Raw genomic sequence first — 119,068 nt, forward strand, 5'->3', positions numbered from 1 at the left:
ACTTCTTTTCCCACACCATGTTTTATTCATAACAAACTCAAAACTAACAAAGGAAGTTCATGTGCCCAGATCTCATTGCAAGAATATGAATATGAAAGGTCAAGCCAGCATCTTCTCTCCAAAAATCTACCAGTCCCATAGAAATGCTTGCCAATGAGAACTACCTAGATGAACCCTAGGACATAGAATGTAAAAGAATCATAATCCTCATCAAAGAATTCAAGGACTTTAAAGAAATCGATCAATGAAATCAAGGAGAAACAACTTAAGGAAAGTAAACACCTGAATGATACCAAAACAAACAAACAAAAAACACAAATGTAAGGCTGCTGGGAACGAAAAACAATCCAAGATGAGAATGGAATTCAATCAGGAGACAGAAACATGGATGAGGATTTAAGCTGAAATGAAGGTGGGATTGAAAAGCCAATATCCCAACTAGAAAACTCGAAGAAAGCCTTACAAGTAGAGTGAACCAGACAGAAGACAGTATATCAAGTCTCAAGGAGAGGAGACAGGTCTGCACCAGTGGTTCTCAACCTGTGGGTTGAATGATCTTTCACAGGGGTTGCCTAAGACCATCAGAAAACATATATTTCTGATGATCTTAGGAACTGAGACACTGCTCCTCTATCCATCTACAGGTGGGTCTGCTGTCTACATACAGATAAACCCACATATGAGTACCCAGCATAATGACATCACATCAAACCCATCACATACACCCCAAACAAATACAGGTGTATGTGATAGGGTTGGCACCATAATGTACTTATGCAGACCACTCACAGGTGTGTAGAAAGCACCACTATTGGAGATAAAATGGCACTTCATGAATTATATTTGCTGGGTAAATGTAAAATCATGTAATGTAAATATGTGTGTGTGTGTGTATGTGTGTGTGTGTGTGTGTGAGAGAGAGAGAGAGACAGACAGACAGACAGACAGAGAGAGACAGACAGAGAGAGACAGAGAGAGAGACAGAGACAGACAGAGACAGAGACAGAGACAGAGAGAGACAGAGACAGAGAGAGAGAGCGCATGGAAACAATCTGGATGCTGATCACTCTTTTTATATTTAATTGATGTGAATACTGCCCCCTTGTGATAGTAATGGGTATGTAAAAAACAACAGAACGGTAAATCACAGGAAACATTAATGAACTGTGTTGACTGAACTATGCCATGTATCATCTTCTGTATTATTAAAGTTATTGTTATATATCATTTTCATTAGAAAACCATCCTATGACAATGGATCAGGTAGAGAAGAATACAATGTTAAGTAAAGAAAATACAGTGAGGATTTTTTTTTTTTTTTGAGACAGGGTTTCTTTGTGTAGCCTTGGCTGTCCTGAAACTATCTCTGTAAACCAGGCTGGCCTCAAACTCACAGAGATCTGCCTGCCTCTGCCTCCCAAATGCTGAGATTAAAGGCATGCACCACCACACCTGGCTATAGTGAGGATTTTTTATTGTATGGTTTTACCTTAATAATAACAGGAGCAATTATTACAACAAATTGTTATTTGTTGTGAAGTTCTATCAGTGGAACCTATGAAGCCAAACTAAAACACCATTTAATAGCAAGCATCGAGCTTTGCTGGCAAGAATATCAACTATTTTAGAAGCAAAGCTGATAGACTCAATGAAGTGACTCTAGCCTGCCCGAGCATGGCAAACACGGCCCTAGCAGGCCCTGCCCTTCTCCCCCATTCCCTCTGCCTTGATAAGAACCATTAGATTACATTCCTAAAGCTAGCCACCTACCTAGGTCTATTCCCTTACTTGGTCACTTCCTGCCTGGGGGCTGACTAACAACGTCTACCTATCATTCAGAACTCAAAAGTCCCATTGGCTGCCCTAATTAATTTGCCCAATCAAAACAAAACAATTCACCCTAACATGGGGTTTCCCCCTCTACCTTTATAAACCACCATTTGCCTATGGGCCACCTCTGTCTCCTTTCTATCTAAAGGCGATCCTTTGTCCCTGGGGACAACTATCCCTTCCACTTCTCTTTTGTCCCCTTCTCCCTGTCCTCTATCTCCTGTCTCTGTCTCTTATTCCCTGCCCTTTGTCCCCCTGGGGCAAATAAATCTCCTTTGCACTGATAACTTGGTCTTGGGGTGTCTTGTACTGGATACTGGTCCCTTCACTCAAGAAAGCCAGACTTGACCTTGGTGGTAAGTACCACAAATGAAACAGAGCAGCCATTGAAACTTCATAGTTGGTGGCACTCAGAATCACCAGAGCTATGAAACTTCACACCATTGCTGAGGATTACACTGTTCAAGTAATAATCGGAGACAAATTTGTTACCCAACTGAGTGCGATTTCCTTATCTAAGGACACTGTCCAGAGCAGAATAGACGACATGTCCACTGGATACTGAGTTTGAGCTCCTGACCTGCTGTCTTGTTATCTGTCCACTACTTCTTTGTTACTTGTTAGTTATTCCTTTGCTTGCTACATTGTTTTTTGTTGTTGTTCTTGTTGCTTTTTTTGTTTTTTTTTTGGTTTTGTTTTTTGAGACAGTTTCTCTGAGTGACCTTGGTTATCCTAGAACTAGCTCTATAGACCAGGTTAGCCTCGAACTCAAGAAATCTGCCTGCCTCTGCCTCCTGAGTGTTGGGATTAAAGGCGTGTGCCACCAGTGCCCAGCATCTGCTGATATTCTTGATCAGGTAATCCAGGAAATTAAATCTGTTCCATTTCCAATATTTTGTATCCAGCTTGGTGACTCCAGATGTTGCAAACTGCTCATACTTACTGGTTTGCAGAGGTATATTAATGATGTTGACTTTAAAGATGAATTTCTTTTTTGCAGACCTCTTGAAACAACAACTACTGCATGTGAAGTATTTAAAATAGTTGGTTCATTTCTGAAAGAGCACAGGATCTCTTGGGGAAAGGTTTGTGATGTCTGCACAGACATGCTCCAGCTATGCTAGGATGTGGATCTGGATTTCAATGTTTGGTGCTGAATGAGTCACCCAAAGCCATCAGAACTCACTATATGATTCATCGGCAAATATTAGCAACGAAGATGCATCCACAAGAGTTACGGAAGTCGTGAAAAGCATCACAAGTTCTGCCAATTTCATAAAGTCGAGAACTTTAAACAGGTGACTGTTTTTGGCAAAAGTCCAGGAATAGATGGATTTACAGCAAAATTCTACCAGACTTTCAAAGAAGATCTTTCTTAAACTACTTAACAAAAGACAAAACAAAAAAAAAAAAACAGAAACAGAAGGGATACTCTTAAACTTCTTCTATGAAGCCAGTATCACTCTAACACCAAAACCAGGTAAAAATACAACAAAAAAGAAAGAAAGGAAGGAAGGAAGGAAGGAAGGAAGGAAGGAAGGAAGGAAGGAAGGAAAGCTACAAACCAATATCCCTAGTAAACATAAACTCAAAAATGCTCAATAAAAATTTCAAACAGAATACAGACATACATCAAAGATTATGCACCTTGACCAAGTAGGCTTTATCCCAAAAATGCAGAAATGGTTCAACATATAGAAGTCAATAAATACAATAAGCCACATAAATAGAGTTAAATACAAAGCTAACAGGATCCTTTCGATAGATGTAGAAAAAAGCCTTTGACAAAATCTAACATGCCTTCATGATAAAAAGTCCCAGAGAATATAGGGCTAGAGGGAACATACCTCAACACAATAAAAGCTATATACAGGATATGCACAGCCAACATTACCCAAATGGCAAATATCTTAAAGTGATCCCACTGATGTCAGGAACATGACATGAATATCCACTATCCCCATTCTTTTTCAATATGTGCTCAAAGAACTAGCTGGAGCAATAAGGCAAGAAACAGAAATTAAAGGGATACAAATAGGGAACAAAAGACAAATTATTCCTATTTGTAGGAATAATACTACAATAGGCATGATACTATACATTAGCTATCTCAAAAATTCTACCTGAAAACTTCTAGAAATGATAAATCTAGCAATGTGGCAAGACGCAGAATCAACTTGCACAAATCAGTAGCATTTCTATACACCAACAACAATCATACAGAGAAGGGGATTGTGGACACACTCCCATTCACAATAGCCTCAAAGAAAATAAAATATCTAGAATAAACCTAACCAAGGAAGTGAAGGGCCTCTACAATGAAGACTTTAAACCTTTAAAAAAAAGAGATAAAGATACTAGAAAATGAAAAGACATTCCATGCTCAAGGACAAATAGAATTAATATCTTGAAAGTGACTGTTCTACCAAAAGCTATTTCCAGATTCAATGCAATCCCAATCAAATCCCCATCTCACTTTTTGCGGAAATATATATATAAAAAAAAAAAACTATCCTAAAATTCACATGGAACCACAAAAGACCCTGAATAACCAAAACAATCCTGAGCAAAAAGAACAGAGTTGGAGGGATTACCATTCCAGATCTTAAGATATATTACAGAGGCACAGTAATAAAAACAATGTGGCATTGGCATAAAAACAGACAAGTAGACCAATGGAACAAAACTATAGACCAAACATAAGCACACATAATTTCAGCCACTTAATATTTGACAAGGACGTAAAAAACATACACTAGAGAAAAGATAATCAACAAATGGTTCTGGGAAAACTGGATGTCCACATGCAGAAGGATGAAATTAGACCCATATCTGTCATCTTGCACAAAAACTAGCTCCAAATAGATCAAAGGCCTAAGACTGAAACTGCTAGGAGAAAACTTGGCCAGTACCCTACATGACATTGTTGGAGGAAAGGATTTCTTGAACAGGATTTATTTACCCAATAATTAAGGCCAACAATTGACAAGTCAGCTTCATGAAATCAAAAAGCTTCTGAACAGCTAAAGAAATAATCAACTGAGTGAAGAGGAAGCCAACAAAATAGGAAAGAATCATTGCCAGTAGACATCTAACAGAGGATCAATACCCAGAATATACAAAGAACTCAAAAAACAGAGTCAAAAAGAGGGGTGGGAAGACCCATTTTTTAAAAATGGGCCTTGGACCTGTAATTGGCTAAGAAATATCTCAAAAAATATTCATCATCCCTAACAATTAGTGAAATGCAAATCAAAACAACTTTGAGATTTCATCTTACCTCAGTCAGAATGGCAAAGACCAATGGAAAAACTGACAACAAATGCAGGAGGGGATGGAGGGAATGTGGGCAAAAAGGGAATCCTCATTTACTGTTGGTAGGATTACAAACTATGCCGCCTCTACAGAAATCAGAGTGGTGAATTCTCAAAAAAAATTACTAAAAATAAATCTAGCATATGACCCACCTATCCCACTCCTTAGCCTGTGCCCCAAAGGACTCAACATCCTACTCCACAGATACTTGTTCAGCCATGTTCATTGTTGCTCTATTCACAAGAGCTAGGAAATAGGAACCACCTAAATGTCCTACCACCAACAAATAGAAGTGAAAGTGTTGCAGAGACACACTGTGGAATACAATTCAGCTATAAAGAGAAAAACTGTAAACTTTCCAGGTACATGGATAGAACTAGAAAAGATCATATTGAGTGAGGTGATCCAAACCCACAAAGAAATGTTACCTGTCTTTTTTAATTGGAGGCTCCTAGCTCCAAATCTTCAAATGTGAGTACATAGCCTGAAGTAAATACAAAAACCAGGAAAGTAAAATGGGAGCCCTGCCAGGATATGGGGTTTAGGGAGCAATAGAGAGGAAAACAGCAGGGAAATGGGAAAAGAAGGGACTCTTTAGGGAGGAGATAAATACAGAAGAAGGTGTAAAGAGGGTGAAGGGAAATGGCCAGATATAAGTGATCTGGTAGGGGAATGGGAAAGCGAGGCTTCTTGTAGAATGGGGACAGAGGTTAAGTAGAGAAGGAGGGAGGGGGTAAAATAACAATATGGACATCTGAAAAAGCCCTAAGGACTCATACTATTAACTATTTACCTTCAAAAAAATCCACAATGCACATAATTCAGTCTTATACAGATATAGTATTAATAAACTCTCATCTGGACTGATGACGCTTCCTCCAAGAGCCGAAGACCACCTAACAAAAACCCAGGCAGGAGAACCCCTCATTTGAGTTGTTATCCAGGGATGTCCAAGAGACTCCCAAAACATACAGCCTATTACTGTTCCCCTTGGTTACCCCCAGAGGTGGAAAGTATGTCCCTGTCATTGATGAAACTATCCATTTCAGAAACAGAACCCAGAGATCCCTCAGCTAGAACTGACCTGAATGCCCCTTACCTGGGGACTAGCTTTCATGGTACCAGAAGGAGGGGGGCAACCAACATTCCTACCCAACCATGATGCCTATAAACCACATCAACAAGCAGCGAAGAGCAAAGCAGTGGCATGAATAGCTTGATAGTAACTAATAGCTCTCTAATTGTACTTAAGACACATTCAACAAGAGAGATATCATTCCTGGTATTGGAAACCTAGCTAACTCCTCAATGATAGTGAAGTCATGGTTACTGGAAGGTAATCTACAAACTCTAATTTACTAAACCAGCATAATACTTAACTATAAACATTTGCTCTTGCCCCCACAGAGTATAGTCATCACCTCTCATCAAGAAAACTTCTCGGGCTGGAGAGATGGCTCAGAGGTTGAGAGCACCAACTGCTCTTCCAGAGGTCCTGAGTTCAATTCCCAGCACCCACATGGTGGCTCACAACCACCTGTAATGAGATCTGGCACCCACTTCTGTATACAAAATAAATAAATATATATATATATACAAATATATATATATATATATATATATATAAATAAGAAAACTTCTCTTTGCATCAGATGGAGACTACTACAGAAAGCCACAACCAAAATGCAGAATGGTGGAGCCCAGTCCCAGTGGATACAGCTACAAAATACTCCCACACCTAAGGCTCAGGGAATGTTGAGGAAGAGGAGGTAGAAAGATCGTAAGAGCCAGAGGGTCAAGGAATTTGCTGTGAGATTGTGTTTCTTAGTAACATCAGAAGGTATACTGATTAAAGTCTCACCAACATGACCACCCAAACATGAACTAAACAAGGAAGAGACCAATGAGCATGCCAACCTGAATGGGGAAAAGCCCAAGATGCCTCAACCTTACACAAAGAACTACAGGCAACTGTAAAGCTGGAAGTGGGAGAGATGGCCCTCCCTAGGAACCAATTAATTGTCCAGTGCCAAACATCAGCCCTAAAAACATACATTATATGGATTCAATAGGTTATATTTAGGAATATATATGTATATATAAATGTACATATGTATGAAATAATAATTAGTGGGAAAAAAAACAGGCCATGAATTTGAAGAGGAGTGGGGAGAGGTATATGGGAAGATTTGGAGGGAGGAGAGAGAAGGGTTATATGCTGTAATTAAATTTTAATCTCAAAAATAAAATGAAAATTTAAGAATAAGAAATGGACCGGTGAAAATGAATCCAAAACAGTCAATAGAAACAAAACTACAGATGCAAACAGCTACTGTCACCAACTAATGAGGGGAGCAGAAATCTGTTAAAGCAGCACAGTGTGCTTACTTGGTAGAACATGGGATAGTGGGAGGCAGTGTGCCCAGCAGTTAAAAGCATGGGTGACAGAGCCAGATACCCTGGGTTTGCATCCTGGCTCTGCAGCATTCCAGTTCTCAACTGTCTAATATCTCTGGGCCTCAGTGTCCCACATCTGTAGATTTAAATCATGAGTACCTACTTACTAGTCTTATTTTGGATAGTGAAATCAATTCCTGCAAGGTACTTAATACAACATCCAGCTCATAGAACATGTTAGCTATTCTATGTGAAAGAGTGCTACTTCTCTTGCTACTCACAATGTCCTTGCAAGTGTCAGCATTAACTCATGTAACAGATGAGGAAACATAAAATCATGGAACTAATTTCTTCAAGGCTACAAATGTTAAGAAGACATAGATATGCTGTGATATAGCTCAAGTCCTTTTTGCAAGCTCCTGCTTTTTTTTTTAACCACCAAATATTAGAGTAAGATAGTAGAGGAACTGGAAGTAGGGGTTAATTTTCCTGATTGAGTTAGTTTAGCCCTGGTCTTAGTTTAGCTTCTAATGCTGTGATAAATACCATGGCTAAAAGCAACTTGGGATAGAAAGGGTTATTTCATCTTCTAGCTTACAGTCTATCACTGAAGGAATTCAGAGCAGGAACTCAAGACAGGAACCTAGAGGCAGGGAAGGATGCAGAAGCCATGGAGGAGTGCTGCTTACTGGCTTGCTTCCTGTGACTTGCTCAGCCTGCTTTCTTATACAACTGAAGACAGCCTGCTTGGGATGGCACCATCCACAATGAGCTGGGTCCTCCCATATAAATCATCAATCAAGAAAATGCCCTAAAGTCTTACCTATAGGTAATCTGATGGAGGGTTTTTTTTTTTCAGATGAGGTTCTCTCTTTTCAGATGACCCTAACTTGTATCAAGTTGACAGAAACAAAAACAAAACAAACCACCCAACCCAAGGCAGCCCCAAAACAAAAACACCACAATAAATTGGATGAATACGGAAGAAAAGTATATAGCTTAGGAGATGTGGTACAATTGTGACATTCATGGTATATGTGAAAAGTATATTAAAACTTACATTTGGGAGCTGGGGAGATCATTCAATGGTTAAAAGCACTTGCTGCTCTTCCAGAGGACCAGGGTTCAATTCCCAGCACCCACATTGCAGCTCACATGTAACTTAAGCTCCAATGGATCCAATGCCCTCTTCTGGCTGTGGGCACTGCACAAATACAGTGCACATCTGCAGGCATATACACCCACTCACATAAATTAATAATAATAAGACCTAACATTTTGTTAATAAAAGGATAGCAATGCCATGCAGACAAGACTATTTTCAGATTGGACTCTGCTTGTAAGTTTCCAACTGCAAGTGACTCAGTGAATAGCCAATGCTAATTATTGTAGCAAACTTAGGCAGTGGCTGTGTTGTGTTTTTTTACTCTTTTGGGGGATCCACCACCCAGCTCCCAAATAAATCACACACAGAGGCTTATTTTTCATTATGAACGCTCAGCCTTAGCTTGGCTTGTTTCTTGCCAACTTCCTTAACTTTAAATTATCCCATCTATCTTTTGTCTCCATGCTTTTCTTTTTCTCTATTTCTGTACACCTTTCTTTCATACTCTGTTGTTGGTTGTGTGGCTGGGTGGTTGGCCCCTGGAGTCCTCCTTCTATGGCTGCTGCTTCTTTTTCTCTCAGTTTTCTCCTTCCACATATTCTCTCTACCTAGAAGCCCTGACTATCCTTTCTCCTGCCTCGCTATTGGCTGTTCAGTTCTTTATTAGACCATTCAGTGCTTTAGCCAGGGAAAGTAACACAACTTCACAGAGTTAAACAAATGCAACATAAACAAAAGTAACACACCTTAACATAATATTCTGCAATGGGCCGCATCTATATCAGATTCTGAACATTCAGGCATGCACACATACACATATGCACATACAAACAGTTTCTATCGCTTGCTCTCCTCACCAAAGCCCCAGTGCCCTCTCAGATCAGAAGCTCCCAGAAACCGGCAACTGAGTTAATGATAAAGCTGCAAGGTTCTAGTGGCCAGTTCATAGACCATTGATCAGATTTAGTAGCACCTCCAACTACACGAGTGCTGAAACCACACAGGCAGGAAGATCTGTCTTCCCCATTCTCAAAACGGTTCTAGATCTTCCAACCTGTTGGTCTCTGCAACTCCACCAGGGTGGGCACCTTCTCGTTTCCTTTTCTTTTGTTTTGGTTGCCCTGAGGCTTCTGCTCATAACCTGATCTTCTCCTCCTCTGCTCTGTCAGCTCTGATTCTCAACAGAGGGTCTTCCTGCTCCATGGCTACCCTCCTTGTTATCCTCTTCTAGACATTAACCCCCCATATGCTGAGGGCAGATTAAGTTCTCCAGCTATCATCTGCACATCTTTTCCAAGCCCTTGCTTTGCTTGTGTCTAGGACTTCACTGTTCTCTCTCTGTACCCCCAATCTCTCATCCTGCTCCGTTCAATTCCTTCAGCCATCTCTTGGTGCCTTTTCTCAGTCACTTGCTTCAGAGCTGAGAATGCAGTGAGGAATAAACATGTCACCATTTATATTCTAGTACTGAAGAAAACCAGTGATGGCAACATGGTAATAACATGCAAAGATGAACCCAGGTTAAATTAGACACAATTCATCCTGGTGGCTCAAAAAGGCTTTAAAGAGGAATATGGACGCTTCCAATATGTAAGCACTGATTATCAGAAAATAAGAATGAAATCCAGGTAGAGAGGATGGTTGGTACACACGGGAAAAGCGCATGCAGTTCAGGACCCAGGGCACCTCAAGTGTGAGTCAGGGTGAGAGGAAACAGAATAGGAGAAGTCAGTCAACGTTTAAAAGGCTGAAGATGGCCGGGCGGTGGTGGCGCATGCCTTTAATCCCAGCACTCGGGAGGCAGAGGCAGGCGGATCCCTTGAGTTGGAGGCCATCCTGGGCTACCAAGTGAGTCCCAGGAAAGGCGCAAAGCTATACAGAGAAACCCTGCCTCGAAAAACCAAAAAAAAAAAACAAAACAAAAAACAAAAACAAAACAAAAAACAAAAAAAAAAAACAAAAAAAAAAAAAACAAAAACAAAAAGGCTGAAGATGGAGGCCAAACAATCTGGGGAGATAGCAAGGTCCCATTAAAGTTCTTTAAGCAAGAATCACGTGCTCACATATTATTTTAAATCTACAGTCGGCGGTCCTATGAGAGGATGCTCTGTGTCAAGGCGAGTGATTGACAAGACTGTTAACTTGAGTGAAGTTCGGTGAATGAGTCCAAGCCGTGAAGAGCGTTGGCTTTGCTTTCAGCTCTCCAGGCTGGAAAATATGTGAATAAATTGGAATAGAAGCATAGCTGGGAAGCAGGAATGGTTTTGGTTTTAGAAGCTGGAGTTTGGAACAGTTTTGTAAAGGGCAGTTGGGTGCTGAGCTTTGGGTACCAGCCATGTATTATTACCTGCCAGTCAAAGAGAAAGGCTCATAGTGGACAGGCACTCGTGAGAAGCTTCTGCAATTTGCAGTTCAAGTCCTGGGACAAGGAAAGGTCCCCAATACTAGCGGTACCTAGGGGAACTGAGGGGCGGGGATTGTCGTCTTGAATGCTGACTTCATTGGCCTTCCCCACTGAGACCGTTCATCGACTGGCTAAGAGGACCTACAGTTCCAACGCAGAAGCAGATGTAACCTCAGTGTGGCGCCTCCTCCAGAGGCCTGTTGCTTAGCAACTAGTTTGCTTTGTCTGGCTGAGCAGACACACAGCTTTCACCTGTAAGGTAGAAAGAGACCTTGTCGGCGCTGCTTTGGGATTGCTCTTTCCATTCCCTCTTCACGTGCCAACAACACAGGCTTCTCTCAAGTTTGTCTCGGGGGGAGGTGGCTGGCAGTGAGACATCTCAGATAAGAAGGACCCCCGTCTTCCTTCTGGAAGTCTCGGCTTGGAGGGCTCAGATGTGGGAAAGTCACTGTTAAATCGTAAACTTACTTAGCAGTCATTTCACTGAGGAGCCGTTGACCAGGGGTCCGAGGGTGACCCGAGACCTCTGCCAAGAGTTCCGTAAACTTAAGTCGTTCAGGGACAGGTGACCATCCGTCCCTCCGTGGCCTCACCATGCACTCCAGGGCTTACATCTTACTGCAAAAAGAATTCGAGGAGCTCCAACAGAACAGAAATGAGGTAAGTTCGGGGCGTGGAGGGTTGTTTCATCCAGTGACACTGTTTAAGAAGCAGGTTGGTCCGTGTTTATTCCATAAACCACGATTTAACTACACCGACTTTCCCACTACAGTACTCCAGAATAATGACTACTGTTTCAAAGCAATGATGGGTAACAATTTTAAGTACATTGTGAGGGACAATTTCTCTAAGCCGAAGCCCTGGGCATCAGAGCATGTCGAGGAGTGACGGGCAGATTCAGTTCATGCTCATTAATATCATAAACTAAGTAGTGTTTCCTTTTCCTACTAGCAAACCAGCACTCAGAAAGAGTCGGTATAGATTTGTCCCCAGGATCCACTCCATCATTTTCTGATCCTTTGTTTTTTCATTTTTACAATCTACTGCAATTCTCTAGTGCTTTTTTCTTTTACCAACACAAGGCATAAGTGTCTTTGCCTCATAGTTTTAATGCAGAAGAAAAAAATTACCCTTTGCCTCAATGCCCCCAGTGAAGTTATTGGCGTTCATTTGTGCCGTGGACTAATTTATGGAAAATGAATTAGAGAGAGAAAGGAAAGGTGCTTTTTAAAAACATAGAAAAACACAGCCATCCATAGAAGAGTGTGGTAGCAACAACAGCTCTGCCGGTGTTAGTTCAGAATACATGATCCATTTCACCCCTACTACAAACACATTAAAAAAGAAAGAGAAAAAAAAAAACCCTTCTGGAGATGCTTAGGTTTAACTATATAAATGTTACAGATGTGTGGACCTCGTGTCAAATAACATTTCTGTTCCATCTAAATGTTGTTGTTCTCTGGCATAATAGAATTTAGTGATGGGTTATATCAGTGCAGATAATATAGAAAGACAAATACAGTGCTTCCTTTGATAGGCACCTCACATACTTATTCACTATGCTCAGAAATAATTTGCTGAACTTATTCAAGTACATTCAGCATAGCTGTTATGGCTTTCTGTGAAGCACATTCTTATCTCTTCATAGAAACAATACTTGAATGTAGGAAAAGTTTGTTTTTATATACAAGAGTAACCTGGAAATTTTTATTTTCTTTTCTTAAATAAGTTTTATAAAGTTTAATATAAAAATGAAAATTTAAAAAAAGATCACACATCAAAATTAACCAGATCTAAAGTCTATACTAGTGAACTTCCACACAGTGAGAATGGCCATTTGGAAAAGAAGCACAGTGGATTTTATACTTTCACATTGAACATGTTTTTGTGCATTTATCCCTTACCAAAAACAAACCAAAAATCCACAGAATTAGAACTAGAAAAACAATTAGCTTTATATTCTCTTTCATAACACAAGAAAAACTCTAACTCATAAATACAATGGACTTGAGCTCAGAATTTTTCAGTGAAAATGTCCCTACATCACGCCTTCCACATAACAGCCACCATCTTCAGAACTTTCTGGAAATGCACACTTTCCAATTCCCAACTACGTTCCCCTTTTCCCATTGGGATCCTAAATGGCCACACCCTCCACATACACTCTATAAACACACAGCCCAGTCTTAAGCTCCTGGTACCACTAGTGATTTCTACTCTTAGCAAATTATTTTTAATTTACTATTATTATATGTGTTTCCTGGCATCTACCTTAAGACAAGCAATGCTTCCCCATACCAAAAAATAAACTATTAAAAAAAAAGTCAAGATTTTGAAATTCAATGTAACCCAGAATCTGATTTTCAAAACTGCAAAGAATATTTTAGCCTGCTTTTATTTTATTTATTTATTTTTTAATGACAGGGTGTTACCGCTTTTCCTGTAAGCGAAGATCTGCTGAAATGGGAAGCTGAGATCCAAGGACTTCAGAATTCAATCTGTGATGGTTCGTGTTTCCGAAATCAATCTGTCTTGAGAGGGGGTGGAGGTCTAGGGATCAACTCCGATGCCTCACTCTCAGCCCTTAATGTTACTGTATTTTTTCTTTTTAAATTTTATTTATTTATTATTTTTATTTCATGTACATTCATGTTTTGCCTGAATGTATGTCTGTGTGAAGGTGTCAGATCCCCTGAAACTGGAATTACAGGAGTTTATGAGCTGCCATGGGGGGTGCTGGGAGTTGAACCTCTGTCCTCTGGAACAGTGCTCTTAACAGAGCCATCTCTCCAGCCCCATGTTACTGTATTTTTAAGAAACAAACACAATACAGTATATTTATCAAGAATATCTGCCAACAGTCTTCATGAGATCAGGAATACCTATCAAAATCCCTGATGATGTCAGCCTTCCACAGCTATTTCTTGGTTTTCCCTTTATGATTTCCCCCTAAATTTCCAGAAGTCAAATCCTCAAGGAAATTGGCCCACTATAAACTTTAATAACCATGAGTTATTTCAGTTACTTATTTAAAAGAGATCCTTTTGAGTGAAATGGGCAAGACCAATATATAAAACAACAATAGTAAAATATAATAGATGCTGCTATGGATTTTGGAGAGAATGCCAAAGAAGAGAGGGATTAGCAATCACATCTGCAAGAGTCAGGAAGACTTTCTAAGGAACCAATATTTGAGTTGACATGTGAACATTAGCCAAGTTCTAAAGAAGGACATTCATGTTACAGGCAAGAAAGGTTGCTGGGATTATTGGGAAGGGGGAGTCCAGCCAACATGAGAGGAGGCAGTGTACAGGGGACAGAGGTCGTGAGTGGACAGAACTGTGGGAGACAGAAACTAAAACCCAGTGCAGTTTGGTGGTAAAGGGTCTGGTTCACAACACAGAATGGCCTTGTGCACCGTGAAGGGATTTAAGAAAATCCTGGGGAGCTGGGTGGTAGTGGTGCATGCCTTTAATCCCAGCACTCGGGAGGCAGAGGCAGGCAGATCTCTGTGAGTTTGAGGCCAGCCTGGTCTACAGAGTGAGTTGCAGGACAGCCAGGGCTACACAAAGAAAAAAAAAATCATGGGGAAGCAGCTGGTGAGATGGCTCAGTGTGTAAGAACACTTGCTGGCAAGCCTAAAGATATGAGTTCAATCCCTGACCTCCATGTGGTAGAAGGCAAGAACTAACTCCGGCAAGCTGTCCTTTAACTTACACACACACACACACACACACACACACACACACACACACACACACACAAACACACACACAACAAATGTAAAAAATAAATTTAAAGAAGAAAAACGATTGTAATACGAATTGCTAAACGGTCTTATTAAAAAAAAAAAAAACAAACCCCAGAGCCAGATATTGGAGTAAAAGCTGAAAGATCAGAGAGGCAGAGCAGCCAGCCTCTAGTTCTTACCCCTACGAAATCCTCCGCAGAAAGAGAGAGCTCCTCTCTCTACCTCGCCTTATCACTCTCTCTCTCCTCCCAGCTCTATCACTTCCTGTCTGTCTGTACAGACCTGTATGGTTAACTAGTGACTAGCTCCTCCTTCTGATTTTTAGGCAAGCTTTATCTGTTAGAGCACAAATAAAATATCATCACAAATGATATTGAAGAAAAAAAAGAAAACTATGGATAGGTTTAATCATAGGAAGACCTCCAGTGTTCAATCGGGCTAGAGCTAACTACAACACTTGAATGGCATCGTTTATTTCTCTATTACAGGACTTGTTTTCCAGCTGACAATAGATTTTACACCAGAATACAACCTTGTTCCTCCAGTTGTGAAATTTGTAACAATTCCTTTTCATCCAAATGGTAAGGACTAAGTGAGACTTAGTAAGGTAAGGACTTGTGTGAGCGTGGCTTTGCCTGTGCAGTCGGTGTTTGAGGGGGTGGTTAATAACCATGTTTCCCTTTAGCAGCTTATAATTAAAGTAAGAATACTCTTTGGAGAAACTTTAAGAGGCAGAAAAATTGGCATCTCTTTGAATCCCAATAGTTAGTGAAACCATTTTCAATATTTTTACCATGCCCATCCTCATTTTCCTGTGTGCACGTTTTTCTATAGTTGAAATGTGACGTATAATTTTGAATCTAGCCTTAGATTTTTAAATGGTGTGTCTTTAAATGGTGTGTCTCTTTGCCTGCATTTTAAAACTTCTTATTTTTAATTATGTGTGTCTGTGAAGGGGTGGGGGCTGTGCACATGAGTGTGGTGCCAGTGGAGGCCAGATGAGGGTTCTGGATCCCCTAAAATTGGCGTTACAGGTAATTATGAGCCACCCAGTGTAAGTGCTGCCCACCAAACTCAGCAATGCTCTTGACTGAGGAACCATCTCCTCAGCCCCTCTCCTGCATTTTTATATATTCTGTAAAAGATCATTTTAAATGGCTGAATAATACATATATCCAGGAATCATGTATTATTTTAGGTGAATCTAATTTTTCATTTTATAAAAATAATATACCAGATGACTTAATTTTTGAGAAAAAAGATTGCTCTACTGAGTTCTATATAAAGTGATTGCCTGAAGCATTGCATTTTCTTTAATTGAATTCTAAAATGTAGACAATGTAATGTAACTGTTTGTGGGCTTGTATAGGAGCCTTTTCCCGAAACTACTGAAAACCATGACATCTAAACTAGATGAACTTTTAAAAACCTCTATAGTTATGCACATTATAAACAAACTAAAAAATAACAAAACTGCATTCTGCAGACTTGGGGACCATTCATGGTACAGGACAGAATATCTATACATAAAGAACCCATTAGCAGAAAACAATGTGAAAGCCACAAACAAACACTGGATTGACGGAACACAACACAACAATCTCATTATGAAGAAAAGAGATGCAAATTAAAACACAAAATATTGTAATTCATCACTTGTTTAAAAAAAATGTTAAAAGACATTAGAATTCAATTCCAGTGGGCTTGGGCAGACATTATTCCTTGACATAATAGTGATCTTTTAGGGAAGTGATTTGACAATTTCTAATCAAATATAAACTACATATATCCCTACAGGTTAAAATTCCAGGTTTATAGATTATTCTGTAGACATAGTAGCACAAGCATATGTATATTGAAGGATGCTCGTTCCCAGTACACTTAACCCATGGCCTTGCTGCAGCCGCTCCCATATACTTCAAATCATCTCTGAATTACCTAACAGTGCAAACACTATGTGCATGGTTGATCTGCTATATTGTTTCAAAAATGATGACAAGAAAAATATCTGTACAAGTTCAGTATGAATGCTATTTTTTTCCTGAATATTTCTGGTCTTCAGTTGAATCCATGGATTCCAAACCTATGCATACAAAGAACCCACTATAATGACAATATCTGTTGGCATTTTTTTTACATAGGAAGTTTTAAAGTAGAACTTTAAAACTACATCTTTCCCCTATATAGAAAAAGGAAGACCTACAAAAGCTGGATTTTCTTGGTCCCTTCAGTGTCCCTAGAGCCATCATTGCTTGGCACATAGTAGGTGCTTCCATATCTTTTTAAAAAGGGCCAGCAAAGTGATCTAGCAGGGAAGGGCACTTGCTAAGCAGTCTGACAACCCTAGAACCTACACTGTGGAAGGAGAGAACCAACATCCAAGTTGTCCTCTGACCTCTAGACATATATTGGAGTACATGAGTATGTGCACATGTACACACAAACAAATAAATGAATGTAAGTAATTTTTAATAAATAAATACAACTAGAAATACGTTGCAAATTTATTTTAAATAAAAAAAATCTTGAAAACAAAATCTAAAAGTATCTTTTCATGTGATAAACACGTGAGCACTTACAGGTATACAGATGGAAGATCATTGGGACTTAAGAGTGGAATTGTTAGGCAGGGAATATTCATCTTTTGCTCTGTATTTTCTTGTATACTTTTTTCTCCCAAGTCCACTATTATTTTTGTAATTAAAATCTAGTTTTGAAGCTAGGCAGATGGCTTGTGGAAGCATAAGGGCCCGACTTCAAATCCTGATCACCTATATAAAAATCCAGTCACAGCCACCCATACCTATAACACCAGCACTGTGGGGGAGGTGGGCTCTGAGCAAGAGGATTGCTGGGGCTTACTGACCACCAGCCTACCATCAGGTTCAATGAGAGACCCTTCCTCAAAGAAGTGAGATGGAGACTTACGGAGCAGGACACCTGGCCTCCTCCTCCTCCTCTGGCTTCTGGGCATTCACAGGCATGCACACCCATACACACATGTACATGTGAATCACACACATACACACAAGCCTCAAAAATATCCTATATTTGAAATTTATAGTATCAAATTACTGCAACAGGAGCCTATAATCAGCTAAAGCTGGTGGACACTGGAGACCCACACAGTGATTATCATCATATGAGATAGGAAAAAAAGAAAGAGGAGTAGATGAAATAATTCTCTTGATGTGTCATTATGATGCTTTGTAAGTTTTGAATACTAAAATGAATGCACTGTTTTAATACAGTAAACCCATATACCGGTCAGCCCAGTATAGACATTTTGGACAGCCAGGATGACTGGAACACAAATTACACACTACGAAACATCTTACTTGCTGTACAGGTAAGAATACAGTTACTGTTATGCTCTATCTATGTGTGAGGTTCTCTTTAAGACAGGGCCTCACTATGTAGCTCCAGACTAGATTCTCCTGCCTCCACCTCCTGGGGGCTGGAATTACAGGCATGCACCGCCATGTCTAACTTAACACTTGAACACATTTAATCCTCCCACTTGTTTATCACACACATGTTAACGTGTACACAGCATATTTAAATGCTGAAAGGATCTGAGCAAGCTGGTGTCAATCAAAATTTCTTTATCAGGAACTGAAGAGTGGATCTTTAGGCTTATTTTGAAATGGATAGTTAAAGCCCTTCACAGTCAAAGAATACACATTTTTCTGAAAGTAAAAAAGAACCATTGCTGTGTTTTAAATTATAGAAATGCAGTAGGCTTTATTTCAGCTTCTAACACTGAGCATGCCTCTTGAGTTCTTCCTAGTTCCTGGGCCTCACCTGTCTCAGAGAGGTGAGTCACTGGCCACACCTTAGAACATTCAGCTTCCTTCTGTGTTCTAGACAATGCCAGCTGCTCTCTCTCAAAGTGTTCATATCAAACCTGGTGAATAATGAAACCAAAGATACTCTCTCCTCAGGTCAATATCTGGTTCCCAAATGCCACATTGACTGCTGGGCTCACATCCTTAGACTCATGTACCCCATCTTCCTTAGACTCATGTACCCCATCTTCCTTAGACTCATGTACTGTGGGGCGTTTACCCACCACCCCCACAGTTCCCCAGAGTTTTCTTGAGTGCGAGCAGCAGGAAATATTAGATAGAAGGATTTATTGCGGAGATAAACAGATAGAAAATAAAGGATAGCCTCGAGAGGGCCTGGAACCTATTCCAACAGGCCCTGACTGTCTCTGCCCCAGGGTTTTTATAGAGACGCCAAGGGGTGGAGCAAAAGACCTCCTCCCCCAGCACAGCCAAGTGCAGACCATCTCAGACACCTGCACTCAGGCCCGTGGTCCTGATCATCCTCTATGCGGATCTGCTGGGTAAAGCCATGAGGAACCCGAGAATGGGCTCATGTACCCCATCTTCCTTAGACTCATGTACCCCATTTTCCTTAGACTCATGTACCCCATCTTCTGCCCTCCTTTCTCATCTAATACTAAATTAATTATTCCAGCAGCATTGCTTTGACTATTTAGTGAAACTTAGCAATATCCTCCCTGGGAATCTACTTGTCATCAAGAATATCGGTGATAAATTATTAAATTTTGACCATCTGGAATACCTGGAGGATAACTCTTAACATAATCCAATTTTTTTCATCAGAATTGTAATATAATTTCTATTTCATATTCCTGAAAATAAAATAGTTAATATTGTGGTGAATCATCTTAACAGACTGAGTAAAATGTAACTTTTAAAAAGAATCAGTTCATTCATTCATTCATTCTATAAACATGCATTCAACATCTGTCAGTGTGAGATTGTATTCTGACAGAGAAATCTGAGACATGGAGCTGGAGAGATGGCTCAAGGTTTAAGAGCACTTGCTGCTCTTGCAGAGGACCCAGGTTCAGTCCCCAGCACGCACATGGTGGCTCACAGCTGTCTATAACTCCAGTTCCAGGAGATCCAGTACCCTCTTCCAGTCTCTGCAGACCCTAGACATACATGTGGTGCACAGACATACACATCATGTATATATGTATGATCATATATGTATCTAGAAAAACTCTAACTCAATGTTATGTGTATTTCCTTCTGATCTTTTTTTGAAGTTTCTGTTAGAATCATCCATTGGCTCCCGAATTTTTTTCAGGGTTACGTCCAAATTCTGTCCCAGAGCAGGGGACCTGCTTTTTGCAGCTGGGCTCAGACTCACACTATGCAATCCGGCTTCTGTTTGTATCCCCATGCTTTTCTGCACTCACATTGCTTGATGTAATTCTGATCAAAAAGAATTTACAGAGTTGTAAACTCCTACCAGTATAAACCCAAGCAAAGCTTGAATTTTGAATAATGAATGCTAGGGTCACTGGTCTCCCTCCCTGCTTTCCAGACTGTCCAGGAACAGGCTTTTCACACCCCAGTCAGGTCAAGCGACTCTCCCTCTCGCACGTCTTTTCTGATTCCTTTTCCTAGGGCAGGATTCATGGCTTTGGTCTTAAGGGCACTTGCTTTGCCCAGGTACCCAACAGGATTTAGATTTTAGTCCAAGCACTGTGGCACTTCACTGCACATACTATTTTCTGAACTGTTTTCTACTGGACTATAGCCTATAGCCTGGTTGAAATGTGCCAAGGAGCTGAGTTTTCACTTACACTTTAGTAATTTCATTTAAATCACTGCCTGTGACCGACATTTATTGGTAATGGACAATACAAATCCATACCATAATTATTGCTTACTTTCTTTTGAATGAAAAAAAAGCATATTTCTAATTACTATGTCGTTGCCTTTCACAGAGATGGTACTTTAAATATATTTAAAATATTTTAAAAATACTAGTCATTACCACCCCAAAATATTGCAATCCTAAATAATTAGAAAATTTCTAATTCCACATAAAATAAAAAGGCAAATATCAACACTCACCCATAAAACAAATTTCAAAGTCATGGGCTGCAATCAAACGGATATTATAAAACCTATCTCTACTGTTAAAGGCACTTACTGAAGATCCAGAATTCTCCGTTTATCCCTGGAGCTTTTTGTTACTGAAATTCCATCACTGTGTGGCTAATTTGGGCCTTTGTTCTCTTTGGCTCCTTTAGCAGTGTGTCTGACTTACACATATATATAACATATATATATACTCATAATATATATAACTAATAATATATACTAATGTGCCAATTTAAAAAAAAATCATTAAATGCATGCAAAAGCTGTGTGTATGCTATGTAGATAAGTCTCATATACACAGCAGTTAATGAGACACTATGCAATAAAATTAACTAAATGTGCCTTGCTGAGTAAGATTCTCTCCAGCCAGAGACCAAAAGCTTGCTCTTGAAGATTAGTTTCATCTGCTTCCCACCCACTTTGAAAGGTATGGTGAGACCCGCACTGAATCCTTATTTAGGCAATTATTATGATCATGAAAATGTGGCCTGAAGGTGTTTCCCAAAGAGAAAACTCCAGTAATAGCAGAGAATTATTGGTTGCCATTGAAATATCAGACGTCAAAATGAAGACTTTCATTTGAAAACGTCTGTTATAACTTCAGTATTTTTTGTTTTGGTTTTGTTTGTGGTTTTCTGTATGCATTTATTATTTACTGTGTGCATGGGCTACAGCATGCACATGGAGAGCAAAGGACAACCTGCTGGAGAAGTTTCTTTTTTCACCATGTGGGTCCTAGAACTCCAACTCAGGTAGTGAAGTTTGGCAGCAAGCACCTTTACCCGTGAGCCAGGTTGCTTGCCCATTTCTTTGTTTTAAGGTAGGGTCTCACTAGGAAGCCCTGGCTGGCCTCGAACTCACCATCTCCTGCTTCTGTCTCCCAAGGCGTGTGCCACCACACATTACTTTTTCATGATAGTCAATTATTTATTTACGTTTTTCTCTTGATTTTGGGGGCAGCGACAGGCCATGTGGAGGTCAGAGGACAGCTTAGAGGAGTCAGTTCTCCTTCCACAAGGTGGGTTCCGGGGACCAAATGTAAATAGTCAGGCTTAGTGGCAAATACCTTTACCCACTGAGCTCTCTTGCCTACATGATTTCTTTCCTAACTTCTAAGCTCCAGTTGTCCACTTTGCCCTGCAACCATATTTAAATATTCTAGCAGCGTCGTAGTTTGTTTCTCTGTGGCTGTGATAAAACATTAACCAAAATTAACATAGAGATGAAAGGATTCATTCGACTTACACTTTCTGATCACTGTCCATCCATGAGGGAAGCCATGGCGGGAACTCAAGGCAGAAACCTGGAGTCAAGACCTGGCGCAGAGACTCATTCCTCGTGGCTTGCTCAGCTTGATACAACCCACAACCACCTGCCTGGAGGTGGTACTGCCTACAGTGGGCGGGGTCCTCCTGCATCAATCATTCATCAAGAAAATGCCCCACAGGCTTGCCCACAGGCCAAACTGATGGAGGCAATTCCTCAGTTAAGGTGCCCTCTTCTCAGATGGCTCCAGCTTGCGTCAAGTTGACAAACAAAAACAAACCAGCACAAATAATAACACATACAGTAATTCTATTGACTGTATTTTATTAGCCTGCATATTATAACATGCAACGTTCAAAATATTGAATGATTAAACAAATATTTTAGGTTTAGGGGAAAGCAATTTTTGAGGTGACCAATGAGCAAATTGTGGTCACCACTAGTCATCTGTTTGGCCCAAGTGCGTGGATTCTGTGCTGGACAGAATTTTAAAGAGGTTTCCCCCCCAAGACACTAACCTACATACTAATGTGAAAGGAATACATACAGAATTTTGGTTATCGTTCAGCTCACCCTAAGACAAGAGTGTTAGTCTATACTACGCCAAGTGTTCATGGTCTCTCTTAACATGACAAGGTAGACGAGCGAACACAGTTGAAGAAGGATGGGACCAAAGGAGAGGTCAGATTCCAAGCTCAGGGAGGTTCTCTCACACCATGGCTGGCTCCAAGATCCTAATGTCAAAGGCAAGGACTGAAGAGATGCCTGGAGGAGCAGAGGGTGGCCCACAGCTAATGGTCTGATTATTAATGAGATCCTCAATCCTACGAGGAACTGAATTCAGCTGGCCTCATGCTTACAAGAACATGGAAAGTGCTTCATCCAGATTCTTCTGACGAGAGCCCAGATTGCTGACGCTTGGCCTCTGACCTTGTTAAATCTGGAAACTAGTCTGACATCCTGGGTTTTCCACCTAAAAATACAGAGGCTATAAGATGGTTTCTTTTAAGATGCTAATTTGCAGTAGTCACAACAATCACAGAAAACTACTACAGATACTAAATTAATCATGTAATGACCAAAAAGGATATAGACATGTGTGTCAGCTTCTGTACCTGTGTGTTTAGCCATGATCTAATGTGGTCTCCTATCAGTATGTAATGGAAGTTTTTTTCATTGTTTTCCAATACTCAGCTTACTTTACATAAAAATCCAATTTAAATTTATATGATAGGAATAAATGTTATAGGGGAAAAAAGCTTTTGCTTTGATCCCAGTGCTTGATGAATACACAAAATACAACCAAGATAGATTGAGTTTCCCGGGGATGTTCCGTGTCTCATCATCTCTATGCCTGTTTCCTAGTATGTATAGACGTACTAGGCGCTTACTTGAGTTTGTATGCGCTGGCTTGTCTTGTTATTTCAAGAAACTTTGATTTTAAACTTGCTTGTTGTTCGTGTTTTCTTTTAGATTCTGCTTTCTCACCCTAGACTGGAAAATCCAGTGAATATGGAAGCAGCCCAACTGTTGATTAACAATGAGTCTATGTACAGAACAATAATTCACAAACTTTTCCAGCCAGAACCACGAGGTAAGAATTAGTCGCGTGGTTTTCTTTGGCAACTAGCATCTATACATGAAACATTTAAAAGCAAGTAAGTGATTGGACAAATAGTTGACATGGAAAGGATATTTTAATATTTGCTGTATCCATTCTCAGTAATAAAATGACATTAATTTTTTTCTCCAATCAGTGTGATCCTTTTCCAATTTTTAAATTTTTTATTTATTATTAGTATGTGGTTTTCATGAGTGGATAGACACAGCACATGTGTGGAGATGTGAGGAACACCTGAAGGAGGTAGTTCTCGCCTCCTATCATGGTTCCCTGTTATTAAACTCACACCATCAGGCCTGTGTATCAAGTGATTTCCCCCTGCTGAGCCATCTTGCCAGCACAGTGTCCTCCTTTTAAAAATATCATTGAAGATTTTAAGCTCAGTGTATTTACAGGCTACAGTCATGTAGATGGTAGAGATGGATGCTATCAATTAAAGTTCATCTACGAATTATCATATGGGCATCTAACTCTTTTTCTTTTTCTTTCTTTCTTTTCTTCTTCTTCTTCTTTTTTTTTTTTTTTTTTTTTTTTTTGGAGACAGGATTTCTCTGTGTAGTTTTGGTGCTTGTCCTGGATCTCACTCTATAGACCAGGCTGGCCTCGAACTCACAGAGATCCGCCTGCCTCTGTCTCCCGAGTGCTGGGATTAAAGGTGTGCACCACCGCCGCCCATCAGGGCATCTAACTCTTATTCTCACATCTGTAATGCATGTTTCCCAGACTCTACTTGGAGTACCTCAGATGTCACCTCTTTTCCTCTTGTTGAAGAAAATATTCAGCATTTTTTTCCTGGGCATTTCTTTCCCAGATCTTCTTCCTAATGGTCCTGTGGGAATAATATTGGAAGCACTCCAGTCTTCTAGGTTTCTGCCCGCCTCTGCCTCCAGTGCTGCTGCCTCCAGCCGATATAGAATCTCTCACACCTGTAGCTTGCCTTGGTAGACAGCCCATGGGTCCTGACATCCCCAACATCCTGACATCTCCCTTATAACTTGGGCTCCACCTTTAGTGCCCATTCAGGGCCTCCTTGCAGGGACTCCAACCCTGCCACACTGTCTTGCCACATACACTGCCAGGAACAGATCAGGACTTCCTGACTCCCTCAGTCTTGCATCTCTCAGGCTTGTAAAACCAGTGCCACCTAGGTGATACTGCGAAGGTCCGATGAGCCTAGGGAACCCCTTCTCTACTCAGTTGCTTTTGAGGAATACCAGTTCTCAGCCAGCTTTCTCAGGTTTATGCGACAGGACACAAGCCCCAGGTATAGTGCTAACCGTAGTGAGTGAGTCTTTCCACCTCAGCTAACCTAGTCAAAATAATCCCTCCCAGGCATGTCCAGAGGCCCATCTCCTGGCTGATTCTAGATCTCATCAAGCTGACAATTGAGACTGACTAACCCTGAGGTCAGTCTCCTTTTGTTCTACATCGGTAGACACCATCCTTACAGGTGCCCAACTTTACCAGCACACCATTCAGAAAAGCCATCCAAATCACCAAACACCCAGAAAACAGGGAGTGGACCAAATAGCAGTCTTTAGCGGTTGTCGCCATTTTATGTGCATGTAATAGTAAAATGTGTAGAAATAAAAGCCATTTGATGTGCATTGGCTGACTTGCCATCTTGGCTGTTCTGGGAGCAGAGTCTCGGACCCCAATAAAAGGAATGACTTTGTGAGGTTGATGGGGGAAGCATGCTGATTTGGAGGCAGCATCTGCTTCTCTGCAGCAGGAGGAGGAAGTGGCAGGAAGCTTGCTCAGTGCTGTATTAGACAGAAGTACATCTATGTGTACTTGAGTGAGAACTACACCAATAGGAACTAACTGCATGTCAACACTTGCAAAAAGGTCTCTGCAAGATTGTAAGAACCTTCACTTCTATATTATACATTCAAAATACTACTAAAGAAATCCAGGAAATACATAGGAAGAGTTATCGTCACATCTTAGACAATGTAAATTTGGGTCAGTACATGAGAACCATGAGGCAGCTTATTTTACGATCTCTGGAGACATTAACATTAGAGGAACACTATGTCCTCTGTGTCCAGTGTAGTAGCTGACAGGGGGATGGAATAAAAATTTGTAGAATGAGTGAATGAAATTCCCACAAATTTAGATTTAGATTTTTCCTTCATAGTTTACTTAGTACTTGAAAAGGCTTTTAATCATCTTGTCCTCACCGCCTCATCCTCGGGGGAGGAATCCAAGGGTGAGGGGATTAGTTGAAGGCCACATAGCACTAGAGAATCCACACAGGCATTTCCAGTCTGTTGTACTTCCAAGTTTAGTGGAGTGAATGCTTGTTTAGGGTCGAATGGAAAGAATTTACATGTGTAAGATGGCAGGTCAGTGTGATAGCCAAATTCAGTTCAGTGAAGAGGTTCCCGAGGAACACTAGCTGCTTAATGTAAACCATCAGTAGGGAATGTGCTTCTACCAAGTTTCTGTTACATATCTTTATCCTCCGTTTGGAGGGCCCTCATCTCAAATACCTGTGTGCTCCTCTTGGAACATCACATTTCCTACAGCTGAAGAAACTGCTTAACTCATGCAAGATCAAAGATGGCAGGAAGGCACTTTCCAGACATCTGAAGCGATGTCCTGCAAAGGGAAGATTTTGTCTGCGTGGTTCCAGAAATCTATGGTCCTGACATCTACATGTCATTCAACCTGTCCTAGGTCTGCTAGGCAGTAGCCACTGGAGTCCGATATTTGCAGGCTTGGCCCTACTTTGTACCAGAATGTATCTTGACTACATTGGAGATGTTTTCCTCGATAGTGTTGGGAATCACTTTATCCTAAGCCCCAGCCTGGGATGTGACAAATAGACATGCAAATGTCACTCATTCCCGCAGGTTCTCCCTCAATAACTTCAGTGTTTGTCCAGCCTGCAGAACAATCCGAGCTCTGAGTTCAAGCTTGTTTGCTGGTGACCCCGTGACTGTTTCGTGCCCTAATAGGCTCCTGTCCTTGTGAATTGTCTCCCTTATCTAGAGTGCTCACACATCCCAGGCTGCCCGGGACCATCGTGATCGAACCATCTCTAGTGACTCCTTTTACTTGCAGTGTGCTGGTTTGGACAATGAATTATCAGTCAGCTGACAGACTCCTAACTGACCTTCCCTAGAGGCAAAGGCTGCTGTAGCTGCATCCTTCATGACAGACAGTATCCTCCAAGCAGTTCTTTAACTCCAGTTGCTTATAAGAACAGATGGAGTCCTCTGGTCAGGTATTAAATCCCCCATCAAAATGGAGCTCTTGTACAGCCACCCCCAGCGTGGCTTTGGTCGAGCTAAACGGCCATTTTCAATGTTTTCTAAGAGGCTTGTTGCCTGGTTGGGCCAGAAATAGGACCAGAAGCCACACAAGCACTTTCGAACGGACACTTGCTAGTCATGAAAATTTGGAGAAAGAAAGGTCTGGAAAGAGCCAATGTGTAGCAGCTGTTTGCCTTCCAGACTGATGACTGGGGCCTTCGAGCTTGTCATGAGGGGATTTCATCTCAGCTCTGTGTCTTTTGTTGTTTCTCAGGCTGTCCTTGTGAAGTTTGCTTTCTGAGTGCTTAATACCATCAAATAACGTTTATCTTCTGAGTACCATGGTCGCTTTGACGTTTTTAACATAAGGTTTATATAATTTTAAAAATCTTTGGTTGAAGGAAAAGCTTGAGTATAAAAATAGAAAAACGGATCAAATGGTGACTAATTCTTGTGTACTGATGGTTTTTGTTAGCCAGGTGTCTTCATGTAGCTTTTGATAAAGGAAGATCGTTTTAAATTTCAGATGCTAATCTAAATAAACCACATGATAATAAGCTGGCAGATGAGTCAGTAAACTACCATACATAACTGGCAGATGAATCAATATCTGAATATAGGGAATTACAGAAGTCCGGGGGATTATAATACTTTTTTTATATCATATATCTTTTCAAAACTTGGTTTTGAAATTAATTGCTACGGGATATAGTTTTTCCACACAAGTCCACACAGAAGTACCCTGTCTAATACAGAGTGAGTAAGCTTTCTGCCACTTCTTCCTTCTGGTGTATGTGTTCAAAAACATTCTGTTCAATTTATACTTAGGAAAGATCAGAAGCATTTGATTATCCAGTCTAAGCTCCCAGTTAATTCACTGATTTATTTAAATAGTTATAACATAGAGTAACTTTAAAGAAAATTTTCTCTGCACAGAAAGCTGATGAAGTTTCATAGAATTGTGAGCCCCTATTTTTATTTTTTGGATACATGCGTCGGAAGGCATGTGGGGTGGGGGTGGGGGTGGTGTGGAAATTCTCCTTCCCCTGGAAAATGTATTTTCTAGACACCAGGGGAAAGGAAATTTAGTCCGGTGACACTGCTCCCTTGTCACATAACAGAAACTTCAGAAGCATCCCTGAGACCCAGCGACTGTAGCTTTCCCTCACGCATCCTGTCACTTAGGGCGGGGATGCAGGAAGGGAAGCTGAAATGGTCCTCAGGAAGGGAAGCTGAAATGGTCCTCAGCGTGCATCTCCTCGACGAGACTGCCCACTGCATAGCTTCTTTGCCTCCTTGTGTTTGAGCGGCTCACACAGGCCAGGAACATTTTAGCGAAGTGTCTAAGTTGTTAGTTTTAACTGAAATCTTAGGTTTATATTTTCGTCAATGAAACACATTCATAGCTTTGAAAGACAAAAAGTAGAACTCAGTTTTGAATTTCAAGACCTTATAAGCCTGAAGCAGTCATCCTTGAGTGCTGCCCCCTGGAGGCAGCAACGCTCAGCGTGCTTAGCTGTTTCTTCTGGCATAGGCAGCCACATTCCAGATCAGCTTCCCTGCTGGCTATTTCTGAGATTTTCGGTTATTAGTTGTTATTTATAGACTTTATCTTACGAAACACAAAGATTGACCCCTTATGTTTCTATTCACATCTACATTTCTTCCACCTCATAGATTTGGTTATAGCAATATGTATGTTTTTAAAATTTCTTAATACTTTGTAATTACTTTGTAAGTGCTTTTAAATTACTTTAAAATGCTTTGTAAATATTTCTCACAATTCAAACATGATTATCTTTCTTTTCTTGTCCCAAATGGCCTGACTTTTTTTTTTCTTTCCCTTGTGTAGTTGGAGTTTTCTCCAGTCCTGCCTGGCCCGTGGTCAAGACAAATCTCTCTCACCCACTGGTCCTGCAGCCACTCAGACCCAAATAAACACACACAGGCTAATATTATTTAAAACTGCTCAGCCATTAGCTCAGGCCTACCACTGACTAGCTCTTACACTTAAACTTAGCCCATTTCTGTTAATTTATATGTTGCCATGTGTGCCATGGCTTTACCTCTGTGCCTGTTACATGTTGCTCCCTGGACAGCAGACTGGTGTCTCCTGACTCAGCCTTCTTGTACCCAGAATTCTTTTCTCTCCTTGTCCTGCCTGTACTATACTTCCTGCCTGGCTACTGGCCAATCAGTGTTTTGTTTATCAATCAATCAGAGCAACACATTCACAGCATACAGAACATCCCACAGCACCCTTGCTTTTGTAAAACCCCTATCTATTCTTCTGCTAAACTTCCTGGTCAAACTACGAAACAGCTCCTAGTTATATGATCAATAGTCCTCCCTTATTTTTGTTCCTGTTGTTTATTTCTTAGGTTAGTGTACAAAATAATGTGTTTGGTTTCATCAAGGTGTCCTCATACATAAGCATCCTTAACTCTTTTTTTCAACTGTTCTCCTCTCACACTGCTCTCCCTATCTCCTGCATTTCTCTTACATGCATTACATTGCCCTCTCTATTCCCCCACCTCCTTGAGGAGCATTTTCTCTTTGTCTTGTGATCTGACTTCTAAGTGTGGCTTGTTTGACTTAACACAATAATTTTCCATTGTACCCATTTTCTTTTACAGACATAAAAATCCATTGTATATGTAAACCACATTTTCTTTGTCTGTTCATCTGTTGATGGACATCTCAACTGGTCCATTTCTTGACTACTATCAATAGCATAGCTATAAACATAATTATGTCAGTAATTCTGAGGTATGTTGACTAAGAGCCTTGAGAAATGTATTCAGCATTTTGGTGAGTCTCCATACTAATTTCTATAATGGTTATATAAATTTATATTCCTGCTGGTGATGAATGAATAAGGATTCCTCTTCTCCAACATCCACACCAGCATATATTCTCATCTGTCCCCTTGATAGCCATTCTAACTCGGGTGAAATGGAATCTAAGAGCAATTTGAATTTACAGTCCCCTGAAAGCTAAGAATGTTGAACATCTTTTCAAATATCACTTGGGTTTCTTCTTTTCAGGTGTCCGTTCAGTTCCTTAGCTACTCCTTGATTGGATAAGCCGCTTTGGGTTGTTTAATTTTCACAGTTCTTTATGAATTCTATGTATTAACCCCTTGTCTGCGGTGCACAGGCTTTCTCTTCACTCCAGTGATTGTTTATTGTGATGTGCAGAAGCTCCTTAACTTCATATAATCTCCTTTGTCAATTTTGGGGATCATTTTCTGTACTATTCTACATTATTGTATTGTACAGAATAGGATTCTGTACAAACCTTGCCCATGCATGTATTTTGAAGTGTTTTACCTGTTTTTCTCTAGCACTTTCAAGGTTTCACGTCTTACATTGAGGTCTTTAATCCGTTTTGATTAATTTTTTTTGCAGGGTAAGAAATGTGGATCTACTTTCATTCTTCTGCATATAGAAATCCAGTTTATCCAGCACTGTTTGATTAAAGGGCTCTTCTTTTCTTCAATGTATGGATTTTTTTCTTTTTTTTAAGATTTATTTATTTAGTATACAGAAGAGGGCACCAGCTCTCATTACAGATGGTTGTGAGCCACCATGTGGTTGCTGGGAATTGAACTCAGGACCTCTGGAAGAACAATCAGTACTCTTAACCTCTGAGCCATCTCTCCAGCCCCCCAATGTATGTTTTTGATGGCCTTTAAAAAAACCAACAACAACTATTTGGTATCTGTTGCAGTAGAGGGTTCTTTCTGGGTCCTCTGCTCTACTACATTGCTCTACATGTCTGTTTTTGTGTCAGTGTGTGGTTTGAAAGAAAATGGCCACCAAAGGGAGTTGCACTATTAGTAGGTGTGGCCTTGTTGAAGGAAGTGCGTCACTATGGAGGCAGCTTTGAGGTTTCTTTTGCTCAAGCTTCCCTCAGTGTGGCTTTCAGTCAACTTCCTGTTACCTGCCTATCAAGGATTTAAGGACTCCCAGCTCCATCATCACGTCTACCTGCATGTAGTCTGCTCCCCACCATGATGATAATGAACTGACCCTCTGAAACTGAGCCCTCTCAATTAAATGTTTTCCTTATAAGAGTTGCCGTGGTCATGGTGTCTCTTCACAGCAATAGAAACCCTAACTAAGACACAGTGCCATGTTATTTTGTTACTATGGCTCTGTAATGTATTTTAAGATCAGAAAAATCCTTTCTGCAAAGGATTGCTTTATCTATTCAGGGCCCTTGTGTTTCCATGTGACTTTTAGGAGTGGTTTTTCTAGTTCTGTGAAGAATGTCATTAGAATTTTGGTAGGAATTACCACGAATCTGTAGATTATTTTTATATTAATTAAGCCTATCTGTGATCGTTGGAGATCTTTCCATATTCCTGTGTTTCCTTCAGTTTTTTCTTTGGTGTCTTAAAGTTTTTATTGTGGAGGGCTCTCATCTCTTTGGTTAGGCTTTTCCCTAGTAATTTTTTGAAGCTATCGTGAATGCAATTTTTTTTTCCAATTTCTTTCTCAGCAAATTCACTGTATATACAAAGGTTACAACTGTATTTGCATGTGAACTTCCCCTCATACACAGGCCCACGTGTTTGGACACTTGGTCCCCACCTGGTGGCGCCCCCACCTGGTGGCGCTTACTGGGAAGGTGATAGGGTCTTTCAGAGCTACAGCCTTGCTGGAGGAAGGACATCACTGGGGTGAGCTTTGGAATTACATTGCCGGCCCCCATTTCCTGTTCTCTGCTTGCTGAGTGTTGATGCCAAGTACTGAGCCAGCTTCCTGCTCCTGTTGCCCTGTCTTCCCGCATAGAAAGACTGTTCTGGAACAGTAAGACAAAGTAAGCCCTCTCCCCATTAAACTGCCCCCCGGGGTATTTTGTCACAGCAACAGAAAGGATGCTAATCTACTAATCTACTAATGCAGTTATTAGTTTTCTAGTTGATTTGGCATCCTGCCACTTGGTTCAAAGTGTCTGTCTGCTCTAAGAGTTTTCTGATGGGGTATATGTTGTCTTAAATAAAGATTCAGGTTGTCTGAAAATAGAGATGATGTGACTGCTTCCCTTTGTATTTCCATTCCTTTCTTTCTTTTTAATGTTTTTTCATTTTATGTGTATTTAGGTGTTTTACCAACATGTATATCTGTGCACGGTGTGCATGCAGTGCCCAAGAGGCCAGAAGAGGGTATCAGATCCCCTAGAACTGGAGGTAAAGGTGATTGTGAACCACCATGTGGGTGCTAGGAATTGAACCTCGGTCCTCTAGTAGAGCAGCCAGTGCTCTTAACCTATAAGCCAACTCTTCAGCCTCCTTTTATTTTTGTTGTCTTATTACTCAAAGAAGACTTTGAGCACTCTGTTGAATAAAAATGTATAGACTGAGCACCCTTGTCTCCTTCCAAGTTTTAAAGAAATATTCTCTGTTTTTCCTGTTTAGTTTCATATTGGCTATAGGTTTTTCATATAACCTTTATTATGCCAAGATACATATGTTGTCTTCTTGCTCTCTCTCTCTCTCTCTCTCTCTCTCTCTCTCTCTCTCTCTCTGTGTCTCTCTCTGTGTCCTTATGTCTCTGTCTCTCTCTGTCTCTGTCTCTGTCTCTCTCTGTCTTTGTCTCTCTCTCTGTCTTTGTCTCTCTCTCTGTCTCTCTATCTCTGTGTCTCTCTGTCTGTCTCTGTCTCTCTCTGTCTGTCTCTCTGTCTCTGTCTCTCTCTCTCTGTCTCTCTCTCTGTTTCTCTCTCTCTCCTCTCTCTGTCTCATGGCTGTTGTATCAACATGTGAACTCCCAGCTACTGCTCACCTCTCTGTTGCCATGGCCCCCAACATGATGGTTATAGACTCGAATCCTCTGTAACTGTGAGCTTATAGAAGGAATTAAATGCTTCCTTCTATAAGATGTCTCGCTTGTGGTGTCTTATTACAGCAATAGGAAAGTAATAAGATACAGTTAAGGAGCAAATGATTGGGAAAAAAAAAAGAAAAAATGATTTCCCAATAGGGAAAACGTTCAAAAAACTTAATTAGATAAACATAAGGAGAATAATAAGTAAAACCACCAGTATTTAAGAGAAAACATGTCAACAAGGCAGAGTCAAAGTCCTGCTGAGTGTCAGCGGTGAAAGAGGAAATACAGCAGGAAAAATAGGAGAAAAAGTACTCGGTAACAGAACAAATAAACAGAATTAGAAAAATATATGAAGGAAGAAACAAATAAAAGATATAATAGATTAAAACTCCTGCTAAAAATGTTGTAAGTCAAAAGGAGTATCACACTAAAAAGAACAGAGCAGAGCTACGGGGTGGAAGCAGCCAATTACTGGGTCCTGATCATCTAGAGCGAGTGCTGGTCAGCTGATCTTGTGGGCTGTGTCTCCCTTTGGTGTGTGCTGTTGTTTCTGAGTCTGTACTGGACAAACAAGGGATATCCATCAAAGTGGTCTCCACAGCAGCCGTTTTCCTTCAGACACCTCAGCTGGGTTTGCATCCTTTGGGCTAGGCAGGGTCTTTCACCTTCCCAAGACTCCCCAGACCTTCCTCTGGGGAACGTTTTAGCTGAAGGGTCTCTCCCCTGTATGTTGGGAGTGTAGGAAGTAACAACAACCCTAAGATGTGAACAGGCAAAGGACCTGCCTTTGAACTGTCAACCCTCCCTGAGTATTGATGACTGCTGGGGCCAGCTGCTGTGGACTTCAGTCCTCAGGCTCTGCAGCGGTAAATGACAACCTGTGATTCCAGAATTTGACCCCCTTCTGACCTCAGGCTCAAAGCCATCAAACTCCAAGGACTTCTTAGTTGATGACCTGGGTTCCTGGACTCCAAACATAGGGCTGGCTCTCCTCCTCCTCCTCCTCCACTTCCCAGCCTGAGCTAGCCTCCTGCTGCCTGCACTTTTCAACCCTCAGAGTGTGGCCCTCCTGCTCTCCACTGCCCCTCTGTGCCTCCCCTCACCCAGGGGCTTGACAGTTGTCTTTCTAACCTGTGGGCATCCCCTAATCTCTGGCCCTCAGGGTAGCTCAGTGGTTAACAATAGAAGGGCCCAGCTGCTGAGTGACAGAATGGAATCTCTCCTCCACTGACTCTATTCCAAGGAATCACTGTCTCGCCAACATCTGTGACTAGATTTGAGGCTTGTGGGAACCATGGGCTTGTTTGGAAGGTAGGTCTGCCTGTCTGTTCCTGCCTTCTGAGTCCCCTCCCCCACCAGGGATCCATGCCAATGCAGCTGTAGCGTGTTCTACTTGTCTCTGGGTGTCATGGTGTGGCTTTCTTTCCCCCCACCCCCACCCCCTGATCTTTCCCAGTACCCTTCACTTCCTTCAGGAATTTCTGAAGCTTTTATCTCTGTTTCTCTCATTGGGATGAAGTCTGTTTTCTTTTTGCTTCATCTGAACATCTCTTTCACAGTCCCTCAGAGGAGGAGTCTTGACTTCTTCCTGCTTTCTGTCCTCCACACTCCTGTGCCGTTCAGCTCTGAGTCTCCATGACTGTTTCCCAGAGGGTAAGCATCCTCCCTCTTTTCTGGGGAGGGAATCCCTGTGGTTCTCTGGGGTGAGGAAGGTAAGTGCAGGTCTGTGCTCTGGCCACTCCTCTCAGAGTTACCTGGCACTTCTGGCCCCTGAGTTCTTTCTGGAATACAGCTTGCTGTCTACTGGCCTTTCCTCATTGCTAGGTTAGGTTTCAGATTTCCGGGACCTGCCAACACAGTTACCATTTGACATCTGCTTTCCATCTTGAAATTTTTTCTTGTCATTTTTCTTTGACTTCTTCGATGTTTTGTGCTATACTTTTTTTTTTTTATCCCTTCACTGTGATTTTATTGAGATTTTGGAAAGAACGTACACAGCACCACATGTTCCAGCTCCAAGTCACCAGAACCCTGTTCTGTTTTCTCTTTGCAGAAGGAGAGGGCAGCCTAGGGTTATATGTAAAGCCACAGAAGAGTTTCAGGTAAGTTTCTCTTGATCAACGTCTCTGTCAATTTTCAGCCAAAACCAATATGAAATGATACTGACTTTACGATTTCCAATGAAAACATTAAAAAAGATTTATATTTATTTTATTTATGTGTATGTGGGTGTCTGTGGAGGAGAAAAGAGAACACTGGTTCCCTGAAGCTGTATCTTTGTGTGATTGTGAGCCTCCTGATATGGGTGCTGGGAACTGAATCGCCATTCTCTGGAAGAGCAGCAAGTGCTCTTAACTGCTGAGCCATCTCTCCAGCCTCGAGTTTTATGTCATTTAATTTAGAGAGGGAATTATTTGTTTCTCTTATAATAAATATTTTTAGGAAGAATGTGGGAAATTATTGGGTTTTTTTATATTGAATCTACCTTTGATGTATCTATAATGAACTGATCTATTTTGTTTTTTGTTTTTTTAATGGAAGAGAGTGCTACCAATGGAATAAGCATAAGCCATTGTAGATCACACCACTCCAAGCATATTAGGAGAAGATACGGTTAACCTTATCTCAGAGACCTGAGTATCTGTCCTTTCTCTCTTCTTTCTTTCTTTCTTTCTTTCTTCCTTCCTTTCTTTCTTTCTTTCCTTTTTTTTAAACGGGTTTTATATTTTGATTTTTGTGTGTATGAGAGATGAGGTACACAGGAGCACAGTGCTCCTTCTGATGGGGAATTCCAAGGGATTGTGAGCTTTGCAGAGATTTCATGTTGGGAATCAAACTGGACCTCTGGGAGAGCAGCAATCCCCTTGAGCTCTGAGCCATCTCTTCAGCCCCCGCTGTAAGTTTTAAGAGACAGCCTGGCAGTGTGGCATTACTTTGTCTTTGAGCATCTGAGCAAGGTGCAGTCTACAGAGCCTCCCAATTTGTACATACTTGATAAAAGTATGCCAGCCTTTGCTTTCTTGCCCTCTAAACTTAAAGCCAATTAGCCAGTATTGAAGTCATGCTTGATTTAGCCCAGGTTTCCTTGACTGCCATGGCATAAGGTAAGCAAACTTTGGCCACTTAAGTGGCTTCTGTTTATGACACAGTCCTAAAAATGTGCAGAAAGATCGTGCACAGTCCAGTGAATGAGCCACTTGGCTGGGGTTCAGTGAAGGTGCTGCTGTCCACTCAGCCTGCCATCTAGAGCACATTCCCTATCTTGATCATACTCTGATCAGCACTATACACACACTGTCTCATCATCTAGGAACCATGGGTATCCTGGAACAGCAATGTTCTTGCTGCTTGTGGTTGAACTATTTGTGGTATCCTTCACACAGTGCCAACATTAACCAACAAGTCCAAAGGACCTGATCAGAAGATTGTCTCTGGTTTGGTTTCAGCAATTCCTCTGAACCCAGACAAGACTAAATAACCCTGAATCAGGTCTGGTTTAATCAAGCTCACTTTGTGCAACCCTGAATTCTCTAGAGAAGTCTTCAGGTAAGACAGGGCTAGAGAGTCAGGACTTCAGGAACGCTCCATGGTTCTAGGATATATCTTGATGAGATTGGTTGTGTGGGTTCCCATGTTTTCCCCTGATATGCGTCTTCTGATGTACAGCTCAACTGTGTCTTCTCTCTTTGGGTCACTCATGCTTTATTGTTTATTGTTTCATGTTTATTGGTGTTTGTGTTTATGTGTTCATGTGGTGTGTGAGAGAGAAAGAAAAAGAGAGAGATGGAGAGAGGGGAGAGAGATAGGTCTCTCTTGTTTCTGCTGCTGAATGGTGTACTCAGGAAAGCTGGCCTTTGAGCCTGTCTGCTTCTCATCTGTCTTTAAGAGTCCTGGGGTTACAGATGCATGCTGCCACATCAGCCTTTTTTAGCAGAGTTCCCAGGGATTGGACTCAGGTCCTCTGAGTCACCTTGCTGGACCCTACTTTTTATTTTATTTTATTTTTTTGTTTTGGTTTTGGTTTTGGTTTTTCGAGACAGGGTTTCTCCGTGAAGCTTTGCGCCTTTCCTGGAACTCACTTGGTAGCCCAGGCTGGCCTTGAACTCACAGAGATCCACCTGGCTCTGCCTCCTGAGTGCTGGGATTAAAGGCGTGCGCCACCACCACCCGGCGTGTGACCCTACTTTTTAAATAACGTATCACAATGAGGTCTTGCAGAGATTATTCAAAGAGAAATACTGCTCTTAGCAATGTGACATCTAACTCATCTGTTTGGAGCTTTGCAATAACTTCATGAGCAAGAAGAAAAGATCTACGTATAGAAATGTGTTCCAGAAGTGTGGCCTCTGAATACAAAAGACCAAACAAAACTCAAGCAGAATCTGATCAGCTGTGCAGAACATAGGCAAGGAAGCAGGGGGGTTCTGTTGATGTTGGACTAGGGGGTTCTGTTAATGTTGGACTAGGGGTTCTGTTGATGTTGGACTAGGGGGTTCTGTTGATGTTGGACTAGGGGGTTCTGTTGATGTTGGACTAGGGGTTCTGTTGATGTTAGACTAGGGAGTTCTGCTGATGTTGACTAGGGGTTCTGTGGATATTGAACTAGGGGGTTCTGTTGATGTTGAACTAGAAGGTTCTGTTGATGTTGAACTAGGGGTTTCTGTGGATGTTGACTAGGGGGGTTCTGTGGATGTTGAACTAGGGGGTTCTGTTGATGTTGAACTAGGGGTTTCTGTGGATGTTGAACCAGGGGATTCTGTGGATGTTGAACCTGTGCAATCAGTTTGGATTTTTGCATGTTGGCTAGAATGCCATTCACCAGTTGTAGCATAATATTTTCCATGGAAGGGCAGGCACTTTATTCGTGTCTTTAAAATTAATTCACTGAACACACTATCCTGTAGCAGACACTATACCCCAGTGTTGGGAATACATCCCTTTAATGTGTGATCCCTAAACTCATGAGCCTTGTATTCTAGAATACAGAGCTCTCTGCAGGAAAGACAGCAGGGACAAGGACAGTGTAGAAAACATATTCTACCAGGTGCCCAAGGCCACAGGGCAAATACTAGTAGTATAGCTAAGAAGGAATTTGAGGAATGCTAAGGTCAGAATGAGTTCTATTTGAATGAGTCACTTTGAGCAGAACACACACACACACACACACACACACACACACACACACACACACAGCCTTCTTTTCTTTTTAAGCTTTTTTAAAAGTCTGTACTTTTTTGTTTTTAAAACCAAGACATGATCTCAGTATTCACATTTTGCAGGTGCAGCCTGGTGTTTTATTGAGCTGTGACCATTTATTGTTGAGTTGCATCAACACAATATAATAACCACAAAGGCAGATGTAAGCCCAAGATGCCCAGGCAATGTTGAGAAGAAATAGCTTCCTTGACAGGACATGGAAAGGAACATGTAGAGGCCTGCTCTCAAGAGGAGCCCAGCTTGGAGGTCATTTCTAAAGGCAGGCCAGGAACTCCCCTGTGGACTAGGAAGCAGGGCTTTCTTTGCAGAGGGTGATGTAGAAAAGCATGTGTCCCACAAACTGCTAAACACAATAGTCCTGCTTATCCATAGGCAGTGAGCACATTCCAAGACCCCCCAGTGGAGGCCAAAATCACAGACAGTACCAAACTCTGTGTATGTGTGTATGTGTGTGTGTGTGTGTGTGTGTGTGTGTGTGTGTGTGTGCATCTCCACCTATACATCTGTATTAGTCACTTGTCTTGTTGCTATAACAAAATACCCCCACAAAAACAGCTTAAGGAAGGAAGGGTTTTTCCGGCTCCCAGTTGGAGGGAGGGAAGTCATGGTGGCAGCTGGTCACATTGCAGCCAAGAAGAAGAGAGCAATACATGGTGCTGCTTGGCTGTCCTTTTCCTTTTCAAAGATGTTTTGGGACATGGGGCTAGAGAGATGGCTCAGCAGTTTAGAGCACTTGCTGCTCTTACAGAAGATTTGGGTACCATTCCCAGCATGTACCAGGACTAATCACAGGTAACTGAAACTGCAGAGAGCAAACCTATGGGTAAGGGGCAGACTACTGCAAATTATTTTTTCCCAGATGACATGACTATGTCCACAGTTAAATCCAAGCAAGTAGAGAAATCTTGAAAATCAATGAATATAGCAAAGACTCTAGGGACAAGAGGAATATTTAAATAAACTATATTTAAATAAATAAATAAATTTAAATAAACACAACTGTCCAAATAGGAAAAAAAATCTGCCTTTGAAACCACTTACCACCTTCTTATCTCAGCCTCCACAATGCTGAGGTAATAGAGGTGTGCCACCAGCAAGAAAATTTTTACATGTCATTGTAATAGTATCACAATGTAACAAAAGATATATAAGACACCTATACTGAAATCCACAAAATATTTCTAAGATAAAAGGACATAAGGAGGAGAAACATCCACTACTTATCTCTTTAAGGGCTTATATATATATACTTATATACATATCTTGATTGTTCCCAAAGTATTTACTCCTACTTAAGTTGAGTTTCTTCGCCCAGAACCTTAGAAGCTGCTTCTAACACTTGCCTAGGAGTGTAAAAGGATGACAATAACAAGGCAGGTCAAGATAAGAAAAGTGACTGACCTGAGATATCAACATGTGCCATACTAGAATGTTGCAATGAGCCTTGCTCTGATTCAATCCTGTATGTGTATGCATGAGTGCACACATTGGGGTGAGAGTGTGTGAGTGTGTGTGCATGTGCACATGCATGCATGCATGCATGCATGAATGTAACCATGTGCACTCATGTGGTGGCCAAGGGAAGACATTGGGTGGATTGAACATTAGATGGATCACTCCATCCCTCTCTGTCTTATTAACTCGAGACAGGGTCCCTCACTGAACCTGGAACTTGCCACTTTTGACTAGCCTGGCTGGCCAGCAAGCCCTAGCTATTGTACTGTCTTGCACCTGCAGCCATGTTGGGAATACAGATGCAAACATCTGGTCCAACTTTTATTGGGGTTCCGGGAACCGAACTCGGGTCCTCACGTGTGCCAAACGTCCTTACCCATAGAGCCATCTCCCCAGTCCTGGTTTAATCTTTGTAATCCCTGTTTCTATCCCTGAAATAAATGCTCTGATCAGAGAGCTGAGCTGTCAATCTTGCTCTCATTTAGAGCTGGCTCTCCCCATGATGGGGTAAGAGCATAAGAGGTACTGAAGAGGCGAAACCCCAGGTGCCCCCTATGACAGCCTTCATATACAATTACTTGGCTGGACCCAGACTTTGATGAACAAGAGTGTGGTATGATAAGAAGAGGGGAGAGCTATAACTAGAAATTTGCACAGAAACAGAAGTACAATATTATAGGATATTTGAGATTTACAGGAAATCCCAAGAGATGGTGGAGAGGAATGAGGGACCGGAAGAAGGAAGGGCATGCATGGCTAGCTGATGAAGAACCTTGAGTTTCACTTGAAAGTGTTGAGACTTCATCCTCTAGAATTAGATGACAAATATCACTTCCCATAGAGGCATCACCCTCCCTGGCATAAAGAGTGGAGGGCAGAAAAGCAGCTAGGAGGCTGTCTAGAGTGAGCTGTGAGAACTGATGAGATACTTTGGGAAGGCAATTGAGGAGGCCAGTGACTCTGAGTGCTGACGAGGTGCTAAACTTGGCTCTTTTCAGGCATGATTTCACTGAATACTTATGACAACCCCTGGAGAAAAGTTCCTTTTCTTTTAGCGATGAGGAAACAAGTGTGGAAAGGTTACATCACTTACCCCGTCACATGGCCAATAAGTAATGGAGCCAGAGGGTTGGTTCACCCCACTAATTCCAGACCCTGTAGTCTTAACCATGGTGCTAAGAACTAGTGGATGGTATAGGAGATGTTTCCAACCAGCCAAAGTTCAAGCTGTGTGTTGCTTCTATAAAACAGCATCACTGTTATTTTCTCCATCCAGGCAGTGAGCTTGCCTTTTCCCCTTGCTGGAAAATTCCAGAAAAAAAATTTTTTTCATAAGTTTTAAATTGCTCACAGTTTAAGCAGCAGGATGAATCTTGTGCTATTCCTCTCTATCACCCAGAAGGAGACTTAGATCCTTATTCAATATATCCATGCTCAGTCTACTCTATGTCCATCAGTCACCCAATAGCCATAAAGACTACCTGATGGACTGCTGCAGTATTAATCTGTCTCACAATGCCTGCATCACTCAAATCACTTCATCTTTTCACATAGGCATCTGTCAACTCACATCATGATGGGAAGGGTGAGTGCAGGGCAATAAAACAGTGTAAGACACAGAGACACAGAGATACCACACTCATTCACATAGCTTTATTATAGCATGTTGTCATAATTGTTCTGTTTAAGATTACTTATTTTTTAGATTTATTTATTAAATTTATGCATACGAATGTTTTGCCTGCATTTGTGTATATGTACCATGTGTGTGCCTGGTGTCTCCAGAAGTCAGAAGAGGGCATTGTATCCCCTAGAACTGGAGTTAGAGATGGCTGAAAGCCACCATGTGGAATGGTACCCAGGTCCTCTGCAAGAGCAGCAAGTGCTCTAAACTGCTGAGGCATCTTTCTAGCCCCATGTCCCAAAACATCTTTGAAAGGGAAAGGACAGCCAAGCAGCACCATGTATTGCTCTCTTCTTCTTGGCTGCAATGTGACCAGCTGCCACCATGACTTCCCTCCCTCCAACTGGGAGCCGGAAAAACCCTTCCTTCCTTAAGCTGATTTGTGGGGTATTTTGTTATAGCAACAAGACAAGTGACTAATACAGATGTATAGGTGGAGATGCACACACACACACACACACACACACACACACAGACTTTGGTACTGTCTGTGATTTTGGCCTCCACTGGGGGTCTTGGAATGTGCTCACTGCCTGTGGGTAAGCAGGACTATTGTGTTTAGCAGTTTGTGGGACACATGCTTTTCTACATCACCCTCTGCAAAGAAAGCCCTGCTTCCTAGTCCACAGGGGAGTTCCTGGCCTGCCTTTAGAAATGACCTCCAAGCTGGGCTCCTCTTGAGAGCAGGCCTCTACATGCTCCTTTCCATGTCCTGTCAAGGAAGCTATTTCTTCTCAACATTGCCTGGGCATCTTGGGCTTACATCTGCCTTTGTGATTATTATATTGTGTTGATGCAACTCAACAATAAATGGTCACAGCTCAATAAAACACCAGGCTGCACCTTTGCTGGCTCCCTTTAGGTTGGTATCTGCTCTTCCTCTTCTAAACACTGGTCTGGAGATTGTTTTCCTTAATGGCTTCATCTGTCCATCTCTCTCTCTCTCTCTCTCTCTCTCTCTCTCTCTCTCTCTCTCTCTCTTTCCATTTCCGATTTCACCATCAGATCCCTAAAGGTCATTTTGGCTTCTCTGTCATATCATCACGTGAGTCTGCCACTAAAATTACACTCATATTTTACTACAGTCCCACATAACGCTTTCTATTAATAGAAAACTAGTCTTCTGGGCTTCAGAAAAGATTTGACCCCAACATTCCTTCATCTCTCATGTGTCAGGTGGCCAATCAGATCTTTCTTCAGCTTTATCTTGGTTTCGTCTGTGCCCATTCCTAACCTTTGCTCCTAGCCCTGTTAACTCTCAGGTAGCTCACACCTCCATTTCTTCATTTCCTGACTGATCCTCCATTTAGTCTTAGGGAACTTACCCTGTGTGAGACCCCTGAGGAAACCATTGCTCAGGGCCCAGCTTCTTCTTTACTTTCCTAGTTAGCAGACACTGACGGCTGTCAGTTCTGATGAACCAGGGTGGTCAAGAATTCTAACCTCTCTCCACCCACATGTAATGATTCTGTGCCGCCAAGCTTCACCCATTTGCACAGCCTTCAGCTGCTCTCAATCTGAACTCTCCCCTGAACTCAACTGCCTCATCCTGTCTTCCTTCCTCCAAGATCCTCTGTGTGTACATGCATGCACACCGTACCCCAGCCCCAAATGTGGCTGAGGATGGTCCCTGAGCCTAGGATGCCTCCTTCCTTTCCACAGACATGCACCCAGATGACTCCCTGATGACTGTCAAACAAAAGTTTTATTGCGGTCCTCCAAATTCTTTTGTTTATTGTCACTTCTAAAGAAGTATGGTCAATCTAAAGAAGTATGGTCAATGTATCGTGTTATCCAAATGTTGAACCCGCAGTGCCTTATGGGAATAGAGAAAGGTGTTCTCTTTACTCATTCAGGGATATGTCTTATTTCAACTGAATAACCAGCTCTACTCTCCAGTATAAATTTATAAATTTATATTTTCTCCTTTTTCATTGTCAGGGACAATATTCAGTATGTTCTTGATATTGATGGGAACTACAAACATATTTTTATGCCATTTATCTCCTTGTTAGCTTCATAGCCTATCTGAATAGCAGTAAATATAGTTACTGTTATTTTAAGGGACTGTTTCCTTTATATAATTGGAAATGCAAACGTTTAAGATATTCTGCTTTGTGTATTCAAGCTAACTACAGTTATGCTTTTTAGGGTAATATTTTTAATTATTCTGGAAGAAAGAAAAGAAGTCTCCAGAGGGCTAACAGTTTGAAACTGAACAGGACACCCCTGGGAAGGGAGAGGGTCATGGGTCATCCTCAAACACACAAAAGACAATGGAGACCATTGTGCCTAAAGATGGATTTTTTTTTTTTCATGAGACATGTGTTGACAGCTTCCTTCCTCTTGGATCATTGTTGTCTGCTAAATGATCTGTGACGGCAAATTGATCTCAAGATTTTCGTGCAGGAGATACAAGGCAGCCTTTCATTTTGTTACCCTCTCTGCAAAATGCTGAAACATTTCAGGGGGCAAATTCATGTTACCTTAGCATATCATTTGGTCATGTGAAGCTTGGCAGGCTGTGCTGGATGCAATAAGAGGAATGGTTAATTCATCTTCACCCAGTCTCAGAGTTCTACTTACGTGTGGTTGGAAAAGTAATAACACATTTGAAAAATGTTAGTCTTAAAATTAGGTGTCATAAACTGCTAAATAAATGGACGCACTGATCCATTTAAATATTGCTCCATTAATTTCAGAATTGAGTCAAATATTTACCTTAAGGAACTTACAGTTGACCCATAAAAATTAATACTAATATATTTGTTTTGACTGAAAATGTGTTTCTTCTTCCAAAGAACCAAGAAATTAAATTGCAGAACAGACATAAGGGATGTTACACCTGATGCTTAAGCATCTACTTGCACCAGTTAGCTGGTGATTTCATGTGCCTGAACATGATTTCTAAGTAATTTTTTATTTACAGAGCTAGAAATTGCTGTGTTCAACAAGTTCATAGTCAAAACACGTGCTGATGCAGTGATTTGGGAAGTGTTCTAGAGTTGCCACTCACTGCTTTCCAATCATCTCTACTCCCCTGTTAGGGCATAATGACAGTACTAGAGAGGGAAAAGTTCAGGTATGGGGATGAGAAAAAAGAGGGTTTCCATGTGGCTAGATTCTATGTAAAAATTAATCTCCATTCTGATGCTTTTACTCTCCCTATGAAGAGGAAATAACAACAATCATACTAAATTTGATATGATGTTTAAGAAAACTTTATGGCAAAATGAAAAAAATTACCAATATAATGCTTCCCTTAAAGCTCCTTTTAAATATTGGCGTTAAAGGCAGACGTCTTAAAGCTATAGTTTTCTTTTTACGGTATAGATAAATGTGCACACAGGTGAACACGTCCATTCGTTATTGAAAAATGAATTAGACAGCTCTTCAGTGATTTATACTCATCAGTGGTGAAATTAATGTTTTTGATTTATCTATCAAATGTGTAATTCCTAGAGATGTATGTCCAAAGTCCAGGATGACGGCACATGTCTGTAATCCTAGCACACACGAGGCTGAAGCAGAAAGATTGTTAGTTTCAGGCCAGCCTGGGATACATAGAGATCAAGACTTGCCAGGGACACACAGACCTGGTCTCAAAAGAATGAAAAAAAGAAAAGGAAAGAAGAGAGTGTCGAATTTTCAAATCCGTCTAGTTTGATACGATATTAGCTAAATTGTGTGCTCTGATAATTTTAAGGATGAATTTACAAATTACATATGGTCTTACTTTTGTTTATATTTTCAGGGTAGTTAAAACAATCTCATTTAATGATTACTACAAGACATGGTCTGAGATAGCCACAACAAAAACTACAGAACTCTCCAAAACTCCGTGTAAGCTGATCTAGCCTTATTCTGTGTTCTCCTAATATCTATTAACCTGTTGCTTAGTCTCAGTTTGTCTTACTTTCAAAGACTAGTTGACACGTATCTGCTATGCAAGTGCAATAGACTGTGATGTTGGCTCTCTATACTATGCTATTCACTCAACAACTGCTAATTTAGTTCCTCATTTGTGTAGAGCCCTGACCGGCCTGAGTCTCTTTAAAAGCCAGAAGAAGGAAGAGTAGGCAGTTGATGGAGTTCTTAATCTCATGAGGTTTACTTAACTGCCTTCCCCCAAGAAAGGGAGTTCACAGCAGGGTGGACCTTTCCATTTCACAGACAGTTATCCCAGAGCCAGAGCGCGAATGCAGCCAGAAAATGTGAGAGCAGAGGGCTGATCAGTTACATCAATGCAAGGAAACATTGTCTGGGGACCACAAAGACAGAGGGCCAGAGCTGGACAACCGGTTCCATCTAACCGCACTTTTAGAGTGCGTGTCTTTATTTGCCTCCAAGTAGGCTATCCAGTCTCCACACAGTTAGGTGAAAAGGTGCCTTTGCCCCAGCCATCCTGCCAAAGTGGCACAGGCATTGTGAAGTTAGAAGGGACTGCGGATCCCGGAGTCTGCGATGACATCTTGTAGGGCTTGTCTTTCTTAGCTCTCACTGCCTGTGTTCTCCTTGATGTGTAGGATAGATACCCTGCAGCCACGAGTTTTCCTCTTCCTTCCTAAGTATTCTTCTGCCTCTGCTCTCAGTGGTGGCCTTTTTCCTACCCTTCTCCCCATCTCTCTTTCTCTCTGAAAGGCCTCTCCCACGGCCATGCTTTTCATCAGTCAGTGATGCCCAAACCACATCTCTAGCCAGACCCTCTTCTGCACCTACATGCATGTTGGCAGCCAATGCACTGAGCCTCGCCTACACATAGTACAGGCATGCCATTTAAGATATCCTGAACCCAGTTCACCCTTGAGCTCCCAAGCCTGTCCTTTCTTCCTTCTCTGTCTTAGGTACTGGTAGGCTCACTATTTTTGCATTTTCTTCTGCCCAAAAATCCTAAAACAACCATATGCCTCTTAATCTGTTTGTACTCTTGATTTATCTCTTACAACATTATAATGCTTCTACTCACCTCCACCCTCATGGTCACTGCTTCAATTTTGAGTCTCATTGTACATCACCTCATTGTAGTTGTTTCCTAACTATAGCAAGAAGCTGTATTTACTTTTTAGGCATAAGTTAAGGCAAAAGTACTACTAAGCTTAACAAATACAAAACCAAGTAAGATAGATAATGTTTATGAAATCACTTGCTCTTTCAGGAAGGTGGTTATTGATTATTTTGTGATGATCATCCTCACCCACACATTAGTGGTTGAAAAAAATCATTCAAAGTGCGTTATGATACACAGATTTTAGCAGCACTGTTAGTTCAATGAATTTTATTTCTGATATTAGAGTTCACAGGTGTTAAATGTCAAAGCCTGGTGGCCAGATGCACCTTAACCAGTCGGTACATTTCAAGCACCTACCATGCATGGAGCATGGAGGAGCACAGATGGATTTGGGGACAATAAGCATTTGTTGTGAAAACATGATGTTGAAAGACATTAACTTCAGGGACTAAAAGGCAAATTCCTCCAAAAAAAAAAAATTCAGGATGGTAATGTAGGGGTCCTCAGAAACTTAACTCCTAGGCAAAGGATACAATAATGTGCCAAAATTTGAGAGAGTTTGGGAATGATTGCCTCTTAATAAAAGGCGATTTTAAAATGAAAGAAAATTATGGTGGTTTCTTGATAGTGGTCCCTCCCTCAAAGGCATTTGACTCCAACTTGTTGAATTTTGTTATTGCTACATGGGTCTGTCACTAACCCAGTCTGTAACTCATCCTCTGCAAAAGCAAGAGCCTGGGAATAGTTATCTGTAGCCCAGAAGTATTTCTGGGACTTTGAATCTAACACTGGATGGCAGATTTCACAATCCCACTGCCTCTTCTTCGCCGGAATCATTCTAAAACTGTTCCAAGAGCCCGCCTTCAAAAACGACCAGCACCTAATTTTCAAAAGTAAATGTAAACCTGACATGTGCTGCTGGCCTTGTTGTCTTTAAATAGTTCAGCTGGATGAGCGCCAACACTCGAATTTTTAATGGCCTAATTTCCTTGCGGTAATGAAAATAAAGCTCTTAAATTGTAGAATGCTACTTCAATGACTCAGAAATACAAAGGAAACCTCTTATAACTTCATTTACAAATTTATATTATTTTGTTTGTTTGTTTTTTCCTGGAACTCACTTGGTAGCCCAGGCTGGCCTCGAACTCACAGAGATCTGCCTGGCTCTGCCTCCCGAGTGCTGAGATTAAAGGCATGCGCCACCACTGCCCGGCTCACATTTATACTCTTATCACTGGTGAGGTTATTAGTATCTCATGCATATTTTAGGAGTTTTGTATTTTATGAGTAGGAAGTAGTTGTATTTTGATTTGGATATAAACACGTTTTCCTATTTTTGAGCCACAAAGCTATGTCTAGATATCAATGCCGCAATAGTCATTAGTGTATTTTTTCCACAATACAATCTATAGAGTGCATCTGTATATACTATGCTTCTAACCACCCCAGTTCATCATTCCTTTATTTAGTCAACCAATACTTACTTACTGAACACCTTAATAGAAGTAACAACTAGTCATACATCTATCTGTCTGAGGGACTAGATATTATCCTAACCCTTTTTTTTTTTTTTTTTTTCAGATGAGAAAAACGAGACTAGGAGAAACCAGGTCATTTAGCTAAGGTCACCCACATAGGAGAAAATACCACATATTGATAAAGAAGATAAATTCTGGAGCTGAATTCCCAGGGCTTATCTTTGCTATCATTTGCTGGCTATGTGACACTGGGAAGTCTACTGCTGTCCTTGGCCCAGTTGTCTTGTTTATAAAAATGACAGTAGTCACAACACAATCATGGCATAGGGTCGAAATGCTTAGAGTGTACCTAGAGAACCACATTCAGTACACATACCCACTCTCAATTATTAGCACCGTCATCCAAAGACTTGGATTAGACCCCTAGCACTATATTTCCTTCCTATGATACTCTTCTGCCTTTATAATATGACAACATATTATCACAACATAGTATGAGATTTGCATTCAAATGCTGAAGGATAAGCAGTGTTTCTGCAATACATGTCATTTTTATTCACAATCACAGGAAATCATATAGAGAAATGTACCAGTGACCCCACTGTTCTCTGCCCATCACTATAAAATGTCAAATAAAGGGTTTGGCAGAGAGAAGAGCCATGCATATGGTTGTAGGAACAGCTCTTTAACGACAGAATATGATCCCCATACGGAAATGCTTACGTTCCAGGAAAAGAATTCCTGAGAGCCGCATGCTGTGCGGTGCAGAGCGGAGGCTCCCTGGTGCTTGTTTGCTGTCAGCAGGCAAACTAAACAGCCTCCGGCATCAGGGGGGTGCTTGCTTTCACCCCAGGAGACTTGGAGTCTTTGAGTCTTCCAAAGGCCCTTCCTTCCTTGCAAGAGGCAGTGTGCCTTGCTTCCAGAGCTGTGCCTCGCAGCCTCATTAGAGCCACCTGAGGAGCTTGTAAAAATTCCAAGCGAAAGAGCACACCCAGACCAGTTCCATCAGGGTTGGCAGTAGGGCCGGGTAGGGGTAGTTTTGAAAGCTCCCCGGGTGACCATAACGTACAGCCACAGGTGAGAAGAGCATGATGTCAGAAGTTAGCAACTCCTTAGCCCAATGCTAGCTTTGCAACATACAGGGAAGTAAATTCGAGTGAATGGCTTACCTCGTTGAACGCCATCTTTCATCCCTGTTAACAAGCAAAGACTATTCACCCTGCTCTTAGGTGCTCTGTTGCTAATAATAATATTAAAAATAATATGCATGCAAATAAAACACACTAGTGCAAGCTGGTACCATGTTTTCTGGATGTGACAGTCCCTCCAGAGAAGATGGGCAACTTTGAAGTCCACTTCTGCATATGTAGGACAAGAGGTACATCATTGTCCGTGTTGGAAGGACAAATGGGCACACAGCAACCTGAATTCTCCTAGATTTTTAGAGACCTCGACTCAGGCCAAGCCAAGAATCCTGGCTTCAGTGCCAAAGATGAGGCAAAGTTGGAAAGTCTGTTAAAGCTATTTTAGTATAGATTTAAGCATAAGAGTTAAGAGACAGACATCCAGAAAGAAAGACACACCCGAGTGGGTTATATGTTTCCCAAGGGAAAGTAGGAAAAATAAGGCGTGGGCTTCTCAAAGGAGAGCGACAATTAATTGTCTTGGAATTATCCGTATGGACCATTTTGGGGACTCTCAAGTTACATTTCAAAAGGTCTCTCTGAGATTCCCGCCCCACTTTGTTCTCATTGGCTAAGTGAGATTATAGAGTGGTTCTGGAGGTGCTTTGGATGAAATTATAATCTGCTAAGGGGAAACCAGAAGCCTCTAGGGTTGTGCGAGGAGGATAGTACGCATGTGTCCTTTCCCTGCAAACCGGATTTCTGGTGAGATTCCTAGAAAATTGCAGGTTTACAGCTGGGAAGGGAGAAAGGCCTCAAGCGGTTGTTAATTGAGCATTCTTGCCTTCCCACTGGCAAGGGGCTTCAACTGGATTCCAAGGAGAGGAGTATTTCTCTCTTCGCATGCCCCTTCCCCACCTAAATTTTCCCCGCCTCTTTCTACCCTGCCTCATTATGGGAAAAAAAAAAGTAGGCAGGCACAAGGTTCTGACCTCTACAACCCCCACCTCCCACCCCCCACCCACCACCACCACCGCCACCACCCCCACCCCCGCAGAAACAAACAAATCCCAGAGTGGAAGCAACATTGCCATTTTCAAGAGAAAGAATTACATCATGGAAGAGAAAAATTACATGATGAAAGTTGTGGAAGGGACCCTTTTTTACCATGACTTACAAAACTGTCCCACAGACAAGAATGCGAGGGAGGGATTTCACCCTCTAGAACTTGGGCCCCTCCTCCTTCCTTGTCCCTCTCCGGCCCTTGTCCCTCAGTGTTTCCCTCCAATCAGCATCGTGCCTTGACCATGTAGATCCTAACAGTTGACTGGGTCTTGGAGACAAGACACATGTTGTGGGTAAGCTTTCTAAGGAGTTTACAGGCAGGTAATAGGAACTTAGCAAAATTTTTGATTTTGACCATGCAAACTGAAGATTGTTGATAAGAAGACACTGGAACATTTCTAGTCTGTTTGTCTGGCATAACCATATAATGGCTCTCCTCCATACCTACTCCACATGCACACAGCCTATAGTAAGAGTTCTGTTAACGTCACTTATAACTCTCACCTAAAGGAGAGCCGACCCTTCACTAAGAACCCTAGAGAACTGAGATCTGCTTCTTTACTGGAAAGGATGCTCTCCTCAAATGCTAGCACAAAGAGTCTAATGAAGCCTGGAAGATAGTGTGGTTGTGTGTGCTCGTGTGGGTCTGAGGAAGAAAAAAGTTAGAGTGTGTATAGAAATGTTGCTGGTGAAAAATCATGTAATTTAACAGAAAGGAAAACTTTTTTTTTTCTATCAAAGCAAATGGCTTTACACTACAAAGAAAAAGTAAATCATTGGCCAGGCGTGGTGGTGCACACCTTTAGTGCCAGTGCTCAGGAGGCAGAGGCAGGCAGATCTACATAAGTTTGAGGGGAGCCTGGTCTACAGAGCTAGTTCCAGGACAACCAGGGCTACACAGAGAAGCCCTGTCAAAAGAAAAAGTAAACCATTGATATGATAGAGATTCCAGATAACAATAAGACTAGTGGAGAGCATCCGGCCAGTTAGGTGGTTCAACTACGAACTCAGAATAGGAGAGGGGAGGGGAGGGGAGAGGAGGGAAGCAGTATGTGTGGATATGTGATGTAGGTTAAAAGTACAGTTTTTGCTACTTTTTATGTGAATTTGATTGGCAGCATAAAGCTTGTGACTAACCACAAACCTGTGAGCCAGTAAGGTAACATGATTTCAAAATATTCTAACGAAGATATGAGCTGGGTTGACGGAAATGCAGCACACTAGGTCTGGCAAGTCCACTGGCACCTGTACCAGTCAAACTAAATCAAAATCCTGATGTTTGGGAATGCTAGGGATGGAACCTCAGTGCCCTGCCACTGAACTGAATTCCCTGCATTGGACATAAAGGGAGTTTTGTTACGTGTAATTACATGCATCTGCTGGTGGAAGCCAGGGGCCTTAGATCCCCTGGAGTTGGAACTGCAGGCAGTTAACTCCATGTGGTGAAAACTGAACCTAGATCCTCTGGAAGAACAGCAAGTGCTCTCAATCTCCACTCCATTTCTCCAGCTTCTGAACATCCATTTTAATAAGAACATCCACTAAGGTTCTTACAAGAACAGTGAAGATGATTGTCTCTAGAAAAACCAGGTTCTAAGAAAACGTTGAAGGAGCCAAGGCCTCCTTAAGATCTGCCTTCCAGTGTTAGAGGCTCATCCCTTGGGAGAGGAATGAACTTGACTGGCATGGATCCAGAAAGATGAACTGGGCCAGAGGCAGCTCCCAGTGCTCAGATCAAGGGAGGCCATTGGAGCTCTAGTCATCAGCCAGGGGAAGGACAGTGTCACAGTAACGTGGCCAAAGGGCTCCCTCAGGGCCAGCAGGACCATCTGTTGGAGATTCTTGCTGTAGGGAAGATGGAGATCTGTAATGTCACTGGGATGTAGGTGCCCAGCAGAACCTACCCGGTGTGCACAGGCTCTGGGTTTTCCCAGAACTGGAAGCAAAAACAGTTCTCAGAGTAGAAAAGAAAACATTGTTACTTCCAATCCCAAGATTTAATTTTTCACTCCAAGTGCTAAATTAGAAATTTATTAAGCTATTAAGCTCTGTGATTTTCATGAGTTATCTTAATACTTTATTACTATTACTAAGATACAAAGTTTCTGCAAGTTTAAAGATGAAATTAGCTTTTATTAGTGAATCATGAATTGGGTAGCCATTTAACTAGGGGATAGGAGAGTGTGGCTCCTACAGGAGCCTGGAAACAACCAAGTTAGTTTTCTCATTGAGGGGACAGCAGAGGATACTTCTTCATCTCACTGCCCAGCCTGACTGGGCCCTTCCCATTGGTTGCTGTGACTCTGCTTTGTTTGAGGACTTTGCTGCTTGCTTGCAGCATGCATGACGCCCTGAACATGTCAACAACAACAAAAAGGAAACACCGCCTTTTTTTGTTTTTCCTCAAGACAGGGTTTCTCTGTGTAGCCCTGGCTGTACTAGAACTCACTCTGAATACCAGTCTGGCCTCAAACTCAGAGATCCATCAGCTTCTGCCTCCCTAGTGCTGGGATTAAGGGCATGTACCACCACCCAGCTTGAGGAACTCCGTCTTGCATTGGTGTTGGGGCCTAGTGCAGGACTTCAGTCCAAAATAATGGTCTCCCATAAATTTTATTTAACTGCATAAATGATAATATAAACGAATGTCATTATGATGAAAACAATTTCTAAGTCACAATCTACTTATTTCAAACAGTATTGAGTATTACACAGTTCCAATAAAAAGAAAACATTTGCAAAGTCTTCAAGCATTGTAACATGAACTATACAGTGTATGCAATTGCCACATATCAACTTAATGAGAAGTGAGTTACTTTCAACTCTGAACTAATAGAGTGTATATGAGTACTTCTTTTTCAATCATTTTGTTTCAGTTTTTGGAGATCCGGATTTCATGGAACGGTATTACAAATGGAAGGGACAGCATCTGCCGCATCATAAGAAGTGGAAGTTGAAGTAAGACATTCTGAGGGCTTTGACTGTGTGATAGCGTTGACCTTGAATGTGGGTGATTCTGCTCCCTACTTTCTACTGAGCCATTAGCAGAAACCTGGGAACAGCAGCCTATGCTTTTTCTAAGCAGGAGAACAATAATAAGAAAGTATAATCTCCTTTCACAGGAGCTCAGGTAGAAAAGCTGGTAAACATGGAGACAGGACACGAGCCATAGTGAAGAACCAAGCGAGTCCTCTTCAGAGTTAGTTCTCACCAGTCACCTTTTCATCTTTCTCATAGCTCTGACTTTGTCTGCCCCAAGATTTCCCACCCGGGAACCATATATATACAAATACATACATGCATATATATGAGTAAAGATTATGCAGACATAATCTTTATTCTTGTCTGATTTAAAATTGTTTTATTGGAGGAGGATCCAGGAATAAAATGCTTGCCATGCGTGTATGAAGACCAGAGACCGGGTGCCCAGCACCCATGTAAATGCCAGGCAGGCCTGCTGTCCCTCCTGAAATCCCTGTGCTCAGAAGACAGACAGGGGTCCTGTCACGCTGCGATACTTCTTCTGCTAACCAAATTGGAGAGTTCCAGGCTAAGCAAGGAAACCTACCTTAGCGGAACAATCAAGAAACATATCAGATGTCAGCCGCTGGCCTCCATACACCTGTGCACAGCCACACATGTAAACACATAGGTATACATGCACATACCACACACATGTGTACACACACCACACAACAAATAAGGGTGTGTTTACTGTACCAAGTGATGGGGTTTATGATGATATTTTTTTCATTCAATATAGCACATACTCAGGACATATTAAACACTGCCTTTCTCTCCCTGCCCATCTCTCTGCTGGGCCCCTTCCTCTTCCCAAATAGTCTCCCTTCTCTTCTATTTTCACTCTGTGTGTGTGTGTGTGTGTGTGTGTGTGTGTGTGTGTGTGTGTGTGTGTGTTGGGGGGTGTGCACAAGCGTACGCACATGCGTGTGTTCTGGAGTCCACACAGGACAGAAAGCACGTGAACAGTGTGCCTTCTTCCCAATGTTTAGCGAATGTGCTGCCATGAGGCTGGGAAGGGAAGACCTGCTGCCTCCTCATCTTCATCTTGCTGTGCGGCTCCTGTTCTCCGCAGTCAGTATCCCGCGTTTCAGAGGGGAACACACCATCGTTAAACGTGCACTATGTTATGAAGTTGAGTTAACGTCAAATAGACTTTGCTATCTTTTTTTTTTTTTTTTTCTCCAAACTTTAGCAACAACTCTTCTTTGGACCAAAGTGAAGAAAGTTTTTTATATCACTTTTCTGCTTCCGGCATGAATTACAGGCAGGAAAACAGTGTATGAAGCTGAATTTGAAGGAGTATAAACATGCTTTCTCTTGCAGGCATGCATCAAGTTTCTTTTGCCGTTGTGTTCAGAATCTAAGACGGCCATTGCTTTGACGTGGCCCCCTTTCCTGTTTCCTGTAACAGAGCTGCTTTGTCTTCCGTGTTTGCTCATTGGTTCATGATGTAGCGCCAGAGTCACCCAGAACCCCAAGATTCAGAAAAATGAGGACCACATCAGTTTCAACTTAGCCACTCACTTCTACATGTGGCTAAAATAACTGAGCTGTTTGACTGACAGAACACTTCAAAATATATAGTTTGGAGTTTGTAGGTCAAGTTGTGTGCAGTGACCCTGTCAGAATAAAATGCTCACACCTTGTGCCATCTGGTGGCTGATGAGAATATGTACAGCTCAAATGCTATTTGCTTCTTATCAATTGTGAAATTGAGTAGTCAGGAAAAAAGAGCCCACATTGAAAAAAGTTTTTAAAACATGTTTCATTTATATGCATTTTGTCGTGGCATAAATATTTGTATATGCAAATGAATGCAAGCATAGTAGAAACATAAGGAATAGTGCAATTCAGCTTCTTTCTAGATAATTATCAACAATTCTTAATGTTCACCAAAATGCATGATATATGATAAAGTGCTCACTTGAAGGCTCAAGTAGAAAATATTTTCACATGAACAATCGTATAGGTATACCATAATACTTTTATGTACCAGAGTTTGTTTCTTTAAAGATTTATTGTTTACCTTTATACCTGAGTGTGTATCTGTGTGTGTATGGGTGTGTATGGGTGTGCATGTGTACACATGTGGAAGTCATATCCCCTGGAGATGGAGCTACAGGTAGCTGTAAGTTGCCCGATGTAGGTTCTGGGAAATGAACTCTGGTCTTCTGAGAGAGTGGAAAGCTTTCTTAACTGCCGAGCCATCTCTCCAGCCTCCTCTGTGGTGTTTTTGGTGGGGCTATGTGTTAGCTACTTTTTTCATTGCTGTGAACAAATACTCGAGGAAAGAGTGTAAGAAAGGAAGGGTCTGTTTTGGCTTGCAGTGTGAGGGTATCGGCCATCACGGCAGGGAAGGCATGAACAGGAAGGTGAGGTGGTCGTCACACTGTGTCCGTAATTGGGAAGTGAGAGATCGGAGTGCTGGTGTCCAGGTTGCCTTCTCGTTTTTCTCAGTTCACTCGGTCCTGGATCGTAGCCCGTGCGCAAGTGTTGCTCACGGTCAAGGTGGCTCTTCCTTCCTCAGTCAACGCTCTCTGGAAATGAGACATGCTCAGAAGTATGTCTCCTTCATGATTCTAAACCAAGTTAACAACGGAAAATAGCCATCATGGCAGGGTGAGGGGGCTTCAGAACTACTGGAGACCGAACCCAGGGCAGCGCACTGCACCCTTAGGTAAGCCTTCAACCACTGAGCCAAATACCCAGCCCCTGGTTTCTTGAAACAAGGCTGGCTTTGAACTAACTTCATAACCTGGGCTAAATTCAAACTTGCTATCCTCCTGCCTCAAACTCTTGGGTGTGGGGATTACAAATGTATACCATTGTGACTATCATCTCTCTGTTTTAAACAAATGTTTAAAAATGTCTTCCTTACACTGATATTTCCTGTTGGTTTTTTTTTTTTAAAAAAAAAAAAAAACATAGTTGGAGATATGGCTCAGTGAGTAGAGCAGCTAGTTTACCACATATAAGAACATTAGCTCTATCCTCATTAATTATCCACTCAATAGTTCATTAGAAAGAAAAATGCAAATCAAGGCACTTATTGGCGTTGTGTTAAGCAAAGACTCTTTTTCCCACCTACCTCTGTCTTTCTCTCCTCCTGTAGTTGCCCGATCACTGCCTTCACCCAGCAATACTTGATTCTTAAGCCACACTCAACTATTTTTCTCACTCTTGCACGGAGACCTGAGATTTCTTCCCCATCAGTGCCTTCTACCTGGAGTACCTTTCCTAGCAGAGTCTTCACTGGGACCCTGAGTTAAGTCTTGGCCTGAGTCAAAAGGTGGCCTCTGGTGTATGTGCTCAAGTGCAGGGGCCCTGGAACTGTCCGGGTTTTACCTCTAGGACCTTGAGCACTGTGTCTGACTCCTTTTGCTTCAGAAGTGTTCGTTCAATAGCACCTGCCTTTCAAAGAGGTCTCGAGGGCTCACTAATTCAATATATGGAAATGCTTCTAGGGCTGCCTAGCACACAGACATGCCCATAAGACGTGCCACTGTTTGCTCTGCGCCTGCTCAGGCCCTTGTTCCTGTCACAGATGGAAAACCTTTCCTTGGAAATAGCAGGGGGAAGAGTCAGGCAGATCTGGGTGGGGCTCTTCCCCTCTCAGAATGTGTCACCCTGGACATAAAGCAACCTTCTTTGCAAAGCTGTTTTGCATTGAGTCTCTTGACTGATACCACATATTTGAAGTTTGGCATATGAACATTCAAGAAACATTAGTTCCTGAGGAGTGGGGGGATATGAAAGTTTATGCCCCCCAGCTTTCCACAGAATGAAAATAATCTCTGGCAGAAATATGTGAAAAATGTAAATTTATCTCAAGTTAGAAAACAACACATAGTTGAGCACACGAATCTAGTGCCATCAGCCTGCAATTTGCCTTTCTACTCCACCTCTCTTCTGCTTGGCGCAGCAGGCCACAAGGGTGACATGGATCCAAGCACACTCTTCTCCATGTGAAACTGTCCTTTATGTGCTCAGAGGTCCCAACCCCCCAGCCCCTCTTCTGTATTATGCAGTTCCCATCTCTGTCGGCATCCACGCAGTTCAGATTCATCTATTCATGGGGAAGTCTCCAGGATAGGAGCACTGGAATAGCTTTGCATTCTCGAGGCTTAGTGGAATGCACAGCACATAGCAGGTACTTAGTTAACTTCGTTGAAAAAAAAAATGCATGTGCCTCTTGTCTCACCATTTAAAATTAGAATTCAATTAAATTAATTTTAGAAAAAAAACGTGAAATTTAAGGCCTATGGTTCTGTTTGGGGATTTCTAGGGTATAGTCCATAAACTAGGATTGAAAACTGGAAATATGACTGTCATAAATATTTTATGCAAATTCTAAACTCTTACATGTATTTTGGTTACTATTAATAGAAACTCATTATCATAATCAGCTCATAAATATTCACCAATCAATCATGTGATTTGGTGTTCATTTCTAAGGCTTTTTTACACACTTTGACTGTCATTTGAATATTCATAAATGCCTTATTCCTAAGAGACAGGAAAGAAAATGAACCTAACATCCGATCGGTGGTTTGTACTTACTTTCTCAAGAGAAACAGTGAACATGTAAAATCAGAACGTAATGAAGATTATTCTGTAGAGTGCTCTTGCTTATGTGCACTTGAAACTGACATCCGCTACAGCAAATGATTACTTACCTAGCAACAGAAACCATCTCTATCCAGAGTCTAAGCTCTGACTGCCAGCAAATTATCTAAGTTATTAATTCTGATGAGTTTTATGGTCAGTATATAAGGAATTCTTAAAAGAATGTTGCTCCTGTGCACACACAGCAGATGGTTGTAGTCTGAATCTTGTGTGTTCCCCAAAGACCATGTGTCCCATCCTGCTTTTTCTGTCAACTTGATACAAGCTAGAGTTATCTGGGAAGAGAAATTGTGATTGGGAAAATGCCTCCATCAGATTGCCTGTAGGTAAGTCTGTGGGGCATTTTCTTGATAGCTAATTGCTAGAAGTGGGCCTAGCCTATGGGGGTGGTGCCACCCTGGGGCAGATGGTCCTGGGCAGTAGAAGAAGGCAGTTTAGGTAACTATGAGGAGCAAGCCAGTAAACAGTGTTCCTCATGGCTTCTGCTCCAGTTCCTGTCCTCAGGTTCTGGCCCTGAGTTCATTCTATCCCTTCCCCTGATGACGGACTATAACCTGTAAGCCAAATCACCCTCTCCTCTGCAGGTTGCTTTTGGTCATGGTGTTTTATCACAGCAACAGAGAAGCAAACCAGCAAAGCGTACTAAAGGCTTGCTCTGTGGTGCTACCAGGAGGTGGAGGGATCTTCAGAAGGTAGGGCCTAGTGCAAGGAAGTTAGGTCACTGGGCATGCTTTTGGGGGGACACTGAGACCCAAACCCCTTCTTCCTTTTGCTTTCTGACCACCATGAAATAAGCAGCTTTGTTTCACTATGATGTCCCCCTTGTCAAAGGCTCAAAAGTTACAGAACCAAATGACCATCATCCACGAAGAAGCCTTTTCTTTTTCTAAGTTGACTGTCTAAGGTATTTTGTTCCAGTGACAGAAGCTAAGAGAGAGGTACAGAAGGAACAGGAAGTAGCATGGGACAACAGTACCCATTCACTAGGCATTTCCCCTTTATCCCTAATGTTCTGTTGGAGTTGACAGGCAGGGCTATAAGTGTAACACACAAAGATATACGTAAGCATCCTGAAAGCCACAACTAAGCAACCCCACACCCCATCACTTAGTCGGCCCCAGTGCACAGCATCAAACCTAGGTTCCTTGCCTCCATTTTTCAACTGGGTCATCACCTCTGACACCTTTCTCTGATTTACCAGTTTAAAAATAATGGAGGTACAAAGATCAACCAAGTTGTGTTGATAAACACAAATCTTATTTGAAAATTAAAACAAGTATTTCCTACTGCCTACTAGTACATACTTCCTGGAGATGTAAAGTCTCAATAAGTGTACACATCCTGTCTGCTCACAGGCAGCAACAGATCATGTCCACCTTTAAGGGAGGGGTGTGTGTGTGTGTGTGTGTGTGTGTGTGTGTGTGTGTGTGCCTCAATATCAAGGTTTACTCTAAAACCGTCTTACCTTATTCTATTGGAAAGGAGATAAATACCTGTGCATGTCAATATCAATGTCGAAGTTTCTTGTATTTGCAGAGCACACTCTAGACTCAGTTGTCCTGTATTTTGACTTATGAAGTTGGTGTGTATTATGTTTACATCCGATTTTAACCAGTTGTGGGTTTTTTCATCTGATTGTGTGTACTTAAACTCATAAAACACAAATAATCTTCCTGTTGGAGTAGTGATTGCATTTTCCTCTGGTTACATAGACTCATTTAATATATTTCATGTATGTTTGTGCTGTCCTTTCAGAGTGATTGGATTTAAACAGCATTCGTATAGGCTTACATAATTACATGGTGAATAAATTTTTAAGGAAATCCAGCCTTTTTATTCCCCAAAAATTAGACCTTTAGTGCCATCTTGTGTTTAAAGAGAGAATTGGCATCAATGTGGACAATCGTTCATATTTTAAAATATAAATAAGGAAAAAATATATAATAAGGAAAGAAAAAATCCTTTTAAAAGATGAGTTCTGCCAGGCATAGTGGCACACACATAGAGTTCCAGCACTCGGAAGGGTGGAGGCAGGAGAGTCGAGAAATCAAGGTCAGCATCAGCTAAGTCATGAATCCGAGTCATCTGCTGTGAGAGATTTATCTCCAAATACCAAGTGGCAGAGCCCTTGCCTAGCATTCCTGAGGCCCTGGGCTTGACCTGCAGTCCACAAAACAAAGAGAGGTAAAGAGGGTAACTAACACTTCCTCCTAGGCCAGTACTTTCTCTTTTAGAGACTCAGAGCGTCATATGTCACAATGCACCCACTCAGCTCTGATAGTCTTTCCTAGTTTACTTCTGACACCTGATGGTGTTCAACCATTCCTAATGCCTCCCATTTGTCTGTGAAACCGTCCAGGAAATTAGCAAGTGTCTGCATGTTATAAAACTGCAAAAAAAAAGGGTAAAAAAAAAAAGAAATATACAAATAAAGCTTAAGCTCTCTAAGGTGACACATTTCGTAACAGCTGAAATTTAGATTTTGGCCAGCAGTGCCACAGCCAAGCACCAGGGCAGACACTGAGGGCCCAGGGCAGGACTGGAGCTGGGAGAAGGTGTGATTCAAAGGAGGTCATGGCAGAAACAGATTGCAGTTTATTCTCAGAACATCTTAGACCGGCTGTCCCTGGCATGTGAAATTGCTCTGTCACAGAAGAGGGCTGCTGCCCTTTTCCTCCTCGACGGCATGCTCTCCTTTTGGAAATGCATGTATCCAGTTCCTTAAATGTCTTTTAATGGATTCTTGATTCTTTTCTCTTCCGCTTATGGAGGTAATTGATTTCACCAATTTACTGTGGCTTTGTGGCTGTGGCAGAGGATTTTGTGGATGCTGACTTAAACAGCAGGGTTGAGACTACTGCCCTCCCCTTCTCTAGGCAGGTAGAGTAAACGCAGTAAATGCCCCAGCGGTAAACGCACATAGGACAGAGCAAAGCAGTAAACGCACCAGCGGTGAACGCATGCGGGACTCTTCTGTTCCCCTTTGCTTCTGCTCGCAGTCTGAAGGGCTCAGGCCCACTCTAGTCTCTCTTCTGCCTTCCTTTTCTCCTTTCCTTTTCCCCCTCCCATGCCTTGAGATGCAAGGAAGGAGGACTCTGTTCTCTTAAGTTTATTAAATTGTATTTTAGTAGAAGAATGAGAAGACAAGAAATCTTATTAAAGCATGTTACGCACACCCACACACCCTCTTCTATGGGAAGACCAGAAACTCACTGTAGAAGAAATCTTCAGTGAACTTAAAAGTATAGCAGTCATGCCCACTTAAGGAGCATGCACTGGAACAGTACAGAGACAATTAGCAAGGCCGGCACAAGGTGCCATGAGAATCATGTCTTCCATAGTTTCAGCATGACGCCTTCAAAAGGCCATCCATTCCTAACAACCTAACCAAAAATACTGACATGGGTACAATACCCGACAAAGAAATCCAGACATTTGCTAGCAAAAATGAACAGTGACCTGAAAGAAGATACAAGCAGGCAGATGGATTCAGCACAGAGAGGAAAGTCAGCAGCACAGGGGGGCGGGGGGGGGGGGGGGGGAGTCAGCAAAATCAGTGAGAAAACCAACAACGTGGGTGAAAAAGTCAGTAATGTGAAGAATGTTAGGTCTTGTCACAAAGGAAACAAAAGAGAGAGAAAGAAAAAGAAAGAAGAAAGAAAAGAAGAAAAGAAAGAAAGAAAAAAGAAGGAAGGAAGGAAGGAAGGAAGGAAGGAAGGAAGGAAGGAAGGAAGGAAAGGAGGGAAGAGGAAACATTGAAAATTAAAAACTCCAGCAACCAAGTAGAAACACAGTGGAACCCATCACCAGCACACTCAACCAAGAGAAGACGGACTGTCAGAGGTAGAGGATGAGCCAACAACACAACACTGTACTCAAACATCCATAAAGCGGGGAAAGGCATGTCCACAGCCCCTAGAAACTCTGGGATATGATCAAAAGACCTTACTAGCTAAGAATCCACAGAGCAGGAAAAGCTAGAAGGAAAAATTACAATCTATGCAATGAAATTACAACAGAAAAAATTCTAAATCTAGAAAAATAAATGGACATTAAAGACAGATGGGTGCTTAGAATCCCAAACAGGCATGACCAGAGAAAAATCTCCCTGTGACTTAGTCAAGATGTCAAAAATAGAGAGCAGAGAAACAACATTAAAAGGTGAAAAGGAGGAAGTGGTGGGCGGGGCTAAGTTGGTGAGGTGTTTGTCTTGCAAGCACAAGAACCTGAGTTTGCTCCTGTGTGAAAATGGCGGGCAATGGTGGCACAGGCTTGTACCCGAGAGCTAGGTGGCAGAGACAGGAGAATCTCTGGCTCTGGCCTGCTGGTCCAGCTCACTGATGAGCTCTAGGCCAGTGAAAGTCCCTGTCTCAAAACTGGTAGACTGCATTCCTAAGAACAACACCCAAGATTGTCCTCTGGCCTGTGCACACATGCACACATTAGAAAAAGGTGAACCAGAGAATCACCAACTCCTCTATAAAAGTGAACACAGAAGAATACCATCAACACTCTCTTCCACCACCCACAAAGCAAGAAAAGCATGGAGTACCGTATCTCAAGCTCTGGAAGTGACTGCTAACCAAAAATACTATATCCAGCAAAGCGAGCTCGCTCATAAAACTGATGAGGAAAATGACTATATCACCAAAAGTGACCTATGGACTCAGTGCAAACTCCATCAAAATTCCAATAACATTCAGGGGTGTGAGGGGGACACAAGGGGATAAATATGAATAAAGTCTAAGGATATATACATATATCATATGCGTAATCAGATACCTATGAAAATGAAACCTATTTGTATGTTAATTTTAATAATTTTTTTAAAGAACAAGCACCACGTAAACTCCTAATAGAAGGGGGAAGACTGAAAAAAGACTGAAGAGCAAGAGTGATCCATGGGACCATTATCAAATGAAAAAAAAGACCTGTATCAAATGCAGGTAATTGATACAACTCAGAAGGGATAGGAAAATATCTGAAGAAACTGTTAAGGCTGAAAATTTTCCAAATTTGATGGAAATCTTAAAATCACATAGCAAGAAACTTTATGAATCCTAAGAAAAGGAAATGTTAAGCAATATCAAAGTTTATTCTAATCCAATTGCTGAAACTCAGAAATGAGGGGGAAAATCTTATAATAGCAAAGGGAAGTGGGGTGTGTGACTCAATAGTAAGGTACTTGTTTGGCAAGAGTGAGACCCTGTGTTTGAACCCTAGCACCACAAAACTACACACACACACACACACACACACACACACACACACACACACACACACACACGTGTGGATGCACTGCTGCCACAAGCTAGCAAAGGTTTATTTTCTAATTCATATCTAGAGAATGAATGAGAACAATGGATAACATCATGTCAGAAAATGTGAAACCAAAATTCAGTGAACGACAACCTTTAAGTACTTGAAACTGTCAAACCTGGGATTCTATATCCAACAAACGTATCTTTCTGAAATAAAGCTCCCAGACCAATAAATACAATGAGCAAATTTCTTGAAAGACCATGTCTAATGAGACATAATTAAAATTAAATAGACAGCCAGGTGGAGGTGGCGCACGCCTTTAATCTCAGCACTCGGGAAGCAGAGGCAGGAGGATCCCTGGAAGTTCAAGGACAGCCTGATCTACAGAGCGAGATCCAGGACAGCCAGGGCTACCCAGAGAAACCCTGTCTTGATTTAAAAAAAAAGGCAAGGGCTTGTGGAGGGCAGCACTTGTGCAGCCTGGAGCCTTGAGTTTGATCCTCAGTACTGCAGGGAAAAAATAAAGAAAACAAATGGATAAACTAAATAATCACCTATCTGATAAATTGTATCTAGACCTAAAAATACCTCTACAAAACACTAAGCTCAGGTGGCTTCCATGGAGAATTTTCTACCACTTGGGAAAATAATTGAAACGTAAACTGAATCTTTCAGAACCAGATTAGGAAGGAGTAGCTCACAGCACCTGTCCTAAGGTGTTAGCTCAACAGGAAAGCCAAATCCATGTAAAGTGGAGTTCAGTATGTCCCCATGTACATAAATGCAACATTTAAAATAATTCAACCAATTGCAACATGTGACTTCAACAACTATTTTTAAATTAGTTCACTGGGCTTTACACCAGGACTATAATCTTCGTTTAACAGTTTAAAAACTCAGAACTATCAAAGAAAAGATGAAAGAAGGTTCAAATGACCTTCTCAGTAGTGAAGAGAAGTGAACTCCCACTCAACTAAGAGCAGGACAGAGCGGGGCACAGTGGTACTCACCTGTGATCTCAGTACCTAGGAGACTGAGGCAGGAGGGCCAGCCTGGGCTACAGTGCAAGTCTGAAGCCATTCCGACTACACAGTGCATCAAAAAATCTGTACCAAAAAAACAAACAGAAGGGCAGGGAGTGTGGAGACCTTCCTCAACTTGATAAAACACATCTGTGAAGAATCAACATCATACAGAAGGGCGAAAGACGCCTCACCACTGGGCTCTGAGCAAAGAGGAATCTGTCACCATTCATTCCTATGCAGTGTTTGTTCCTGGGGGCTTCATAATGTTCTAGGATGTATCACTGCTGAGCCATCTTGATTTTTACGTTGGTTCCATTTTTTCTCCTCTTCGTAGAGGTGTGCCTCCTTGACTGTCTCATTCTTCCAGCCCCAGTCACTCACAGAGTGGTTTGTGGCACAAGGTGGGTACTCCAAAGGGACTAAAGGAGCTGTGCAGTAGTAGTACATCAGTGGTTACGCCCATGAACAAGGATGCCTGTATGCCTCTTGATTTTCATTAACAACTTTTTCACTTAAAATTTTTAAACAACAACAACAAAAAAAAAAAAGTGGTTCGTTCCAAAAGGTTCATTCTTTTGGAAACTTTTAATGGAAATTTCCAATTTCTATACTGATCCTTCAGACATCTTGGTAGCATGACTTAGGTTCTCCATCATCTTTACTGACTTGTGAGTTTTTCCAGAAGTCATGAATTTTTCTGTTAAAACGTCTCCCTGATGTAATGGGTTGACTAGAGCCCCCTTTCTCCTTTCTTATTCTTCCTTTGTGCATCTCAGACGAAGACTTTGTTTCAAAAGCAATGTCTGTGTTGCCCAGCCTTGATATGAGGGTTGGTGCCTAGTCTCACTGCATCTTATTATTCCATACTCAGTTGATATCATATCATTGGGAGACACTGCTCTTTTCTGAAGGGAAGTGGAGGAGCAGTGGATCTGGGGGAGAGGGGAGGGGGGGAGGATTGGATGGGGGGAGGGAGGGGAAACTTCAGTCAGGATGTAGTGTATGAGAGAAGAAAAACTAAAAAAAAAAAATAAAGAAAAGTTAATAAAACAAAAACAATAATTTAAAAAAGCATTGTCTGTGGATATAGTTAGTTAAGATGAGGCCACACTGAACGGGGTTGTGTCCTAAGATGAAGCCACACTGAATTGGATGGTGTCCAATCCAAGACTTTGGTCCTGTGAGAAGAGAGTTGGACACGGTGGCACACTCCTGAAACCCCAGTGCCCAGGAGGCTGAGGCGGGAACAGGTGGAGTTTGGAGCCTGCCTGCACCTTGCTTTAAGAGCTAGAGAGAGAGTGTGAGAGTGCAAGGCACACAGAGACACACCAGGAGAGGTGGCTGTGTAACAGAGTGAAGACAGAGTTTGGAATACTGTAGCTGTGGGCCAAGGGACCTGAGGGTTGCTGGGAGCCCGCAGAAGCCAGCCAGAAGTGAAAGGATTCTTCTGGATTTCTTCCCAGTACCTTCAGAGGAGAGACCTTGAACCCAGACTCAAGCTGTATGAGGATAAATGCAGTAGCCCTCTTACACCCAGTTCATTTACCCAAAGTCAACCTGTGGCAGTGTGAATGTAATTGTTCCCCATAAGCTCATAGAGAATGGCATAACTGGGAGATGTGGCTTCGTTAGAGTAGATATGGCCTTGTTGGAGGAAGTGTGTCACTGTGGAGGCAGGCTTTCAGATCCCATATGCTCAAGTCGTGCCTAGTATCTCAGACCACTTCCTGTTGCCTGTGGGTCAAGATATAAGAATGCTCAGCTTCTTCTCCAGCACCATGTCTGCCCTTATGTTGCCTTGCTTCCCACCATGATGATAATGGATTGAACCTCTGAACTGTAAGCAAGCCACTCCAATTAAATGTTTTCCTTTATAAGAGTTACTGTGGTCGTGGTATCTCTTCACAGCATTAGAAACCCTGACTAAGACACAACCACAGCCTAAAAATATTTAGAAAAATATAGAAAAAAAATAATGATTCTTTAAGTGCATGCATTCTGAAAAACATAATGGAATTTGCCAGCCCCCATCCCCACCTTCTCACCCCAAGTGGGACTCAGCCCTTAGTCTAGCACTCCACACACTATCCACCCATGTCACTCAGTAAATGACAGTCACTGTAACAGTATCTCAGGAAGCCCTTTCTTTTTCCTTAATAGCCGACTGCAAAGCACATGGGTAATGATGAAGTAATTTGGACATGCCAAAGAAGCTGTCAACTGCTTCCTGTAAAGATAATGCCTGACTTAATCAGCAAAGGAAAACATGCTGAGGTTCCTGTGGCGGGATCTTCCGTTTGTGAGAAGAGAAAAAGAAATGTGTCTTAATGTCATTGCCCCTCCTTACAGAGGTCAGGGTGACAAGTTAAGACCTAAGAGACATTAAATATATGCATGTACGTATAGAAGCTGTATATGTAGGGCCTGGCACTGGCCTTGGTTCTAGACATCCACTGGAAGTCCCAGACACATGTAGGGCAGGGGCAAAGGGGACATTTTAGACATCGAGTTTGTGGTCATTTATCATGGTGGCCCTTGCTATGTGGCATGCTATTTTTACCTTTGCAATATGACAGGATTTATCATATTAATTGCCAGCAATTGCTTTCTCTCACTACTGCTCCTTTGGAAAGCACATACTAAAATAATGTCATTTCTGGTCAGTTCAGAATGGTACCATGTCCCGAGCCCATTGTTCCCAGACCGTGTCCTACCTTTCTGTTTTATTCAACCTGTTTGGTTTATCTTTCTCAAATTAATGCACACTTCCCATAGTTTATAGACGTCTCTTTTTCTTCCCCCTATTTTACAGATTTGAGTTCATTAAGTGGCGGTTTGCTAGAGAAAATAAATCACCAGAGCCCAGTAGCTATGACTTCGTGCAGAGGATGGTTGTCGCCCCATCTCCAAGTAAGTTGAATTCATCTTGGTTTTTCTCTTTTATATCTAAGCTATTATTTACAATAATAAGTTATTGCTCAGCTCAAATAAGTTTGAATGCATGAGGCTTAAAAAAAGCATACTTCAACTGTACCAAAATCAGTTCAATAAACCAATTACATAGGAGTTGAAGATTGTTAAATGGAACTATTTTTCATACTTCCAAGCTTGCTATGCTTCTGAATGTACTAATAGAGAATTTGAAAAGTTAAGGCTAAGTTTCAAACTGTGAGAAAGCAGCCAAAACCAAAACCAAAAGGCCTGGAAACTGACATGTAGACGTGGTCATTACTGAAGTTGATGTGTAGAGTGGTGTCTACCTGGACTGGCCTCCACAGCTCACATCTGTCCCTGTCACCCTATCTCAAATCCTTTCATCACTTCCCATTTCCTTTAGGGTGAGACTGAGGTTGTATGGTTTTCCCATGCCTGTCCGTCTTTTCTAGTAACACCTCTTACCCTTAGCCCTCCAGCCAGTGCATCACACGTCTTTATTCTCTGCGTTATTTTAATTATTTAGAAAAGTACACTGTTTCCTCATATCCCATTCCAAGCACTATTTCTCTTTTCTTTTTTTTTCTTTTATTTCCTTTTTGTTGTTTTTTGTTTGTTTGTTTGTTTGTTTTTGAGACAAGGTTTCTCTGTGTAGCTTTTGGCTGTCCTGGAACTCGCTCTGTAGACCAGGCTGACCTCAAACACACAGAGATCCACCCGCCTCTGCCTCCCAAGTGCTGGGATTAAAGACATGCACCACCACTGCCTAGCTATTCCCTCTTCTTAATATTCTAGTACCTAGGCATCCTTTTTAGTTAAATTCAGATATAGGATGAGCATCTCTAATGCAAAAATCTGATAGCAGAAATGCTCTAAAACTTTTGAGTGTCAATATGTTGCCATGTTGTTCCATGTGTAAAATTATTTAACAAATTGTATGAAATTACCTTCAGGTCATGGGGTATCTATGAAACAAGTTGTTTTTTATTATTATTAGTTCTTTCTGAATTCCATACAGTGTGTTTTGATTATACTCACCCTTCCCCAACTACACATAAGTTTTATGTTTAGGCTTGGGCCATCCCAAGATATTTTATTATGTGTAGGCAAGATATTCCAGAAATCCAAAACAACTCTGGCTTTCTCTATTTCTCATAAGGCATGCTCAGCCCATACTAGCATCTCTAAAAGTTTCCCAAGAGTTCCAACAGCACTTCTCTCTTGGCCATGTCATCTTCTGGATGAAATTGCTACAATGCATACATATGGGCTCATAGATTTTGTATGCCAGGAATTTTGGCATATCTGAGTTGACCCTCTGCTCCACACTCTCCCATGGCTTGTGATAACCCTGAAACTGGGGAAGAATCTACCTTCCATCTCAGCAAGGTTGCTAGCAGAATGCCTTTTCCTAAAATGAAACTGGAAGCCAGTGCATATATTGTAAATATAGGCCAGCTGGCTGAACTAATGAGTAGTGAAAAGGTTGAGGAAAAAAGGAAAGGATGGAGGTTTTAAAAGGGAGGAGGGCTGGCAAGATGGCTCAGCAGTTAAGAGTTCTTACTGCTCTTGCAGAGGACAGCAGTTTGGTTACCAGCACCCCTGTAGGCCAGCTCACAACCATCTGCAACTCCGGCTTCAGGAAATCCAATGTCCTCTCCTGGCTTCTATAGGCACTGAACTCACATGCATAAACACACACACACACACACACACACACACACACACACACACACACACAGAGAGAGAGAGACAGACAGACAGACAGACACAGAGAGACAGACAGACAGACACATGCACACACAAATATTTTCTATAAAAAGAATGTTTTAAAAGGTTATATGTTATCATTCAGATGAGAGTAGCATTAGATCTCATTGTTTACCCCACTAAGTCAAATAAATTACTGTTTTTCGTGTTTCCCCCCACAGCTGAGCAGTCTTATGATTCTGTAGAAAATGAATCCGACTATTATGATCTACAAGAGTGGCAAAACGAAAACTGGATAGAAGAAAATGAGTCAGATGAATCATGGGAAGACGAAGTGGACAAGCTGGTTGCCTGGACTAGTGCCCTTGATGCAGGTGCTCTGGACTATGAGAACTGACATGCAAGGATTTTCTAACCACCCAGGTATCGGGCAGCCTCGTTGGAACAACCGCGGAAGATGCTGAGAACCTGGCTGTTGCTCCCTACCCCTGTCGGCCTCATCTTTCTGCAAGCACAAAATACAAGTATAAACCAGTGACTTGCTTGCTTTGGGTTTTTCAAACTCTGTTGTTGTTTGGAACTAAGTCAGTCAAAATCAAGTGCTCCCTGCAGCATTCTGTCAATGCTGCTTTTCCAGTTTTCCCACAATCCATAGGGTACTGGAACTAAGTTCATACCAGCAACAGGTGGATTAGGAAGAATGCTGAAGGGGAAGAGAAGAGAAAGGCATTTCAGGGACTGGACATAACCCAAGTAGAGGCAACTGTGACTTAACCACTGAGCATCTGTCCAGCCCCTGGGCTATGCCTTTCAAAATAATACTTATTGCCACACCCTCATCAATACATATCTACATATATCACCAATACATATCTATGCATGCATGTAAGTCCAATTCTGGGTCTAGTTATCGGGCAATCTTCATTTCTACAAAATATAGAGCTATTCTACAGCTTGGATCCTGTGGTACTCCTCTGGTTAATTAAATTCCCCAAGTCTGCCTTGAATAGTTTCAGACAGTAAGGCCTCAACTGATCATAATCCCTGACACCTTTGCTGCCCACCTGTTCTCTCTGCCCAACTCCCAACCAGGGTTACAAAATTCTGACAGCTATCCCAGCATTTTCCTGCTTCAACAAATGCCACACACAGCCAAGAACCAAGTTATGATCCACATCTAACTTGGTACAACTAAGAGTTCTTCCACACCTGATGAGAACTATTACAAATGGCTTCCCCAGGATATAGAGAAAGATGCCTCAGGTGGTGGTCACAGCCACAGAAGGTAGGTTTCTGAGCCATGTCTCCAGTGCAATTTTAGGATGGCAAATACATGGAAACAAAGCCCAAATGGACCATGTTAGTTAATCAAAAGCATTTCTTTGTCACCAGCTGCCATCTAGGATGTTTCTTTTCCACTTAATCCCTTCCCTTCAGGACAAGGAGGCCATGCTTGCTTTCATTTCCTGTAGCCCTGATATCTGACAGTGGAGTAAGGGTAGGGGTGAGGTGGGAAATAGAGATACTAGCCAATAGAACAGGGTGGTGTGACTGCCCTTCTATTTCTGCCCTCATGCTGAGTCTCCAGTAGAGGCATCATTAGGACTGACTCTCAGGCCAGTGCCCTTCTCTACAGCATCTCATATAATCTATCGTCTTACCACCCACCCAGGTTCTTCTGTTCTGACATTTCCCATCTCCTCAAAAGGCATCTTGACTTGAGAGTACCACAGGCATCTGAAATGGCCCCCATAGGAACTCATTCTTGCTCATCCTTCTGCCTCTGATTCCTTCTTTCAGGCAGAGAGACAATCTTCAGACAAAGACTGGAGGTCCACGTCACTTTGGGCCAGCTAACCACCAGGACTGGAAATGTTTCCCTCTACATATCTATGATAGACCCCTCCTCTCATTCCTGTCCTTCTGCCGCTTTCTGTCATGAAGCTTTGAAAGTCAGTAGACAAGATGATACTTTTAGCATTTCCAATTTTTTATTTCAATTAAAAAATTTAAGTATTACATTATTTCCTGCCTCTTACTCCTCCAACTCTCCCCATGACCCCCATCTAACTCAAATATGTGGCTTCTTTTTAATTATTACTGTGTGTGAATATGTAAAACACAACCTGCTGAGTCCATTTAGAGTTGCTCATGTGTATATGTTTTAGGGCTGACCACTTGGTATTGGGTAACCTATGGGGGGCCCTTTCTGGTAAAGACTAGTTCTCTTTCAATCAACTGTGCTTACTTGCCTGTATCTCTTAGCCAAGGGGTGGAGCCCTGTAAGAGTTCTCCTTTTCATGTTCATATTTCTATTGGTGTCGTCATTGTTTGGGCCTGGCTTAAGCACCTGTATTTCCCTGTCATTTCTAAGAGACACAGTGTCACAGAAAACTTCCTAGCCCTCAGATTCTTACAATATTTCCACCCCATTTTCTGCCATGTTCCCTGAGTCTTAGATGGGGGCGGGGTGTACTGTAGATTTATCAGTTTGGGCTTCACACCCTACTATGATCAGATTTCTCTTCATTTTGACTGCTTATGGCTTTCTGTAATGATCTCTCTCCACTTCAAAGAGAAGTTTCTTTGATGAGTGATGGAAGCTGCACTCCTCTTTGACAATAAAGGGAAGCGTTTAGTATGCAGTTAGGATTGATAGTGGTTTAGGAGAGCGGCAGTCATCCATTCTTCTCTAGGCCCTATGATCTCACTAGTCAGAGGTAGCTGGCTGCTTTTCTAGACCAGGTATGATTTTCTTCCCATTAAGTGGGCCTATGTCCAGTTACACAAGCCTCCAAGAAATGAGTGTCACTATTGGTCTTGAAGGACATCTTGCCATGCTGGCCATTGATGTGGTTCAGAAGTGTCATATCTGGGTAGGACTGGGTTGTTTCCCTCCCTTGGCAGCTTACATAGCACCTATGAAAGATGTTCCTCAGGGAAGGGGCCTTGAGGGTTATATCTAGCTGATGAAATTTCCTTTATGACTCTCTCACCTTCCTAAACCACAATGACCTTCATGAGTCAGAAGGGCACCCTCTCCAGCACAACTCCCTACCTTTGTGTCTTGGTCTCTTTGGACTATCCAAAATGCCACAAACTTGGTAGTTTAGAAACAACAGAAATTCATTTATCTCAACTTTAGAGAGCTGTAAGTGTTGAGTTGCTATCCAGCATTCCAGTGTTTACCAGGGTTTATCCACTCAGCCACAGACAGACTTGGAAGTCATTTCCAGTTTGACTGTACACCTATAAAAGCTACTGTGGCAAATCCATCCTATCAGCGATGATTCATTTTTGCCTAATCCCTTCTATGAGTATAGACTGAGCCTGTGCCTTGCTGATTGATAGATAATGCGATATATATTGAGGATGATTGGATTGTAATGCTTGTCACTATGGTACCCACGGAAAATTCCATCTCAGCCAACTGAGAGGGTCCCCTGAAGGCTTTGAAGAAGAAAGCTGTGGTGTCAGGGAAAGGCCGCAAGGCAAGGAACTGCCAGCTGCTTTGAGGAGCTGATAGGAGGGCATGGCTGATCATCAACAAAGTACTGAAAGACCTCAGTCCTACCACTTCAAGAAATGCTGCAAACAGCAGTCTAAACCAGAAAAAAGGCTCCTGCTCTAGAAAGGAATGCAACCTAACCAACATCCTGCCTCAGCTCTGTGCAAGCCTGAGCCCCGCGCCCCTCTGTAAGAACACTTACAGAGTTCTGATCTTGAAAACTAGAAAAGAAAAGCAGATTCTGGCTTGTGCTGCCACATTTGTAGTAGTTTGTCATACAGAAAACTAATTAAGCCATTTGAAGTCTTGGCATAGACCTATGTTTTACTGTGTTGTAAATAAATATAGGGAATGGAAGTAGTTAGATCAAAGGTGGGAGTGTGTTGGGGGTTTTAGGAAACTGCCAAACTCTCTCCTAGTCATATTAGAGTCAAACAGTTCTAGTGTCTCTCCATCCTGACCGGTTCTTGATGTAGTTGGTCTTCTAAATGTCGGCCATTGTGTAATGTTGAAGTGTCTTCGCTCTCCTTTCCCCTGAGGACCAGCATACTGCCCATCTTTTCATTTGCTTCCTTGAGATGCTTTTGTCTTCAAACACCCTGGGATGCTTATTTTCTTATAGTATTTTGAGAGTTCTAGATCCTGGCTAGCAGCTCCCTATCAGATCATGACCTGCAGACATGCAATTTTCAAACTAGTGGCCAGACTTTTTCTTTTCATCATCTTAGTAATGTCTTTTCAAGAGCATTTTTAAAAAATTTTATAAAGTTCAATTATTTTTCTCTTATAAATTGTGTTCTATTATTTAATCCAGTCAACAAGACTTCCCTTTGTTTCTTGTAGAAATTTTATAATTGTAGGTTTTATATTACATCTACCATGTATTAAAAGCTAACTTTAGCATATGATCACAAAGGAATGGATCAAAATTTGTGGATTCCCCTTCCTTCCTTCCTTCCTTCCCTCCTTCCTTCCTTCCCTCCTTCCTTCCTTCCTTCCTTCTTTCCTTCCTTCCTTCCTTCTTTCCTCCTTCTCTACATACCTACTTCTCTCTCTCTTCCTTCATTCCTTTCTTTCTTCCTTTTGTTTGTATGAGTATCTAGCTGTACCAGCAACATCTCTTCTACCTCCAATGAATTGCCTTAGACCTTTGTTGGTGGTTGTGTGTGTGGTCTATTTCCAGACTCCCTAAAGCTAGTCAACCATCTGTCTATCTTTGTACCAATACCACGTTGCCTTGATTATCACTCTACTATGGAAATTAGGATAAGGTTAGCCCTCAATTTTATTCTTCTTTTTCAAACTTATTATGGCTATTCTAGGTCCTTTACATTTCCAAATAGGTTGATATCAGCCCATCACTGTCTAAATAAAAATCATCTGAGAGAGATTTGGTTTGGAATACATTGACTCTATAGGCCAGTTGGTGGAGGGTTGACATTTGAACTAATGTATTGAGTTGTCCCATCTTGAACCTTCCATTTTTTTCTCCCCATGACCAAATATCTCTTGACAATACTTTGTAGTTTTCTATTGTTTGCTTGTATATCTTCTGTAAGATATTTCTTCTGAATGTTTTATTTTTTGGTTTGTTTTAAATGGTGGGTTTTTGTTTTGTTTTTAGTTTGCAGTTTTCGTTAAGTAGTATGTAGGTATGACTTTTTTAAAAGTGTATGTTTTAAAGGAAAATATAATTGTTTTTCCTAACTTCCATAATCATTTATATGTAAAGGTCTTATTTTGGAATTAGCCTTCTCTTTGCTTTCCAGCTCATTTTATATTAATATGTGATCCATATTAAGAATCCATGCAACCCCTTTGAACTTTTTTTTGTCACTTCTTGCTCATATTGAAAGATTTGGGGCTTTGAGTTCAAGGGGGACACTCTTTATTACAAGAGTTATCAGTGCTGTGGACAGACAGACAAGAGCATGGCCAGGACTGTGGGGGTCCCTGCAAGCTCTCCTGCCTGCAGGGAAATGATCTGCTAGAGGCAAGAAGAAAATATGGTTCAGCACAACTTATTAGTTACCCAGGCTGGTTCAAACTTCTAGAGTCTGACCCCGAGCAGTTTATTTCTGACATAGTTAAACACAGTCCAACTCTGGAGAAAGACTTCCTTGTGACAATTATCACAATAAAGCTTAGGACATGACCACATTGAAACTCCTTTGCAAAGTACATATCTTTTGCAAAGCGTCTGTGAGGATAGGTACTATTGACTGAGAAACAATGCTCAGGATAAGGGTCTAGGGAGGAAGGATTTGTAATAAGCATAACAGTAAACTCTTTTGCAAAATACATGGGACTTCTTTTCATAACAATGGAGGATTCAGGTGAAGCCTGGCTCTACAGAATTGCAAGGATCACAAGGCTATTAACAACGTCCACTCCAGCCTTCTGAGTGGAACAGGTGTAAATCTCTTCCCTTGAGGAGAAAAACCTGCCTGTATAACATCCTAGTTTCTCTATTGCTATCTGTGAGCGTGAAGACCTAGTGCCCTCTACAGGGCACTCCGAGGAAAGTTCGGGTCCCAATGCCATAGACATTGAAGACAGCATTGAAGGGGCTCTGAAGAGACTATTGGCCCAGGAGGTTGTCCACTCTTACAGATCTCAGTGGAAGGAGGAGGTTTTATGCTACATAGTTAAGGAGTAGTCCACAGCATGGGTCAACTTTCCAGGGAAGGAGTGTGCAGGGGGGTAATAGGACAGAGGGACACATCTTGTAGAGTTGTTCCCATTATACTGGCTGCCCTCTGATGCCCCTTAGTCTGGCAACATGAGCCTGTAAACCTCACTGGGAATGTGAGAATAGTGCCTATCACTCTCTTGGAACCTGGACACCTGCAAGTCTGTTAATGAGTTAGAGATTCACAAACAGGCTTCCCATTTGCGTTATAGCAGCTGCAAGTGGGTGTGGCTTGATTAGCCCCTGGTCCAAAACCTAACATACACTAGTACTACATAATATTCTTTAACTTCATTACTTTTCTTTGTTTCCTAATTTTTGGCTGATTGAGTTTGTTCTTTGACAATTTGATGCATTTATATGATGTGTCCAGATTGTTCTTACCTCCCTCCCATCCCTATCAGTCCCATCTGAGATTAATGACTTTTGGTTTTGCTTTGTAACCCATTAGTTTAACTGAGGCTGCCTGTGTGAGTGTTGGATAGGAAGTATCCATAGGATAGTGTCAGCCTCTAATCTCCCTTGGGTTTGCTGATAGTTTTTCTTAGAGTTCGTTCTAAAGGTTCCCTGGGAATATCATACATTCTCATCAATTTTATTCCTTCCAGAGTCTCTGTCACCATCTCTTAACCCAAGTATAATGAGCGCCCCCCCCCTTCTGCTGTCTGTATGGTGGTCTCAGTGGTCAGAAGCACTTGAGAGGGGCCTTCCTAGCTTAGCTGAGGCTTGTCATTTCTCCAGGCTTGCATTAGCATTACGTTGCTGGACTGGAACTGATGGACTGCAACCCAGAAAGGGGTCTGGGAAAGAAGTCCCTCGGACCCGAGTGATGACAAAGTGGAAGATATTGCAGTATGTGGTTTTTAAAAAAAAAAAAAAAATTAATCTTAGGTTTTCATAGTGGTTTGTGGACCCACTAAGATTTGGGAAGCCATACATGTTATATGGAAACAGGCCATTGGCCCTTCTTGACTTTCCCCCTGTCAATTGCCATAGATGACTCATCTGTAAACAATATGATCCTGTCATCTAAGGGAGCTTCTCACAGGTCCTGCCTAACCTTGTAGCTTCATGAGGAAACATAAGCACCAGGCCCCTCTCCATTGAGTCCTTTCCCTCTACTGGAAATGTATCTCACCCAGAACACAAATATGGGCCATGCTACTGTTGCTTATGTGAGTTAGATGTCTTATAAGTCACCCCATATCGAGACTGGGCAGCAGATGACAGTTGGGGGATTTTAAGCAGATATGACAAAGTGCATCTGAAAAGCTTTTAAATAAGCAGGATGTAAAGTGGAGAGATGCCATTAAAAATAGACAAGCAGAGGATGACACAAAAGATTGTAGTTCCTGAGTCCTTAGCCGAGAAGATAATGGAGTAAAGAACTTGTGTCAAGGGTCGCCAGACTCCTCTGCATGTCATTGATCCACCTACGACTTGTCTGGGGTGGCACTGGACCTTGTAAGACCATGAAATAAAATGCTTCACTTCAGCTTCCCAGAGTCCCTGGTGCTCATTATTATGAAATGGGGTTCCTCTCTTTCCTCTATAGTATGTATATCAGTTAGAGAATCCAATCTCCAGATGTTGTTTGTCCTCTTTAAGAGGACAGGTGACTTCCAGATGGATCCCATCCTACTCTGGGTCCTGGCTGACCTTGGAAGACAAGGGTCAAAGTATTAACTGTCCTTTTTATTATTATTTTTTTAATCTTCTCTTCATTGACATTGTTGTAGAGACCCACAGATGTTTCCTAGTGAGAACTTATTCAGGGTCTGAGATTCTGAGCTTGCTTTACCCAGGAGGGCTGCATAAGGGGATGATTGGATGACAGGCATGGTTACCAGGTTTTGGAAGGGTCTATACTTGGCTGTGCAATGTGTTTTGATCTAGCAAGGGACAGGTCTTTTACCCCACCCCTTGGCATTGTTATAAAAAGCCCTTTTGAGCAAACAGAAAAGGCCACTGGGTAGTGATCTAGGCCCTTCTGAAGTTATCCTATGTTTCTGTCTTTCTTCTCTTCGAGGTCTCTTTCTAGCTAATATTTTCTTATCCCTTTCTCCTCCTCATAGGAACTGTTAAAAAGGTGAGAGCTGGCCTCCCACAGATGGTGCCAGAACTTGGGACTTGGGTACAGAGGAGATAAGTAAGGGAAAGAAGAGGGCATTGCTGTGGGATGGTCTGTATGTCAAATGTGTTGCTGATTGGTCAATAAATAAATGACTGATTGGCCAGTGGCCAGGCAGGAAGTATAGGCGGGACTAACAGAGAGGAGAATTGAGAGAACAGGAAGCTGGGTGAGAGAGACACTGCCAGCCGCTACCATGACAAGCCGCATGTGAAGATTCCGGTAAGCCACGAGCCATGTGGCAAGGTATAGATTAATGGAAATGGATTAATTTAAGCTGTACGAACAGTTAGCAAGAAGCCTGCCACGGCCATACAGTTTGTAACCAATATAAGTCTCCGTGTTTACTTGGTTGGGTCTGAGTGGCTGTGGGACTGGCGGGTGAGAGAGATTTGTCGTGACTGTGGGCCAGGCAAGAAAACTCCATCTACAGGGCATCACAGAAGCAGTTGTACATGTCTGGTTATTAATTAAGGTTAGGCTGTAATGTTCTATCCTTCGAGAGTAAAATTGTAAATATAAAGCAAAGTAAAGTTAGGCTGCAGCAAGTATCTCTAATCTGTCTCTGTCTATGTTTCTCTCTCTCTTTATCTATTTAGTAAGTTAGGTTTAAAGTTGTAAAAAAAGTTTTGGTGAAGTTTGGAGACTATAAGCTTTAAGTCTAGGGATATGGTGAAGGTTTAATATAAAGTAATTTAGAGTGGAGTAGGTTTTTCCTGAGCACAGATGGGACCTGGGACACACAAAGCAGTGTTGGATCTAGCGGCCACTGTGAACTTAGCAGTCCAAGTGGCTTCAGAAGCTTCAGAAGCCACCAACAACAGCAGATGCTGACCAAGCCAGCGCAAGCAGCATGGCTCTGCGTGCTTTCTGCCAGGAAGATGCCATGGTGGAAGAATGCAGTCAGCCAGCTGGAAAGACATGGCTTGAGGCTACGAGCAATCTTGACAAACCAAGCAAAGAATGTGTGTAGCAAGAGAGGTGAACGGCAGGCAACAGCTTGGAGAACTGCAGCAGAGACTTCAGGTCCCAGTAGCCAAAGCACCTGGAGCTAGAGTCCCTGGTGGCCAGAGCCAAATGAGGGATGCCCTGGGGAGTGCAGGCAGAGTTCAGGCAGAGAGCCAAGTGGGGCAGCATCCCCACAGGGTGGAATGGTGGCAGAGATAGTGTTGCAGACCCAGGGGAAACACCCAGGTGAGATATGCTGGAACTTAGGCCAGCCTGAGCTCCCAGCAGCATAGTGGAGCTGCCCTGAGGGCAGCAATCAGCTCTGCAATCAGGGCAGCCCACAGAGGCTTCCCAGACTTTAAGTGCTGCATGCAAGGCCACCAGCAGAGCAGGTAATAAATGGGACCAGAGGAAGTCACAGCTTGTAGCAGCTGGGTTTCCTCCAGGACCAGGATATTGAATGAGAAGCTGCAGCTCATAGTGGCTGGGGGATTCACCTTGAGCTCCTGCAGTATGAGGCGACTGAGAGCCCTAGGACCAGGCAGGATGGTTATGGGAGGTACAGACAGATTGGGACTGTAAAAGCAATAGGAGGAACCAGGATCCAAAAGCTGTGCAGTTTCTGTTTGCTGGCTGTAAGAAGGTCTCTTTTGAGAGAACTCTGCAGCAGCCAGCTATTGTGGAACAAATTGTTTAAGGGGAAGGCTACGGACTGCAAAGCACAGCTATAGCAAAAGTTTCAGAGATGCTTGCTTCAACTGCAGAGAGATTTGGTAATGGATTCCTCGTATTTTGAGCAGTTTGCTTCAGAGTCATTACAACTTGGACTGCTATACAGGGACTTCAGGGCAGCTGATGAGCCAGGCCCTGATTTTGAGCACTCAGAGGAACTTTAAGACTGGTACCAGAACTGTCTTTTTGAACTTTTCAGACTTAAGAAATAGGATGGACAGGAGTGATTCAATTGTAATGGGACAATGTTTGACTTTACTTATGCATATATATTCTATCAACTATGATGACTTATGAATTGTTTTGTACATGTATATTTGTTTTGTTAACTGTGGTGACTCACAAACCTTGTGTAGAAATGGAACTGTTATATAAGAATGGACAGAACTGGTTTTGTGTAGAAATGGAGAAGTTTGGTTTTTTTTTCTAACTGGGCTCAAGATGCAGCTTAAAAAATTATAAAGAAAAGGGAGAGTTAATATTCCTCAGTCTATTTAATTAAAAAAATGTTTTCTTGTCCCTTGAGTGGACTGATGTTAATTTGTGTTAATGTACCCTATGTTTTGTATAGTTCTATTAAAAATTTGCTTTTGGATGTTTTCTAAAAGTTCATGAAGTGTAAAGAGTTTGCTTTTGGATGTAAGTTTATAAGACTTGTAAATATGTATTGTAATATTCATGCTAGAATTATGTAATCCTATTGACATTAATGAACCATGGATTGGTGATGCTAAGGGAGTCTTTAGGCTTGATGTGGTTTCATCAGGAGTTTACTGGTTTATTTGATGCAGTTGTATCAAGAGTTTATTGATTTAAAAAAAGGGCTTGGTGCAGCTGAGGCTGCTATAGACATCTTAGACCATTCAAAAAAAAGACATTCCATCTTGGTCATCCTCTGCTCCTTTACTGGGGAGTGTGGCAGCCATGGGGATTGCTGTGGTTGTTAAAGCTACTTGCAAGCTCTTAATGTGGACCTTATTTAGAGCTGCATAGAGTTAAGCTCCATACCTTCCCCTGCCAGAGGCTGGTAGTCAGAGACCTTCTTGCTAGCCATCAATCTAAGACAGAGTACGCTTGATGGAAAGTGTATTTCAGTGACAGATAAAGCTGACTAGTGAAGAAAAAGATGACCTAAGACAGACATAGTCTATCTGGGGGGTCTGAGGGGCCCTTTAAAATATTAAGAAGGAGGAGTTGTAGAGATCCACAGAGATTTCCTAGTGATAACTTATTCAGGGTCTGAGAATCTGAGCTTGCTTTAACCAGCAGGGCTGCATAAGGGATGATTTGACCCCAGGCATGGTTACCAAGTGTTTGGAAGGATATACACTTGGCTGTGCAGTGTGCTTTGATCTAGCAAGGGGGGAGGGTGTTTTGCCCTGCCCCTTGGCATTGTTATAAAAAGCCATTTTGAATAAACAGAAAAGATCAATGGGTATTGACCTAAGTCCTCCCAAAGCTATCCTGTGTTTCTGTCTTTCCTCTTATCATCTAGATCTCTTTCTATCTAATATTTTCTTATCCCTCTCTCCGCCTCATAGGAATCCTTAAAAAGGTGGGGGCTGGCCTCCAACATATTGTAACAGATCCCCAGACCTCAGTACAACTGACACCATGTTGGAGACACCATTCTGACCTTAAAACCTAACACTTAAGCCCCAATACCTGTTAAAATGGAAACAAAGACCTAATCCATCAAAGACCTATTCCATAGTTACAGGACCAAGAAAAGTTCCCTAAAGGTGCTAACTTTGTTTTGGGGCTTCTGTAGTTTCACTTTTTGCTAACTGTTCTTGCTAACTGAAGTGTATCAAAGAGGATGTGGTTTTTGTGCATAAAAGACAAAGAACTGTGACGCTCAGGGCTGCATGATTTGGACAAGTTCTGTGTGCAGCTGCCTGCTGGCAATAAAGACTTTCTTTTCAGCTTTAAGAGTATTCATGTGTGTTCGCTGGTGGACTTAAGTCACAACAATGAGGGCCTCCAAGCTTTCCTTGTTGAACTCCCAGAAGGAGAGCTTTCCCAGTCTTGTGATTTTAACTTGTGTGTAACATTTAGATAAGGCTTTTGTTAAAAACATAAACAAACAACAACAACAAAAAAAAAACAGCTTTAAATAAATCCTGATTTCATTATGACTTAATTCCCCTAAATGGTTAAATACTAGCAAAGCAAAATACAAGTAATTATTGTGATTAGACATACATTCTTTGCTCTTTTGAGCCACTCCTTATGAACATTATCATGAGTGGATCACAATGAGCTTAGGAACCTTTGCCCAGCAAATACACATAATCCTTACCTCCCTGCCTCCATAAGCCTTGATGACTTATTCATATTCTCTGTGTTTTGGCTTCAGCTATTTTTATTTTGTCCTCATAGTTTTAGGAAAAATTCTTATATTTTACACTAAATCTATATTAGCTAAAATAGTCTCCTTTCTTTTTAATCCTTCTTACCAAAAATACAGCCTCATATTTCCAATTTATAAATATCTCTCATCTACTTACTGCATCTTTCCTAATTGAATCCAAATTACATACAGGGCCCACCATAGCAGTTTTTGTTTATATCCATATATAATTATATATATATATAATTATATATATATATATATATATAATTATCAAACTGTTGTTTTTGTTGTTGTTGTTGTTGTTGCAAGTCTCAGGCAAACTTTGCCACCACTTAGGTTTTCACATTCCCCCTCCCTGTGGTCTCACAGAGCCTGAGTTAGAGAAAGCTTTACTGCAGAAAGAGCCTGCAGAAACAATATTGGATCATTTTCTGGTTTTCCTTTCCTTTGGGTGGGGGATTACTTTCCTAGAGCCCCAACATTTTCCCTCATGGACCACCCAGGGGGAATGTTGGAGGGAAAATCCTCCTTCCTTCCTCCCTTCCTTTCTCTGGATCTCTAGGCCAACTTTGGGTAGTCTCTGTGTCTGAGATTCCCTATGCACTCAACCTGTACACACATTGGAGATGACCTGGGTCCTTACAGTTGCTGCAGCCACCCCCCACATCTTTGCGGGAACATGGAACCACAGAGGGAGACTCTACACTCATTTCACATCTAGGATACATTTCAGCCATATTTTCTTGACCTCTGTAAATACCCAGCTACCAAAGCAGTACTGTAGTCCAATTTACCTAGCTTGGTTCACACACAAAGTTGCTTGGTTGTTTCAGTTAAGGGGTCTTTTTCTTCTGGAGTGCTCTCTAAGTTCCCCCACATCAATTTTGCAGCTCTTAGAATTGTCTTGGGTCTTTTCTAAGGTGTTGGGGAGATACAAAGTTCTGACACAGTGGGCCACCCAAAAGGGAGATGGGATGCATCCCACATTCTTGGGATCTCCACCCCTGTACAGAAACCCTGCATGACCCCTATGCTAGCTAGCTTTTATGTCAATGTGACACAGGATAGAGTCATTTTGGAAAAGGGAACCTCAATTGAGAAATGCCTGTGGGCAAGGCTATGGTGCATTTTCTTGATTAATGATTGATGTGAGTGGGCCCATCCCACAAGGGGCAGTGCCACCCCTGGGCAGATGGTCCTGGATGGTATAAGAAAGCAGGCTGAGCAAGCCAGTAAACAGCACTGTTCCATGGCCTCTACATTAGGCCCTGCCTGACCCAAAGTTCTTGACCTGTTTGAGTTCCTGCCCTGACTTTCTTCAGTGATGGGCTATAATGTGTAAGTGTAAGATGAAATAAACCCTTTCCTATCCAAGTTGGTTTGGGTCACAGTGCTTTATGACAGTAATAGAGACCCTAAGACAACCCTCCAAAAACACGAGGAACAAGGACACTCACTTTATACTAATGAGCACCAGAGACCCAGAGCAGCAAATTAAGCAGTTTATTTTATAATCTAGCAAGGTCAGATGTCGGCCCAGATCAATAGCAGGCATACTGATAGAATGTAGAAAACAATTTTTATAACCACGAGCATGGGCCTTTTCTCCTTTTCCTTATCCTCTGAGTACTCAAGGAGTAACAATCCTATATCATCTGCTGCACATACTTGTCTATTTCTCAACAAAAACCAGGTGTGAATTTATCTCTACATTTTATATACTTTTTAATTTAAAGATTTTTACATAAACTTTTTCACTAAGCAATCAAGCTTAGCTATTAATAATTTTCTACTCTAAACTTTCAGTGTGTATATGGAGGCAGTGTCATAGCTAGACTACAAGATGCCAGCAGAGGTCCAATGTTTTTCCATTCATCTGATGCTGGACCCAAGCTGACTCAGGCATTTTTGTCTTGAAAATGGACCTTTAAAAAAACTTACGTGCTAGGCTTGGAGGTGCATGTTTTTAATCCCAGCACTCTGAAGGCAGAGGCACTTAGATCTCTGAGTTTGAGGTCAGCATGGTCTACAGAGCAAGTTCCATGACAGCCAGGGCTGCACAGGTTTGTCTTGAAAAGCAAAAGACTATTATGTCTGCTCCACCCATGCCTGATTGTTGGCAGGGTCACTCTTGTGCAAACTGAATACAGGTACCATAGTTACTCTAAGTTTGAGTTTGTGACTCTGACTCTGTTGCCCAGAAGACAACTTCACAGGTCTCCTCTGTAGCTTCTGCCTCTTACATGCTTTCTTTTTCTTTTATTGAAAATACTTTTTCTCACCCAATATATTCTGAGTATGGTTTTCCTTCCCTCTACTTCTCTTAGATCCTCCCCACATCCCCTACCATCCAGATCCATACCCTTCCTGTCACCCCTTAGAAAACAAACAGGCATCCAAGGGATAGTAACAAAATACAATAAGGTAAAGCAGAAAGAAACAAGTCAGAATAGCATAAAACAACGGAAGGAAAAGAGCAGAAAGGAAGGCATAAGAAAAAGATGTAGATACAGAGATCAGTTTGTTTGCACACTCAGGAATCCCATAAAAATCACAAAATCAAAAGCCATAATACATATACAAAGGGCTCACAGGGTAAAAATAATAATAACAAAAACTGAAGTAAGAAAAATAAAAGCCCTGACATGGCATTATGAGACAAGGAACCTCCGAAGATGCTATTGAGTTTGTCTTCTGTTAACTATCTACTGCTGGGCAGGCAGCCAACCCTTAAAAGTAGTTCATTTCCCCAGTGAAACTCCCTTGGAAGAAACTAAATTTTCATTTGCAAGTGGTTATCAATTGAAGATTGCTTCTGGGTTAGGGTTGGAGGCATGTGTCCACTTCTTTCAGCTCTTGGACCCCATCTGGTGTAGACCTGTGCAGGCCCTGTGCATGTTGCCTCTGTACGTTTGTATGTGCATTGGTCCTGTTGTGTTTAGAAGGCCTTGATTTTTTGGTGTCCTCCATCCCCTCTGGCTATTAACACTTTTTGTCTCCTCTTCTAGAGGATTCCCTGAACCCTGGGGGGAGAAAATTGGGGGAAATACCGTGATGAAGGCTGAGAGTTCCGAGGTCTCTCACTCTCTGCATATTGTCTGGCTGTGGGTCTCTGTATTTGTTCCCATCTGTTGTAGGAGGAAGCTTCTCTGATGATGACTGAGCAAGGCAGGGATCTATGAGTACAGCAGAATGTCCTTAGGAGCCATTTTATTGCTAGTTCCTTTAGTATTAGGCTTTTCCCTACATCCCTTGGCTATCTAGTCTCAGGATCTTGGTCACCCAAGCATCATCGAATATGCGTTCCAACTCGTGGAATGGGCTTAAGTCAAATCAGATACTGGTTGGTTCTTTCCACAAGCCACCATTTTACTAACATTTCTTGCAGGCAGGATACCATTGTAGTTCAAAGGGCTTGTAGCACAGTCGGGGTTTATGTTTTTCCTTTGGTAGCATGCAGAATACCTTTGGTACAAAGAACACTAGCCCACAGCAGTAAAAGCTCTAGGTAGGCACCAGCTCAGCTTCTCTTTGTTCAGTGGGTTTTGTAGGCTTTATCTTCAGCGATAGGTCCTTGCTGTCAATTGGTGAAAAGCAACCTGTAGCCTTGGCAACAGCCTGAATTGTTTGGGGGCTTCCCCTGGAATCCCTTTGGCCAACAACTCAAATAGATGTAACCTATTCCTGGTACTTAAAACTTCATTTGGTGACAGGAGATGTCCAACTGGGGCTCTGTCTCATTGTTATTTGGAGATTTTATTTAGATCACCTTCATATATGAATATATTTTAGGAAAATTATACTGTATTATGTTTTCTTACACTCCCTCTAAAGGAAAAGGGGGATGAGGGAGGGAATATGGGGAGAGACAGCTAAAATTAAAGGCCTGTGCTGCCACCCGGGATCGTGGTGTCGTCTAGGACCAGGCTGCTGCCAAGACATATCAATGGCAGCACAGGCCACCTAGATCTGTGTGGCCCTGGCTGCATCATAGCCACCAGACTCCAACAAGGCCACAGATTGTGGCCTGGACCCCGGGCCTCTCTGTGGGCCCTAGTAAGCCACAGACTTCAACACAGACCCCAGCTATGGTAGGACCATGGACCCAGACACGGCCCCTAGCTGCAGCCCTGGCCCTGATGCTACCATGGCACTGGGGAGTAGTATGTGCCACTCATATCTGTATGGCCCAGGCTGCAGCATGGACCTTCAGCACCAACATGATCCCAGTTGGCTGATCAGACCCCAGGCAACCACGTAGCCTTTAGTTACAACAAGAGACACAAATGTCAACTCAGACCCTGGCTTCAGCAGGACCATGGACCCAAACATGGCCCTCAGCAGTAGCCCTGGCCTCGACATCACCATGGCCCCTGTTGGCAACATCAGCTTACTCCTCACCACTTTCATTTCTGCCTCTCTGGGTGGGTCTTCCACAAGATTTATTCCTAGATATTTTGTTTTTCTTTCTCAAGCTCTTGTGAATGGGATATTTTTCCTGATTTCCTTCTTAGCGAGTTTATTATTGATGTAAACTGCTGATTTTTTTAAATATGTTGATTCTGTATCCTGATACCTTACTGAAAGTATCTATCAAGATCCAGGAGGATTGGGTGAAGTCCATGGGGGTCTTGTAAGTGTAGAATCATGATAATTGAAGATAGGGATGTTTAACCTGTTAATTTCCTATTTTTATCCCTTGTATATCTGTCTCCTATCTTACTGCTCTAGCTAAGATTCTAAATACCATATTGAATAGAACTGGAGAGAGTGGGCACCTTGTCTCATGCAAGATTTTAGAAGAAATAGTCTGTTTTCCCACAGTTGGTATAATGTTTAATTAAATGGTTTAATTGGTATAATTATAGGTTTGTATAGGTTTAGTTGGTATAATTATAGGTTTGTGTGATGGGTTGAAAGAAAATGGCCCCCAAAGAGAGTGGCACTATCAGGAGGTGTAACCTTGTTGGAGGAAGCATGTCACTGTGGGGGTGGGCTTTGAGGTCTCATATATGCTCAAGTCACACCCAGTGTCTCAGAACACTTCCTGTTCCCTGTATAAGATGTAGCACTCTCAGCTCTTTTTCCAGCACCATATCTGCCTGCACACCCCCATGTCCCACCACAGTGATAATGGACTGAACTTCTGAACTGTAAGCCACCTCATTAAATGTTTTCCTTTATAAGAGTTGCTGTGGTCATGGTGTCTCTTCACATCAACAGAAACCCAGACTGATACAGTCAGTCATATATAGGCTTTGTTATGTTAAAGTATAATCTATCTGTTTCTAGTTTCATCATAAAGGTGTGCTGCATTTTGACAAATGCCTTTTCTGAGTTTGTGGAAAAGATCATGTGATTTCTGTCTTAAGTCATTAATACAGCACAATACATTTATAGATTCACATACACTGAGCCAGTGGTACATTCCTGGGGTGCAATCAACTTGTCATAATGTATGCATTTCTTAGTATGATTTTGAATTCAGTTTGCAATGTTTTGTTGAGAATTTTCCTTTTATGCTCATCAGGAAGACTGCTCTGCAGTTTTCCTTTTTCCTGTGTGTTTATTGAGTCTTAGTATCAGATTACATTGGCTTCATAGAATGAATTTGGTAGTGTTCTTTCCTTTACTATATTGTAGAACAACTCGAGAAATCTTGGTATTAGATCTGTGAAAGTTTAGTAGAATTCAGTAATTTTCCGGCCCTGGACTTCTCTTTATGAGGAGACTCCATTTTTCTTGCTTATTATTGGTCTGTTGATTGTTTAGAAATTTATTCATTTCTCTTAGATATTCCAATTTCTTGGAATTTAAATTTTCATTATATTCCCTGATGTGGTGGTTTGAATAAAAATGACCCCATAGGTCCCTAGGGAGTGGCATTATTGGAGGTGTGGCCTTGTTGGAGGAAGTGTGTCATGGCAGGGTGGGCTTTGACAATTCAGAAGCTGAAGCCAGGCCTAGTGACTTACACTCTCTTCCTGCTGCCTACTGATCCAAATGAAGAACTCTCAGCTACTTCTTCAGCACCATGTCTGCCTGCATGCTACCATGCTTCCCACTGTGATAATAATGGACTAAACCTCTGAACTGTCATCCAGCCCCAGTTAAATATTTTCCTTTATAAGAGTTACCATGGTCATGGTATCCCTTCACAGCAGTAAAACCCTAAGACACCTGAATGTCTTCTGAATTTTGCTGGGGTGTATAACAACTCATTTATCATTTCTAATTTATTAATTTGAGTCTTCTCTTTATTTTGGTTAGTTTGGCTAAGAGTCAATCTATCTGTCAATCATTTCAAAGAACCAACTCTTTCTGACTGACTTCTATGCATTGTTTTTCATTTGGTTTCATTAATTTATGACCTGTTTTTTATTATTTCTTTCCATATACTACTTTTGAGTTTGGATTCTTCTTGCTTTTCTAGAGCTTTGAGGTATATTATTAGGTCATTTATTTGCAAGCTCTCTAATTTTTTTTAATGTGAACATATATAACTATAAACTTTCCTCTTAGGATTCTCTTGGCCATATCCTAAAGGTTCTAGTAGCTGGTCTCATTTTTATTTGACTCTAAGAATTTCTCCATATAATCCATGATTTCCTCAATGACTCATTTCTTGAATGACACTTGTCTTAGTTAGGTTTTCTATTGCTGTGAAGAGACACCATGACCATGACAACTATTATAAAATAAAACATTTGGGGCTGGAGAGATGCCTCAGAGGTTAAGAGCACTGACTGTTCTTCCAGAGGTCCTGAGTTCAATTCCCAGCAACCACATGGTGGTTAATAACCATCTGTAATGAGATCTGGCTCCCTCTTCTGGCCTGCAGGCATACATGCAGGCAGAATATTGTATACTTAATAAATAAAATTACTTTTAAAAAAAGAGTCTACATTTAAAAAAAAATAAAATAAAACATTTAATTGGGATGTCTTACTTTCAGTTTCAGAGGTTCAGTCCATTATCATGATGGCAAGGAGCATAGCAGTGTGCAGGCAGACATGGTGCTGGAGATGAGAGTGATACATCTTGCAGGCAACAGGAAGTCAACTGCCACACTTGGCAGTATTCTGAGCATAGGGAACCTCAAAGCTTGCCCCCACAGTGACACACTTCCTCCAACAAGCACATATTCACTCGAACAAACCATACCTCCTAATAGTGTCACTCCCTGTGAGATTATGGAGGCCAACTACATTCAAACTACCACATCCCACTACCTGGCACCCACAAGATTGTAACAATATCATAATGCAAAATTCATTTAGTCCAACTTCAAAGGTCCCCATAGTCTATCACAGTCTCAACGTTTTAAAGTCCTAAGTTCTCTTAATTGTAATCACCTGTAAAAATTAAAATCAAAAAGCAGATCACATATTTCCAACATACAATGGCACAGGATACACACTGCCATTCCAAAATGCAGGGAAGGGAGCATACTGAGGAAATACTGGACCAAAGCAAGATGAAAAACCAGCTGGGCAAACTCCAAACTCTGCATCTCCATGTCTGATGCCAAAACATCTTCAGGTCTCCAACTCTGTTCAGCTTTGTTGACTGCAACATATTTCTTTCTCTTGGGCTGGTTCTATTCTCTGTTAGCAGCTCACCTTGGTAGGTATCCCAAGACTCTGGCATCTCTAACATCTTGGGGTCTCTAAAGCAATCCAGGCTTCAACTTCACAGCTTCACACAATGGCCTCTTTACTAGGCCTCTGTTCAGGGACACCCTTGACACATGCCTGACCTCAGTGACTTTCCTTAGTTGCAAAGGCAAATTCCATAACCCATTTCTTCTATCCTTAACTCTAAACCAGAACTGCATGGCCAAAGCAGCCAAGTTCTTCTGCTTGCTGGAGCTGGAACACACATAGCCCCCTTGTTCAATTAAATCTTCACCAGCTTTCTGTCTTTCACTGCCTAATGTTGCCTGTCCTGAAACTTGCTTTGTATACCAGGCCAACCTCAAACTCAGAGTTCCACCAGCCTTTGCCTTCCCAATGCTAGGATTAAAGGCATGCCTGGCCACACCAGGCTCTGAGATTTTCTTTAGTTTCTTTTCACAAGTTGGAAACTTAGCTGGGATCTTAACCGAGGTCACCACTCCTTTTATTCCATTTCTTAATCTGTTTATCTCCTTGAATACAGGACTTAGCTCCATTCCACTTCCTGGTGCTCTTTTTCTCCTCAGAATTTACATTTTGTATTTTACCCTGCTCAACTTGTTCCTTTTCATTAGAATTACCACTAATATCCACATGATAGAGTCTATTCTAGGCTGTTTTGAGATTTCCTCTGCCAACAGAATCAATCAAAAACTCTTCACTTTAGCTTCAGGCAGACTCTTCAGACAAGGGTAAAAAGCAGGCACTTTGATCACCAAAATACCACAAGAATGATCTCTAGGCAACATACTAAAATTCTTCTCCTATGAGACCTGAGTGAGCCCCTGACAGTTCAAAGAACTCTTAACACCACTGTCTTCCATGCTCCTACTAGGATGGCCCATTAAGCAGAGATTAAAGCATTCCACTGCTTTCCTAACCCAAAGTCCAAATTCCTCAAAAAAACACATAGTCAGTCCTTTCACAGCAATACACCAATCCCAGATACCAACTTTTGTCTTAGTTAGGGTTTCTATTGCTGTAAAGAGACACCATGACCATGACAACTCTTATAAAGTAAAGCATTTGAGATGGCTCGCTTACAGTTTCAGAGGTTCAGTCCATTATTATCATGGCAGGGAGCATGGCAGTGTGCAGGCAGACATAATGTTGGAGCTGAGAGTGATACATCTTGCAGGCAACAGGAAGTCAACTGCCACACCCAACAGTATCCTGAGCATAGCCCACCCCCACAGTGACATACTTCCTCCAACAAAGACATACCCACTCCAACAAAGCCACACCTCCTACTAGTGCCACTCCCTATGAGATTATGGGGGCCAATTACATTCAAATGATCACAACACTGTTCATTCAAAAGTGTATATTATTTGAGTCAGCAAATGGCTCAGTGGGTACCTGCCTGAGGTGATACAACCTTGAAAGCCTAAATTTAATCCCCAGAATCCTTGAAAGGGTGGAAGGAGAGAATTGTCTCCACAAACTTATCCTCTGGCCTTCATACACATGCCATGGTACATATACCACACACACATATTAACACACACACTATAATAATAAATAATATTTAACTTTAAAAAATATATTGTTGGGCTGGGACAATGGCTTGGGGGTAAAGTGTTTGCCATGCAAGTGTGAGGAGCAGAGTTCAGATCTCCAGAACCCACATAAAAGCAGAGCAGGTCTGATGGCCACCAGTAACCCCAGCATGTGGGAGACAAAGACCAGGGATCCCTGAAGTAAGCTGACTAGCCAGAATTGGTGAGCTCCATATTCAGGAGGATCCTCGCCTCAGTAAATGAAGAGAAATCCAGAAGACACCCTTCAGGCCTCCACATGCACAAACACCCTTGTGCACATGCTTCTATACACATACAGATGTATTCATAAACGTGTAAATATGCATGCAGAAACACCACACGATGCACACAGAAAGTGTATTCTTCAACTCCTGAGGATTGTTCTCGGACATCCACGTGTTCTGTGCAGCATGTGGGTATGTGTACACACACACACACACACACACACACACACACACACACACGCATATGCACACACACACACACACACACACACACACACACACACACACTTACCTTTCTGCTTACTTTGCACTCCATTTATTCGTGTTTTTATTTTGTTTTGTGGGGATGTTTGTTTGGGAAGAATCCTTGGAGGTCAGTTCTCGCTGTTTGATCTACTTGCGCAGACTTTGCTTCAAGCTCTCGAGGCTGGGGTTACAGTTGTATGCCACTATGCTCAGCTTAGCTTGCTCTCCCACCCCCAACCCCTCACATTCGAAGCTGATTTCATAAATTAGAGACTTTTTTTAAACCCAAGAATTTAGTAGAACAGACCGATTATCCTTAATTCAAAATTTCTCCCCCCAAATTTTTGAAAGCTGACATGAAAAAAAGTTCCAGGTTTTAGAGTATTTTGGATTTCAGAGTATTTTGGATTTGGGGTTTCCTGATTAGGCATGTTGAACTGGTAGTGTCTAAGCAAGCATTCTGAAACACCCCTGGTCCCCACATTTTTGAAAAAGGAGACCAGCCCTGGGGTAAAGTACTCCTCAACATTGCTTGCTTCCCTGGCATTCCAAGGAATTGTTATGTTTTGCATTTTTACTCAAGCCTAAAGAGTCTTAATTCTGTTTTTATTCTTTGATGCATGTATTATTTAGAAGTTGTTTTTAGTAAATATTTGGAGATTTCCCAGAGATCTTTCTGCTTTTGATTTCTAAAAATAATTCCATGTGGAAGAAGAACATTTCCTAAAATATCATAGAGTTTTTTCATTACCAAGCAAGGGTTATATCTTCTATTTTTAGGTGCAAACGGAAAAAATATGTCAGAAATACATGCAAACTGAAATAGAAACACTTAGAAACAAAATACTAAGTTCCAGAGTACTTTACCCCAGAGGCCGCAGGGGTTGCTGGTTGGGAATTCCAAATTTGGAGCCTGACACCAAGAGTCAGTCACATGCTTGCAAACCGTGTGGACAGGGGACACGATGTCAACCCACTTTTGTGCGGTCTGGAAGCAGGACAAGCAATAATAACACCTCAGTTACTACGGCTGCTGAGAAGACCACACAAATGCACAAGTGCATTATTATATAATACCAAAAGCAGTGTAGACCTGAAGTGAGTCCTGAGCATGTGTCTGAGAAAGGGAATTGTACTTCTGTTAATTCGTCTAACAGAATATGGAAGAAACTCAGTTTCTGGAGACCTGACCCCAGACCCATCAATTCCACAGCTGGCTTTGAAGGGCATCCACGCATAGGATTTTGAGATGCAGTTTGAGAGGAGATTTTTTTTCTTAAATCCATTCCTGGTATGTGACAAGTGGTGTGGTTGGGACACTTAATTGCTAGAAGGGACAACTTGGCCTCTATTTCACAAGGCAAATCTGAAGCAGAAGTCTGCCTGAATGTGAGCCCGATCCCTGTGACGCACAGACTTCCGGGAAGAGAGGGGGATAAAAGATGGAAAATAATTTAATTTTAAAACATTCCCCCAAATGTTGGTGTTGATATCATTATGGCCTAAGACAGATTTATAAGATCCGCTTCCGATTCCTCTTTCCCTGCAGGTGGCGCCCGTTAGCCGCTGTGGCCAGCGCTAGTCACTGTGGTCACCAAAAGCCACGCACCTTGAAAGGCTTGCGCGGTTCAGGAACGTTTATGAGAGGGACCTACTGTGCTTCCCTGGGGAAGATGTTCTCTCACAGCGAGAATGACTTTCTAAGAGGAAATAACTCCAGCTTAACGATGGTGCCCTATGGTAAAGTCAGAGCCAAGCTGGAGAAGTCAGTCAATCCTGCCTGTCAGATGGCAGAGCCCCTGTGCTCCAGCCGGTGCTCAGTGCCTCCTCTGGGGGGACCCGGAGGGCTGGATGTGCCCTAGGTAACAGCCAACCAGAAAGCTCCAGGGCCTGATCTCCACTTAGAGAAACTTTGCCTCCTTCTCATTACAGGTTACCTCATCCCTAAAAAGCAAAGGTCACCAATGTGTCAGGACAAGAGGTCACGAGGAACCCTGTGAACACTGACAATTGATTGAGACATAGAAGGCCTAGTATTTTTCCTTTCCTCATCCCTTCCTCCTGCCCATCCCTTCTCTTCTCTCCCTCCTTATCCTCTTTCCTTCCTCCCATCCCCTCCCCTCCCCTTCCCTTCTCTTTCTTTCTCTTCTCTTTCCCCTCCAGAGAAAGACAGGGCGTGGGGGACGGGACGGACACACACACACACACACACACACACACACACACACACACACACGAACCGACTCAAACCTTGTACTAAACAATTCCATTGCTTAACCGCCCGTCCAAGTGCATGTTCTTTTAACTAATCTGATCCCCAGATGCAAAAGCTAAGTGCATGTGGTTTGGGGTTTTTATCAGGCACACAGAGAAAGTCTAGCTGCACACGTCCCTGCAGGAGATCCGCAGGCCCCTTCCAGCTTTTCCTTGTGGCCCCAGAGTGCAGACCCTCTCTCCTGTTCTCGTTCTTGAGTTCTGGAGACCACACTGGAATCCTAACGAAAAGCGATCACCCTAACAACCAGGGATAATTAAATTTACTAGTTGAATTTTGTTTCAACAAATACAATTACAACACCCAATCTCATCTCCCGGGGCTCTTTGCATGTCTCTGCAAGGAGCCCTTGGTAACAATGCTCTACTGATAGAGAAAAATGTTTGCTGCAGAGGAAAAAACCATGCATGCCAGGTGTGTTCCCAAGTTGCTAGCCACCTCTAAGGAAAACCACACACCTAAGATTGCCCGGGTTAGCTCTATATCTGACAGTTACATGACAGCAAGTCTAAAATAAAGCCGGTGTCACCAGGGAAGGGTAATAATAGGATACTATTACTTTAACGTTCACAAAGTTTTTGATATCTCTAAATTCCCATATTGTGTGAACAAGAGAAATGCGCGCGCACACACACACGCACACACACACACACACACACACACACAGCTGCAAATAGCAGACAGTGTAATAGAGGTTTAAAGAGACAGGGACTCATTTTTCCCCTCCAAATAAGAAGCTCTGAGTTAGGAGTGGCTGGCACTGTGCAGCCAGAGGTGGGTGGCACTACCAAAGGCCAAGCCTCCTTCCTTTCCACACTTCCGTCTAGGGAGTGCTGGCTTTTGCTTCAGTGCCTTTATGATCACGGTACTAATATGGCTGCAGGACCTCCAGACTTTACCTCTGCTCTAGACTGAGAGACTGGGGAAGGAAGGGATGATGATGCTGGTTCCTCCTTCTGCTTCAAAGCAAAGGGTACCTTAAGATGACTTCATGTATTCAACTCTAGGAGCCAAATTTCCAGGAAATGTAAAGACTTCTCCATTGATATTAGAGCTTGTTTATTCATTCAGTTTCCCACTTCTTGGGATTCGGTGGGTAGTTCACATCCTTCGCTACAAAGCAAGTTTAAGGCTAGCAAATTAGTGAGACCCTATCTCAAAACAGTGAGAAGAAGAAGAAGAAGAAGAAGAAGGAGAAGAAGAAGAAGAAGAAGAAGAAGAAGAAGAAGAAGAAGAAGAAGAAGAAGAAGAAGAAGAAGAAGAAGGAGAAAGGCCGGGGGTGTAGCTCAGTGGTAGAGTACTTACCTAGCATAAGGCAATCTCCAGTACCACCTAAAATAAACAAAATGTTCTGTGTGTGTGTGTGTGTGTGTGTGTGTGTGTGTGTGTGTGTGTGAATGTTTTCACTTTTTTTTTTTAACTTGCAAAACCTCCCAGCCACTTTGAAGAGCAGAGACAAGGAGTTCTGGGCATTCACACTTCAGTTAGGTGATTGGGGATCCTGGATGGCCTAGCTCAGGGGACTTTAACATCTCCTAAGAAACTGAGTCATCCAAAAGCCAGGTCCTCTCTAAGTTACGTTTCCAGTCAGAGAACAGCTTAGAACACCGGAACTACGGCATGACGGGGTCCATTCTGTTTCAGGGTTGTCTGTTTTCTGAGGAGTAGGTTTGGTACCACCTTCTAGACTAGGGTGTCAAACTGTGACAGAGGAATGGAGGCAGAAGCTGCGGGGACTGGCCAAGCCCCATGGCCCCAGACAGTAATGGCAGTGTCCAGGACAAGCTATCATCTAGAATTTAAGAGATGAGGCTAGGCCCTAGAGAACAAGGTACTCCATGGTCTGGGGCAGTTAGTTGGCTCCTGGTCTGTGAGAGTAAACAAGGAACCCTGGGATTGGGACTCAGCAGGGAGGAAGGCTCAGCACTCAAGACTTTGCCCAGTTCTAAGAGCTGAGCTCCAGGACTCATCCAGCTGCTCCAGGTGTGCGTCTCAGCCAGTGCCCTGGCAGCCAGGGTCATTACCACTGTTCAGAAAGAGAGTGGACCCAGAGAAGTGCCACATACTTCTTTCCATATCTCTCATTTGTATTCATTTGGCGCAAAACTGCAGAGTGAAATCAGAAGAAACGTGGAGGGTGTTCTCAGTCTCTAGCTACTGGGGAGGGAAGGGAACTGCTTCAATCAAGAGGCAGAGGGTGTGCGGGTAAGGAACAAGCTGCAGTGATGTGGCCAGAACATTTGCATGGGATCCTGTCTCACTGGGGGACAGGGCACATGATTCCTATTAAAGTAAAAGTTTTGAGAACAAAGAGAGAGGGAATTAATTCAAGAGCCCTTAGAAACTTAGATCTAAATAGATACAGCCTTCCAAATTCAATTTGTCTTCTGTTGTAAAAAGAGACGGTGTGACTGTGTGTGTGTGTGTGTGTGTGTGTGTGTGTGTGTGTATGTATAAAATAAGACCAGTGTGTTGACGAGACATCTGCATCCATATGTTTACTATAGCACCATTTGTAATATCCAAGATATGAAATCAATGTAACTGTCCAGGGATGAATAAAGAAAGTGTGACAGGTGCACACTATGGCCTACCATAGACTATTATATGGCCATTAGAAAGACTGAATTTTTTCATTTGCAGCAACATGGACTGAAGGACGTGGTAAGTGAAATAAGGCTGAAACAGACAAGTCCTGCATGTTCTTCTCAACTATGGATGCTAAAAAGGTAATCTCAGAGTAGACAATAGAATAATGGTTACCAGGTACCAGTGAAGGTATGGGAGAGGGAAGCATGGAGATGATGGCTAATGGATGCCAGGTGTGGTTGAATGGGGACACATATACTCTAGCATTCCATGGCACAGAAAAACAGCTGTTCAGTAATTGTTAACTGAATACTTGGAGTCCTCAAGTAAAAAAACCTTAGGTATTCTCAAAACAAAGAATTGATATGTCTAAGGTTGTAGACACACAATTACCCTATCTGACATTGCACAAAGTACCTGTATTGAAATGCCACACTGTGCCCCATGAAGATACACAATTGCTTTGTGTCTAAAAATGTACTTTAAATGAAGAAAAGATTTACAAAATAAAAGAAAAATATTAATATCTGCATATTAATTCAGCTTACAATTTTCCCACATCTTTTAGTTAATTGGTCTTGAAGTCCAGTCACACATACAGTCTCCCTGGGGACCAGCTGTGGTCACTAATCCTGGCTGTTAACTGGACTGGATTGAGAAACACCTAGAAACTTGGATAAACATGCTTATGAGCCTGTCTGTGAGGGTATTTCCAAGAGGATTGGCATGCGGGTCAATAAGCTGAGTGGGGAAAGGCCTGCTCTCACTATGGTGTGCCCACCCAGTAGGACAGGGGCCTGGATGGGACAAAAAGCAGAACGGGGAAGCTCGCACACACCATAGGCTCAGTCCTTCCCAACATGTGTGCTCCGACTGCTGCCATCAACCCATGGACCTCAGACTCCAGCGTCTTCAGCCTGCAAACCCCCAAACTCACAGCAGCTACTCTCCAGGGTCTGGGGCTGCATCACTGGGTCACTCTCATTCTGACATTTCTAGTGTCTTGGACTGAGCTGCTCCCAGCTCTCCAGCATGCAGGTGGCTGCTGTGGGACTAGCCACCTCTCATCACATAACATATCCCCTTATGTACACTCTATTGTTTTTCTCCTCTATAAATCTTCAATAATATACCAGGGTTCTCTATTTAGGGTTACAGACCTCCATGATATCCATCTGAACATCTACAATGGTATGATGCTTAAGTGGCTCTGTCGATCAGAAAAGTGTATCAGCTGACTTCGCTGTGTAACAAATGACTCTTCAACTTTGTGGTCCAAACAACAACTACTTACTTGCCTCCCAGTTCTTCCAGTGAAGCTGTGTCAGGTTCAGCCTTCCAGCTCCTCTGGGAATGGTAGGCTTGCCTGTATTTCTATGGTCAGCACCCAGCTTAGTTGCTGTCTGCGCTAGGGGCTTATCTCCATTCTTTTTGGTCTTTTATCCTTGAGGAGGCCTGCACAGACTTGGTCCCAGGACAGCAGAAGAGGTTTCTAGAGAAAGGAAGTGGAGGTCCCTTGAGGCTCCCGTTCAGACTTGGCACTTCTGCTAAGTTCTATCATGCAAGCTCACAAGCCCAGCCCAGACCTGAGGGAGGCACACCGACTATCTCTAATGGAAGGGATTGCAAGGGCATATTATAAAGAGGTGAATGCAGGGAAGAGTCTTCCGCAATCTGTTCCTGAAAGCACAGATAAATTAATAGTGACTGCTTTCTCTTTCTCCAGGAAGGGCCCCAGCTGCTCACTCACGGGCCAGGCACAGTACTAGGCGAGAGGATAGTTAAGTGGTTTTGTGTGAAATATGGAAGACTATGCCTGGGCTGGAGAAACAGCTCAGTGGCTAAGATCACAGGTGGCTCTTCCAAATGACCAAAATTTGAGTCCCAGCTCCCACATTTGTCAGCTCACAATTGCTTGTAACCCTAGCTCTGGGGTATCCAACACCTCTGGCCTCCATGGGCAGTTGTACTCCCATGCACACACCCACACACAGGTGAACACATGCTTAAAAATAATAAAATACTTAAAAACAGGCCTCTCCTAGATAGGCAAGTGCAACTTATTTCAAGCTTTTAGATCTAGAACAGACCTTTTGGTTGTTTAGTAAAAATGAAGCTGTTTGCATCTTAGAGTATGAATATATTTAAAAATCAACCAGAATAATCTAATTGGGAGATCTACCTCATTCTTCCTGCCTCTAGATGTTATGCTCCACAAGGATAAGGATTTTGCAGATTCTCTTAGATGCTGTATCTCTTCTGCCTGAACACTGTCTGGCACGTCCTAGGCACTCAGTCCATCCGTGGATCACGTGTGTGTCTCACGGGCAGTAGGCAGGTGCAGTGACACCCTGTGGATGCTCTCACACACACAGAGTAGCTCTGTTCTTTTTTCTGTTTTCCTTTGTTTATTTCTTCTTTCCTGGTATTATTTAAGGAGAGGCGGTAGGTGAGAGTGGATTGATGCCGTGACCACTGTGCCCAGGTACGGCTGCCAGCAGGTGAGACTGAGTAGAGATGAGGACTGCCTCAGATGTTTTAGTATTTGAATAAATGAGTCAGTGAGTTTGCAAATGAGAGAAGATGGCAGTTTCAGCAGGGAACAGACAAAAGTAGCCGCTGGGTTTTATTCTTCAGAACTAAAAGCCTCAGTCTTCCATTCCTCCAGCTGACCAACGGCGGTGACTTTGAAGTTGCTTTCAGTCAGCTGTGGACCAGCAGAGAACATGAGATCATTGGCTTGATCTTGTATATATCCTTATATACTGACTTATATATAATATATATTATATATTGACTGTGTTGTAGAGTGTGTGGGTAAGTGGTAAGGAAAATGAAGCAAGACAAAGAGGCAGGCACCAGGTGATGAATGAGAGAAGTGCTCAGTGAGAGTGAATGGGGCCCAGCTGGTACAGGAGAGGAGAAAACAGAGCGGACGGGCTGAGGGTTGTGTAGGAGCCTAAGCAGGCAAGGCTTGATGAGGACATAGACCCAGGGCTATGTACTTAAATGGTGGCTTGAGAGATCTGGGATGAGGCCAGAGGATGTTCAGTGGGTAGAGGTGCTTGCTACCACGGCTGACAATCTGATTCTAATCCCCAGAGCCCATATGGTGGAAGAAGAGGGGTAGGGAGGAGAGGAGGTAAATGGAGAGGAGAGGGAGAGGAGAAAGGAGAAAGGAAGAGTGAATGAGTGTATGCTGTGTTGGGGGATAGTAGTAAGGATTATGTCAGAATGTGGTAGAAAAAAAAGCAAGAAAATGAAACGCAAAGTTACCCAGAAAGCTCACGAGGAGCAAGGCAGGGAGTGTAGGGGTGAGTGGGGTTGGAGGAGCCCCTTTTACCTACGCTCCTGCCCACACTCTGCACCCCAATCAGAAACCAATATAGCGACTCCTCTGAACAAGTGCGAGCTGCCCTCCCTGTAGCCGGAGTTTCCTCCAGTCCTGCCTGGCCCACGGTCAGGACAAATCTCTCTCACCCGCCAGTCCCGCAGCCTCTCAGACCCAACCAAGTAAACACAGAGACTTACATTGCTTACAAACTGTATGGCCGTGGCAGGCTTCTAGCCATCTAGTTCTTACATCTTAAATTAACCCATTTCTATAAATCTATACCTTGCCACATGGCTCGTGACTTACCAGTATCTTACATGTTGGTACTCATGGCGGCAGCTGGCAGTGTCTCCTGACTCAGCATTCCTGTTCCCAGAATTCTCTTCTCTGCTTGCCCGGCCTATACTTCCTGGCTACTGGCCAATCAGCATTTTATTTATACAGAGCGATCTCCACAGCACCTCCCCCTCCTGCAAATGTCTGTCCTTCGTGTTTTCCGAATTCCCAGCATGGCATTAATACCAGGGTTCCAAGGAGCACACAGCCAAGCCTTCTGTCCATCCACAAAGAAAAACCTGGCTCTGTGGTGCTGCACAACAGCCCACAGCCAGAGCTAAGTGCCCAGACTCACATCTGAGCCCACCCACCATTGGCCTTGGGCATAAACTGGATCTCTCTGCACCTAGGCTCCTCCCCACCCCCCCTAACTGAAAATAAAAATAGTGACAGCTTCAGAGGTGTCTGTAAGGATCAATAATTCTCATGACCAGGGCCAGTGCAGAGTATGGTCCAAGTAGACCCTGGTAGGGGTCTGTGTCATAGTGCAGCTGGAGGAAGCTGTAGGCATTCAGGCCTCTTCTGCACCTGTACTCTGCCTGAAGCTGCAGCCAGGGAGAGGTATCGGGCATCCTCGGTGCTCCACGCCGGATGGGAGGAGGCAACAATGACCACATTTGCCATTTGTCAGCTAGACTTGGTGAATCTTGCCTGTAACTCCAGCATGTTATTGCTTCAGGGTAAAGACCATCCTGGTCTACAAAGTGAGTTCCAGGCCAGGCTGGGTTACAGCGTAAGACCCTGTTTTAAACAAACAACAATAAAGAGTTCCAAGTCATCGCTCTGGTTCACGAGGAAGAGGTTTCCGTTGCAGAGACTGGATAGCTGACAGGAGAGGTTAAGAACCTCTGTTAAGATTAGAGCTGGCGACGCGGCATAGCTCTTGGAGCTGCATGGAGACTCACCAGCCTGAGAGCTGCCTCCACAGGCCCTGCGGTGCGGTGCCTCATCCCCAAGTCCCAGCCCTGGCCCGGGATCTGTTCACCTCCTCCTCTGCCGGCCTGGTGACCTGGCAGAGTGCCAGCCTATCAGGCAGGGCATTTGGGGAGGCCTGATTTTAATCAATTTCTATTTCCTGTAGAAACAGGTTTTTTCAGTGGCTTTGTAACGCAAGCGCTTTTGATCACGTTAGGGCTGACCGTGGCAGCCAGCTTGGCAGCTTGTGTGCAGACTGCCGACAATGGCAGATTGTTTAGACTTTATTGCAATGCAAAGCGACCTAAGGAAGAGGGAGGGAGGAGAAGAAAAAGGGAAAAGTGAAAGGAAAGAAATAATAACCCTAGTCCCATGTTATATAATTACATAACACAGTGATAATTCTCTAAGGAAAATCGGTTCACCTTTCCCTATCTCATCCTGCCTGTCTCTCTTTGTCTCTTGAAAGGCAATGTCTCTCTCCCAAGCACTAGCGTGAACACACACACACACACACACACACACACACACACACACACACACACCAGGGTTTAGTGAATACAGTGGGAAAACCTGCAAGCAATGAGCTCTGACTTGCAATCTTTTTACCTTGTCTTTCCCTCCCCTCCACCATTATATCTTACATTCGAGAGCTGAAGTAGCGAAAAATCAAGAAAACCCTGAGGGAACATGTAGGTTGAAAGACTGAGGAGACAAGAAGAGAGAAGTGAGTGGGTAAATGAGAATATGCAAAATCAAATGAGAAGCAATAAGAACCAGAGAACTGGACGGGCCAGATGATTCAGCAAGCAAAGGTACTGGCTGTGGAGCCTGAGGACCATGTGATGGAAGGAGAAAACTGACTCCCACAAGTTGTCCTCTGCCTCCCACATGCATAGTATGCACCTTCGCGCATGCACATGCGCACGCACACACACACACAAATAAATTCATGAGTACACAAACAGACAAGTTGCTTTAAAACGAATCAGCATATTAAAATATTTGGGTTTAGAAATGGTATGGGACTTGAAATAAAATGAGTTATAATGATCAGACAGTATCTAGTTCGGTCATACATTCTTAGAAAAGTCTGGTTGTCTGTTTCCCAACTTGATCAAACACTTCTGCCCTGCCTACACCTCTCATGCTGTGAATGTATTAATCTCACAGTGCCTTCAGAGAGTCCCTGCAGTCCATCCATTTGGTTCCCACGATGCCTTCCTAGCTGTCCAAACTTGATTGATACATTTTCTACTCTCCAGGCTCTCTGAGCTAACTGGATAAACTAGTGTGTGTTTATAGACAGCAATGTGCCCGGGTTATGCTTGCATTGTTCTGGAAGAAAGAAAACATATCCCCCTCAAATTAGGAGCTCTGAGTGCCCACACAAGCATGTTGGGGAGGAGTTCTCTGCAAGAATGGTCCTCCTGTGTTCAGTCACATGAGCTCCATGATTCACTTGCTTTGGAACTGGTCTTGTTGGATATCCATCACTACCAAGGACAAACACAGAGGCTTATGGCACCTACACAAACCTCAGCATTCTGAGTAGCAAAGAGCCAAAGGACTGAAATGCTCTGGCATCCTGGTAAGGGTGTGGTATAAAGTCACACACAATGGATTCCAGCAGGGAGAGATTGCTCAGAAGGCAAGACACTGAGTAAAACCAAAAGAGTACCCTTGGCTATGCTGCAGGGCCAAAGGCTAGTTGAATGGAAATGGATCAGAGAATAGAACCTTCAACTCAACTGAACAGTGACCTCTGTATTCCATCACAGCCTTGGCATTGCTTTGCATTTAAACTTACAAGATAAGGGGCTGGAGAGATGACTCAGCGGTTAAAGAGCACTGGCTGCTCTTCCAGAGGTCCTGAGTTCCATTCCCAGTAACCACGTGGTGGCTCACAACCATCTGTAGTGGGATCTGATGCCCTCTTCAACCATAAAGGTACACATGCACATAGAGCAGTCATATACATAAAATAAATACATAAAATCTTTTAAAAAAACTTACAAGATGGGCTTCTTGCCATCTATATTTCGATTTTTTTGGGATAGCAAGAGAGGACAGTCCAGGGTCTTCATGTACATTCATGGAGCTATGAGAAATGAGTCTTAAGCTGAGGCAAAGGAAAGAAAGCAGTGCTGTGGATATCACTCTGTATAAATAAAACGCTGACTGGACAGTAGCCAGGCAGGAAGTGTAGGCAGGACAAGCAGAGAAGAGAATTCTGGGAAGTGGAAGGCTGAGGCAGAGAGACACTGCCAGCTGCCGCCATGACAAGCAGCACACGTGGCAAAGTATAGATTAATAGAAATGGGCTGAACATAAGAGTAAGAGCTAGCCTGAGCTAATGGCCAAGCAGTTTAAATAATATAAGTGTCTGTATGTTTATTTTATAAGAGGGCTAAGGGAATGCCGGGGCTTGGCGGGACATGGAGAGAAAATTCTCCAGCTACAAAGCAGCACTCCTCATGCTTGGGTATGGAAAAGTAGACACTGTACTCTGAGTGAGACTTTGGGAGGTGGAGGGGAAGGTGGCCTTGCCTGATGTGAAAGCTCCCATAAAATTCAGGAGTATAAGCCAGTCCTGGATATTGATCAGTACTTCTCAGCATTGTTGATCACAAGCTTATGAAACCATAGAATCCCCAGCCCCACCTACCTCCAAAGTTGTTGATTCAGCAAGTAGAAGGCACCAAAATGCATATTTTCATTTATTTCTTTTAATTGACAAATAAAAAGCATATGTTTGTGTTGCACAACATGATACTTTGCTACATTTACATAACCTGAACTTTGTGGACCAAGCTACTTCACATACCCACTCCCTCAAACTTCTCACTCTTTGTGGTGAAGGTACTCAAACTATATTCCCAGTCATTTGAGCATGTGCAGTGTGTTGCTATTAACTACAGTCACCCAGGATATGCAATATCTCAAACTTATTTCTACTTGATGGAAATTTTATATCCTTTGACCAACTCCTCCAAAACTTCCTGACCTCTAGACTGCGCTCTCCGGACTTTTAAAATTCTATAACCTGGACTTTGAGATTCTGCACATGTGAGAGCACATGGTGTTTCTGCCTGTATGATGGCTTACTTCATTCAACACAGTGACCTCCAGGTTTATCCACGTTGTTACAAATGGCAGGATTCTCTTCACTACAACAGTATCCCATGGTGTTTATCAACCATACTTTGCTCTTTAGCTGATAGACACTTGTGTTGCTCTACGCTGGCTATGGTGAAAAGTGCCTCAGTGAGCATGGCATGTAGACCTGTCTTGACATACCACTTCCCCATACATTGGTTCCTAGATCCTGTGGCAGTTCTGTTTGGGGCTTTGAGGAGCCTCTATACTATCATCCATCATGGCCCTACTAACTTACACTCCAGCCAACAAACAGTGTGCAAAGGCTCCACTTTCTCCACTTCCTTGCCAAGACTTACTTTCCCTCCTTCTGATAACTGCTCTTCTGGTGGAATGAGGTGGCATCCAGGTGGGATTTTAATTTGCAAGAAATGCACACTGCAAGCAATTGTTCCAAACAATCCTTAAATAAGTATGTTTAAAGAGAACTAAGTTAGATAATATCCATTTGTTCAAAAATATTATCAGGGGGCTGTTGAGAAGGCTCAGCAGTTAAGAACACTTGCTGCTCTTGCAGAGGACCAGGGTTTGATTCCCCACACCCTCATCAGGTGGAACACAACTGCCTATAACTCCAGTTTTAGGGAACCGATGCCCCTTCTTCTGCCCTCCCCTGGTAACTGTATGCATGTGATGCACATACATAATACACATATATATACATTAAATAAAATACTATTTAAAAAAATGTTAGGGTCTTTCGATCAGGATAAACACCAAGGAAAGAGAACTCAGAAGATCCTCCCGGCCTGTTGGGGAGGCAGGCAGTGGGGAGGGGGGAAGGTTGCCACACCTGGCGGGTACAGTCAGGGGTAGGGTGAGAGGTTCAGTTAGATCAGGGACTGAGGTTGAGGGCTCTCTGTGATGAGGGGTGAGAGCTGAACAAGGCTGCAAGGACTTGGCTCTACAGAAAGAATAGAAAGACAGTCTATTAGAACAGGAAGTAGTAAGTGCAGTACATTGTAAAACACTGAGAGCAGGAAGCTGATGTGGAAGTCTGACTGGCTGCCTTTTGGTTAGGGTTATGCCACTATTGTGTCCCACAGAAAGCTCAGACATTGGGCTCAAGAACCACCCTCCAGGGTTTGAATCTTGGCTCCACCCCTGTAGTTGTCAATAAGATGGATAGGTTAAACCAGGTATGCCTCAATTCTTGGGAAATGAGAAGTGTAACGGGTCTCCTAGGTAGCAGTCAGGTTTATATTCACAGAACTACTTCATGAATGTTAGTGTTATTAGTATACTTTAGAGTACCTAGTGCTTAGTGAGCTTTCAGAAAACTGACTCATTTGAGTCTCTCAATAACCTTGAGAGGCAGCCATTACAACTAATCCCATTTTACAAAAGAGAAAATTGAAACTGAAAGAAAGCCAAACAAATTAAGAAATCCAAACAACTAATCACAGTTTAAACTTGAACCCAGGTCTCTTAATCCCTAACATAATCTGTCCTTTCTCTTAGCACAAAACAAGGCAATCACATTATAGAAGCTGTGAGCATGGCATTCACAAGTCATCCTGAATTCTGGGTACCACTGTAGAGACCATTGCAACAGAGGATGGACATGCTGAATAAATGTTGCCAAAGGATTAATCTCCTGAATTAAATGGAAAATAGCTACCCTGGATATTGAGCAGGAGGAAATCAGTTGATAACAGCAGTAGGGGAAGTGTCTCAGTTAGTTTTCTGTTAACTTGACACAATCTAAAGTCATTCGGGAAGAGGGACTCCCAATTGAGAAAATGCCTATAGGCACGTCTACAGTGGATTTTCTTGATTAAAGATTGGTGTGGGTGGTCCCAGCACATGAGAGGTAGTGCTGAGCCGACAGGCCTGAGTTATATAAGAAAGCAGGCTGAGTAAGTCATGAGGAACAAGCCAGTAAGCAGTGTTCCTCCATGGCCTCTGCTTCAGTTCCTGACTCCAGGCTCCTGCCTTGAGTTCCAGACCTGTCTTCCCTCAGTAACGGAGAGACCTGAGAGTTGTTAGCTGAAATAAACTCCTTTCTCCCCAAGCTGCTTTTGGTCATGGTGTTTTATCACAATAGATACCCTAACAAAGATGAGTAAGACAGAGCTGGAGTGTAGTGAGGTTGCTGAGTGCGAAGGACACAGAGGAACCATGAATGGGAGAGAAAAGGAATGAGTCTTAGCACACAATGAGAGTTGCTATGGAGAATGCTTGGAATGGGGGAATTCACAGCTGCTGTTTTCACCCTGGCTGCTGGGGCTAGTAGAACTGCTTGCTGTTATTTTCTCGATTCTCCGTGGCCCAGCATTCTTTCTGCAACCTTGCATGGAACTTTCTACTCCACAAGATCTATGGTCATTATAGTTTACTGATCAAAGTCCAAGTCTTAGCACTTAGCTCTGAAAAGTGACAGGGGAAACCCGACCCTCAGGGACTCAACTGTGAGGAAATCTTTTCAGAATTTGAAGCACTAATATCTCTCAAATAAAAGCATTGATTGGGAAGGCTGGGTGGGTAGAACTAACTGTGATCTCAGAAATGTGTGATTTACATCTTGGGTATAAAGAAGATGTCTTATGGAGTCTGTTAATGTCAATATTAAATGACACAAAATTACATTCTGGGAGCCTCCTCCCCAGAATCCCATCTATTCCTTTATCTGCTACTCCTTCCTATGTATCAGTGTGGACATAGGTTCCTGTTGTACAGTCAGGTGTGAGTGAGTTATATTAGTTAGATCAGTGATGGATGTGATTTCTACAGAGAATAAATTGTTAAAAGTGTATCCCTAGTAAGTCACAAAGCTGATATTCTCTCTTTGTTGCTTTTAGGCTTGCTGAGAAATGCAGCCTGTAAGGGTGATTTTTAGATAATTTATAACAGAAATGTTCAAAATGCACAGAGGTGGCTGGGTCAGAAAGCAAAGTCACCTTCCCACCCTGTCAGAGGTCTTCAGCAAGTCAAGTACCATCTAGTGAGTGCAAGCATGGCTCCCTGAAACTCAAGATGATGTTATCTTTGAAAAAGTCAGAAAGCCCATCCCAGCCATGTAGTCTATAACTATTTTTTCCTTCCCCAACAGCATGCCACAGACTGTGCCAACAGAGATCTGCTCCACTGGCTTCCAAGGGTCTTTTCAAAGGCATGTAAGTCAGCTTAGCCATTTCCTGAATGATGGGTATTAATGTTGTTTTGATTGACTTTATTCTTAAAAAAATATTTCCAGGGCAAAGACGTAGCTCAGTTGGTAAAGTCCTTGCCCATCATGCACAAATCCCTGGGTTTTGTCTCAGTTATGCATAAACCAGGTATGGTGGCACACATCTGTTGTGGAATATTATTTTAAGATGTGTGACATGTACTTATGCTGTGGGACATTTGTTTTAATGATGCAAGAATGTGTTACATTATTTTATGTTGCATTTGTTTAACTCTGTGAAGCTGTGTTACTTTGTCTGTCTAAAACACCTAATTGGTCTAAGAAAGAACTGCACAGCCAATAGCAAGGCAGGAGGAAGGATAGGAGGTGCTGGCAAGCAGAGAGAATAAATAGGAGGAGAAATCTGGGAAGAAAAGATCGGGGAGCAAGAAAAGGAGAAGGAGAGGAGGACATTAGGGGCCAGCCACCCAGCTACACAACCAGCAATGTTGTAAGTAGGAAAGAAGGAAAGGTATGCAGAATAGAGAAAGATAAAGCCCAGACGCAAAAGACAGACAAGATAATTTAAGTTAAGAAAAAATGGCTAAAAATAAGCCAAGCTAAGGTTGGGTATTTATAAGAAAGAATAAGCCTCCGTGTGATTCATTTGGGAGCGGGTGGTGGGGCCCCCCAAAGAGTAAAGAGCCAAAAGAATAAAAAAAAAAAAACCAACTACACACACCTGTAATCCTAGAACTTGGGAGGTGGAGGTAGAGCAATCAGGAGTTCAAAACTATCCCCAGCACACAGCAAGCTTGAAGCGAGGCCGAGCTACATGAAATCCTGTCTCAAAAATAAAAATACCTTCCTAATTAGTCATAGCAGTACGTCCTTGAAGCGTTGCTGTGGGAAGTGAGAAACTGAGAAGCTGAGACCAAAGAGATGTTTATCTTTTACTTTAATGAACATTTAAAAGCCCCAGATAGCCCTTTAAAGTGTCTTCTCAATGGATCCTCCAGCAGACTCTGATGCATTTCTCAAACCCTTACTATCACTAAGTATTGCTAATTTTTCAATTTTCCCCCACTGAATTCATCCATTCAACACATAGATGCTACGTGCTTCTCACATGCAGCTATCATTCCAGCTCCAGGAGACTCTTCAATGTAAAAAAGAAAGTCTTTATCCACAAAGATGTATTAATTATAATAACAAAAAAACCATCACATGTGTAAAAAGGAGGCAGTAATAAGTATTATGAAGAAAAAGGTACAACTAGGCAATAATGGGTCATGTAGCTTTCTCTTTCCCTTGGTGGTAGGGTAGAACCCAGAGCTTCAAGCATGCTGAGCATGTACTTTACCACTGAGCTATGCCCAGTCCTGTTATATGGCTTTGGAATGAGTCTAGATGCTAACAGAGTTTGCCCTGTGGGTGAACGATGTTTCTCCGTGATAATAAGAACTTGATGGGTCCTACGCCTTTCCATGAGAATGTTGCATCACACCTTTTGGGACTCACATGTGAGGTGCTAATCTCAGCCACTGGACTCCAAACTGCTACAAGAAAAGACTACAAGCTTGACAGACACCAAGGGTTCAGGCCCTGACAGGCTGAGACTCTGCTCAGCCTGCAACAGGGCCTCACCTATCATGTTTAGAACTTTGAAGCCTGGTCCTCCAGCAATGCCACTGCCCTGGGTCCAGAAAGTGCCGTGCCTTTGCAGATCTGGGGTTAGTCCCCTACCTCTCCAGAGTAGTGAGCTCTACCTCAAGCTTCACTTAGACTTGCCTTTGCTTTTACCCTACTCTCGGCCAGACTTTAATAATAGGACCCCACCAAGATTATACTTCACTCACCCTGGGTTTGGTGTATCACATCCATGAGGTGTGTTCCCTCTGAGATCTGTCCTCAGGATCCTCCCTGTCTTTAAGCACTGGGAGACAAAGTGGGGGAGACCTTTTTGTGACAATACACCATTTAATTTGTGCAGCCATATTTTATCTCCTCGTTATAAATATACAAAACAGGGTGGTGAGAGACGTAGGGAGAGAGAGAACTGGAACTGAGTAGTATGCATAGGGAATACTCTTTTTAAAAAATCATTTATTTTTATTTTATGTGCATGACTGTTTTGTCTCCATGTATGTGTATACATCACATGCATTCCCGATGCCCACAGAGACCAGAATAAAGCATTGGATCCTCAGGAACTGGAGTTTATGGACTGTTGTGAACCACCATGTTGTGGAAGTTCAAGGACAGGACCAGCAAACACAAGGCCAAAGACTCCAGCAAGCGCTAACAGTGATAGTGAGCCTCATAAACTATGACGAGGAATTTTACTTCATTCATAGCTTGGAAAGGCAGCCAATGATCTAGATATGACAGAGGCAGGTCAGCAGAAGAGTTAGTTCCTGACAAGACTGTCTTCCCTGGGAACTATTATTTCTATGTATTAATTTTGGTGGTAAAACAAGTATTGAGGCCACAACTATGTTACTTAAGGAAAGCACACTAATTCTCAGCCCTTTCACATTACATATGTAAAGACAATCCTTCAATTTAGAGCCTGGCTCCTGCTATTTATGGGACAAACTTGAGCTGGTCTACAGCACTGAACCACAATTTACTCATTCCTAAAATGAGGACAATAACATCTGCACACTTCTTGGGATTTTTGTAGGATCCAAATAAACAAATGAACATAAAAGTATTTTGTAGACCATAAAACATAACTCACTCGAAGGTTACAGTTCTTGAGTGCATCGTGTCACTATAATATAATAGCAACTTTCATGAGCCCCCATCAGTGAATATATTTGTATATGCATTTGTGTTTTCTGGGAGATTCTGGAAACAGTCATCCAACACTCTGCCCTGACAGCCTGTGGCGTCTTGTTTTGTGTTGATGACACAGGTGCTTGAATGAACGTTTATTGAATTGAGCCAGTGTTGATGTCCATCCATCCTCCTTGTTGCTAACTCTTACAATATGCATGTGAGAAAATTACCCCTTGTAGAAAATGCTAAGTCTTTAGTACTGGTGTAGGAAAGTACTCATATTCCCAGGGAAAGCCAGCTTCATGCATTGCTTTGTTTGGCTTTCTGTTTAGAATTTTCTCTCCTTTCAAGACATATGTGGGCATCTTGCATGATTAAACGAGATGTTAAAGGACAATTAACATCAAAACAAAATTAGTCCCATTAAAATGAACAAAGAGCCCACAGAGCAGCGGGGTAGCATTAAGCACCTGGAATGGGTTAGTTACTGCATTTAAAGCAATTAGTGCTGAAAGCATCCATATTTTTCTTTGTTTTATTTCTTCCTCAGTGAACAGTAGTTTTCAGAGAAAGGGAACCATTGTTCCCTCATATACCAGCATGTTAGATTCGTACTTGTTCTAAGTATGCATCCGACTTGTCTCCATATTCTTCAGCAGCTGTGTAGCCAGTGTTTGGGGAGCATCCTCGGCTCTGAAAGTGTCATCGCTTTTAGCTGCAAGCCACACTCATTCTTGAGGTAATCGTGCCTTAAACGCACGGTACATTAATTGTTACAGCATTGTGCAATTCCCTTGGAAAAGCATATTACAGCCTCATTAAAACCGCATTACTTTATCATGATTCACAGGGAGTAGACTAGGAAATGAATTATTGAGTAACTTCTTATTAACACAAAAGAAGTCTGTCACGCTAAATTATATACTGTAGTTTAAGACATCAATTACAGGCTTCGGAAGCCGTGTATACAGAGCTATTCTTCAACCCAAATGCCTCTACTCCCCGACACTGCTCATTGCCTTCTCGAACGTCAGTATCTGCAAAAAGATGTGCTGCCTAGGCAGGCTCACACAAATTATTTACACAGAAATGAGTCTTAGCTGCACAGGTTGTCATAAGAGATAAATAATGTGTGTAGGGCCTGGGATGTTTCTATGGCAGGGAGGTTCCAGTCGGCTTCACATTTCCAAACATAAAAATCTCTTAAAAGAAAAAGAAGTGAGCAGCCACAGAGCACCCACCAGCTCAGCAGACTCATGTAATTGACTCAACACTGTGGACTCCGGGCTCACTACTACACCACAGGAGACTGAGGCTCCAAACTGTTAAAGGATTTGCGTAGGTTGGAGGCACAGAGCCTCGCTCTGTCTTGTTATATACATCAGAATCCAGCTTTCACACCAAAAAGCTTCAATTATCCACCAAACCTGGAAGGAAGAGTACAAAGATGATGCCTTCCCTTAGGCACAGAGCCTGAGAAATGGCTGCCTTGTTACAATGTGTTGCTTTCCTACCTTGCTAAACAAGATCACCTGAACACAGTCCAGCTCAGTGCCAGAGCACTGCCTAGTATGCACGGGGTTCTGGGGTTGCTCTCCCAGCACCACACACAAAGATTTTTAGTAAACACACCTTACCGTGAGGAGGACATTGCATAATGATAGAGACGACCCTTCATGGTGATAAACCAAGTCTACATGTCCAGGAACTATCCCATCTGCTAGTGTAGCTTAGAAACCGAAGAAACAAAAATTAACAGACTGAAAAGGACAAATAAGCAAACCCGTAGTCCTAGGACAAGAGAGCAAGGCTCTGCAGCAACTGAATGCACGGGCAGAAAAATAAATAATAGTGAGGGGCTGGAAAGATAGCTCTGCCCTTAAAGGCTAAGGCTCACAGCCAAAACTCCAAGGGTTCAGTTCCCCACACTCATGTCAAGCCCATCTCTTCAGCTTCCCCTTTCTCCTCTACCACAGCACATCTGGGCACACTCGTCACTTTAGGGAAAGAAAGAAATACACATCTAAAGTGAGGAGGCTGGAGAGACGGCTCAGCAGTTAAAGCACTTGTTGCTCTGGCGGAGAATCCAGGTTCAGTTCCCAGCACCCACGTGGTGGCTCACAACCATCTGTAACCACAATTCCAGGGGATCCAAAGCCTTCTTCTCACTTCCACAGGCACCACGTGGTACACAGACACACAGGCAAAGCACTCTTATGTGTACAATAAAAATAAATGAATCTTTAAAAATTAATAAATAAGTCTATGAGTTTCAACCATTTTTTAATTATTCTCTTCTGGAGAATGGAGATCTTGATGTCAATTCTTCTAAAGATCGCCGTGGAAGCAAAATTGTATAATTTGCTGAGGATTTTGCTGGCTAAGTTATTTGCCTTCTGAAATTCCTCTCACTGTCCCCTGTGGTAAAGATTCCCCCATTGTAAAGACAACAAAACTGAGGAACTGATGTTCACATAAGTGCTCAGGTCACAGTCAGGACTTGAACCTGAGTTGATCTGGCTTTGCAGCACCACCCCCCACCCTCACCCCCGCTCTGACTGCTTAACAGTGGCTCTCTGCCAAGGCCATACTCCTCACATAAATGTTTGTCAATGTCTGGAACTGCTTTGAATTGTTGCTGAGGGGACACTATCAGCATCTAGCTGGTAGAGCCCTAGGATGCCTCCAAAGTCCACACAAGGCTCTCGATAACCCCTGAATAACAGAAAACGGCCCAGCTCACGTGTCAATCAATAATGCCAAGTGGAGAAGCTGTGCTTATATTTATATCCTCCAGTGAGAGGAAGACCAAAACTCTAAGAGAAGCGCAGATTTGGAAATGCAGACTGTTGTTTGAGTACTAATCGTTGGCAAGGGTTCAAGCCACAGCTGGAGGCACATTCCAGTGTAGGTGCTGACAGAGGTTACTAACAGACACTGTCCCTTCTGCCTGAAAAGCCACACAGCTCCTTTACCCAGGGCCCTTGGGTCCAAAGCCACATTCACTGCATTTGTTTGTTATTGTTTGTTTAATGGTGTCTTGTCACGAATATTCCGAACTCCCTTAGCAATTGCTTGCAAGGTAGCTTCAGCCAGAAATTCCATGTGCTAGATAACAAGACAGCCCAGGAATTCAGCAGGGAAGTGTCCAGATAAGCCAGCCAAGGAGCCAAAAGAAACTCCCTCTCTCTGTGGCTTCTTCCCAGTGTTTCTCCTGTCCATCCTCAGAGGCTCTTTGCATCAGAGGGAAGGTTGCGGTGGAGAAGAACTAAGCTGCCTCTGATCAGTGGTGACCACATTGGCATGGACTCGAGACAGGAAGCCAGCACTGCTAGCTGGGTAAGGTTGCAGGAAAGAGGGCTCTGAAGTCCTGTGTTTATTGACATAGAAACATGTCCTGGAGAGGTGATAAAATGGAGAAGCAGGTTACAATCCCCCAGAGAAGAGGTCATGGAATTACAGTATTGAGAGAGGGTTCCCAGGTGCCTCCTCAAAAGTGAGCAGTGGCTATTTCTGTTGAAAGGATTTTGAGCAGCTTCCATTTTCTTCAGGCTTTTCTGAATTTCCTTACAGGTAAGTGACTAGAGCCCTATCCTGAAGCACAGGCTCTGCTTGAGATGGGGGCAGGGCTGGGGAAGAGGGTGGAATGGGATGGAGCTGTGTGGGTAACAGAAGCTGGGCAGCAGGGTTTCTGATAGTGTGGAGGTACTGCCTGGTGTTCTGGTAGGTTGCCTTGCCTTGTATCATAGACAGGCCCATAAAGATGACCAAGTAATGGGGGCATCATGTAGGTGGAGTTTTCCTGTCCCAGGAGCCACTTCCAAATTACCACACAGAGGCTTATATTAATTGTAAATGCTTGGCTGATAGCTCAGGCTTATTACTAGCTAACTCTTAAACTTAAATTAACCCATATTTCTATTTATGCTTTGCCACACGACTCATGGCTTGTTACCTCATTTTCTATACACCCTGCTTGCTCAGTGGCTGCTGGTATCTTCTGATTTTGCCTTTCTTTCCCCCAGCATCCTCAGGCTGATCACCCCACCTACACTTTTTGCCTGGCTATCAGCCAATTAGCATTTTATTAGCATGAGCATAATCCACAACATTTCCCCTTTTTTGTCTAATTAAAAAGGAAGGTTTTAACTTTAACATAGTAAGATTATATATAACAAAAACAGTTATTAAGTAAGAATTATAGTAACAATATCCAATCCATTTATATTTGGCAAAATTAGAGAAAATACTTTATTATATTTCTTATCTTGGTGAGTCTAAAGTTTTACATCTAATTCATCTTTTATCAAAACCAAGAAAAACTATAACTATGACTATCTAGTCTTCAACTCCATCAAAGACCCCAGAAGGATGAAATGTTACCTAATGACAGGGACCTCAGGCTGTAATTCTGAGTCCCTCTGCAACATTGAGGCATCCAACTCTGGCCTACAGGCCTAGCATATCTGACAGAAGCAGAGAATTCTAAAGGACTGTCTACCTTGTCTTGGCAAAGTTTGGCAGTCACCTTTCTTGGGTCTCGTTGGTCCAGTTTGGACAATAACTGTTAGCAATTGAGGCAAGGGCAGTTTCTTTGCCCACATGGCTAGCTTTTTCCACAAAGAAAACAAACTCCATATGGAGTTTCTTCGATGCCCATATCTTCTCTGAAGTAGATTGGCACTGCCAGGATCAGACATGTCTTACTGTCATGAAAAGCCTTAGGTTACTAAACATATTAAATGCCATATTCTGTAGGTCTTTGAAGTGTTTGAAGACCATGTCTCTAGCTAAATATATCTGTTCAGCCTTGAAAACATACATAACATGACTGTAAGTTTGATTATTATAAATGACTACTAATCCGTATTTCTTAATTATACATTACATTTTTAAATGAGCTGTATAACACAATAACCTAAACAAAAGTAAAAATATACATACAATATAACAAAATTAGCTTTAAACTTGTATCAACATCCATACCAATATAAAATATTTAATAGTTGTTTTTTGGATTAAAGTAGATTCAATAATCTACCCTTTTATCCTGTTGTTTCTATATCATATCCCCCTTTTTTTCCCTTAGAAAGAGATCTTTGAATCTAACTCCTTTGGTTAGTTTTTATTGTTGTTTTTTTCCATGACCAATAATAATTTGCAACCAACCCCCCCAACCAAAGACAAACAACTATAATCCATTTTTTGGGGAGTGTGGGCATAGTTCTCTAGCCTATTTCCTATTGATTGGGGGTGCTGGTAATCTTTGGGGGTCCTGAGAAAATTCAGGATTATGGTCAAGTCCTGACTGGAGTATTCTGTGTATGCCTTGAAGTATGCCTTGAAGCTGTTCTGGATGTTAGATCACCTGGACCATCCAGTTTTTATTGGTGTCTGGTTTCATTTCTCTGAAAATACACAAACTTTTAAAGGTAACGTATATATCTGTATTAATACAGGTATAGACTGTGCATTATACACAAGTCAGCCAAAGATGATTTTTTATTATATGTTTGAGCAGCTAAAATATACAGTATGTATTTTATAGTTTTTGTAGGTTTATTTTTTTATGTCTGTAGCCAGGATTTCAGGGGGTCTTCCTCATCCTCCTCAATCAAAACTGATTTTCCTTAACCCATAATGAATCTACAGCCTCTCATTTCCTATGGAAACAAAAGCATAATCTCTCCCCAAAGTAACATGTCTTTTGACTTAAATTTTGAAGTCAAGATAATTTTAAAATATATAGGTTGGTCTAATCTATATAGCAGTTTTCATAATCAAATGTCTCTTAGCAGTTATTATTTGCTCATTAACCGTCAAAAAAAATCTAAAGACAACACAAAATAACATATAGGATCCAGACTCTCTGTGTATTTCCAATCTTTATGTGGCTTATTATATTTTTTTTAATTATTCTATTCCTTTTTAAGGACTTCATTTTAAAACTATATTTTTTTAAGTCTAAGACAGTATATATATTTTTCTCTTCTCTCTTTCAAGCCTATACACATTTACAAACACGTTGTAAACCTTTTAGAGGCTCTTTTTGTCTGAATTTTTCCTTACTGTGCATCTATAACCCTTTCTGTCTGCATGAGCAAAAACCCTAAACCTGCCATGCAGTGTGCTGGCGGAGCTCTCAAGACCACAGTCGGTGGCTGGGAGAAGTCTCTCTGTACAGACACATGAAGAAGTCCAAGGCTGGCATCTTCCACTGCCATGGAGATGAGCAAAGAGAGAACTGTTCTGTCTTCAAGCAGAGTTTAAAGGAAACAGAGGAACTAGGACTCACTGCATTGAAAAATAAAATTATTTTACTTTTTCAGTCTCTCCAGAGGACTCACAATCTCAAAGTGAGACGTGAACTTGTGGCGCCAGAACAAAGCATGGGGAAGGTGATAAGATTTGTGTATCTAAAACCCTGAAGTAGCAAACTGGCACCTAGAAAACTCTCTCAGTTAGAAGAAGGATGGTTAAGATCCCTAAGGTGCAGTTCCATAGAAACCAATGACAGCATTTCTATATGTCTGTCGAGAAAAAGAGGCCAGTGTAGCGAGGATGTTAGGTATGCCTTTCGTCTAATGAAGCAGACTATAGAGGATGGATGATAAGCTAATACATTTTTAGTGAGCTATATTATGGTATGAACTAAAGCAGATGGAAAGAGTTCAAAGTGAAGGGGGTCTCTGCTTCTGAGTGTCTGAGCATAGACACTAGCGAACCGTGAACCCTGAAGGCCCTTTCCCATGATCCCTGGCAAATACAGTTCGTTCAATCAGGAAGTCTGGCGTCATGGTCCCCTCACCCTAGTCCTGGCCCAGGGTTCTAGGACCACCTCTGCTTGCACTGACTGTGCTTCCCCGACAGGTGATGACCCTCCTTGGGTGTCTGTTTGGCATCAGGCTCGCGTCAACAGGTTTTCAAGTTCTCCAAGAAAATTCCAAATACGTGTCCTCTCCAACCACACTCACAGGAGCCATGATGGTGGAAAACTAGACTTAAACAATAGAAGGAAGAAGCACACAGCCAAAAGCCAAGCGGAAGTGGCTGCATGACCTCGTGACCTCTTCCAAGCCAGAGTGAGAGGAGGCCTCTAAGAACAAGACAAACAATTCTGCCCATAACTTTCCGGGGATGCTAGCAATCAAAAGGTCCCAAATTATCCCACAGAGAAGTAAGGTTGCTAACCCGGCACCAGAACCTCAGGGTGCGTACCCCCTGGAAACGAGACCTGGCTTAGCCGGCGGCCTTTTCTTTACCCTTTCAGATCCAGCAGGAGAGGGTATTAACTGAGATATGCCCATCACTTCACAAAATGGAAGTTCCCTACTTCAAGCAAAGGCCGGTTGATAGTAAACAAGGTGTTGGGCGTTCAGCTCCGGATCATCTGTCAGTGACCCAGATTCATGGGGGCCCTGCCATGTGTAACCTGTGACTTTCAAGGTCTTGTATCCAGACCAGCAGCAGGGAAAGGCAAGAAATAAAAGGCTCAACCTGGATTGGGCACACACCACGTCCCCCTGGCCTCATGCCAGCCAGAGTGCGGTTATATGGCCACTCATAGCTGCCAGGAAGACTGGGGGAGGTGGTCTAGATAAAAGAGAAATGGGTAGGTGTGGTGGTGAGAGTATTTGGGACAATGTGCTACTGGCGGCCGAATGGCTTTCCATGTTACTATTATGCTTGTTGTATCTGTCACTAGAACCCTTTAAAATCCTCTTACTTAGAACTTCAACATGTAAGCAGAGGGGTTCCTTCAAAGTGCAGGCTTTAGAATAAGACTTTTGCTTCTAGGTGTCCACCCCCCCCACCCCCCCAACACCCCCACCCCCCCAACACCACCCCCACCCCCCCAACACCACCCCACCACCACCCCCACCACCACCCCCACCACCACCCCCACCACCACCCCCACCCCCACCCCCGGCTTAGGCGATCCTGAACACAGTGGTTAATAGTGTGCCCGGAGGCCAATCAAACCTGGATTAACTAGCCAGAGGATAATTCTGCTATTTGATATCTGTGGGGTCTTGATTTGTTTTTTGAGTTTCATTAAGCCCTTTTCTAAAATGGAAACTCTATTCCATGTATCATCTGGTTGTTGGAAAAAAAAATCAAATGAATTTTATTATATAACTTGATTACTCCCTGCCTGGAGCATTTCAGAGTAGTCAATAAATACTAGTGTATTTGCTAAGTTCTTAAAGACTTTGGTTTCTGGTCCTCCAGGAAGGAAAGCTGAAGGCTGAGGTCAGATTTACACAAATACTTCAAGTCAACAAAACACATGGCCTATACCAGTTGAAAAACAGAAGCGTAGCATTCAGGATCCATGGCCAACCAGAACCATTGGTGACAATTCCCCTTTACCAGCACTGTGAAAACAGACCAACAAGGAGTGAGCGAGCTTCTCTCCCATCCCAGCCTTATTTCTCCATGTCCAGCAGCCAAAGCAGGTGGTGCCTTCAGAAACAGGTCTGGCAATCTGTTCTGAATTGCAGTCGCAGCCATGGTAATCACCTTTTTGGTCTGTGGGGCCTTGAGGGCTAACCTGGCCAGCAGCTCACAGGGAGGTAGACCAATCCCCTAATTCTGCTCTTTTTATCCAATCATCTTATGGCTTCTGGGGGTGCCCTGCTCCACTGTGCACGATTCCTTCCTTTAAATTCCTTAACAACTGTCTTTAACGCTCTTTCAGATGTCTTTCCAGTCTGTAGGCTACCAAAGAGTTAGCATTAGATAACAAAAACACCTTTTTTACAGCAGGTGGGCATGATCTCTGAAGACCTACTGCTATCTACACCAAGCAAGTACCAGCTGGTCTTGGATGGCTAAATGGATATCCAAAAGAGAAACGTTCCACCACTTGTATCAGTTGTGTGGTAGTTTGAATGTAATTGGCCCCCTATAAGCTCATAGGGAGTGGTACTATTAGGAGGTGTGGCCTTATTGGAGTACATGTGGTCTTGTTGGAGGAAGTGTGTCACTGTGGAGGCTGGCTTTATGGTCTCATATATGCTGAAGCTACCTATACCCAGTGAGTCAGCCCACTTCCTGTTGCCTTCTGATCAAGATGTAACCAGCACCATGTCTGCCTGCACATCTCGATGTTCCCCTCCACAATAATGGACTGAACCTCTGAAATGTAAGCAGCCATGTCAATGAAATGTTTACCTTTATAGGAACTGCCATGGTCATGGTGTTTCTTTACAGCAATAGAAAACCTAACTAAGACAAGTTGTATCTTCAAAAGAGCAATGCTGGGCACCATAGCATGGATGGAAGACAATATCCCATCTAGAGCTTTATAATCCATACTTTCTATGGGATATCTTGCTTTCTTATCTTGGGGTGCTGTGGGGCCACAGTGTATCTGCTTATCCCTGATGGCCTTAAAGGAGCCACCTAGTGCTGCTTGCTCAGTCTGGCTCAGGCCCAAGTGGGAGCAAGGCTGTGCTCTAGGCATCCATGCTTGCTTCTGGAGCCAGATCTCCAGTTCTGACTGGCTCCAGAAGCAAGCATGGATGCCTAGAGTATCCATGGTCCTTGCCTCTTCAGCAGCCACATTTGGTTCCTGAATCAGCCCCAGCCCAAATGAACAGTCTGTCCCCCAGTATATTTTCTTTTAGGGGAGAAATACATACAATATACTCTGCAGAAATAACTCCCCACCCTAGGTGTGGTGGTTTGAATAGAAATGTCCCCCACAGGCTCATATATTTAAATACATGCTCACTAGGGAGTGGTGCTAATTGAGAGGGAACAGGATGTGTGGTCTTGTTGGAGTAGGTATGTCACCAGGAGTGGGTGTTAGGGTTTTAAGAGCCCAAGCCTGCCCAGTGGCTCTCTCCCTTCTTGCTGCCTGCAGATCCAGATGTAGACCTCTCAGCTGCCATGCTTCCTGCCATGAGGATGATGGACTAAACCTCTGAAACTGTAAGCAAACCCCAATGAAATGCTTTCCTTTTTAAGAGTTGTCATGGTCATGGTGTCTCTTCACAGCATTAGAACACTGACTAAGACACTAGGTCAAATTTAATCTTTTTCACCTGCTCTGTCATTTTATGTTTGCCACGAACTGTCGCTCTGGCTTTAAAGCCTCCTAGCAGCTCACTAGCAAGGCATTTATTTGGCTTCCTATTAATTTTTTTCCCCTTTAACTCTGGCTTAACACAAATCTTG

At 42.4% G+C, this 119,068-nt stretch overlaps 1 protein-coding gene across 1 annotated transcript; it reads left to right on the top strand.

Annotated features, from left to right (window-relative positions):
- Positions 1–11,240: 11,240 nt before the first annotated feature.
- Positions 11,241–68,866, top strand: Ube2u (ubiquitin conjugating enzyme E2 U). Its single transcript, XM_059254574.1, has 10 exons — positions 11,241–11,711; positions 13,476–13,557; positions 15,291–15,383; positions 18,054–18,151; positions 23,475–23,595; positions 34,770–34,818; positions 44,827–44,915; positions 52,624–52,705; positions 66,497–66,594; positions 68,550–68,866. Exons 1-10 carry the CDS (start codon positions 11,646–11,648, stop codon positions 68,723–68,725), a joined length of 954 nt encoding a protein of 317 aa, XP_059110557.1. The 5' UTR covers positions 11,241–11,645; the 3' UTR covers positions 68,726–68,866.
- Positions 68,867–119,068: the final 50,202 nt, after the last annotated feature.

This window comes from Peromyscus eremicus, chromosome 2 (assembly GCF_949786415.1).
Source record: "Peromyscus eremicus chromosome 2, PerEre_H2_v1, whole genome shotgun sequence".
Lineage (NCBI taxonomy): Eukaryota > Metazoa > Chordata > Mammalia > Rodentia > Cricetidae > Peromyscus > Peromyscus eremicus.

What these genes read in the sequence shown, in the direction of transcription:
- Ube2u (XM_059254574.1), top strand. Translation starts at nt 11,646, where the DNA reads ATGCACTCCAGGGCTTACATCTTACTGCAAAAAGAATTCGAGGAGCTC. An exon ending in ACATCTTACTTGCTGTACAG is followed by an intron (nt 18,152 to 23,474) that starts GTAAGAATACAG and finishes GTTTTCTTTTAG; the next exon opens with ATTCTGCTTTCTCACCCTAG. An exon ending in AGAACTCTCCAAAACTCCGT is followed by an intron (nt 44,916 to 52,623) that starts GTAAGCTGATCT and finishes ATTTTGTTTCAG; the next exon opens with TTTTTGGAGATCCGGATTTC.